The 101,271-nt window shown below is 39.3% G+C and overlaps 1 protein-coding gene across 2 annotated transcripts; it reads left to right on the top strand.

Moving 5' to 3' along the window:
* Positions 1-6,095: 6,095 nt before the first annotated feature.
* Positions 6,096-73,867, top strand: PECAM1 (platelet and endothelial cell adhesion molecule 1). Of its 2 annotated transcripts, XM_026711076.2 has the most exons (16): positions 6,096-6,349; positions 6,445-6,471; positions 27,950-28,243; positions 29,386-29,691; positions 32,892-33,161; positions 37,338-37,586; positions 38,916-39,197; positions 39,799-40,080; positions 43,767-43,874; positions 50,930-50,957; positions 51,909-51,982; positions 52,980-53,039; positions 54,604-54,672; positions 56,518-56,571; positions 65,052-65,074; positions 71,346-73,867. In XM_026711076.2, the coding sequence occupies exons 1-16, from the start codon at positions 6,316-6,318 to the stop codon at positions 71,373-71,375; spliced, it is 2,190 nt and encodes a 729-aa protein (XP_026566861.2). In that variant the 5' UTR covers positions 6,096-6,315; the 3' UTR covers positions 71,376-73,867. The 2 variants fall into 2 exon arrangements, with proteins under 2 accessions (XP_026566861.2, XP_087781202.1); XM_087925076.1 differs by lacking the exons at positions 56,518-56,571; positions 65,052-65,074; positions 71,346-73,867 and adding an exon at positions 54,755-54,897 and having other exon boundaries at positions 6,104-6,349.
* Positions 73,868-101,271: the final 27,404 nt, after the last annotated feature.

The following is a 101,271-nucleotide window of genomic DNA, read 5'->3' on the forward strand; positions in this document are numbered from 1 at the left end:
AGGTTACAAACCACAGGAGGAGTGGGAGATAAAACCTCAACTACCGCAACAGTTAATCTGAATGGCTGAGATTACAATTCAGCAGCCCCTATAGATATCTGCTTTGCTTATCTAGGTCTCTGGGAAGTTTCATTCAACCCAGACTGTGTAGACTGCCCTACAAAATGGGAGCTGGCAACCCTTTGCATAGACAGGGTCATTTTATGTTACCTTCAGACAGAACTGCTGTAGCAACATATATTTAATAGAACTGTAGATTGAAGAACAATTTAAATTTTCCAATTCAGATTAAAGCTCAATCTTACTGTAGTTTTGCCCTGGTCTTTCTTGGATTCAGCTTGGATCACATATAGCTCTTTAGTTTACTTGCCCTCCCTACAAATTCCTTCCGTTCCATCTGCTTTAACAGGATGCGAATTCTCCCTTGAGGATCTTGTCAGAAAGTATCAGGGCTTTATTTGTGAGACATCTTGTTCTATACCTCATTTACTCACAATGACTAGTGGCATGTACGTGAGAGGGAAATTGCATTTGTTCTTAAAATTGTTACTGTTAGGAAGAAGTATGGCCAGACCACTGTTTGCGAAGGTAAATTTTGTTCTCCATATACTTTCTTCTGGAACAATTTATCAGTTTTCCCGTTATGAATGCTGTATATTCAATCAGATATTTATGTGCTACTTTTTGGTCCTCATAAAGAGATCTCAAAACCTAGGGAAACACAATGTTAATAATCTATTCATGGTTTTAAATTACAAAACTATGCGTAATTATTATAAACATGAGAACAAATACACAGCGTAAGTTTTGTCAGCAATTATGTATTCCAATAGCAGCATGGCATCTTTTAAAAAAAGATGTAGCTGAACATCTTTTTGAACATATGAAGAACAGTTGCAGGAATTGCGAATAGCCGGTCTAGAGAAAGAAGGATATCATCATGTGTGAATGCTGAAACTATGAAAAATGGTCATAAGTCACATTTTTCAGTGCTGTGTTCTAAGTTGAGAACTATCTGTATAAACAATGCATATAGTTAGGCCTCAGAAACAAAGGGGGGGGGGGGCAGGAAAATTTGACCCTGGTGCAGCAAAGTCCCTGCTTCTTATTCCCTTCCTTTTAAGCAGAGAAAAACCAGCCAGCAACCTTACACTTTGCAATGGCTTTTTCCTACAAGGTTACAAGAGAAAAAGTTTCATTCCTTCTCACTCACAGATAACAGTTACAAGGATGTAAAAAAAAAAAGTTAAAGTGGCTCTAAGAGTCCAATTAATTCCCATTGCGCGATAAAGTGGTGCATTTGTAAGGTCTTCTAACACAACATTCAAACAGTTGCTATGGAAGGGCAGCTGCAAAGCCCTTGTGCCACTTTTCTCCTTTCAGGACCTTTGAATCTGACAGAAGATTTTAGAATGCACTAAAAAAAAAGCCTGACCCTAAAAACATCCGACAGAAATTCATAACTGCAAAAGAAGAGATTGATGTTTTGGTTATTTTCAGCACTCCTCAGTTAAGAAATTCATTGCATGAGAGGCACTGGGCAGAATTACTTCTACTACATCTGTGCAAATAGCCCTTTGGGAAGTGTCCTTAAGTCTATCCTTGGCCTGCTCTGCATTTCTCACATGTAATCTGGATATGAATTACTTATAAAGTAATAAAGGTGGGATAAAAATCTAGTAAATGAAATGAAGTACTAAATATGAAATGAAATAAATATGCCTCTTTTCTTCTGTGTCAGAACAATGTAACCTGGCCACTGTTCAAAGCTTTGCCGCAAGAATGTATGTACGATAAGAAACACCATGAGGAACTTAATCATAAACTTGCCAGTTACTTCCTGGTCATTTGTTGCTACGGCAACAAATGTATACAACTGTTGCAACTGTGTTTGTGCCCCCTTCCCATTAAAAAAAGGGTGGGTTTAATACTTGCTAGGTTTTGTTACACTGAAGAATATTTCCTTCCTGCTTCCTGCCACAGGAATGAATATAACATAAAGCCTGCAGCAAAGATTACACCTGAAGTTATAAGCTTGGGAAAAATGCTGCCCATTGAGTAGAAGAAAACAAAGGAGTCCTTATATAAATACGGAAAGCTGGGAGAACAAAAGATTGTGCCTTCTTCAACTTCCTTGATTTATACCAGCAAAGTCTAATGTACACTGCGACTTACTCCAGATAGATACTTTTTACTATGTGCACACGCGCGTGCACACACACACACACAAAAACTAATTTTAAAAAGCACTTCTGAGTTTGTAAACCAAGTTTGTATTTTTTTCCCCAAAAAGTCAGTTCTTCCCATTCTTTGGAGTATAAATTTTTCCACAGTGCTAAAAGGCAAGAAAAGCTTCATCATCATGGGATCATGGAGAACAGGGTCACCACATTCAGTTGAGGGATCTACAGCCCTACAGTTCCATTCTTTTTCCGATTGTGCTTTGACTTCCTTTTATTTTATTTTTATACTTCTTAGAAAATTCATTCTTGATAGGCGGTGTAGGAAGTTAACGCCCACCCCTCTCCTAGAAAAATGAAATACACTGGGAAATATTAAAAAGGCAGAATATTTCCCCTAAAAAGAGTAGAAACTCAGAAGCAGAAACTCACCTTAGAGAGGCAGAAACTCAGCCCCTCCCCCACTTTGCTAATGGACCATTAAGGCCTAGGCCAGAGTACTCTACATAATAAAGGCCTCTATGCACCTCACCACCTGGCCTGGGAAGATTGTATCAGCCAACACTCAGGTGAAGCCATGTGGTCCAGACAAAGCCTCCAAAGTTAGCTAAGACCCCCACCCCTCGGAGTCTGACAGTCAATGGGATATATTTCTTACACAGGAACAGGAAGCACTATAAGGTGGGGCCCAACAGAGGGGATATAAGGGTCTCTTGGCCGCCCTTCTCTCCTTTCCTTCACCTTGGAGCATGTGATCATCCTTCTTTGGAGCTTCAAGCCATGTGGTCCTGTCCACCATTAAACCGTCTTTCCAAATAGCCTCCATGTTTCCAGTCTCTTTTTCCCCACTTGGAACTGAACCCAGAAGGATAATTCTTCCAACAGCAGCTTACATACATAGAAGGTATAAATGAAAAAGGACCTGAATACAAATGATAGATTCAAAATGATTTCTGCTTTTCCTCAGAAATTGAGGAAGTATTGCAGAGATAAATAAACAAAGTCACCTGCAGGTGCATGAAAACATGTTATGATGTTACTCATTTCCCCCCAATTAGTAGGAATGTTCGGAGAAAGTTATAGAGTCAGTTTGGTCGTCATGAGGTTATTGTAGAGCTATGGTACAGTATTCTCTAATACATGTTTGCTTTGAAATATCCAAGCAAGCATGGAGGGGAACAGGCCAGCGCAGCAATAAATAATGCTCCACAATTGTTGATGGGTTTAATTTATTTTCTATCCATTTGTTTGAAGTAGGCAACCTGGTGCTTTCAAATATGTCTGCATGGCCAACTGCAGTGGATTGTGTGGGAGAGGCAGTCCAAAATGTCTGGAATAATCCAGAAACCGGCAAATGTGTTCTGAGAAGGCTACCCTCACCTTCCCTTTCCCATCTTATCAAAGCAATTTATCCCTATAAGATGACTAACAAAGCAGGGGAGGGGAAAGTAAGGGTGACAGTAAAATAACTATATAATGAGATAAGGCATGCAATACTCTTTAGACTTGAAGCCAACCTTGGCTGATCTCAAAAGTAGAATCAGATGGATTAATATTGGGATAGGAGATCCCAGGAAATCTTAGGACTCTGCCCTTAATCTAGTAAATTGAAAAAACAGCTTAAGGAAAAGCAGGAGACAATTATTTTCACATGGTTGCCAAGAAAATAGCAGAGCCATGGTCATAAAATTACCAAGCTTTGGGCTTGATGTAAGGGAATCTTTACCAACTTTTACACTTAATATCCCTATCTCTTGCAAAAAGTTGAAGAAATCCTTATACAGCTCACTAAATTCTCCCCCCCCCGCCCTTAAAAAAAAAAGCTTTTGTGGCATCTTAATTTCAGGCAGCTACGTAGACAAGTATGCAGTGTTATTGGGAACATTTTAGAAGTAGTTTGCCTTCTTGAGGCTGAGAGAGAAGGATTGCCTCAGGATCATCAACTGGCTTTGTGCTTAAAGTGGAACTAGAAGTCATTCTCTCCCAGTTTCTAGCCCGATGCCTTATCCGCTATATACCAAACTGGCTCCCCATGTTATCCCCCTTGAAGTATGCTAAAGCTTCTTTTGCTATATGAATGTCAGGCCTGATTCTTTGGTGCTCCATTTTCCAAACTTTGGAGTGTCAGATCATGCTGTAATGTTGGAAGTCTCAACTTCCAAAATGTTATTTGTTTATTATATTCAGGTCTGAGGCCACCCAATTCCATAGCAACTCTGGATGGTGTAAAGATTTTTTAAAAAAATCAAAAGAAAAACAAAGTATGCTAAATAAAAAGTTTGATGCAAGTCAAAAAGGGTGGGACCAGTACAAATTTCTGGGAGGATATCCTTCAACAGGGCAGGTGCCACCATCGAGAAGGCTCCGTATAGTTAATTTTCTGTGATTCTTCCCATTGCAGCTCCAAACATTTCAACCGAATCTTCAGACTTCTTTTTTTTTTGGCTACTTTCCAAAGAGCTAAAGCTGACATTTTATAAACTATCAGTTCCCCTTGTTAAAGTATTTTCTTCATTTGAATGTTGAATTATAAAGGATGGGTAATGTTAATTACTTTACAGAATGAATCTTCATCAACATTACTTTAAATTCTTTAATTTATGAACAAAACCAACATAAATTTAAGTATATTTGTTTTATGGGCAAGGGGAAAGAGTATACTTGCACCAAACAAAATATTGGCATGTAAGCATTTAATTTCCCTTCTTCTCTGCATTTTCTTTGAACCTGTATTTCCTTTCCATTTTTAAAAATGCCGTTGCTTTTTATTTCTTTAAATTAAAATAAGTTTTGGGCAGTAAGTACTCACAAGTGATAGCTGAATAGCTAAGGAATGACAGCACACAGATCCTCATCGGCAGAGAGCCTGTGGAAAAAGTGACCAGCTAAAACAAACAGGTTCTGATTCAGGCCATGATCTGGGTGTGGGAGAGGCTGAAGGAAAACACTCACAAAGGAAAGTTCCTGGGATCGTGCTTGCTTAAAAAGTTTAAAATCCTATGAATTCTTTTGCCATGGACCCCAAATGCAAAATCTGTTTTCCTTTCCACTGATATGGATCCTCACTTAAATGTTCCACAGTCATTATTCCGGTTCAAAGTATGTGCTGAAGATGGGAAAGGAAGAGTTGGAGGTTCTCACTTATGGCAACCTTGCCCAAACAAGAGTCTTCATGTGTTTTGGACTTAACGCCATCTCCACAGTTCTCATCAGTGTAGGCAGGAGAAACCATGAAGGATGAAAGTCAACCTTTTACTTTATTCTCTTTTTTAGTCCTCAGGGTGACTCAATAGGGATAGGAAAATGAGATTTTGACTCTATTGCAAATTTACCCCTGGAGCTGAGAGTTTCATAGCTAGAGAGGCAAGACCTAATCATTTCCAGCTTTCAGAGTTAGTAGAAGAACTATACAAATAGAACCTGAGCAACGGATCCTGATTTAAACCAATTATCCACAGTCATCCTTGCAGCCAATGCAAATTTTCTTATATAGGCATCAACATCTAGAAATGATTATTTGTACAAAAAATGGATGCTATGTTCAAGACAGTGTACAGTAGAAAGAAAGAAAGAAAGAAAGAAAGAAAGAAAGAAAGAAAGAAAGAAAGAAAGAAAGAAAGAAAGAAAGAAAGAAAGAAAAGTGTTTAATATCATGAGTCAAAACTTAGTTTTACCTTTGTAAAACTGACCATAAGTCTGTGTGGCTGGCTCTGTAAAAGCACACTTAAATAATTTCATACGCTTTAAAGTAGCCATTCAAAATTATTTTAAAATACACTGAAAAAATATCATTGGGATTTCTTGCTTTCAGTGTACTTTAAGAAAATTGGACAAAGCGAACATGTTAACAAAAGCTTCTACGGAAAGGCAGTCATTTCCTGTCTGTTTGCTAGAGACTGATCTGTATTGTTTGCCACTTCCACTTCCAGTAATGGGAATGAACACTTGACCAATATCTTGCCAGTTTGTAGTACTTGGTTGCTGAAAACACATCTGCCCCATTGTCTTCCACTGGGACTTTTGTGCTGCGGGAGTTTCGTTTTTAGAAAAGATAAAAGTCCTTAAAGGAGAAAACTATTAGAACTCATGATCATTTCTTTATGCTGGAGTTTCATGTTCGCTTTCCGATTACGAGATGTATTGCCTTTTGCTGTTGATCCTCTTATTTTGTAAGTTCTGGATGGGATACCAGCAGTAGAAACAAATGAATACATGTCTCCTCCTACCCGTTGTTTAATGCTCTTCTCCTTCTCCTTCCTCTTAGGCAGCAAGGCGAAAAGTCAAGATAACGGTGAGTTTGCATGTTTTGAAAAATATATACCATTTTACTCTGAAGAAATGTGAAGTTATACAAATATTTATTGCTCTAGATCTGCATATATGAGACAAGTATTTGGCCCAGGTGAAAATTTAAAAGTCACAATATGTTTAAAGTATAAACAGAATGTTCTTTATTCCCATCTTCAGCTTCTACAGTGGTTATGCTATGGGCTAAGTTATTCCATTATAGTCAACTCTACAATTCCCTTATGGCACCTTTAAAGTCTATCAAATTTATCAGAGTAGAAGCATTCTGAACCACATTCTTTTCATAATAATCATGGAATATTCTGAAATCATATTACTATATGAGTGTGTACTGTAGAAGTTATTCCTCTTTTATTTCAGTAGGCATAATATTCCATGAACTCAAATAAGCGGATTGCAATTTGCTAAGGTTCGATCCATAAAGTATTGATTAGATTTTAAGGCACATAAGATTGTTAGTTGTTCTTCTAATATAGAAATCACAGTAGGTATTGAATGAGTTTCCTCATAGACTCAAACCATCATTATAATTATCAACTTTAATCATAATCAATACTAAATCTTACATTCTTCACTGTATACCTGCTTTGAATTATCTAGAATAGCTTAAAGGTAGGTCTCCTATTTTTCAAAAGTGTCAATAGCTGTTGTGCTTTCATTGGCAATTCAGGTTGAAACCCTAATACAGGGGAAGGAAGAAATCTCTTCTTTCTCTCTGTGAAAGAGAGACTGAGACAAAAATTAACAGTGGATGTTACAAAGTCACTGATTTTCATTGCTCTTCAAAACAAAAGAGAATTTTCAGAAAGCATTTGTCATTCCTGGAATATTACATGGAGGTTTGCTCCTTTTAGAATATGGTTGGTCCAAATGTTCGCTCACTTTTGGCACCCAGTGGGGATCCCTGGAGTTATCATTCATGTTCAGATTCGCCATCATCACCAATGTCATTAACTGCTTAAAGAAGTTTCTTAAGACAGGATTGGACAAGTCATCACATTAAGTTCAAACCATAACTTTAACACCACAAACCCTATTCAGAGGATACCTTCTTAAGAACTGTGGTCCTATTTTGGAAGTGAAGAACAAGTAGCAATTTTTCCTATGTTGTAGAAATTTGAAAAAGTCCCTTGTATTCATGTAGGAATAGATCGTACCAGATTATGTGAGGCAAGACTACCCAAACTTTTTGAATTTTGAAGTATTCAAAAGAGCCTCATTGCTGAAAGAATATAGGTTAATTATTGGAGGGGAGAGATAGACACTAATTTAGTTATTATGTGTGGAAATTGCAATATTATAAACTTTGACAAATATTTTACTAAGTGGTGGTTTTGCTCAACCATTGTTTGTTGACAAGCCATAACAGCCAGAAGGGTTATAAACTACAGTTGTTCAATTCACACAGCATACCAAGTTATAATGGGGTTTATAGTTTTTTGTTATAAGTGTGATGTGTTGATGTCTGTTGTCTCCTCTTTTTTATGTATTAGCTGTGACATTCAGTATGAGGTCTGATTTAAGGATTTAATGTTGCTAGAAGAAGTAAAGGCAGCTATGTATAGGAGTATCTTTCTTTGTTAACTGGAAAGTGAGAGCTGTGTATGCCAGGAAAAATATACATGTAATTAGGCTTAGATAACTTAGAACTATGCTGCCTTCGGTCTGACCTAAGCATAGCACATAAAATTATCCATTACAATGTTCTACCATCAATAACTACTTCAGCTTCAACCTCAACAATACACAAGGACACAATAGATACAAACTCAGGGTAAACTGCATAAAACTCGATTGCAGGAATTACGATTTCAGCAACAGAGTGGTCAATGCCTGGAATACTCTACCTGATTCGGTGGTTTCTTCCACTAACCCCAAACACTTCAACCTCAGACTGTTTACTATTGACCTCACCCCTTTCCTAAGAGGTCTGTAAGGGGCGTGCATCAGCGCACCAATGTGCCTACTGTCCCTTTCTTAATGTTCCCTTTTATTCATATCTATTTCATGTATTAATAATCATGTTTATACATATATATTATCAAATGCATGCTTGGCAAAATAAATAAATAAAATGTTTACTTAAGTGTGTGTGGTAAACAAAAAGAGAAAGAGCTAAAGATGTAATGAGTGAATGTGTGAACTCAATAGAAAAAGGAGTGACCAGTTTGAAAGAAATAGGGCATAGTGGTTTGGTAAAATAGTAGGAATGAATGAGGAATTTATATAAAGGAAGAATAAATGGGCTTGAGAGGAAAAGCAATAAAGGTTTGTTAGATGGAATTAATGAGATCCTAAAAAGAGTGAGGTGGCTTTAAAAAAAAGAAAGGGAGAAAGAGGGGGGACACAGAGATGAGAGAGAGTCAGAGAGAGGGAGAGAAAGAGAGAGGAAAGGAGAGAGAGAGAGAAGAGAGAGACAGAGAGATAAAGAAAGAGATAAAGGTAAAGGAAGGGGGAGATAAAGAGGAAGAGAGAGAGGGAGGGAGAAAAAGTCAGGCAATATATCAATTAGTGCCTAGCTATGATTGAATCAAGAATGTTTTGGAACAGAAGAAAAAATATAAGAAGTGTAATGAATCTTGAACCACAAATTAGGTTTTCTCTTCCTTTTTCATATCTTCTGCTTCCAATTTCAATAAATAATAGTCATATTTCATTATAATCTTCCATAACTAATATAGCTTTGTAGGCAATTTATTCATATGTTGCTAAGATCACTTCTGAAAGCCATTAAGTAGCTGGAGCCTTATGGTTTGCTTTCAGTGTTGAGAAAATAACATTTTTATATAACTATAGTATAAGACACAGGGAATCCATTTTCTTTGTCCAGAAGTCAATTTGCAGTTGATAGAAATAATAGAAACTTCTAAGGATATTCCCACAGAGGAATTAATCTATGTAATAACTTTCTCCTTGAAAGGAACAATTATAGGGTATTGAGCAAAAACAAGTTTAAATGAAACGTTAATCTCATTATATCTACAATTGCATGAAGATTTTCTCAGGCTTTTTCTATTTAAGTGTAACGTGTCTAAAATGTATATTTTTGTTGAATAAGACAAAAGATCTACTGAAATGTTTGGCTTTAATACCTCTTCCTATTGTTTGGGCAAAATAGGAAATCTCCAATTCTTTATTCCATTCAAACATTAAAGCTTGCATATCAAATTAATTAATAACTAACTTAAATTTATGATGCACAATTTCAGGTTGTACGAATCACATTAATAATTGCTTGTGGTACGTGAATGTTTTGGGGGCTAAAAATGTCACAGATCAAAATTGGGATGTCAGTAGATGTTTTTATTGTCAGTACTGACAAAGTAATACATACTAGGCAAATTGTATTTGTGCTTTAAAATAGAAAAGGATAAAAATGTACCTTTGATAAATTAGAATATATGTACTTAGTGCTTTCAAGTCTATGTTGATTACTGGCAATTGCCTGGACAAATCACTGCAGTTTTTCTAGCAAGATTTTGAAAGCGCCAGTGCAGAGGGAGAGTGATTAGCCCAAAGTCACCCAGCTGTCTTGGGGTCTAAGATGGAACTAGAATGCATGGCTTCCCAGTTTATAACCTGCGGCCTTAACCATTATACCAAACTGGCTTTCTTTCCATATAAAAGCATTCTTTTAAAGATCTGGATGACCTTTTTAACGTCTCTTTTTAATGAACAGCATGATTACAGGTTTCACATATACATACAAATATGACCATGGTTACATCTTCAATTTTTATATCCAATTCCTTATCTTAACAGTTCTTTTATACATTTTCTGTTTTATTGTATTATACCAAATATTTATCTCATTATTTAATTCATTTATGATAACTTCATAATCATTATACTTTAGTATTTTTAACTGTCACATTTGTATATTTCATCTTAAATTCTAATTAAAAAAAAACATTCTTCTATAAATTGGTTTCCCCCCTGAAATCTCAATATAAGTGTGCCACCTCTAAGTTATAAATTCATTTATTTTCACCCCTTTTAAATCTTGTTAAAACATTTAACATTATTACCTAAAACATTAAACTTAATAATCCCTTTAAAACTACATAGCATATATAAATCAGATTCTGCATGATTTTTCTCCCTTTAAAATTCATTAAATCCCCCCCCCCAAAAAAGGACATATTAATCTACTCATTCAAACAGTAAAACAATCCTAAGCCCTAAAGTTAATTCCATTTCATCTCTCCTCCTATATCAGAGATGTTAAAATATGGAAAACTGAATAAAACTTGTTTAAAAAAAAAGATCTGGATGACCTTATAGGTTTAGGAGAAAATGGATCAAAGAACAATTTCCTAGAAATAAGATACCATAATCTTTGAATCAATATAAGAGGAATATATCTTCCCATTTTTTGACACTTTTGCCAGTCTTGGGAGCACTGAATATTTCCCTAAATATAGGGAAATGTCCCATTGGGTAAATGATCCAAAATCATTTTTCAACTCTGCTAGTTGGTAAAAATGACACAATGGCAGCCTTGTTTCAAAATATTCAGCAAGACATGTTCGAAATTCTCCATAAAAGTGTTTTGGTTCTGTGTTTCTCATATTGTGTTCCAGAGACCACAAGATTCCATGAGAATTTGATGGAATTCCATGAGACCCTAAGAGCAAACCCCCCCCCACCCCCCAAAAAGGGAAAATAAAATTTTAAAAGTTTATTTGAACACATCCATTTTTCTTTTATTAAGGTTTTTAAACTCGATCTGGGGTTCAGAGAATATTGCTTTATCTGTGTAGTGGGGAGTTACCCAACAAGTTCTATAGCCTGAAAAAGTATGAAAACTTGTATTTTAGTTATTGGATTCATTGACACCTAGCACTTACATGTTGCACATGTTGCTCTTTTATAATTAATAAGATCATTCCAACCCATAATCCAAACCAGGAAAAAAACTGAGTTGTGTTAATTTAACGAAGACCACAGATTTCCTGACTTCAACTGGGGGTAAGCTGGAGTGATTTAAATCACCAATGAACTGATTAAAAAATAATAGCACCACTGACTTTTTGAAAATGGGCTCTTCAAATGTCATTTTATAGGCATAGCATTAACAACATCTTATTTGTGAAGGAACAAAATGTTTTTGAAAAAGGCAGGCTTGGGAGCCATTTGAATGCAGTGTTTAACTCTGCTGGTTGAATTATGAAACAGAACTCTTGGTGGTAACCCTCAGTCATTTGTGTAGTGAGATGGTTGATGTTTATTTTGAAATGTCGCCTGCAATTTTCACATATGCATGTAAATGGATTATAATGCATTTATCATCCCCACTTTGGAAATAAATGCTTCAGATATCACTGCTATCATGATTCTAGAGATGCTTATATCTTCTCTGCCAGTGTGTCTTGATTGTGTGTACAGGTAGTCCTTGTTTTACAACAGTTCATTTAGTGACTTTTTGAAGTTACAAGGGCACTGAAAAAAGTGACTTATGACCATTTTTCACACTTATGACCATTACAGCATCCCGATGATCATATGATTAAAATTCAGATGCTTGGCAACTGGTTCATACTTATGACCGTTGCTGTGTTTCAAGGCCACATGATCCCCTTTTGCAACCTTGTGACAAGCAAAGCCAATGGGGAAGCTAGATTCACTTAACAACAGTGTTATTAACTTAACAATTGCAGTGATTCACTTAACCACTGTGGCAAGAAAGTTGCAAAATGGGGCAAAACTCACTTAATCAATGTCCCACTTAGGAACAAACATTTTGGGCTCAGTTATGGTCATAAGTCAAGGACTACTTGTATAGGGCAATATTTCCCAAACTTGGCATTTTCTACATGTGTGGACTTCCAGTTGAGTTTCTTCTGAAAAGTTTAGAAATCAAAATTCACATAACTGAAGGGGTTCAGGAGATGGATGGCTGGGCAGATGGGCTCCATACCAGCTGTAGAAAGGGCAAGTCTTATAGATCTATAGTGCGCCGCCAGCAGCAGTTACCACGTGGGACACAGTCTGCTAGTTCCTTGCTGCCATTATTGAATGTCAGCAATCAAGCCATCGTTTACTAAGCCAGTTAACTAATTGGAGGAGGAAGAAGAATGGCTAAATCATTGATTTCTTACTGTTAATCACATTATAAATAGGCACATGGATTTTTTAGAATTTTGTAAAGGCATATTTTAATTGCCTGTTCTTATTCATTCTATTTCAATGCAGTCCCTTTGCTTAAAAGCCTACAGGTGCCACTTATTTCTTGAGCCTTTCTCCATAACTAAATTAGAGCGCTCTCTGCCCTTCCTTGGATCTGCAGAAACCATACCAGCATTTTCTTTGTAGTTCCCATTGACAATCCCTATCCTGTCTCCATTTCCTTTGTTCCTAGTCATTGCAGCCGTTGACTTCTTCCAAGCAATGGGGGACAACGCCTAACAGATTTTTATCAGCTTTGAGACTGCCTGTGGAGCATCGGTAGCAGAAATTTTGAGTAGTTCGGAGAACCAGCAAATACCACCTCTCACTGGCCCCGCCCCCGCCCCCATCTATTCTCCTGAATCCCAGATGATCAGCTGGGTCTTCTTTTGTTGCCCTGCACAGGAGAACAGAGCTGGAAAGCAAGTTAGTGGGGTGGAGAGGGAATGGCATTTTACAGTAACCTTCCCCCAGGAGTGGGGTGGGAATGGAGATTTTACAGTATCCTTCCCGGGCCACACCCACCAAGCCACACCCACAGAACCAGTAGTAAATATTTTTGAATCTCACTACTGCCATGGATGGCATCACTAGTACAACAAGGATGCAGTACACTTGTCTCATTCTTGGGCTGGGAACAAGAGGAAGGCAACAACACAAGAATATGTTAAAAAGATGTTGGTGCCAAGGTTATGTGATATGAGGACAGAACCCTTGCTCACGACTGACAATATTTACAGTAGGGATTCTAAGACTGAACATGGAAAACCAAACACCTGACAAAGTCCAAACATACGTTTGGAAATTGTATGGGTGCCAATCCTTTGTCTCTGATTGTTCAATAACTTTTTCAGCTTAATTTAATATTAAAGCCCCATTTTTTTTCATGTGACGTGGTACATTTCAAATTAGCACGTGACTTGGGTAAAGCTTTTTCTTTGCAATACCTTTTATTAGAGATTATAACATTTATGAAATACAAACTAAAAGAAGAAGAAGAGATAGGGGTAAAGTGAATAGAAGGTGCAGAAAAGAAAAAAAGAAAGAAGTGGCTACTGGCCTTCATTACAATAGATACAAGCAAATTCTCCACCCCCTTTAAAATTAGATTACATAAGATCATTGTGAAGATAGTTGAGCTCCTCCAAACAGAGCTGGCATCATACAGGGAAGAAAAACAAGCACAGATTACCCCTGCCTCCAGCAGCTATGTCATCCCTGAGGTCCTTCTGTAGAATCCATCAAGTATAGCAAGTCTGGCTTTTCCTCATATTTTAACTCCACGAGCTTCATACTCCATCTTTCAAATATGGACATCCCCTCAGAGATTCTAGTCTAGTGCCTCCAACAATCTCTCTATTTCTATTTAATATTATATCACTTTGGGACTTTTCCATTCAGCCACCAGATGTCTCCCCAAATGTTCTTCACCAAAATCTCAGAAGCTTTCTGGCAACGATCCACATTTGTATTCCCTCCATGGGGCAATGCCAGAATTGGCATGCAGGCCTGCACCCCCCCCTCCATCCCCCCCCCTTTTTTTTGCTTCATCATGTTTTTTTCAGATAATAAAAATAGCTGCTAGTTGCCATGGCTACGTAATTGTGTGGAGGGAAGGCAGCCAAAGAGCTAAAGGGTGCTATAAGGCAAACATTCCCACTAATGGGAAAAATGACCTGCCTCTAAGCTCAAGGAAGATCCAGTGCTGCAGCCCAAGGGAAAGGAAAACAACAGATGAGATACAGCTAAGTTGAAAGCAAATCGGGTGCTTGCTCCAGTGGCGTCAGGAATAGGCACCAATCTCCAAGATCAAGAAATTTCTACCAGGACCCTTCCTGAAAATTCCCTGGCATATTATAATATCTTGCAATCAGCCATAGTGCACATTTTGTTTGGTTAGACATCATTTCTGAACAAAACTTCTTTTTGTGAATTAGGAATGGAGATCACGTTTATGCTTCCTGAATAGAAATGGGTGATTGCAAATGTCATATCCAAATCCTGTTCCCTGTATGGAAGCTGACCTTGGTTTTGGTCTATTTAAAATATGAGGTTTCATTATGCTAAAGGTCTTATTTTTGTTTCAGTCAGGACTGGCAAAACTACCTTTTGTCTGTTTTATCAGGAATGGAGCATCTCTAGTTGTTATTCCAATGGAACAGCAGCTTAGTAGGGAAGAAGGAAAACGGGCGTTGGCCCACATTACATGAAGAACATACACAGTGTCGCCTTCTAGACTGGCTCTCAACACAATTTTCAGAGCCTAAAATTAGCTAGATTCTAACTGCAGCAGTGTCACCCGTAAAACACAATTTTACAGCACAATTTTGTCTTTTTCTGACAAACCCAGACCTCACTCCAGGACCTTTATCTTTAAGTTGCTTTGCCAACAATAACCAATATCAACCCAACCCAACTGTTAATGAACAACAGAGATACTCTCTATAATATGGGGCAAAAACCCAACCCAAATGATGCCTATTTCTGCATTAGGCCTCTTTAATGTAAACAAACTGTGATGGTAGTCTGAATTAAATCTCAAATATACCTGATTCAACTCCTAAATCATGCCTAATTCATGCTTAAATTTTCCTTGTGGCTAAGGAAAGCTTTCCACAGTTTTCTCCACAGGAAAGCAATCCATCTATGTCAGTTTTCAAAGATCCGAAAGTCTCTAATAATGTCTTTTTCCAATAGCAGCTACTTTCAATGACATCTAAAGTGTTTCTCCTGATCTTTCAGCTGTCTCTACAACTGGCTCTTCCAGTAGGACAATCTTTATTTTCCCTGCCTCCCCCCTTCCCCAGTGGTGGGATTCAATTTTTTTTTACCACCGGTTCTGTGGGAGTGGCTTGGTGGGCATGGCATGGCTTGGTGGGAGTGCCAGGGGAAGGATACTGCAAAATCACCATGCCCTCCCCACTCTTGGGGGGAAGGTTACTGCAAAATCCCCATTCCCTCCCCACCCTACTAATCTGCTTTCCAGCTCTGTTCTCCTGTGCAGGGCAACAAAGGAAGACCCAGCCGATCAGCTGGGACTTGGGAGGCAGAGAATAAATGGGGGCGGGACCAGTCAGAGGTGGTATTTGCCACTACTCAAAATTTCCGCTACTGGTTCTCCAGAACTGGTTAGAACCTGCTGAATACCTGCTCAGAGAAGATCATAATGATGAATCTCAAAAATACAATTTAAAAAAAGCCAGTTATAAACTCATAGCTGCCGACTTACCATCTCTTGATTAGCACATACCTTACCAAACCTATGGTATTTAGCAACGGCCATCCCTATTTTCAAAAAAGGTGACCCCTGCCTGGCTGAAAACTACAGACCAATCTCATTGTGTTGTGTCACGTGCAAAGTTATGGAATCAATTATTAATCAATGCATTACCTTCGACCTAGAGTCAAACAACTTACTCTCCAATAAACAATTTGTTTTTTAAAAAAAATTGTCCTGCAATTTGCAACTTCTACACTGCAAAAACATATGGACTACACTACTTGACCAGGGTAAAGCAATAGATGTAATTTACATTGACTTCTGCAAAACCTTTAATTCAGTGGTACATGACAAACTACTATAAAAATTAAATTCTTATGGCATTTCTGGATCCCTTCACAAGTGGATTATTGCCTTCCTGTCAAACAGGCAACAAATGGTAAAAATAGGAAATGCCCTATCAAACCCTGCACCAGTTATCAGTGGTGTCCCCCAAGGGAGCATTCTAGGACCCACACTCTTTACATTCTATATAAATGACTTTTGTGATCACCTTATTAGCAACTGCGTCCTCTTTGCTGATGATGTAAAACTATTCAACACCATCATCATTGCTACCGTCCTTCAAAAAGACCTTGATTATGTGTTTGAATGGTCTAACAGTTGGCAACTCCAAATCTTGACCAACAAATGCTCTACACATTGGTAAAAAAAATCAATATACCAAATACAAGCTAGGCGGATGTGACCTTGCTGATGACTCTCACTCTGTCAAGGATCTTGGAGTTCTCATATCAAATGACCTAAGCGCCAAAGCTCAGTGCAATAGTATTGCCAAAAAGGCTTTAAGAGTCATAAATTTAATTTTATGAAGCTTCTCCTCTGGTAGTATTGTTTTGAAAACTAGGGCATTCAAAACCTTTGCTAGACCAATACTTGAATTCAGCTCTGCTGTCTGGAATCCGCACTGTATATCAGACATAATTACAATTGAGTGAATCCAAAAGTATTTTAACAGAAGAGTACTATATTCATCTGTTCACAACAGAATACCCTACACCACCACTTGAGATTCTAGGCTTAGACAACCTTGAACTAGCCAGCTAAGATTGGACTTAAGCATAGTACATAAAATCATATGTTACAACGTCTTACCAGTTTATGAATATTTCAGCTTTAACCACAACAACACAAGAGCACACGACAGATATAAACTTAGTGTAAACCACTCCAAACTTGATTGCAGGAAGTACGGTTTCAGCAACAGAATGTCAATGTCTAGAACTCACTACCTGATTCTATTGTCATCTGCTCAAACCCCCACTCCTTTACCCTCAAACTAACTTTTATTGACCTCACCCCATTCCTAAGAGGTCGGTAAGGGGCATGCATAAACATACAATCATGCCGACCGTCCCTGTCCTATTGTCCCCAATTATTAGTTCCTATTTCTTATATTTAAACTTATGTTTATTCTTATTTCTATTGCATTGTAAGCTTTTGACTAAATAAATAAATACATACGTACATACATACATACATAAATATACCACCTCTGCTTTGAAAGACCAATTATATAAATCCAAGGCAGTTCCAATAGTTAGGGTTCCTCTCCTCTCCCCTCAGTAGGTTGGTCAGATTATGAAGATTATTTTTGTTTTGTTCACAAATGACCAGTGGATAGGAAAGTGAGGAAACAACCCACTTTAATTTTCATTCTGTAGAAAGGAATACACTGTCTCCTGAGAACTTCCCAATACTTTTTAAAGTTTTTTTTGTTTACAATCAATTAGTTCTCACCATACCCTAATAAGCAGGGACAAAGGCCTGCAACATTTTATTGATTATTGATTGATCAAATTGCTACATTCCCTATCATGACGTGTTCTATGGATTGGTCAATTCAGGATCAATCAAGATCCACATATTCCTGGCATCTGCTCACTAGTTTAGATCAAAGAAGCAGATCCACCTCAGTATATAAAGATGGTAGAGACAGATCGCTCGAATTTTTAAAAAAAACAACAACCCTGGAGTGCACACATCTGGAAAGCTTCCCTTAGAAAGATACCGAAGTAATTTCAGCACCAGTAATTTATAGTATCTTCTAGAATCACCCAATCATTATTGTGCCAAAGTAATAGTAATGAGAACAAAATAATAGTAGCGAGGACAGGCGGTATATCACTTCACAATTGTTGGAGGTTGCTATGAGTCACAAGTGTGGAAATGACCTATAACTAATTCATCAACGTACATTCCTCTCATGAACAAAATAACAAAATTAATACTTGTAGCCATATTCCAGTGGGATTTTGTACGGAAGGCAGAGAGAATCAGTCAGAGAGTGGAAGACTTCAGCTGGATTGAAAACTTGGGGGATAAGAGTTATGGGCAGGATTAGTTAGGACAGTGTTTCTTGAACTTTCTGCAATTGTGGATCACTAAATAAATATTTTTTAAAAAAATGTGGGGATTTCTCACTTAAGTCCCCCTTCCTTTATTTTCATATTTAAGGGCAGAGTAATTCACTGTTTGGTGATAGGATAGTTGTACCCTGTTTTCCCCAAAATACAACCTACTCTGAAAGTAAATCCTAGCTTGATTTTTATTCGTACACCCAATATGAGCTCTATCCCCAATATAAGCCCTAATTAAGATCCTGCCCACTCAAGTACATGGGTAAAAATTAAGCTAGGGTGCCCTACTACTTACCTTTGGACAGTTGTAGCCAGGCCTCGCACATCCTGACACTTGCCTTGCCAGCCCATTTCTTCTGCAGCAGGCAAGGCTGGCAAGGCTTTCCTGAAGGCCCCTGTAGCTGATAACAAAGCTGCGGATTGATCTGGATCTCTGTTATCTGCTGCAGAGGCCTTCAGAAAAGCCTTGCCAGCTGCAGAGGAAGAAGTTCCTGAAGGCCTCTGACAGTGAAAAGAAGGCCACGGGCAATGCATGCAAGTGAGATTAGTCAGTGGATGACATTTCCCCAAAATAAGACCTGATGCCTTTTTTGGTGGCAAAAAATATATAAGATAGGGTCTTATTTGGAGAAAAACATGGGTATTTGTGGATACCTTACTATTCCATTGCATCCCCTGACCTTTCTCAGCCAAATTTTGCATCAAACATTCAATGTAAAAGTAAGAATCTATTTAGGACCAGTTCCTTGCCTAACCTATGGTCACAAGCCACAGTCACCCCCATCTTCAAAAAGGGAGACCCTTGCCTAGTTGAAAATTACAGACCAATCTCCTTATGCTGCATCACCTGTAAAGTCATGGAATCAATTATTAACCAATCCATCATCCTCCACTTAGAGACAAACAACCTACTCTCCAATAAACAATTTGGTTTCAGAAAAAAACTATCCTGTAATCTGCAACTCTTACACTGCAAAAACATATGGACTACACAACTTGATCAGGGCAAAACAATAGATGCAATCTACATAGACTTCTGTAAAGCCTTTGATTCAGTGGTACATGACAAACTACTACTAAAAATAAAATCCTATGGTATCTCTGGACAACTGCATAACTGGATAGAAGCATTCCTGTCAAACAGACAACAAATGGTCAAAATTGGGAGTGTCCTATCAAATTCTGTACCTGTCAATAGTGGTGTCCCCCAAGGCAGTGTTCTAGGACCCAACTCTCTTCATACTCTACATAAATGACCTCTGTGATCATATTAAGAGCAACTGCGTTCTTTTCGCTGATGATGTAAAGCTGTTCAATACCACAGACAATACTGCTACCCTTCAAGAAGATCTTGACTGTGTATCAGAATGGTCAAACAAATGGCAACTTCAAATCTCAACAAATAAATGCTCTGTCTTACATATTGGCAAAAAAATCCGAAAATAAAATACAAGCTGAATAGTCAAGATCTTGTTGATGATCCAAGCTCTGTAAAGGACCTTGGAATACTCACCTCTAATGATCTAAGTGCTAGTGCCCACTGCAACTACATAGCCAAAAAGGCATTAAGAGTTGTTAACCTAATCTTACGTAGCTTTTTCTCTGGTAATATCACACTACTAACTAGAGCATACAAAACATTTGCTAGACCAATACTCGAATACAGCTCATCAGTCTGGAACCCACATTACGTATCTGATATTAGCACAATTGAGAAAGTCCAGAAATATTTCACAAGAAGAGTTCTCCACTCCTCTACTTGTTGTAGAATACCTTATGCCACCAGACTTGAAATTCTAGAACTAGAAAACCTTGAATTACGCCGTCTTCGGTCTGATTTAAGCATGGTATATAAAATCATACATTGCAATGTCCTACCTGTCAATGAATACTTCAGCTTCAACCATAACAACACAAGAGCACACAACAGATACAAACTCAAGGTTAACCGCACCAAGCTTGACTGCAGAAAATACGACTTTAGCAACAGAGTGGTCAATGTCTGGAATACTCTACCCGACTCTGTAGTTTCTTCCCCAAACCCCAAAAACTTTAACCTTAGACTGTCTACTATTGACCTCACCCCTTTCCTAAGAGGTCTGTAGGGGGCGTGCATAAGCGCACCAACGTGCCTACCGTCCCTGTCCTATTGTTTCTTTTATTTTTATTTTATTTTTCTTATATGTACTCATTTCATGTATTCATAATTATGTATACACTTTTACTTATCTCGTAAACAATTGACAAATAAATAAAATAAAATAAAAATAAATAATATTATGCACCCAACAACAGCAACTCTTAGCATAAATTTATGCTACTCAATAATGTTCCTCATGAGAAATCATCTTAGGAAGAAGAGATCACCAAGTTCTCTAAAATAACTGCGTTTGCTGTTTGCATTTTCTTTTGGGGTCACTTGTGCAAAATCTGTTTCATTTGGATTTACAATTAATAACTGTGACCATTGTCAGTTTTCTGAATTTTAGGAGTCCTGTTGTTGCTTGCATTATCACTTGCACACTACAAGTTCAGTTTACATTGCTACAAAGCATCTGCAAAGTTCAGAAAATGAGAGGTGGGCTAAGGCAGTGAGCTGGTGCTGATGTGGCTAGTTGATTGGCAGTGAACATGGTGAAGCTTTGGTGAATCAGTGGTTTAGGGAATGAGACACAAGATTGGCAACTTTAATTATTTATTTGTTTGTTTGTTTGCAAAATGTATGTTTTACCTCAATCCAAACAACCAGGTTTATAAATAATAATTTTAGCCGTTAAAGATGCTGAGCTTGTCAGCTGGAGAGCTGATAGCCTGGGTTCAAAATCTGAGGGCTGCGCAAAGGGGTGAACTCCCATTCCTGCCACAGCTTCTGCCCACTTAGCACAGGGGTCCTCAAACTTGGCAACTTTAAGACTTGTGGACTTCAACTCCCAGAATTCCTCAGCCAGCTATAAAGTTGCAAGTTTGGAGACCTCTGACCTAACAGTTTGAAAGCATGCAAATGCAAGTGGATAAATACATACTACTTCAGGGGAAGGCAACAGTGTTTTGTATGCCTCAGCATATGGTCACGTTGGCCACCTGACTATGGAAATGCTTTCTATCAATGCTGGCTCCCTTGGCTGAGAAACTTGGCTGAGAGAGAGAGAGCATGAGGCACAAGGTCACCCAGCTGGATCAGGCGGAACTAGAACTCACATATGCCTGATTTCTAGCCTGGTGCCTGAGCCACTAGACTAAATTGTATTGTTTATTTAATTGAATAGTCATAAGACCTTATCAATAACATAACATAAATATATAACAAGACAAAATACAGATAAGTTAGATATATAAGAATACAATAATAAAAACATATGTTGAAAACCAGGGAGTCAGAAATCGGATAATAGATCACCCTTGCAGGATACACCAATTTGTTCAATATATTGGGTTCTTAGGATCGCTGCCTTGATTATAAACTTAGCAGTCCTACAAACGATGTGTACATTAGAGGCCCAGAGGAAATATAACAGTCTGTGGTTTGATTCCCAATGGGCTTTTCTTTCCAGTAGAAATGATAAATATTTAAGCCTAATGGGGGCATATATTTGGCAGTTGAAAAAGTTGTGGGAAATATCTTCAATGGCAGGTGAACCACATATGCAGGTTCTCACGTGGTATGGTGCCTGGTGGAAGCGCCCATGTCTGGACATGGAATCCAGTAACTCAAATCTGGCTCTGGTATAGGCTCTTCTCTATAATTGTGACATACCCATTGAAAGGTATTTTTCAGGTTGGAAGATGTTTTTATTCTTAGCCAACCATCTTATAGATCTGTTTTTTGCTAATAATTCCATGTCAGTCTGGGCACTAATATCCAAGACACTCTGTTTAAAATTTTTCCTTGCCTGGGAAGCCCTTGACAATAAATATTGGGTAGAAAACCCATGTCTTAAAATGGCTCTAGGGAGTTGACTGGCCCAGGAGTTAAATTGGAACATATTTAACTGTTCAGTTAGGCATAGTTTGGGAAGTCTATCCGAATCCATTGATTGTATCTTTAGCCAGTATGTAAATGTTTTAATGATTAAATGGCTCTGTAAGGAGAGGATACCCAATTCCGCTCTGACTGCTGAAGCAGAAGTGTTCTTATCAGTCCCCAGTAAGTGTCTTAAAAAGCGGGTCTGAGTTTGTTCAAGTGGGGAGGCTTTATTTAAACCCCACAGTTCTGCACCATATGTCAGCATTGGAACTATTTTTGCCCTAAATACTTTCAACATAGGGGTCAAAGTGCCTGGGTAATTATGGTTAAATAATTTATATAACCTTTTGGTGCTTATCTCAGCTCTTAATGCACTACTTTTAAAGTGATTAAACCAAGATCCTGTGTTAGTAAAGACCACTCCTAAGTAGGTGAAAGAATTTACTTGTTCGATTGACTCCCCATTAATCTGCCAATTATATTTCCTACTTTTTGTGCTGAAAACCAACACTTTGGACTTGCTTTTATTAATATTTAAGAAATTCAAAGTACAATAGGTGTTCAGCTTATGCAACAGTCTCCTCAGGCCTATTTGTGAATGAGCCATTAATACCATGTCATCAGCATATAAAAGGATATTAATAAATTTATCAAGAATCTTTGGCATATGCAAATCTACTGCATGCAGGAATCTGGTAACTCATTGACATAGAGATTGAAAAGCATTGGGGCTAAACTGCAGCCCTGTCTTATGCCAATATTGGTAGGTATGCTCTTAGACAGGGCTCCATTTACGCCAGTACGAATTTTCACATGGGTGTTTGAGTAAAGGGCCCTAACCAGAAAAAGGAGTTTGGGCTCCATGTTCAGGTCCACCAGTTTCCTCCACAAGATATTTCTGTTTAACGAATCGAAGCCGCACTTAGATCCATAAATGCAGTGAATAATTACCCATTTTTAAATACCTTGTTACCAAATTATATAATGTGAAACAATTATCTATGGTAGATTGCTCTGGTTTAAAGCCTGCTTGTTCCTCTGCCAAAAGATTATTCTCCATAACCCAGATTTCAATTTTGCTCAACAAATGCTTTGCATACATTTTAGCAACAATTCCAGTTAGGCTTATTGGCCTGTAATTATTTGGATTGCCTCTGTCTCCTTTTTTATGTAAGGGAACAATAATGGCCACTTCCCAACCCACAGGTATGCCGCCAGTATTGTTTATAAATGTAAATAGCCCTGCTAACAAAGGTGCCCACCAGTCCATATAAGTCTTAAATAATTCTGGGGACAAAAAATCTTCACCAGGTGCCTTATTAGCTTTTGATGATCAAATAATGGATTTAATTTCTGAAACAGAAACGGGGCCAGATAGGGAGATTTTCTAAAGTTAATAAATCATTGCTTTGGGTATGCATAGAGTCCTGATTGGGTTAAAAATAAGATTAGAATAAAAATTCTTGCACGTTGAAGCAGGAATGGGGATATCAATAAAAATAAAATTTACATTCCTTCAATATACCTGAGACAGCATTCCAAAAAAAAGCTGAATTTGACCCTTTTGCCCAAATTTCCAAGTCCGACCATAATTTAGTTCTAAAGGAAGCCTTCTTTGATGCTATCAATTTCTTATAATCACACCTAATTTTCAACATGTTGCTATAGTTTTTTGAGGTGGGACATTGCTGAACCCTACGCATTGCAGCTCTCAAATATTTTCTACTGTACGAACAGTCAGAATCAAACCAGCTAACTGCAACTTGTTGGCGGTTTCTTATCGGAAGTTTGACAGTAAGAAATTTCTTCAATGAATGACATAGATCATCATAATGGGCCATAATATTATCTGAGCCTGAAGATGAATGAGAAATTAAGCTTCTCCAGATCTGAGGTTGTGCAGAATCCAAAAAAATAGATAATGCCACAGTATCAGCTTTGGCCCATTTGAGTTTTCTATCCAGTCTCACTTACAGGTTTGCAAAAAAACGTTTTGCCACAAGGTGAGTTTCTCCGTATATCTGAACTGCCTTGAAATAAAACTGAAATTGGTTGGTGATCACTACCTTTCCTCACATGGACTTGTATACCTGCAAACCTCTCAAGCTTATCTCTTGAAACACATGTATAATCTAGAAAGCTACTGGAGTTACTTGAGTGATAAGTAAAAGGATATATAAAACTATAGTCCTTACCTCCTATAATATAGAGATTACAATTATAAATCATAGAAACCAATTGTGTACCTGCAATATTTCTTTTATAATCACTAGAATGCCAGGGAGGAATAGATAGTAAATAATCCTCAGGAATAACACCAGAATAAACAAAGTTATGTAAAGATGCCCCTACCCTGGCATTAAAATCTCCTGCCAAAACTATAGTAACGTTAGGATGTTGGACATTTAATTTTAGAACTGTCTCTTCCAAATTTGCCCGGATATTAGGTGTATAATAAGGGGTGGAGTGAGGAGGGATATATATATTCAGCAATATCAATCTGAAAGAACCATAGAAGAACTTGACAATTAAATGTGAAGCAGAAGCATCACCAAAACCGAGCTTCTGGGCTTGCCAGCCCAACTCTGCTTTGGCTAAAATTGACAAGCCTCCAGAGGCCCTTCCTTTAGTCTTAGATTTAACTGCAGGAATAGACCACGAATCAAAGCCAGGCAGGTGGATCTGTTCTTCATCCGTGGTCAGCCAGGTCTCCTGAAGGGCTATAAGATCAAAATTTATAAAAAAAAATCCTCCAAGTCACCATCCATGGCTCTGGCTTTCCAGCCAGCAATATTCCAGGACAATAGGTGAAAATAATCTACTTGCTTGTCATTTGTCATTATAGGGAGGGAATTAATGTGAGCATTGGGAGGGACAGCAACATTTTCCAGTCATTCCACAGGAGTAATATTATCCAAGATTCCCTCAGAGTCAAAAGAGACACACTGGTTTGTTCGGTATTTGCCTTCACTACTACCAAATTGGTAAACAGACTCCAAATGCTTCTGAGGGCCAACAGCCTGTTGCAAAGGTATCATTGTAGGTTGGCCCAGTGGAATAGTGTCCGAGACCAAAGGGAGTAGCAACGAGCAGGTGGGAACCTCCTTATGACCCAGTTCAACACCTACTCCAAAGTCATCTTCTATTTGTTGTTCTATTTGTTGTTCCACAGTAATTGAGCAACCACTCCTTCTCGCCTGTACACCTCTTTTACAGAGTTATTATTTGCAGCATCTATATGAAGAGGAATTTCATCAGAATTCTCAGAAAGAGCATTAATAACATCTGCAACCGGGATAGCAAATTCTATGGGAGGTTTTGCAGCTTTACGTGGGAGGTTGATTTTTCAAGTTGCCACTTCTCAAGGGTGCGGGAGAGATAACATCCTTAAACAGTTTTAAAATTGTTGCAATTAGGCTCACGGAAAGCAGTGCTCTTCTTGCCAATATGAGTTATTAAAGGACTAATACCCTCCTTAGTAAACACGCAAATAGGAAAAATTCCAAATTCACTAAGGAAGGAATTCATTTTGAACAGCATACTGGCTATAGTGGGTTGTTTAAAAGTCAGCAAAATATGTTTAAAAGCCCCTCTGGAGGGAAGCCATTCCACCCTCTGCAAATCTACCAACTGCCTTTCACAGGGAAGAAGCTGGCTAAGGGAAAGAATAACCGCATTTCTAAATCCCGACTTCTCTTTATTCATTTGGTTATTTAAACTTCGTAAGGTAATCTGATGCTGCTGTAGATAAAAGTTAAAACTTGTGTGCTTTTTATCCAAGACTTCTTGGGAGAGAGAACCTTGCTTAGCATGCACCTCTAGATGAGGGAGTAGATCACATGACAATTTTTTTGTACTTTTAGTGAAACCCAAGTTAGGGTCCACCTTTGGATCAGCAAACTTAACAGTTGATTCTTTTAATGAGTCCACTTTTTTGTTGACCTCAGTTAAAAGCTCAAAAGTAGTCAGTACATACATTGCCTAGACATAAAATCAAAAAAGTTTTTATTTTGTAATTTCCCATACTCTTGTTGCAACAAACCTTCAGCGGCAACACCAACATGATGTTTGAAAGAGGGAAGACTCCCCTGATAAAGAAGCAGAAATGTCCGGAAGCTGTGAGCTCTCTACCTCAGCTTGTAAGTCCCATTCCAGTGGATCGTATCTGTTAGAAAGGCTAATAAGTGAGGATGATAATTTATTACTTATGGCCGTTGACTGAATATCATTTAAAAAGTCATCCATTTTAAGTTGTTTGGTAGGGTTGCATAAGGACTGTGTAGCTGAAAGAGGACATTCCCTCTTCCGTTTCCCATTGCTCATGGTGGGCCCCTCGCTTATCTACACATGCTCACAGATGAGTCACCTTTAAAACAATGGCAGCCACCAAGGCAGGCGAGAAAGAAGGGAACATCTGTTGAAGGAGCCGACTTTCCTACTGATTAACTTGAGCTGCTCATTGTTGATCTCTCTCCTCGGAAGATTAAGCTGCACTGTGCCTCACAGCTTACTAGACTAAATTGGTTACCTATCATGGACCATTCTGTACTTGTTATTGGCAGTTGGACTGTTTTTAGCACTTGGTGCAAGGGTTAATTTAGTATAATTTTAAGAAAATGCAAATGAAAACAGCCAAATTTTTGTTACTTTCCTTTTTATTCTGGATGGAATCCAGTCAAGCTCTTCTGGTAATGGAACTGCTTCCTTCAGTGGAAGCAGGGCATCAGGCCAGGTTGTGTGGTGAGCCTTTTTTGGTATTCTGTGAATGCACTAGGTGATTTTGTGTTTGTGTGTGTGACAGAGAGAGAGAGAGAGAAGGGGGAGAGGGAGGGAGGGAGGGAGAGTCTCGCTCCTATTGTCTTTATGCCTAATGCAGAACTAGAAGTCACTGTCTCCTGGTTTCTAGCCTAGTGCCTTAACCACTAGACCAAATGAGCTCTTTTTAATTGCTCTCAACGTGCTTTTGTTGTTTGATCTCAGGTTATTTTATTGTTTATATCAAGTATGAGTGGGTGATCTTATATACTAAAGTTAAGAAATAAATGAAAACAAATAACATAATAAGAAGATGGATGATTGGGGGAAGAAGACTTTTCCCATGCAGTCTTCCAAGACCACCTGAGCAGATTTGGGGGGATATCCTCAAATGCTGCAGCAGAAGAGGAAAGGAGTAGAGTGAGGAGAAAAGCTTATGACGTATCATATCAGCCAAAGAGTGTATCATCCATCAATTTCCATACCATACCAACCTCCTATTGGTTCACTATCATTCCTCACTGATGAGGGTTGGTTCACTATCATTCCTCACTGATGAGGGACAGCCCCCTTGGATTGCTCAGGTTTTCTCTTTTATTAACCCCTCAGTTTTGCTCTCAAGAAAGTTGTTCCATCAACTGAAACAATCCTTCTGTGATAAAAATAAGGCTGGATATTTAGAAACATCAAATGAAAGATGACTAACATCTTACACAATGACCTAGTACAGTCTTTGCAATCTAATATGCTTTGGACTACAAGTCTATCATCTTTACTCAGTTTAAGAATGTATCAAATAAATCCAACTCAAAGTATACAATCATGTAATTTTTTGATTAATCAAATCAAGCCTATTCTTGATTTAATTAATTAAAAAAGTCATAAGAAATCCAATCCTGAAATTAATATCATGAACATTTCTCTTCTTTTCCAGTGTTCACTATCAATAAAGTTTCACTCCAGGCTTTTCCACAAAACGAAATACACAAAGGAGTACCACTCATCCTCAACTGTTCTGTGGATATTAGCAAGAATGAACATTTCCGACTGAATTACACGTTTTCATTTTTCAAGGATGGTGAGCTTCTGTTCACTAACACAGTTGAACAAGATAGCGCCCAGTATACAATCTCACGGGCTAGATTTTCTTCTTCAGGACAATATGAATGTTCATTAAGTGTTGAGGAGAAAAAAAAATTCAGTGACCCTTTGATCATTAAAGTTGAAGGTAGGTATCTCTTTATACTTTGAAGAAACAACTCAGGTATTAAAATTGTTCTTTATAGATAGGAAAGATTAAACACAAAATTTCCTTGTATTTTTACCACAGTGCTTTTTTCTAATCTTTCTTTCTTTCTTTCTTTCTTTCTTTCTTTCTTTCTTTCTTTCTTTCTTTCTTTCTTTCTTTTTCTTTTCTTTTCTTTTCTTTTCTTTTCTTTTCTTTTCTTTTCTTTCTGCTTATTCCAGAAAATCTTTTTGTGTTATTTTTCATTTTCTTTACTTAACATATTTTAGCCTTTTTCGTGGAAAGCACCCAGCTTTATCACTTGTGTCTCATGTTTTTCATAGTCACATCTTCCTGGTATTTTTCCGTGGATGTAGCTTCTCTTGTGTAAAATTCTATCTGGACTGCAGATTTTTATTCAGTTGTTTTTTTTTAAAATCCTTTTACTCTACCATTTAGTGTTACAAATTTCCAAAGCAACAAAACAGTCTTTCCCAAGTCTGTACTACGAGGAAGAAATCCAAAGAGGTTTTGCAACACTTGTGGCATTTGGCTCTAATCCATAAAGAAACCATGACATACAAAATGGCTTTCTTTAGGTGATCCTTTTCCCAAAGAAAGTGGCACTTTTTTTACTTTATCAAAAAGATCTCTCTGTCAGTTGCTATTTGCCTCTTTGGGTTATTTTTTTTCCTCCTGCCTTTATTATTTTTATAAATAACTCATACCTAATGTTCCTTTCTCCTCCTATTTTCCTCACAGCAACAACCCTGTGAGGCTAGTTGGGCTGAGAAAGAGACTGACTGCCCCAAAGTCATCCAGCTGGCTTTTGATGTCCAAAGTGGCACTAGAATTTATGATTCTTTGGTTTCTAGCCCTGTGCCTTAACCAGCATGGCTCTCTAGTTTGTTACAACTTATCATAACTTATAACAACAACTTCAAGAAAAAAAGAACTTTAGAAGAAGATCCTTTGGAAGAAAGATCCTAGGTTTTCCTTTTTTTTTCAGAGCTTGAAAAAAACAGCCTGAACTTGAGATTTTTCCTGTATTGACACATAAAAATCCCAAGATCAAGCTGAAATGATTTTCAGCTTGTCACTTGCAAAGATATATTTTAATTCATGAATGCTTCTCTATTTTGAAGGCATAATGAAGCCGGAATTGAGTGTCCTGAAAACAGAAGTGATGGAAGGTGAAAATGTACTTTTACGCTGTGAACTGCCAGAAGAAAAGCCACCTTTATTTTTCACATTTTATAAAACTAAACAGTCTGCAAATGGAGTTGTACATGACAGAAAACGAATATCGAAAGTTGAAAACTTTGTTGAGTTAGAATTTCCCATTGATGCCGGAGACAGTATTTTAAATTTTGAATGTGCTGTCCAGATGAATTTAGTGACAGGATCTCAAGCTTCAGGGCGCAGTAACCGAACAATAGTCACAGTTTCAGGTAAGTTAGTCAGACTTTTACTTTCAAAATTAATAAGCAAAATTATGCCTTTTGATTTTGTTTAAAAAATGCTGCAGACTGAGTTGTAAATTCTCATTATCCCAGATAAACACATTCTCATGGTAAACCCAACCAGCCTTAATATATTCTCTTCTACATTTTTTTTACACTTTAAGGAATCACTTAGTAATGGTTCTTTCTACATATGTCTTGGCAACTTGGCTTTTAGGAACTAACTTGAAAGTCAAATCGATGAAATATTCTTAAATGTCAAATCAATGAAATATCCTTAAATATTTCTAAAAGTTAAATAAACAAAATATTCCTAAAATCAATGAAATATTCCTAAAAGTGAAACCTATGAATGATCTCAGTTCTCTAGGTGATATTGTGTCAGGGAATTGTGCAACAGCTGTCCAGATAAAGTTGGGGACACTAACACAAACTTGCAGTGTTTTATATATATAAATATATTTATCATTCAAATTTATAGCAGTCTTTGTCATCATCCAGAAAAAAAAAAACTCAAGATAGTCAGGAACACAGGAGCATCATGGGGTAAATTAAACATTATACAAAGCACACAGAAGAAAAAAAGGAGGGAAAAAGGGGAAACTCCCCTTTTAAACTTGCAGCAACCAATCATAGCATAGATTGCCTCATGCATGAGTCAGCACTCTCTAATTAATTACAACTCTGTTTTCTGGCCAATTGTACACTTTACTGTTCCTGCTACTAAATTAAATATCCTAACATATTGAGAAATAATTGCTATGTCAGATGGATCTTTGAATCAGCAGGGCGGTTTTCAAATTGTCAGAGATATTCCAAGCATGTTAGCTAACTCATGATTGAAAGTACAAGAACTGCCGAAAGCACTGGTTCTGGATTATCCCTGATGCTGGCAGTCATATATTTTAAAATAAATTAAAGGTTTTTGTTAAATTCCTCCATGGTTCATAAAAGAGTTTTGCACAGAACTAAATGTAAGTAAATGTAACTAGTATATAAGTCCTCAAAGATCACTACAGAAAATAAAATAACCATTAGTCTTGTGACACTTCGTTTGTACAACTTTGTCTATTGTTTTTCCAGAGAAAGTAATACTATGTATGCATCTTTCTATCCTTCTGCAGTTTTATGGGTTTTTTTTGCATGGATCAGCTGATTAATATATGCTGTGATAAGAACGTCACCATTTTTAACCCAGGGAAAATAAAGGACATTGCACACCACCACAGTTTTCATTCCAACAACTGTTTTCAGCCATTCCACAATTGCTCTTGTTACTGATGTGAGGCTTGAAAGCATCTCATGAGCTCATGGATTTGTCCTCAAATTGACCAATGGGCAGCACCGCAAGTACTCAGCTATGCTAAGGGTAGGGTGATATCTTTAGAAATCAGTAAGCAGAACAAGGCAAGAATGCCCAGTAGGTCTGCATCCACCCCAAAGTTCCAAAATCCATGCTGCTCAATTGTCTCTACAGTCACTTTTTTTTTGGCACCCCAAAAGAATGAGGAGTTAACTGGCTATACTGCCTTATAGACACAACCACATGTGTTTTTGTGGGTGCAGAGCTTAATCTAGAAGTAGTGGAGATGTTGCCGTTAGGGAAACCCAACTCAAATATTTCATCACAATTACTTTGCTAAAGTCTGTTCATCATCATGAAGGAGCAGAGATGAAATTTTATTAAAAGGTCTTAATGCAATTTATTCTCGGCTGAACAGACATACTTATTTCTTAGAACATTGTGTATGTTCCTTAATAATCTCCCCAGCGTGAGAATAAATTCAACAGGGGTACAGAATTATATTATGAATGGTCTTTTTTGTTTAGGCCCATGCAGTGCTCTGGATTTAAAGATAAAAAACTGCTTTAGATCATTATTTGACCTAGCAGTGTGTGTGTGTGTGTGTGTGTGTGTGTGAGAGAGAGAGAGAGATTATCCCTTGTTCCTTTTGTATATGGGTCAATCTTGCATGCATGTACAAAGGAGTAGGGCAAGGCTTTCATTACACAATTGAAATTACCATCTCATGCCCACCTCCAAACATGCCATTGGACACCAAGTACTTAAATCAAATGTATATTTTCCCAGAGCCTCAACAATTCCAAGAAATAAATAATAACACAGCCCGACTAACTATAAGTAATCATTGTTTTTACTTTGTATAGTTTATTTAATTTTTACTTTTATCTTTCCCACCCTTCCCTTTCCTCAGATTCCTTTATATGGATAATATTACATATATCTAAAGAAGTGGACCATAGTCAATGACATCTTAAATTCTTAGTTAGCTTATAAGGTGTGTGAGAAGTTTTATATCCGAATATACCGTATTTTATTCTTTATACTGTTTCCATCTTCCCCTCAAAATATTATCAGAGGTGGAATTCAGCAGGTTCTGACAAGTTCTCCAATTTCTGGTGGAAATTTTGTGTAGTTCAGAGAACCGGCAAATACCACTTCTGACTGGAGATTTTACAGTATCCTTCCCCTGCCACGCCCACCAAGCCACGCCCACAGAACCGGTAGTAAAAAAAAAATTAATCCTACCACTGGGTCACATCATACCACAGAACTGGTATGGTAGTAAAAAAAAATTGAATCCCATCACTGTCTACAATGGTCTGAGAATCAGTGTCTCCCACTAGATAATTAACAGTCAAGCTGAAATTAAGTTAATCAGCTAAAATTAGCAACTTCCTCAAACAAGTTACCTAGACCTAATCCACATATCAAAAGATAAGATCTACAAACACAATAGAGTTAAGTAAATTAGGTCTCCCAGAGGAGCTCCATATTCACAAGAATAAACATACGAACACACGCATACACACATACATGCCCCTCAAGTGTCATCCTAGAATCAGCCCATGACACCTGGACAAGCTGCCCCTATAAAATTCCACTGTTGTACCCCATTTCTCTGCAGCTTTCCCTTAAATGCAAACTGTTTTGCTTTTAGGAATAAATATTTATTCTTTCCTCATAGCTGCCCGGATCTCATTTTTATTTATTCTTACGCAGCCACAGCTTGAGTTGGAACCCCAAATTATTTTTCTGACAGCTGCCACAAGGCCCAGGCTTAGGTTTTTGCTTTAGAGGAGTAATGTAGTGACCTCTCTGGAATCTTTCCATGTGCCGTTTTGTGTTTTTTTAAATTATCATAGATTTCCTTCTTTTTTGGCAGAACCATTTTCTGTTCCTAAAATAACCATCGACCCACCACAGAATATTACCGAAGGGGATAAGATTTGTATAACATGTTCAACTGTCCTACTTCGCCAGGATCAAACTGAAATTATCTTGCAGAAAAATAAAACAATTCTGAATAGCACAAAGGGCAGAGAGACCCTAACATATTGCAAGATAGTCAAGTTGGAAGACAATGGCAATTATATTTGCACAGTGGAGCATGGAAGTGTATCTAAAACCTCTAAAGAAGAACTTGTGGTGACTGGTAAGAGATTTTTCCATCTTGCTTTAATAACATGGCCTGATTTTAGTCTATGTTTTCATTAATTATGGAGTGGAATATTTACTTTTTCAAGATATGAATTTATCGTATGGATGAATTCTAGTCAGAGCGGTCTCATGATGTCCTATGATGTCTTTCACACTTTGTGAAGCTGTTTCAGGCGAACCCAGCAAAATATAAGGGAGTATCTAAACACATATGCCTTTCCTTTCCTCAAGTTTTAAGTACAGCAGGATTGGGGATTCATATATCATAGTTCTGGAAACAAACACAGAAGGTGTTGCATGTTTTTAGGCAAGCTGTAGGATATGAAGACAATGTTGCCTTGCCTAAGAATAAGGCAGCCGAGTCCTTCAGCCCACCATCATGAATCCACTTAAAACTTGGGAAGGGCACAGTAGACAATAAGATTAATCAGGAGCACTTTTCAAACTCAGAAATAGCATTCAGGAGGATGCTTTTGAGACATCTTATGGAGTCTGTGGGCAAATATGAATTACTCTAATGTAATGCATTCCTTAAAATTCCTTCAACTAAACACAGAGCTTTCCTTCTATGATAGGGTAGCATTACAGTACAGGTAATCTTTGATTTACAACTTACAATTCATTTAGTGATCATTTGAAGTTATAACTGTGGAAAATAACAAAGGGTTGTTTTGGTATCAGAGATAATTTAACATTTTTAAGTACATGTACTTAGAAAAGTAACGTGCCTTAGAATAACAAGGAAGAGTAGTTAGAAGAATAGGAAATGTTTGCAATCTTAGAAAGAATAGCTAGGTGATAGAAACATGTCAGCTAACAGTTTAACCATAAGAGCTTACAGAGAAGCATAGGCTAAAGAATCTAACTACTTATTTCAGTTTCTTGTACCAATGCAAATGGGTTCCAAGAAAGCAGGACCTGTGGGCTACTGGTAGGTGAAATTGTACACATTCACTGCTAAAAGCAAACAAGCGGTAAGGGAATTAAGTAGAGGGTGATGGAGGGATATAAACAGGGAGGGAATTCAGGTGGGTGAAACAGGCATTCCGGAATGGTCGTGAACCTTATGGCCCTTGTCAAATGGGGAAAACAAGGGAGGGACTTGAGCTTTGGGCTGAGGGAATAAAATGCTGCTGGAATCTGTCTTTGGGTGTGCTTTACTTTGCTAGCCACCCAAGAACATATTTTTCAATAAACTTTTTGCTGCTTCACTCACTTTGTCAAATCTCTGAGTGGTGACTATAGGATCCAATTAACAACTGCATGATTTGCTTAACAACTATGGCAAAAAAGTTGAAAATGGGGCAAAACTCATTTAACAACTGCCTTGCTTAACAATGGAAATTTTGGGCTCAGTTGTGGTTGTACGTTAAGGACTACTTTTTAAAGTGAATGAGTATTGTAATCCTTGTAGTTTAACGTATTTTAAGATTTACATTTATGTCTTTTTCAGCAATGTGCTATTATTTTTTATGATTTCTCTTATTGTTTCCATTGTACCGTGGATGTCTTTTTAGAAGAGTACCTAAACATTAATCCAAACTTCCGGGAAGAAACGAAAGCCACCTTCCAGTCATTCGGCAGCGAGCAAGTGAACAAACAAGTGCATTTAGTGTTCTTAGAAGCGAAAGTGAATCATCCAGAGTTTCCTGACAGTGACAGGAAAAATTAGACCCAGAGCAAAATGCTGAAAGGGTGGTGTTGGGGCCAGTATCACCCATGCATGAAATTTAAATAACAATTTTGTACGCTTTGTAAAAAGTGCCAGTTATCTAAGTTAAAAGGCAGTGATGCATTATAATATAATAACATTTATATTTCCAGATTCTGAAAAACAAATCTGTTAAAATTCTGAACTTAAGCCAATAATAGAGAGACCTGCTATCTTTACTATGTCAAGGATTTGAGGCTTTGCCTGGGGGCTGCATGGCTACTATGAGTGATGCACAGAGAATACTGACATAAATAGGCCCTTTTACATAGCAGGAAACCCATGGACTGAATAGTTCCTTTCAACAGATTGTCCTTCTCCCGTTATATCTGCAAACTTGAGAATGGCAAATTTCTGTTGGGCAATTAAGCTTGTTTTCGCTATTAAAAACAGAAAAAGGCAGCTCAGTTTTGTAAGCTGCCAAGAATCACTGAATTGTGGCAGGTCATACATTTCATAGATGAATGTGCAGTTCGTGCCTGGGGTACTAAGACTTGATATCCCATGCATTATGTACTGATAAGGAAGAGGCTTTGTACATTGCAGTTATTATAGTTAACCTCTTCCTTTCATCTCTACAATCACCTTACAAATTCCTCCTCACTATAATTCCAATGATGATGATGAAATGTTATCCATTCAATCGTGTCCAATTCTTGGTGATGCTATGAACCATGTCTCTCCACATCTTCTGATCTTGCATAACTTCTTTGTGTTGTTCTGTGCTCTGGCTGGTGTCAACTTTGATGGTGATAATTCCAGTACTATTAACTTAACATTCCCTGTTGGTTGATGAAGGGAAAATCTATCTATCTATCTATCTATCTATCTATCTATCTATCTATCTATCTATCTATCTATCTATCTATCTATCTATCTGTGTTTGGAACCATTATTCAAGAATTTTGAGCATATGCTCCCACTAGTTATTTTAATGGTTTTTTTATTTTGGGGGTTCTGAAAGGGTAGTGCACATTCTGTAAAACTAACATTTGATGACATATCTTAGTGTGAAGGTGGTAGGTATCTTTACTGGATTGCAACTCGTGCAAGCAAGTATGAGTGTCTCTGGATTTGGACTAGTTCTGGAGTTGTGCCATTGATAACTCTAGAAATATTAGTAACACCCACCCACCCCCGCAGGCAGAGTTAGTGTATAATCTGGGAGTCCTCCTGTACTCATGAGTTCTAATCAAGGAATAGTTGGTAGCTATGCCTAAAACGTAGAAAGGTGAAGTTTTCCTTGTCCAGTCATGTCTGAGTCTAGGGAGCAGTGCTCATCTTCATTTCTTAGCCAAGGAAACCAGCGTTGTCTGAAGACATTTCCCATGGTCATGTGGCCAGCAGTGGTATACGCCAAAAGTGCATGGAATGGTGTTACTGTTCCACTGTCCCACCAAAGTGGTACTTATTAATCTACTCACATTTGCATGCTTTCAAAATGCTAGGTGGGCAGGACATTTGCACAAATCCCATTTTATGTACCAGTTGCACCTTTTCTTGGATCTTCTGGTAGTCTTTCATGCCTTAGTCATTTTCAGATTGAATTACTGCAACACCCTGTCTTGAAAAGCATTTGAATCCTTCAATTGGTCCAGGAAACAATCGACATGCATAGTATTGGGCACATCTCAACTTTGATTTAGACTTGTCCACAACTGAGTGTAGGTATTGACATATATCTGCACTGTGAAGGGGTTGATGGATAAAAGTAGGTTGCAGATAGTTGTAGGTGGGTTGACGTGCATACCTCCCAAATGTCAACTATGTGTTGTGTAGAGATGCATGTCCTTCATGCTGATTGATTGTTCCTGTTGGGAGGCAGGTGGAAGGCAAGTCACATTGTTGTTTGAATGCTCCCTATCCAAAAAACTGGCATTCACAAAAGTATAGTGCAACAGTTATGCCATTGTCTCCAAATAAAAGGCGCAAGTGTTCTCTGACTGTAGTGATGAAGAAGTCTAAACCACGACTAAGTTTGTCTATGCAACTCACTGGTGTAAGGTGCCAGCTATAATTTTTAAGGTCAAATATAGCACAGGGCCGAAACTGCCTCACCCCAGTCATTTCTGACCGTCCCAACAGGGCACATATACTTCAGGTCTCCTCACTGATATAGAGCCATCTTGCAGGAGCCTAGGAGTCACACAATCTCTGTGACCATGCCTATCTTAAGAAACAGTATTTCCCAGCCCAGCCCCAGATCTAAATGTTTCTGACCCACTTGGCCTTTCAGAAGTTTATGAAATCCTGGTTACCCCTCCACAATGAGAGCCAGGTTGTTAGCAGAAGCCGGTATCCATGCTTTTGAGATTGTATTTGTGAAGTGCTTTGACTACTGCTTTATATTGGTTATTTGCTTAAGATGGGTAGCTGTATAAATTTTCTAAATAAACAAATATCTTCAAACTCCCCTTCTCGTTCCAGATCAGTAATTTATGCTCTCTCGTTATTTTGCAGAACTGTTTTCCAAACCAATGTTAGTGGTTAATAAAACCAAGTGGGACGAAAACAGCATCGTACAAATTCAGTGTCAAGTGAATGGCCCAATGCCGATCAGTCTCTCGCTCATAAAGGACAACAAAATATTGATAAACTCCAACATTTACACGGCTCAACTCCGCGTATCTGACAGTGGAATCTATATGTGTAGAGCAGAGATAAACAACATTTCCAAGGAAAGTGACCCAGTATTTCTCCACATTTACGGTAGGTTGATTTAAAGATGTGAAGCCCTCTGTTTTTATTTCTGCCTTCTCCAACCTGGAGCTCTTCTAGATATCAATAAAGGAGAATATTTGTAGTTCAGGGTTGAAATGAGGGTTCCTTGGTGCTCTCTGACCTTGCTTGTTTTCTTGCAGATGTTTCATTACCCAAATTAGGTAACATCATGATGTTTGGGTAATGAAATGTCTGCAAGGAAACAAGCAAGGTCAGAGAGCACCAAGGAACCCTCTTCTAGATATGCTGAGAGTCGGGACAGCTTGGAAATCTTGGAAATCTTAGCTGGCATGTCCAATGCGTTTGGAAAAGCCAAGGCTAAGGAAGGCTTTCTTATCTGATAAATTGGAAACCTTTATACGCTTGAATGCAAACCTTTCTGTAACTTTATGGTACAGGTAACCCCCAACTTATGATCAGTTGCTTAGTGACCATTCAAAGTTATGATGGACCTTTAAAAATTATTTAGGACCTGGTTCCAAAGTTCCAACAACTCCCCCCCCCCGGGGACAGGCAGTCACATGACCCTTTTTGACCCATTCTTCAACTATCCCACATTTACAGCTGTTTGCGGTGCACCATGGTCATGTGACCAAGCTTTACGACAGTGTGTGATTACTCATGTTTCATTAAATGAATCAGCTCATATCTGTGTCCTGTGGTAGTGCATTTTTGTTCTGTGCTATTTTCATAAAGAATACAGTAATCCTCGACTTACGGCACAATTGTAGTGAAGTGAGACATTTATTAAATGAATTTTAACTTTACGACCTTCCTTGCCACAACTGTTGAGTGAATCACTGCAGTTGATCAGTTTGTAACTCAGTTGTTAAGTGAATCTGGCTTCTCTGTTGATTTTGCTTGTCAGAAGGTCTCAAAAGGGGATCACATGATCTTGGGACACAGCAATGGTCATAAGTATGAACCAGCTGCCAAGCATCTGAATTTTGATCACGGGGAGGCTGCAAAGGTCAAAACTGAGAAAAACAGTCCTATTTTTCAGTGCCTTTGTGACTTTGAATGGTTACTAAATGAGCTGTTGTAAGTCAAGGACTACCTGTATTTCTGAATAAGGATAGACTGCACTTCCCCTCACCATTGTGTGTGGCTTTCTTTCTGCATTTTCATTTCCCATTTTAGGAATTAACTGCTGTGCAATGAAACAGGGTTGTTTTATTCTTTCAACTGCAATAATCTCCTAATGTGTGAGATAGGCGGCAAATAAATTTAGTTAGTTAGTTAGCCAGTCAGTCAGTCAGTCAGTCAGTCAGTCAGTCAGTCAGTCAATCAATTGATAATACTCTTATTTCTTTCCAGCTCCAGTTTCTCTGCCTGTCCTTTCTCAACCATTTTCCCAAGTAGGTGTTCTGGATAAGTTCTTTGTCTTACAATGCTACTCAAAGTTTGGGACTCTGCCTATAACATACTCCCTTTACAGAGGGAATATATATATCAGGAAGATTGTGACTGAACAAAATGTGCCAGCAAACTTTACAGTCAAAGCGACTAGCATCCAAGAATCTGGACAATACAGGTGCCATGCTAACAATGGCCACTCTCTTTCACAACAAAGCAACAGGATAAATGTCACAATAATAGGTAACTATTTAGTATGCTTGTTTTTTTGAAGATTGGCAAAAATTGCTGTTTGTCTGAATCTGAATATATCTGAAGGGTGCTAGGTTGGGAAAACTGATCTGTGGAAAACATTGATTTCATAAGGTTCCTTTGAAAAATCTTAGAACTCTTATGTTGCTATTTTTTAAAAAGATCCTAATATAGACAGGATTTCCTTGCCTTTGTATGCTGTCTGGAAATGGATTCCATTAGAGATGACAGAGTTTTATGTTCACCTACAGCAATTCTATTTTTTTTACACATAAGCCCAATTCCCAGCCAATTTGGTCTAGTGGTGAAAGCACCAGAGTAGAAAGCGGGAGAGCCTGAGTTATAATCCTGTTTTAGGCATGAAAGCCCTCTGGGTGACTATGGGCCAAGCCATCTTACAGGGTTGTTGTTGTGGGGGAAATAGGAAGATAAAAGTATGTTGGAATATATTTGCTGTCTTGAATTGTTTGTACACATTATAAAAGCAGGATACTAAATAAATAAATAAATAAAAACAGTTGGGAAGGATTGGGACCTTTGCTAACCCAGTTTAACCTGCTGCTGACTTTTGTCCATCTACTTTCATCCACAGCTCCTGTTGCTAATATAACTTTTAAAAGAGAACCAGAGGAGAACATAGAAGATGGCAATGGACTCGTATTTTTCTGCTCAGTTGCATCAGGATCCTTCCCTATTGAGTTCCACTTTTTTAAAGAAAATGATGGCAAATCCTTACATCAGGTCATAGAAAAGAACAAAAGGGTAGTTTCTTGGGCGAAGGAAAGCTTCACAAGCCAGGATGAAGGGAGTTACTTCTGCAGAGCTGACAACCAAGCAAAATCTTTTGTGGAAAGCCAGAAGGTCCTAGTCAAGGGTATGTCCTGCTCCTGAGCACAGAAGACAAAGTCTATTGGCCCTGCCTTCTGTTCTTGATCACGATGGGGAGGAACACGCGTTGTGTCATCATGACACAAGGTGTAGATATTGCATTTGATGAGGTTAAATTTCACCTCCAAGAAGTACTAAGAACCGCTTCTTAGTACAAGGATTCAAAAGAAAGAATTGGTGTATTGTGCACCACAAGAGGATAAGGGATAATTTTTCTGCATTTCTGAAAACATTTTCTTAGAACAATCTTTCAGATTTTGTTCTATACAGTTCGTTTTAGTGACTATTCAAAGTTACAATGGCACTGAAAAAAGTGATTTATGATTGTTTTTCACAGTTACGACCATTGCAGCCTCCCCATGGTCATGTGACCAAGATTCAGATGCTTGGAATTGGCTCATATTTATGACCATTGCTGTGTCCCAAAGGTCATGTGATCCCCTTTTGTGATCTGACAAGCAAACTCAATGAGAAAGCCAGATTCATTTCACAACCTGGTTACTAACTTATCGACTGCAGTGAGCCACTTAATAACTTTGGCAAGAAAGGTCATAAAATGAGGCAAAACTCACTTAACAAATGTCTCATTTAACAACAGAAATTTTGGGCTCCATTGTGGGTGTAAATCGAGGACTACATGTACAATATTGCAGATGCCAGGATGAAACTTAGATAGGATCTAACAGGAAACATGAATTATCCCAGCTTTCAAACAAATGCAGAGGTAGTCCTTGATGTACGACCACAACTGAGCCCAAAATTTCCATTGCTAAACAAGGCAGTTGTTAACTGAGTTTTGAACCATTTTACAACCTTTTTTGCCAAATGTTAAATGCATCACTGCAGTTATTAAGTGAATCACCTGGCTGTTAAGTGAATCTGGCTCCCTCCCCCATTGACTTTGCTTGTCAGATGATGACTGGGAAGGTTGGCAAATGGTGATCACATGACCTCGAGATAGTGCAACTGTCATAAATACATGTACATGCCAGTTGCTAAGAGTTTGAATTTTGATCACATGACCATGAGGATGCTGCAATGGTCGTAAGTGTGAAAAATGGTCGTAAATCACATTTTTCAGTATCACTGTAACTTCAAATGGCCACTAAATGGATGGTTGTAAGTCGAGGACTACCTGTCATGCCTCTTCAGGGTCATAGATAGAGAACAAGTGATGGAACCACACGTACCACATAAAAAAATTGCCCTCTATGGACAAGAGGGGAGAATTTGCACCTTGATGCACATTTTCTCAGTTTGGTGTTAGAAGCTGTTGCCTGTACATCCGGGAATCTAACGTGCCAATGGAAAGAAGCTCGTGTTCTTTCATACCAAGCAGAAGTACAAAGAGAATTCCATTGCACCTACCCTTTATTATGTGGCTTTTCCTCAATATTTTGTCCAATTCTGTGAGAGCAGCGGTGACAAACTCAAGGGTGCTTACACCTGGCCCATGAGGCCATCCTGGAAACAGGGAAGGACTGGCCCATGGTGCTTCTGCCAGAGAAAACAGAGCTTGGGAGGGCTGCACATGGCCCTCCCAGGCTCTGCTTTTGGCTGTGATAGCCTTCTACAGCCCTTTGCCAGAGAAAACTGCTTAATTTCTCCCAATCAAGCAGAAAAAAATAGATGTCCTTTTTGCTAACAAACCAACAAATATATATAGGAATAGTAATGGGGGACTTCAGTTACCCAATTGGAAGTCTTAATTCCGCACCAAGTGAGAAATCGAAGAGGTTCCTAACCAACCTAGCTGACAATTTTGTTGTCCAAAAAGGTAGAGGAGGGAACTAAAGGCAGTGGTGGGATTCAAATAATTTAACAACCAGTTCTCTGCCCTAATGATTGCTTCCAACAACCAGTTCACCAAACTGCTCAGAAAGTTAACAACTGCTTCTCCCGAAGTGGTGCGAACTGGCTGAACCCCACCACTGACTAGAAGGACTTAATTCTTACAAACACAGAAGAAGTGATAGAGGGAGCTGAAACTTGCGGGCAGGAACCTTGGGTGAGAGTGACCATGTCATACCAGAATTCCACATAACGCAAACACAAGCAATAGAACATAATCATACCAAAGTCGGGGCTGAGAGCTGCAGGAGGCTGTCATGGCTGTCGTGGCCAAAAACAGAGCCTCAACGATTGACATCGAGCTGGCCACGCCCTCCCTGGCCATGTCTACCCCAGCCCTCCGAGGTCAAATACAACCCTGATGTGGCCCTCAATGAAAGCGAGTTTGACAGCCCTGTGTTAGAGTAAAATTGCATGGCAGGATCTGCCTGTCCAGCTCCTTCCCATAACAACTCCAAGCGAAGGGATGATACAGGTAGTCCTCAGAATAATAGAATAACAGAGTTGGAAGGGACCTTGGAGGTCTTCTAGTCCAACCCCGTGCTCAGGCAGGAATACCATTTCAGACAAAGGGTTGTCCAATCTCTTCTTAAAAACCTACAGCATTGGCAGCAATTTGTTCCTCTGATTAATTGTTCTAGCTGTCAAACTGTCCTCAACTTACAAAAGTTCATTTACTGACTGTTCAAACTTACAACGGGACTGAAAAAAGTGACTTATGACTGTTTTTCACACTGATGACCTTTGCCGCCTCCCTATGATCATCTGATCAAAATTCAGATTCTTGGCAACTGACTCATATTTATGACCAATGCAGTGTCCCAGGGTCATGTGGTCATTTTTGCGACCTTCTGACAAACCAAGTCAGTTGAGGAAGCCAAATTCATTTAACATCTGAGTTACTAACTTAAGAACTGCAATGATTCACTTAACAGCTATGGCAAGAAAGCTTATAAAATGGAGCAAAACTCACTTAGTATATGCCTCGTTCAGCAGCAAAAATTTTGGGCTCAGTTGTGGTCATAAATCGAAGACTACTTGTAACATTTTTTTTTCAATATTCCTCTATTGGAAACCCCAGGGATTTTCCTCTTTCTAACATAGCTGGAGAGGATTGTGTTTCAGTAGCACCATTTCTGATCACCTTGTTTTGAAGAAGAGGAGTATGGAAACCAGGAAGGGGGAGGTGGAGGGTCAACCTTTTTAAACTCCTATTTTATGCTTTAACTTTGTGCACAAGATTATCAGGACAGTTAAAATAAACTCTAACTTAGTACTATAACTCAGGGGTCCCCAACCACCGGGCCGTGGACCATTTCCTACTGGGCCGCAGGTTTGCTGGGCGTCGCCATCTTGTTTGACGAGAAAGTGCTTCTGGGTGAGCTTTTCCAGTTGGAAAGCAGCGTTTGGGTGCTGAAAGAATCCTCGCTCCTTAGTTTCATCGAAGGGGGGGGCTTCGAACGAAACTAAGGCGCGAGGATTCTTTCAGCACCCAAGGCAAGGCGAGCCAAGCGACTGTCCCGAAGCTGTCCCGAAGTGAAGCCCATCGACAAAGGTACAAAGGAGGAGTTGAAGGTGGCAGGGAGAAGCGGGGGACTGCTGGCTGGCCAGGTCGCTCGGCTCGCCTTGCCTTGTCATGCGTGCTGATGCTGGTACCGGGCCGCGGATCATTTTGTGATGCCGGTACCGGGCCGTGGCACAAAAAAGGTTGGGGGCCACTGCTGTAACTGATCCAGACATAGTGAAGGGTTGACACGGTAAGAAGATATTCTTATGATATTATATGCCTGAATCGTGACCTATTTTTCTCTTAATTTTTAGTTGTCATGGCTTCGTGGAAGAAAGGACTTATTATAACTGCAATCCTCCTGATTTTTCTTGCTGCTATAATTACAATCATTTGGTTGAATTGTCGTTCGAAAGCAAACGGTAAAACCTGCCTTAAAAATCTTTAGTTCTTACTAGATTAGTGAATAGTACAGAAACCTTCTTCTGAACCTTTTGTTATTAGAATTCATGTTGCATTTCCCTTATTAACCCTGATAAAAGGAATAAAAAAAGACCACCTCCACCCACCTCAATCAATACTCTTTTTTTTTCCTAAACTAAATTTGTGCTTCGTTTGTCCTGCATTGGTGCTTCTGCTGATTGGCTGGAAAGTTAAATTTTCAAATGCACGCCAATTTATAGTATTAGTGGATATGTTAGTGAACATAGTGAAAATGTTTATGGAGACTTCTGTTGCAGTATGGGGAAAAACTGAGATGACGGAAGAATTCGTTTGCAAGTTGAAATGGAGAAGAGTATTTGAATTTACAAAATGCAGGCATTTTCTAGGCATTAATCATGAGTTTGCATGCTATACTAATCCTAAATATAGTTGTCTTGGTCCTGGATTAACCCATTTAAGATTATATGTGAAATTGTTCAATATGAGGCATTCAAACAAATTATGGCTTATGGAACATTTGATATTCTTCTCCCAATTCTAAAAAAAAAAAAAAACAATTAGCTACTGTGTTTTTATGTACTGTGTTTGTAAATCCAGGCCCATGTTTTAATATTTTATATCGAAAATGTTTACAACAATAATAAGAACTAATACAAACTGTGGTAGAATAGAGAAAAGGAAAAGGAAAGAAGGAAGGGGAAGAAGAAGGTAGGGTAGGGTAGGAGAGGAAAGGAAAGGAAAGGAAAGGAAAGGAAAGGAAAGGAAAGGAAAGGAAAGAAAAGGAAAGGAAAGGAAAGGAAAGGAAAGGAAAGGAAAGGAAATACTAAAAGTGCAATAAGAAAATAAGTAGAGAAAAGCAGGAAGAAAGAGAAGTGGCTTCCAATGTTCTTCACATCAAGTATAAGTGCAATTATATTTTAACGTCTCTCTCTCTCTCTCTCTCTCTAAAGTCACATATTTTTTTATTTTTATGCAAAACGTTCACAAGGGGTTTCCAGTCACCAATGAATGTAGATATTGTCCTTTCTTTAATTAAAGAACTCTGCAAGGTCTGTCAACCCTATATAGTGAATATTTAGTTCCACGTGACCAGGAAAATTGAATTAATTAATATGTTTAAAAGGGAAAAAACAGTATATTTGAAGATATAAAAAATAATGTTCTAAAAATTTCATTGATCGATTAAAATTTATATCTGGTAGCAAACAGTAATTGAAAATATCTGCTTAGATAGCCCAGGAAACTCTTATATTTTTTAGGATATTTTTGTAGAACTATCCTATTTAAAACTATGTGATTAATTTTTGATTGTCAGTGGAAAGGGAATATTAAGTATGGGAAATAAGAGGCTGAACCAGGGCTTAGTGCAACAAGGTTTATTTACAAGGACTGAACGTGCTTGCTCAGCCTGGAACTGGCTCGCAGCGAACAGCTCAAGGCTGGACCCAGCAGCCTGCTTTTATAGCAGGCTGCTGGGGAAACCCAGCCAATGAGGAGGGGCAGCCGCCCGCAGCGAACGGACCTTGGTGGGAACTTCTTCAAGGTCCAGGGACATAACACCCTTCCCCCAGATGCGAACACGCATAGTCCTTGAGGTATACGGGAGGCTTGTGCTGACGCCCAGAGCGGCGCAACTCTGGTGTGCTGTTCAGTGGATCAGAGTCCGTTGGCGACTGTTGGCTCGATGATGAGTCCCAGTACCACCTCGGTCGGAGTAGGTCCGGGTCAGTAGGGCTGGACGCTGGGAGTGTCCTCACGCCATCTGGCTCGGATGGGTTGGACGCAGGTCGCCGCAGTCATCATTTGGATTCTCTGGTCCGGCTGGAGACGTTAGCAGGTCATCGGAGTCGATGTCGCTGTGTGGAAGTTGCAGCGGACTCTCACCGGTCTGTGCCCCGAGTCGCGGCTGACAAGGGTGCTCCTGGCGTCTCCGAAGCTGGTCCAGATGTCGTCTCCAGACCCGGCCATCTTCCAGCTTAACCCGGCATGATCTGGGTCCTGTGATGGCTACGATTTCTCCTGGGATCCACAATGGGTCGCCAGCGAAGTTTCTCGCGAACACGGGTTCCTGCAAGACAAAATGCCTACTCCCCGATGTGGAAGCGAGAGGAGAGTCAGGGCAGTAATGTGGTGGAGCCTGTCCAATACAGTTCGCAGGCGCCTGCCCATCAGAAGCTCGGCCGGGACTTGTTGGTTACTGTGCAAGGGGTTGAATGCTGGCTTAACAGGAAACAGGATAGTTTGTGGTGCCAGTCATCCTTGTTGAACCTGGCCAGGGCTTCTTTAGTGGTCCTAACAGCTCTCTCTGCTAGCCCATTACTGGCAGGATGAAAGGGGCCGTGAAGATGTGACGAATGCCCAGGTTGGCCGAAAAACGACTGAATTCGGTTGACGCTGAATGGGGACCATTGTCGAAACAATGGAGTCTGGTAGACCGTGCGCTACTTAACAGGCGAGTCAATGCCTTGATGACTGCTTGTGAAGTGGTCGTGGATAGTTGTGCCACATCAATCCACTTTGAGTAAGAGTCTCACCACGAGGAACATTTTGCCATGCAATGGGCCCGCGAGGTCGATGTGAATCCTGGACCAGGGTGCGTTGGCACTTTCCCACTTGGTGGGGGTGGCAATTGAGGGGATGGACGGAAACCTGGCAGGGATGGCAGGAGCTTACCCATTTGTTGATGTCCTCATCAAGGCCGGGCCACCAAATGTAGCTTCGCGCCAACGCCTTCATTCTGACGATGCCAGGGTGGCCTTCGTGGTAACGCCTCCAGCACTCGGGTACGCAGAGATGTCGGGATGACCACCGAGTGCCCCATAGCAGGCAGCCCTGTAAGCTCGACAGTTCCTGTAAGCGGTCTTAAATGGCGTGAATTTAGCTTCAATGTCACTGCCCGGCCACCCCTCCTCACCCAGTCCAGTACCTGGGCGATCGCTTTGTCCGCTTTGGATTTATTGGCAATATCAAGGGCAGTGATTGGTAGGTCCAGTTGGGTGACTTCAAAAATGGCGTTGACCGGGCAGGGTCTTCAGCTGGGTCAGGCAGGGGCAGCGGCTAAGAGCGCCTGCGTGGGACAATGTTTTACCCGGGCGGTGCACAAGTCTATACGAGTATGCTGCTAGGAAAAGGGTCCATCTGGTCATTCTGGGGGACAGAATTTGAGGGGTCTGCTTGTCACCTGCTAGTAACCCTAAAAGCGGTTTGTGGTCGGTGACTAGCTCGAAAAGTGGCCAAAGAGAAATTGTGAAATTTCTTCACCGCTGTAACAGCTGCCAAGGCTTCTTTATCAATTTGACTGTAATTGCGCCTGTTGCAGAGAGCGCCCTGGAAAAAAGCGATAGGGGCCTCGGAGCCGTTGGGCAGTCTCAGACTTAAAACTGCCCCAATGCCGAAAGGAGATGCGTCTGCGGCCATGTCAGTACTAATGGGAGGTTGGGGTCAAACTGGATAAGCACTGCCTCTGATGTGAGTAGCGACTTGACTGCGCGGAAAGCGGAGTCTCTTTGTGTCCCCAGTGCCAAACCGTTTTTTTATCCAGAAGTCTGTGGAGGGGTTCTTGCCACAGAGGCTTTATGGGGCAGGAATGACGCGTAAAGTTCAAGAGCCCCAAAAAGGCCTGCAGTTCTGCTTTGGAGGTTGGAGTGGGTGCCTCGTATTGCCTTAACCTTGGACTCCAGGGGTGAATGCCTGAGGCGTCAATTTTATAACCCAGAAAGTCCACCTGTCTAGTGGCAATGGCACATTTTTCTTTTTTTTAACTTGAGGCCATGCTGCCTGAACCTCTCCAGGACTGCTCTAACTTCTCTGGAAGAGTTGGGGTCTGTTCTGGCCGAGACTAAGATGTCATCGAAGTAGGGTACTACTCCAGGAAGGCCCTGTAAAATCCGCTCCATGAGGGATTGAAAAATGCCTGGGGCAACACTTACGCCAAACTGGAGACGCTTGCACCGGAAAGCACCCTGTGGGTGACAATGGTCTGAAGTTCTGCCGCTTGGTCATCAACAGGGAACTGTTGATATGCTTGAGACATGTCCAATTTGGCAAAGATAGTGCCAGGTTCAAAAGTATGTAATAAATGCTGAATGACGGGTACTGGATAAGCGCTAACTTGCAAGAATTTATTGATTGTGGTCTTGTAGTCTGAGCAAATTCTCAGGCTACCATCTTTTTTAGGGGTGTGACGATGGGCGTCTCCCATTTGGCGAAGTCTGTAGGCTCCAGGATCCCTTGTTTTAATAATTTATCTAATTCAAGGTCTAATTTAGGCCGAATGGCGAATGGAACTCTGCAGGTTTTAACCGAATTGGGACTGCCTGGGGATCGACTGAAAATGAGATAGGGGTGCCATTATAACACCCTAACTCATCACTGAATACGCCTGAGTAATCAGCAAACAGGAGTCCGTGTCAGAGGTTGAGGTAGCATGGACTCCTGTTAGACCTAACCCGAGGTGGGGAAACCAATCAAGTCCCAAAAGTGTAGGGAGGTTGCCGCTCACTACCACTAGAGGTAGGTGGCCCTTAAAGGTTTTAAAATTAACAAAAACTTGCCTCTGCCGATTACAGGAATGGTCTTCCCCTGGTAGTCCTTTAGGCTAAGCTGGCACTTCTGGAGTCGGCTTCTTGATAGGCTGGGTTGAAGCTCCTTGAGGGTGTTCCAGGAAATAATGGAGAGCGCTGACCCGTGTCAACCTCCATGTTGCAAGGTTTACCTTCTAATAAGACGGAAAGAGAGATTTTACTAATAGAATAGCAAGTTTGATTAGTGCGGCAGTTTAATACTTGCCTTTTGGGTCCGGCATGTGCGAATGAAGATGCCCTTTGTGCTGCGTTGTGTGAGGCTTGGCATACTCTTGCAATGTGCCCCTTCTTATGGCAGTTGTTGCAAGTGGCTCCTTTGAATTTGCATGTGGTCCTCAGGTGAGGTCCACCACAGGAAAGGCACAGGGTGATGTGCTTGGATGGCCCGGTGTTATCTTGTCTGGTCTCCTGCTCGCGGCGCCTGGCGCTTGTGAGGCGGTGAATGTCGGCCTCGCCACTTGGGTCTTCCTGCGTGACCACCTCTTCTGAGTGGACGGGAACTGCTGTTTGCTTGGTGACAGGACCTTGATCTCGGTGGCTGAATGAGATGCCATCTCCTCTGCCAGGGCTACCTCGATGGCTTGAGCGAGGTTAAGGTCTTTTTGGCGAGCAGCCGCCTTTGTAGGTGCAGGTCCTTGACCCCGCAGACCAGCTGGTCTAGGAGCATGTCATCAAGATAGCTGCCAAACCCACAATGGAGTGCTGCAGTCCTGAGAGCAGCCATGTACTGATTGATGCCTCTTTGTCCCCTGCTTCCTCATTCTGAAGGTGAAGCGCCTGGCAATCTGTGAAGGTCTAGGAGAATAGTGGTTAGTAAGGATTTCTAACAGTTCTGTCCAGGGACATTCTTTAACTCACGTGGAGCCACAAGAGCTGTGGCTGTATCAAGACGATGGCTCCACAGTAGGTCAGGAAATATGCTTTCTTTCGGTGTTCCCCTGCATCAGCCAATCCGATGGCATCATGTAATAATTAAACCGATTCTTGTATGATTCCCACTTCTCCTCATCTGGCTTGAACGCTGGGAAGGCTGGATTGGAGTTCATGTTGTGGGTCTACTGGTTAACCTGTTGGATAAAATGCTTTTCTCTGGGTAGCAGTAGAGGTTTAGTGCCTGTGCTAGGCAAGTGCTCTCTCTCTGGGGTAGCAGTAGAGGTTTAGTGCCTGTGCTAGGCAAGTGACTTCAGCTCTGGGGAAGTTTCGCAATTCCCTTCTCTCTCTCTGGGGATCAGAAGGTGTTTAGACTGCAACGGTCATTGGCAGCGCCTTTTGAAATTGCGCCTGTGTGGGCGTTAGCGATTTCCTAATACAACGCTGTGTTGCATTTGAATGTGCTTCAGCTGACAGCTGTTTGAATTTCGCGCCTAAACGGCACGAGCGGCTGCGGCTCGCAGCGCCACACTTCCTCTGTAGCTTATGCTAACAAGCGGCTACAGGCGCTTCTCACTTTCACTAGCTTGTTTGCTGATCGCTTTCTCTCTGGGTTGCGATCAGCGTTTGCCCTTATTTTGGCTGATCGCTTCTCTCTCTGGGCTGCGGATCAGCCGTTTTAGTGATTCAGCTCGCTCTCATTTCGGGCTGATCGCTCTCTGGGTTGCGTCAGCGTTGCCTTATTTTGGCTGATCGCTCTCTCTCTGGGCTGCGGATCAGCGTTTTAGTGATTCAGCGTCGTTCTCATTTCGGGCTGATCGCCTTCTCTGGGTTGCGTCAGGCTTGCCTTATTTTGGCTGATCGCTTCTCTCTGGGCCGCGGATCACGCGTTTTAGTGATTCAGCGTTGCAGCTTGCCTCTGGTAGCGATCCCATCCTCGTCGCCAGTATTAAGTATGGGAAATAAGAGGCTGAACCAGGGCTTAGTGCAACAAGGTTTATTTACAAGGACTGAACGTGCTTGCTCAGCCTGGAACTGGCTCGCAGCGAACAGCTCAAGGGCTGGACCCAGCAGCCTGCTTTTATAGCAGGCTGCTGGGGAAACCCAGCCAATGAGGAGGGGCAGCCGCCCCCGCAGCGCGAACGGACCTTGGTGGGAACTTCTTCAAGGTCCAGGGACATAACAGGGAATGTGTATGTTACTGTTCATAAAACTGATTTCTGGTCATTGGTTCTCTATGGGTTATAGAGATTTTTGTTGGTTTTGATAGCAACATTTTTACAAATGTTGTCTTTCAAGATTTTTTTCATAACTGCCCCATTTGCCATTTTACATGGCCCTACTTTACAAACTCTATTGTTATTTCTGATAGCTATGATGACAAATTATTCTTTAAGAAGTTAGAGAAAACTAACATGAGTTTAAACTAAGATCCATCTGCTTCCAAAGTTCTTTGTGCAGTGTTAGAGTAACAAGTATCAGAAGCACTTTTCCTCCATGTTCATTTGTTTATACAACTGCCTTTCTGTTTCTGCACTGCAACATAATAATTTATTGTTTTTTTCTTCCCCCTTATCAAGCGAAAAGCATTTCTACGGAGTTGGCTGTGTAAGTTGGAATTCAATTTTTTATTGATGATATATGTATATCGGTGATGATGATGATGATCATGATCATGATGATGTCATCCATTCAATCATATCAGATTTTTGCCAATTCTATGGGCCAGGTCTCTCCACGTCTTCCAATCTTGCATTACTTCTTTGAATTTTTCTGTGGTTGGTGTCAGCTTTGATGGTGTCCAGCCATTGTGTTCTTTGGCGGCCTGGTTTCCTTTTACCGCTAACTCTTCCAAACATAATTGCTTTCCGCACGTATATCTATAGGAAGCAATAAATAAATTCCTACCGTTATTCTGTAGGAACACACTCATTGATCTGCCCAAATGACACAACAAATAATTTAATTAATTAGTTAAATTATACGAATGTTTTGAGAGCATTAAGAAAGTTTCTACTATAGAAGTGGTCCATTGGGAGATGTAGAACTATTGAATTAAGAATATTCGGTAAAGAAGGAAATCAGAGTTCAGACATTTCCCCAATTGTACCTCCCCAGGAAAAAGGTGAAGTGGTGAGGAATATCACAGAGGGCTAGAAAAGTATCAGGAAGAAACCTCAATAGTTGCCTTCTGCTAAATGGGTGTTTTGTGAGTGGGCGTGTCAGCCATTTGGTGGAAGAGCCTATAACACGATTGTAATATTCCCGAATAGATTCACCAGTTCAGAAAAGTCGCCTATATGGCAGGAGTCCCCAACTCCCAGGCTGTGGACTAGTACCAGTCTGCAGCCTGTTGGAAACTGGAAGTGGTGGGCATACATGTGAAGCTCCCACTGCCACTGATGTTTCTGCTGCTGGTCCGCAGAATCAGAAAGGTTGGGGACGGCTGCTCTATGGCATCAGAATGGTATCCAACTGTATTTCTGAGACTCTGGATAATCCGGTGTGTAATTTGTAATGCAAGCGCCTCTTTATTTCCCTTGTTCTCTTTCATTTTAGATCCAAAAGAGCAACCAATTCAGTGGATGGGAAACGGATAACAGGACAAAATAATGAAGGAGAATTCTATTATGGTAAGATTATTTGCTTTCTTAATGCCCATTATAGATTTGGGCACTTCCTCATAGAAGCTATGAAATACAGCCATCCATTGTGGAAATTGGCCTCTCTAACTTAATCTGCCCTGGCAACAAAGCCAAATAAGAATTTGATCTGCACCAAAGAATATCTCCTTTCATGCCAGTTTCTGGTAGGAGAAGACCCACAGGACTTCTGTGATTAGACTTCCCATCCTATGAGTGTCATCCAAAGACAAGCGAAGTGGGGAAAGAGAAATAGACTCAAGAAAACGGGCATCAAAGCTGCTCTTCACACCACATTTTTTTCCGGAAGTAACACCCTTTTAGTAAAGCTGCCCATGGCTTTACCAAATAATTTGCTCCCATTTCGTCTCCTGCTAGCCACAGGTTGTCAGAGAAGTGAGAGCAATAGCATTTTGGCACAATTGGAGAATTGTGACACTGAAAATCAGTGCTAAGGACCAGAAAGGGGACATGCAACCACCACTGGCTCTCACCCCGGGTCTTGGTCCATTTTAGATTGACCAGACAACACTGATGGTGCTAGAAGAAGCTGGTAAACACAACTGAAGCAGATAAATGTTGGTGTTGAACGTTGAAAATGTTGATGGTGCCTCTCCTCTAAATTCACTTGGCGGGTCCTCTCCAATCTGCAATTAGCTGATCATGCGGAAGAATCCTTTATTGTGTAATGCCAACATAATGCCAGCATTGCCAAGATGATGACAGCAATGATAGCGGTCCAGTCTAGGCCCAAGATCATTAACTCCTCTTGGCCCAGTGGAACAGTTGTGTTAATGTAACCAAACATGGGACTGTAATGGGGAATTACTGACAGATGCATTTTTTTCGGGGGTAATTCCTTAGAGACTAGTTGATAATTATAGCTGAAAATAAAGAATGAGAATGGTCAGAATCTGAAATGGGTAAAAACACTAATTCTCTCCCCGATGCTCCTTTTTGTCTTTCTATCTTCATTTTTGCCATTTAGGTTCGGGGTATAATGAAGATGGTGAAAAAAATCATATCAGTGCAAAAGAGGATAATAGAGGTAATATCTTTCTTTGGGTTTCCACATCAAATTTTAACTTTTTAGTGTGGTGCCTTTCTCTACTTGTATCCACCTATGGGATACACCCCTTGGCAACAGGGTTTTTTCCCCTCCTTTGATGTTACCTTTATTTTACACTCCACCCATGTACGGTACATCCTCGAATTGCCTTTAGGTGTAATTATGCTAAAGCCACATTTCCTTTCTTAAGCCAAGGTCACGCAGAGCAGTTTAGAGATGTGTAAAATGTGGTCATGTCTGGCTGACAATTCTTTTGCAGTGCAGTCAGGTAAAATAAAATAAACATGAAGGAGGAAGATCATCCTAAAGGAAGTCTCTCTTTGTGGTTGCTAGAATTGACACCAGCTTAATAACACGTAAGTTCAGAATAACCTTGAGGTTCCTGAAGTGGAATATACGGAGTTGGAAGGGACTTTGGAGGTCTTCTAGTCCACCCCCCTGCTGAAGCAGGAGACGCTCTACCATTTCAGACAAGTGGCTGTCCTGTCTTTAAAAACACCAGTTTTGGAGCACCCACAACTTCTAAAAGCACCCATTCCATTGATTAATTGTTCTACCTGTCAGGAAATTTCTCCTTAATTCAAGGTTGCTTCTCTCTTTGATTAGTTTCCATCCATTATTTCTTGTCCTGCCTTCTGGTGCTTTGTAAAACAGATTGACACCCCCCCCACCTTCCTTTGTGGTAGCCACTCGAATACTGGAACACTGCTATCATGTTTCCTCTAATTCTTTTTTTCACTAGATTAGACATATCCAATTCCTGAAACTGTTCTTCCTATATTTTTGTCTTAAGCCCCATCTTTGTTGATCCTTTCTGCACTGTTTCTAGAGTCTCAACATCTTTTTAATATTGTGGAGACCAAAACTGGATACAGTATTCCAACTGCGGCCTTACTATGGTTTTATAAAGTGGTACTAATACTTCAGATGTTCTTGATTCCTATCCCTCTGTTAATGCAACCTATAATCAGTCCATCAATTAATAATCTATAAGAATTATAATATAGTCAATAAAACCTATAATCAGGCAGGCAATTAATCAAGGGAAAAAAGAAAGATTTACAGGATTGAAACTAAGAAATAACAGATAAAACTAGCATAAATATCATAAGATATTTATGAGATAAATACAAAATAAGCATTTAGATTTTTCCCCCATTAATCATTGTAGTGAAGGTAGGTTTTTACTTCATTATCACTGTGTTACTATTTTTGATGTGTTGGTTTGTTGGTTAGTTATACTTCTTTTGGATACTCAAAAGTTGTGCTGGTATGGTGTTTTTTTTCCTTTTCCATCAAACCACGGCTTAATGTGTTGCACGAATACACACAGTGTCTTATTCTGCTGGTTTATACATCATACCAAGCCGTAAAGTGTTTGCTGGAGGAAAATGCACATATTTAGTCATTTAGACAAAGGCCTGTATTGTTTTTATAAGTCAGTGGGAATAAGATCAATTTGAACCAACGGCAGACATATGCAACTTCTCGGTTGTTTTGGAGTCCAACCGAAACAAAAGTTTTCTTACTCTGCTTGTGGCAGGATCTGACCTTGAGGTTCCTGAAGTGGAATATACGGAAGTACAAGTATCGGTGCCTGACCCTTACCGAGGTAAGGAGGACGTCTTGGGACACAGTGTGTCCAGAACAGCTGTGAGATTGATGGTAGTTCCTGAAATTGTTTTTTTTTTCAGAAGCAGCCCCAATTAGGCCTGGATAAACAGGAAGAAATACACCTTCAAGAGCCAGCAGCTCTCTTCCTTCTAGCTTGTTTATTAATTAACAAACCAGCCTTTTATCCTGTTCATTGTGACAAGATGGGCCACCTCATGCACTGAAACGTTAGCCTGAAAAAGCCATCAAAGCTATCCCGTTCATTTCTGCCTTCAGCCTTCCGAACAGCAGATTAAATCAAACATTAAGTGGGCCATTCTCATTTCCTTTTTGCTTCCAACGGTTTCGCAATTGGGTCTGAAAACTTACCCTTACTTCCAGAGCAGAGGAGGTTTGGGGGAAGAGGGAAAAGAAATCAAGCATACGCAATACCCTCAGTTCATGCAAAACTATCCTTCAGGGCCTGTTTCTCCTGTACTAGGGCTTGAGTTCTGCTCATCTATATGTGGTCTATATTATTTTTCCTATTGGCCTAGCCATCCTCAGTTCAGTCAATAGCCTCGTACCTGAAGCCCTTATTGGAGTATTTCCATCCTGCCATTCATTCAGTCAACAGAGGCTCTAAAAGGCTTGTGTGATGTCTCCCAGTAGACAAATAAATGGATTGGTGTGAGCGGGAAAATACCCCATGCCCTGGGGAGGGGGGGAATAGAAAAAGGGTGCTAAGGACCAATTTATTTGGGCAGTTGGGGGGCAGTAAAAATGCCCCACCCCAATTAGTCAGCCATGTCTTGGGATTTCTCCCAGCAGATTTGAAGACACATCTGGTAATGCCTTGAATCCAGAGTCTTAGGTATGAGCAACCTAGGCAAGATTGTGATTAGTTCATGTTAGTTTTGTGAGTGCTTGTATATTTATGAACTTAGAAAGTGGGCCACACCTTAACAGAGCTTTTATAGCCTCATAAGCAGGGATGATCTCATTTGATATTTTAAACAGAAATCCTTAAAAGGTTAAAGAAAAAAAAACCTTCCAAGCTGTCATGCCAGCACATTTCCTTTCTTCTACAAAACGAGACTGAATGTCTCACTTCCAGATTTGAATAAGGTTCCAATTTTTTTCTCTCAGTTTGGTGCAGGCATTTAATAATGGCATCTTGGTTGTTATTAAAAATGTATCTTTGTATATGGCATTATTGAAAGCGTAGGATCCTCTCATAAAAAATAAATGATGAATGAGTGATGGATATGCTTTCCTAGATAAAATTGTTAGCCTATCATTTTATGAAAGATTTGTAACAGGGAGGAAAATACAGAAGGAGCCTTCTGGATTACCTAAATTGTATTTTGATCAGAAGAATAATTTGCCAGAGAATTAATTGCTTGAATTAAATATGTTGTTTATTAGATGCATTCATAACAATCTTTCAGGAGGACAGAAAAAGAGGAAGGTATAGAAATAAATTCTGTTCACATTTGCAAGAGATAACTGACAAATCATTTCCACACAAGTGGTTTATAGCATTTTCTGGAGTCATCTAATCAGTCTTCTGCAAAAAATAACAGCAATGAGAACAGGCTGTATATTACTTTATAAAGGGCTGAGTGATGCTCTGAAGATGCTAGAAGCCAAGGAAGTCACTGATGCAGAAGACCTCTGCAGATTAAACTATGGGTCAGTGCCTCACCCACTGGTTAGAGACCAAACAAAATAAAGAAAGTATGGCCTGCCTCAGCTATATTGGAAGCAGCTCCACTGGTCAGCTTCCCTGCCACCTTTAATTATAGTTCAGTTTGACCCATTTAAAGATAGTTTCTGATTCTGCACTGATTTTATTTTCTAGCTCCTGTAACAAATAATGAGACGGTTTATACTGAAATCAGAAAAACTATTAATGGTAAGTAAACAAAGGGGAAAAATTAGATTGAAAAGTTAAGTATCTCTACCTGGTACTTTTACACCTATTTTTGTAAAGAAAGATGAAAGCAAAAATAATGAATTCATAGATTGCAAACTCATACCCGACATAATGAATATTCTTGGAAATAAGTCTCATGAAATTCTGTGGAATTTAAATTCTGAATATATATCTGCATAGGATTATAGAAGAGAAACTAAGGCTTATATTTTTTCTGAGAGTAAATCCTATTAATGGGATTTACTTCTGAGTAGTTATAAAGTCAGGGATTACTGTGCAGGCAGTTATTAAACTACTCATCAACATCACGTTGACTGTGCATCTCAGTTCATCCTTTAAGACATACCTGGTGTTATTCCTGTTCCAATTATTTTGATCTGAGTAAATCTCTCTGAAGTTCCTTGTATGCAGTCATTTAAACTTGATGTCATCATAAATTGTGGTTTTAAAACCTTCCTTGCTTGTCATCCAACAGAACGCCTCATTGTTGCTTTCTATTCCTAATTTTTCTTCCCTTTTTAAATGATGGTAAATTGTCCTGTGGTGAATTGGCTGTGGCAATAGTGTCCAAATTAAGATAATTTGAGCCTGGTCATTTGTGTCTCAAATGAGAAATCTGGGTTGATTTCTTGATGATCTCTTTAATTGTTTTCTTGTAATTACTATTGTTCAGGTACGCCACTTATTTTTATCTAGGGATGAATGGCAACCTTTCATTAATTTGCACAGGAAACAGTACATATCAATTTGTACATCCTTGCCAAATATACAAGTTTTTATCTCCCCAAATATGGGATGGTGATCTCTATCGCAATTTTATAACCAATAATATTTTATTCGGAGTTTTCTTTTTTTATGCATAGGATTTTTAACCAAATTTAAGTTTAAACTTTTGGGGGTGTTATGTCTTACTGAACTTTGTCTTTTATGGTTTTGGAAAAACTGATGTGGAAAAAACTGCATATACTAAAAAACCCTCTTCAAATATAGAAATGAAAATATGGAAGGTTTTAAGGAATATGTGGATATCTTGCTGACTGGCTGTTTTCTATATTTGTATTTATGCTTCAGTCCTAAGGGTCTTGGAATAATACTCCAGGGAAGATGTTATCTTCCTAGCTCCTGTAACTCTTATGGGCTACCAATGTTGGCGGGAGAGAGGGGGAATAGATCAGAAAGTAGATATTTGGTGTACTGTGAAAGTAAAAGCCTTTTCAATCTATAAACATATAAACATCCCGACTTGGAGGAAAAGTGGTATCAGCTGGGAGGTAATATCAATACAATCAGTCCTCAATTTGCCACCATAATTGAGCCCAGAATTAAGTTGACCTATCCAACATGGGATCATGTGACTGCAGGAGGGGGGGGCGCATGACCATTTACGACAGACAGGCTGCTCTAAAGGATATAAAGCACCTCTTCTGTGGGCATTGTAACTTTGAACTGTTGTAAAATGCCTGGTCCTTAAATGAGGAGTAATGTTTCCATTTCTTAAAGTGCTCCAAAAGTGTTTTGTCCAGAAGGCAACTGGGCTTTCTTGTTGAAACCAAAAAAAGTCCAGTTGCCTTTTGGGGAAAAACACCTTTGGGAGAACTATGACTCAATAGATATTTCTTAGAATGCAAAATTTGACTTGCCTCAGCTTGGCTTGGTTTAAAGAATTACTGATAGGAGGATTTTTCTTTCTCTTCCGGCCTCCTGCTACATTTCTTTTTTCCATCATCACCTAGGGTGAGGTATAGGCTGCTATATTTTATGCAACAATTCTCTTTTGGGAAAACGTATACTAAAACAAATTTCACTACTTCATCATCCTAAATGAGTTTGTGAAGGGCAGGTCTTGCTTCAAATCTTTTAAAATCAGTATTTCATTTGTTATAAGGAAGAAAATTTGTTTAATCAATGTCATTTGATTAAAATGTGATCTGGATTTGATTGGTGAGAAGCACCCCTTAGTTTTATATTCCACCTTCTCTCTTGCACATATCCGGCTGAAACTTCAGTTATTTTTGGAAATGTAGTAAGACTGTATTGTTCTAATTACATCTGTTTTTCCTGTGGGATACACAGGAAAAGTGTTTCAAATAGATAAGCAGGACATCATACAACATTAAAAGCAGTTTGGAAGTTTATTATGTTACTTATTGAATCATAACTATGTTGACTTTAATTACGGAGATAGTTCATAATGGTATTTATATAAAAACACACATTCCGCCCATACAGGAGAATCAACAAAACAAAGAGGTGGGGAAATATCTTGGCCTATGAACTCCATTTAAAAGCTCTGCTAGCTCCTGAGATTCTAAAAAACAGAGACTCTGAGTTCTAGTCCTTCCTTAAGCATGAAAGTTGAATAGGTAACTTTGGGCCAGTCACTCTCTCCAGGGATGTTCACTGCCTTGAGTTATTTGTAAAAATAATAAGTGTGGCCTTCTGGACTAACAAAACTTCTGAACTAACAATTCCCAGAGAATTCATAATTCTCAAGCAGCATGCTCAATGCCAATGCCAACAGACATCTGGAAGCTTCCACCCCCATTTCACTCATAATTGGAAAAGGTACTTATGTTATTTTCCTTTTTGTTTTTGCCCATTTGACATCTACAGGCCAAATAATAGGGCTCACCAAATTTCCTATGTTGTGCACTTCACTCTGTTTATGGAACCTTTTTCTCTCTCTGCAGTATGATAGAGGTGAATCTGTTGTGTGTGTGCTCTTTTGTTGTGCCTTGAATATTGCCCACTTGTATTTGAACATTTGATATCATGGAAGGATGTAACTGACTGTGAAAGTTAGTTTGTTCTATTAGGCATTATTCAAGTGAGATCTATCTTTCTCTCTCTCTTGACTTGCTGTTTGAAAAGACTTATTTTATTTCCTATTCTATTCTACTTAGTTGATGGTTATACTTTAAAGCTGCATACTACCTTGAACATATTCCTGTATTTAAAAAATCAGGGTACTTGTCATATTATAATGAAGAAAAGCACTATTGCGGTGTCTCTCCCAGTTCTTTTTAAATATGCACATCTAGGATGAGGATTATACTGTTTATGTCTTGCTATTTAATAACCACAAAACCTCCTGGGTGTTGATTCGGTAATTGAGTGACAGTATCTAGAAGCCAATAGGAGAAAAAAAAAATCAGCAAATCAGTGATACCAATTGATAAGAATTTCAAGGAAAAAAATCAGAACGAAACCTATGGTTTGAACTACAATTCGTTTCCCTAGAATTGTAGACCTGGAGATGGCCACACAGATCTGCAGTGTTCAATGTTTAGGAAACCCAACGAAACCCTCCTTGAGTGGTGGGTATGCACTAAGTTCTAACAAGCCTCTAGAGCAGGGGTATCAAACTCAAGGCCTGGGGGCTGGATTGGCCCATGGGGTGCTTAGATTTGGCCTGTGGGGCCATCCTGGAAACAGCAAAGGACCAGCCCGCAGTGCCTCTGCCTGCAAAAATGGAGCTCACAAGGATCGCACACAGCCCTCCCAAGCTCCGTTTTTGCTGGCAAGGAGTTGCAGGAGGCTGTCCTCACCAAAAACGGAGCTCAGGAGCCCATTTTCACTGGCAGAATGCTCAGGCCACCACAGGTGCCCCCCTCGACACGAGTGATCTCATGCTGGCCACGACCACCCTGGCTGTACCCACCATGGCATCCCAAGGTCAAAGATAACCTGGTGCGGCCCTCAATGAAATTGAGTTTGTCACCACGTCTCTAGAGGTGAAAAATCTTTTATAGGTGGACTGTTCCCTTTTGTTGTGCAGAAAGTTTCCCCCAATATTTAAATAAAATTTAGTTTGCTGCAACTTATACCTTTTCTTTCTGGTCCTTAGTTACATTGGCCATGGAAAATAGTTCAATGCCATGAATATGGCTACTATATTTCCTAAGTCTTTTCTTCACACTGTCATCCCAAGGCCCTTCTGTCTGCCTAGGGCTTGTCCTCTATCATCCATATTACTGCCCTCTGAATCCACTCCGACCTGTCAGTACCCTTTTGGAAATGTGCCAAAAAATCACACAGACTACTCTGGACATGGTCTCAACAGCACCAGATTGAAGGGAACAATTATATACCTGTTTCTGATAGCATAATTCATTATGTCTCCTATGCTGGAACATTTCTGCTGTAACCAACACAACCTTGGTTATGGCCTAAAGTATTTTCACAAAATTATATCTTTATTCGGCTTATATTTTGTTTCCTACTGATCTCTTTCCCCTCCATTTTGGCTATCTCACACAACCAACCATCTACATGTAAAACCATGTCTTCGACTTTAAAAACGCACTTTGTAAACTGGTAAAGTATATTTTGGTGCAGTGATATTAGGTTTATTATCTTTTTTTTAAAAAAAATGCTATAACTCTAGCCCACCCCAAGTTGTTCTAATCAACAACTTTGTGCTATACGGTGGAAAAATGACTCAGTTTTTAGGCGGCACGTTTTGTGTCGAGACAGGAAGAGCTCAGTTTAACATTCTGTCACCCACAACATTCTGTGGAAAAACAAATATTCTCAGCAACACCAAGCATGAGAAAACCTTGTTGCATTTTCAGAGCTCTAGAAACCTGTCGTGCCAATTTCCTGCTTCCAAATTCCAGACCTTCAAAAGGATGCTCTTATATGAATTAAGATTCCTCCTAGCAAATACCAGCCTGATTTGGAATCCCATGAAAGCGTTAAACATCATTTAAAAAATACTAGGATTGGATATTTTGTCCAGTTCTGGAAGAGTAGATGGACATAGCATCATAGAATTCATAAACTTCATGTGTACTTTGCTCATTTCTTTATATATGTTTGGATTTACATTTGTGCAAGAACCTTTATGGTGCTTGTATGCTGATCCAATCTTTAAATCTGGAATGCATTTGCCAAACGGCTATTCTACAGTAACTTTGTTAAAAGTGCAGGTGTAAATTATATTCCTTTCTTTGGAACTCCTACATTGTTTCCTTATGAAATAAATATTTGGAAACATAATACAGATAACCTTCAACTTATGATCATAATTGAGTCCAAAATTTCTATTGCTAAGCAAGACAGCTGATAAAGGAAATTTTCCCCATTTTACAACCTTTCTTGTCACCTTTGTTAAGTAATAACTACAGTTGTTAAGTTAGTAACATGGTTGTTAAGTGAATCTGGCTTCCCCGTTGGCTTTGCTTGTCAGAATGTCACAAAAAGTTATCACATGACCCTGAGACATTGCAAGCATCATAAATACATGCCAGTTGCCAAGCATCCGAATTTCAATCACATGACCGTGGGGAAGTTTCATTGGTCATAAGTGTGAAAAACAGTCATAAGTCACTTTTTTCAGGACCCTTACAATTTCAAAAGGTCACTAAATGAACTGTTGTAAATTGAGGACTACCTGTATGCATAATCAAGACAGACTGGTAGAGAAGATACAAGCATCTCTAGAATCAAGACAGCACTGATATCTGAAGCATTTATCGTTATGCTGTAGTAGTCATAATGTGAAAAGTGGTCATCAATCACCTTTTTCAGCCCTGCTATAATTTCAGATGGTCACTAAACAAATAGTTGTAAGTCAAGGATTACAACTGCAAGCAGGCAGTGTTCAAATTTTTCATGAACACTGAGTGAGCACCTGAATGAAGGATCAGCATTACATTCTAAGGACCTAATGCAGCAGTAAGGAAGATTACCAGCTAATGGGGTACGTGAATAATAGGAAATGCAGCCCCATCACATCTGGGGAGTACTAGATTGAGGAAAGCTAATTTAAAGTGATCTAAAGCCATATTGGGAGATGAAATAATTTAGCTGTTTTAATATTAACAGATTATGCAGCAGAGAAACAATTAGGTTAGACTTCATCATAAAATATTGCTGACCACTCACCATAGGGTGAGTAAAACATGGGATATCCGTTTATTTTATTTTTTTCAATTTTCCATCTCCCATAAAATTAGCGAACAACCTTTCATTTGGAGCTCTGGAAATATACAAAATTTATAATTTCCTCCTTCCTGGCAAGACAATAGTTAGCACCCTACAAAAGTCTTGGGTAATTTATTTCAGATACGTTATTTCAAGTGACTCTTTGATCTTAGCTGGTTGAAGGGGATTATTATTCTGGAGTTTATCTTCTTTACAAAATTCACAATTGCTTTCCATATCTTATGTCTGCCTTGTTAGTGAAGACCATGCTGGCTGGGGGTTATGGAAGGTGAAATCAAACTCATCAAATTGGAGAAGGTTGAACAAAAGGTTGAGCCACATCCTCTGTCTGTTTTTTCTTGCCATGTATATATCTGTGCAAGAAACCTCTATTTTTCTGAATAAATTGGAGAAGAGCCTGGGATCGACATGAAATAGAGGGTTTCTAACTTTAGAAGGTGCTGCAAGGGAGTGGGAGGAGGAAAACATTTGCTTGCTTAATTTTTAGGCTTATATCCCACCTTTTATCCAAAGCTTAAGGCTCCATGGAAAGCCACAGAGAAGATCTGGGAGAAATTAGGTGATGATAGTTACCATATATAGTATGTTATAAGGGAAAGGAAGAAAGCATTACAGGTAGTCCTCAACTTATGATCACGGACCATGGGAATGCTGCAACTGTCATAAGTGTGAAAAATGGTCCTAAGCCACTTTTTTTCAGTGCCATTGTAACTTCTAACAGTCTTTAAATCAATGGTTATAAATCAAGGAGTATTTGTAGAAAGAAACTTAGATGCGTTCTGCCTTGATTCTCTTCAGATAATGAAAAATGCAATCAGGTTTTCATGATGTTATTATAGACTAATTCAATAGAGTTACAGATTTCTTGTGAAGGATGTTTGCTTAGTCTACTCAAAGGGATGACACATGCATAACATTTCATTTTTTCTCTTTTCCCACAAGTACCATTTTCTGTGATCTATTGGGCTGACAAAAAGTGACTAATCAAAAGCCATTCCCCGAGTTTCCATGGCCGACAACAAACTTATTTGGAGCAGCAGGAGTTTTGTGAGAGAGTTACATATAGAGGGTATATCAAGAATAGCGTTGAAGGACCAAAGGAAAGGCCATATAAAGGCAACAGTCAGATAAGAGGGGCTTGAGCCCTTGTCAAGAAAATATCTTGAGAACAACATTTCATCTCAGATAGGGTTCTCTCTAGTTCCCACAAGGTGAGGGAAGGGGATGCACATTAACTCTTGCAAGACTCTGTTGCCATAGCTGTTACAGTACTATTGTTCTGTTTTTCTAAGAATCTTGTGAACTATAGTCGGATGAGTGTAGTGGAATGTAGTCTGGATTCCCAGGAGGGAGGGGCTGCATTCCAGAGGGAAAGAAGGCAGGGATGCATGGGAGGTTTGGTTGGGAGTAAGAGAGTTTAAACAGGTCCTCCCTAACGATTTCCAATTGTGGTCACATAGCTGTTTTCTGGCAAGATCTCGGTCCATAGGTGAGGAACAATAAAGGAATCTACTCAGAAATAACTCCATGTGTCAACAAATTTTAGCCATTCTATGTGCTTATGTCACAGAGAACTAGGGAAATTTCCAGTGAGTCAGTTTTGTGTAAATAATGGACATAAGCCTTGTGGGAGGAACAGGACTGTATGGCATGGGTTAACATTTTTAATTTTAGAGATAAAGACACTCTCTGGTTGGATGTTGCTTGCTTTTCTCAGAATGTTTTTCTACATTATTCCACATTACTAAATGTACTTCTCTGGTCCCCTGGAGACTTATATCATCATAAGCATTGCACCTAGTTCATGCATCCGATCTGTCATATGCTTCTTTTGGCAAATTATATTAATTACCATTTCCCAAGTATGGCCATTAGTATTAGTGCTACAGGGAGGTAGTTGGAATAACTGTTGCTTAGGGGTTGTCCTTGAAACATTCACCAGTTAGGGGGACCATTTTCTTTTTTGTTTGCTCTGCAGATAAGATGAACTGGGCATGTTTATGAATTACTGTAATACATTTTGCTTTTTTTAGCCTCATGCATAATGATTTGAAAGTAAATTGCTCAGGTTTATGTAGGAGTTCAGGAAAAGGAATATAAACAGTCATCAAATCAGAATGCTTTGGTCAATTTTTTCTTGATTTCTGAAATTGATATAAAGAGTTGATTCATCAAAAATGTTCTGGCTCTCAACAAATTTGCTACCAACAAATGACTGCTATGCTATTGTCAGAAACAATTAGACCTGACTGAATAAGTTACCTAGTTTGGGTAATAAAATGTCTGAAAGAAAACAAGCAAGCTCAAAGAGCACCAATAATCCTCAGACTTTACTTTTCCTTATCTGAAAAATGAAAGTTAGGATTATTTAAGCCTTATCTTGAAATGCGAGGTAAATGTACATAATTAACAATTTAAAGGAAAATCTTAGAGTGCTTGAGTGTACATTTGTCTACTAAAGTGATAATTTTAGGAGTGGTGATTTTTAATCTATATCTTATGATTTTCAGATGCCGGGGAGAACAGACATTCTGTAAGTATATTTTTCATTTGACTAGTACACATTGGGAGAAGTGTGTAATATTTCAGTTGCCAAAGCAGAAGCCAAGTTGTCTGGAATTGATTCATAAATATGTGTTAAGCCTATTGCACTTCATTAAGTGTATTCTTGCATCTGTGGGCTGTATATTCTAAATAGACAGAAGGGAGATGTGATAGTTTTAATCAGCAATGGGATTCAAAAAAATTTACTACTGTTTCTGTGGGTGTGGCTTGGTGAGTATGGCAGGGGAAGGATACTGTAAAATATCCATTCCCTCCCCACTCCTCAGGGAAGGTTACTGCAAAATCTCCATTCCCTCCCCTCCCCACTAACCTGCTTTCCAGCTCTGTTCTCCTGTGCAGGGCAACAAAAGAAGACCCAGCTGATCAACCGGGACACGGGAGGCAGGGAATAGGTGGGGGCAGGGCCAGTCAGAGGTGGTATTCTGAACTACTCAAAATTTCTGCTACTGGTTCTCCAGAACTGATTAGAACCTGCTGAATACCACTCTGGTTTTAATGCTTGAAACAGTTTCAAGGATTACATTGTCCTGGATTAGGAGCATGCAAGTTCACTAATACCAGCTTGTATGTATACTGTATACTGTATTGTACTGTGAATTAGGACAGTGTGTGATAAACGAAATATATAGTATACTTACAAGCTGGGTATTATTCAACTTGTACATTGCCAATTCAGGTTATCCTGAAAAGGTTTCTGCTGTTTTTGGCTGTCTAATGCCAAATTACTGCTATTTCTTTGTCTGTGGTGCTGGAGACAAGCTTCCCAGAAAAAAAATGCACTCTAAAAAGTTTGATAAACCTGTTAAAAGAAGCATGCAATTAATAATAGCAAAAAATAAGGCTAACTAAATGCACATACAAAAAAAAGGCTGTTGAGACTCTAGAAAGGGTGATGAATGGTTGCAGGAACTCAGTATGTCTAGTCCAATGAAGAAAAGGACGAGGGGTGACATGACAGCAAGTATTCCAATATTTAAGGGGCTGTCACAGAAAGGAGGGAGTCAACCGATTCTCTAAAGCACCAGAAGGCAGAAGAAGAAGAAGAAACAAGGATGAGAAGTTATCAAGGCAAGATCCAATATAGAACTAAGGAGGAATTTCCTGAGAGTGAGAACAATGAATCCGTGGAATGGCTTCCATTCAGAAGTTGTGGGTCACTGGAGGTTCTTAAGAAAAGATTGGACAGCTATTTGTCCAGAATGGCATAGGATCTCCTGACTGAGCCGAGGGTTGGACTAGAAGACCTCCAAGGTCCCTTCCAACTCTGTTATTCTGTATTCTATTCTTATGTTGCATGTTCACAGAGCAGTAGGTGGTTGGACTTCCTAGTGTAGATGGCGCTGAATGGGAAAGGAAAGCGCATCATGGAATCTACAGTCACTACCCTGAAACTGCCTAGTATTATGTTGTATTGGAGGAGCAACACTGCCTGGCCTCAGGGTGGATATGCTGCAATGATAGGCTGTGGGTTAAGTGCGATTAATGCTAATACATTTTCCAATTCAAGGACAGGGAGGAAAGCACAAAGATGTGGCCATGAGAAAGCACCCTGAGGGATCAGGAACCAGCTTCCACTGGGAAATAAGATGATTTTAATTTATCCTCTTACCCTTGAGCTCTTCGTGTCCCTTTCTGAACTATCCTAGAGAATCTTTCAATGCTCCAGAGCAATTTTTCAGGGGAACAGGGGAATTTGCAAACAGTATCCCTCTCCTCCTTCAGCATCCTGTAATTGCTGAACTCAAGCCAACATATATTTAGGTCGAATATTGAGAACACTTCCTAAGCACAAATTCAATCATGCAATCAACTGCTCTGGAGTCTCCTTTCTTGATAGCTTTCAAGGGTAATCTAAACTAGAGCCTGCCCTTTAATTCTAAAGCTTTTTGCCTCGGGATCCTTTCTTCAAAATTCAAGATTCAGCTGATCATCTGAACAAACTTTGTTCATCATACAGTAACCTTGTTGAGAATGGTCATATAACTCCTGTGGCCTGTTAAACTCTGTTGAGGTATTTCCAACAAGGGAACAAGGCAGGTATTGGTGTGAGATGAGTGCTGTGCAGATCCCACAGTTACTGTAACTGGAGGATTGCAGTTGTAAGCAATTTCACTATATCCCTGTACTTAGTTGTTGTTTCTGTGCAGTGAGTTCATATTAGGAATCTTGCTGTTTGGGGCTTGTTTAAGATGCCTTTTCAGCTTGCTTCACCTTCCAATTTGATGTGAACCTGTTATAACAGTTTGCTGGCATGAGTAGAAAGAAGAGGCAGAGTACAGAATTCTGATGAGTCATTGTGAGTTTGAAAGAACTTTGCCACCATAGTGTGTACAGAAACATTGAGAAAAAGATACGTTTCTTTTCTCTCTCTCTTTTTTTTTAAGATCAGGAAGATATCTGTGAGTTTAGACCCAGACCTGAGAAGGCAGAATAAGACTTATAATTATTGACTAGCAAGCAAGTTCTGATTGGTTGACATTCATCTGTCAGCCAATCAGTTCTCTAGAGATATTTCGTACTGTCCTGAGAGGGCAAGCCTCATTGGCTAGTATTTTTCCTTGACTTGCAAATATGAAACATGCCTTTCCTCATGAAAAGCAAGAAAGCGGTTTAAACATTGTAGGTTTTGTGTACACCTGATGAAGTGGATTATAATTAATAAGAATTTATACCATTGTTAGTTTAATTCTTTAAGATGTTAGCAGCAACAAACTAACATCACTATCCATCTGGTATTTATGATGGATAGTAAAGATGTTGCTTCACTGCATCTTTACCAATTCCCAGCAAAGCTTGTGTTTGTTTGACAAAAAGTGCAAAATGAAATTAATTGTGTAGTTAAAAGAGGCTACAAACAAATGTTGCAATTTATATAAGTTGAACTAACCTGTTTAGAAGATGCTCCGATAGGAACTGAAATCAGCATAGCTGATCAATAGCCATCCGTATAATTTAATAGATTCCCTGTTAAACTTCTATTATTTCTGTTATTTGAAATCAAACTAAACTAGGAGAATTTCACAAAGTATAATGAAACTTGAAGCAAATGTGAACTATGTAGATATTTGGAGTTCTTTTAAGAGATGTCATCCTACTTTCCAGTGGACATAAAATAAAAGCTCATAGAACTACTGTTTGTCACTATCCACTTCAGATTCCTGGATGACTGAATTTCTCCGTGAGGCATACTACTTATGATCTATAAACTATCCCAAGTTAGTTTTGAAAGTTTCATGGGCAAATTTTGAGTTACTCAGAAAGGAACTGGGTGTGGGTTTCCTTCCTGGAATCAGAACTGGCAATCTTTCTGTACTGTTTAATATTACTACCATTTTCTGAAAACATATTAAAAGGAAATATCTTAACAATAAGGGAGCTACTTCATGAAACACTAATTTAATATTGTTTGGTTTGCCTCAGAAGTACAACTTCATTTTGTAGACTATGCTCCTTCAATCTTTTACCTCCTTGTATAGATGCATTTGTTTATTTTATTGAGATCTTAGTACGATATAAAATGTGTTTTAAGTGAAAAAATGAGAAAGATGTAAACTGACTTTATACTGTCCATTTCAAAGAAAATGTTAAAAATGGTAATGTGAGATGCTTAGGAAATATTCAAACACCCAAAATTGAAATTCTAGAATAGGCATTGGATATTTGTCTTAGAAATGCATATTTGTATACTCTTAATGACGCAACTCATAATGCTGTTGGAATGTACCAGCTTCTTTCTCTATTACAAAGTAACAATCCCTAAAAAGGGAGATGTTGTTACTTCCAGGTAATGATGGGATGTGCCCTTTGGAACAATATTCTCCCCATGATTAGACTGGCCCAAATCATCCAGTTTTTCAGAAAGTTTAAATTTTTTAAATACATTCCTAGACAAGGGGGTTAGGTGGCTTATTGGTGCCCTTGAAAACTTGTTGTTTTATTGTTGGTTGGGTTTTGCCCTCAATTGCCATTATGGTCTTTATATACTGTTGTTTACTATGGTAGTGTCAGGGTTCCGACTGATGCCCTAATTAATCAGGTAGTTCTTATTTGATATTGTATTTTTATGTGGTGTTGTTAACCACCTTAAGTTGCCACAGCAAGGCGGGTGGCCATATAAATCAAAGGTATATAATAAAAATGCATTTCTTTATCTTATACTTGAATTTACACTCAGTGGTGGGATTCCAATTTTTTTACAACTGGTTCTGAGGGCGTGGCTTTGTGGGTGTGATAGGGGAAGGATACTGTCTAGTCAGAGGTGGTATTTGCTGGTTTTCTGAACCACTCAAAATTTCCACTACTGCTTCTCCAGAACTGGTCAGAACCTGCTGAATACCACCTCTACTTACACTATGAGTAAAGCTGGGAATTTTTATAATGTAAAACAAATATCTAAGAGGATGGGACATGGTAATGATTTCTAAAAACTTGCATGACATGGAGAAAATCTAGAGCCAAGTTTTTCTTTCTGTCAAACCCTCGATCAACTTATGAAGCCAACTTGTAGAACATGAGGTCATATTATACAAAAAAGCTAAACTTCATATTCCAAGAACCTACCTTATGCTATATGCAATAATAGTTCGATATCCGTGCTTCACTACGAAACTATGTGGTCAGGCTTAGTTTTTGGGGAGGAAAGTAGGGGGGGGCGGAATTCTGCCTCTGCTTACCAGCATTCATCGGTTTTCATCTGGCTAGCTTCCTGTCAGTCTGTGAGAGAGATGAGGGCTGTTTGGAAACTGAAACGGTATTTGTTGTGTGAGCAAGAAGGAGACAGCAATGAGCCTGGGCATGGCTTAGCTCAACTGTTCTGTACTAAAGCTACTTGGTGCTGTGGAACTAAAATTGAAACTCCACTCCTCTGCTTGTGTTTTGCATTTGGAACAGATTTCTTTTCAGGTAGGGAGGGGGAGTAGAACTCCTTAGCATCAGAGCATGTTAATAATAATATATGAAATACTAATGCTCTGATGGTCATTTCAAAAAATCCTTTCTTAGTGAGCACCTAGAAGCCAAGAGGGAAATAAGTGCCATATTTCAAGTTTGTAGGCTTTACAGTTCTGGAGATTTTGTGAAGATGCGTGAGTGATATTTCCTATGTATGTATATATGTATGTATATGTATATGTATATGTATATATGTTTGGTATTCAGCTTTGTTCGGGTATTTTCCCACGTCATTATAGTTGTGCTTTTAAAGTTGTAGCAACATTTCGGCAGAATCTCATCTGCCATCATCAGGCTTCTGTATAGTGTTCGTCTGTGAGTTAGACTTTCACAGCTGTTTCTGTTTTAAATTTGGGGCTAGCCTACTGCTGTGCCAGAATGGTTTCTTCATCCTGATTGGTTGGGAGTCTGGGTCTGTGTTTATTGGTCTTGGAGTTTGCTGTGTTCTGCTTGATTGGTGTTTCTAATATCTTCTGTCTGTTTTGTAGCTTTTTTTGTCTTGATTGGCTGGCAACATTGTGTTTCCTGTATTGGAGGCAAGATACACAGGCATCACATCAAGACTGCCTTCAAAAAAGACCTGAAAGCATGAATAGAAGAGATGACTCCACCAGACTGTCAATTATCTGGAAGCCTGCACTCTCAAACAAAAAAATCTCCACACCACAAGCCAGGCAAACACCTGGACACAAACAGACCTCCCCTGATACCTCCAGCTCAAACACACCCCAACCAGGCACCCAGATGAACCCTAGCTTCCTAATAAATGATGGCCATCCGTTTACTCGGAGCCAAGGCGCATTAAAAGCCTCCAATACAGGAAACACAATGTTGCAATCAGGATGAAGAAAAAACCATTCTGGCACAGCAGTAGGCTAGCCCCAAATTTAAAACTGAAACGGCTGTGAAAGTCTGACTCACAGATGAACACAATACAGAAGCCTGATGATGGCAGATGAGATTCTGCCGAAACATTGCTACAACTTTAAAAGCACAACTATAATGACGTGGGAAAATACCCGAACAAAGCTGTATACCATACACACATATATATAGTTAAGACATTGTATGACGTGCTAGAGCAGGGAATTCTGGGAGCTGAAGTCCACAAGTCTTAAAAGTTGCCAAGTTTGAAGACCCCTGTGCTATAGGATAAGACTATCAGTGGTTGCTGATAATGCTGAATACACACCTCACAGAATGGAGATTTCCATTCAAAGAAATACTGCATTTATTGTGTGTGCTATGTTTCATTAGTTCTTATAACGTTATACTCTCATTGCTTGCAGAGAATAGAACCTTCTCCTGATGGGACTTAGGAAAAGGTGGCAGAGGAAATCTGTGAAAACAAGATGGAGGATGTCCTACCTGTTCCAGTTATTCTGCAGCATTTAGGTGCTTTCAGAAGTCGCACTTTGCTTGAGCGGTTGGTAACCCCTGTGGGGTGAACCGAGCATCTACAGTATACAGTACTTTTGCTGTTTGCCATTGCCATCCCATAACCCAGTGAGGCACACTTTCCAAATGTTTGTTCCATATTTTCTTTAATGCCATTCTTAAATGGAAGCATGTTTTTTACAAGAAGTATTTGCCATCTTAGTTGGTTGTTTTTAATCTTTCAAGCCAGAAAATAAACCTACCAGATACATTATGTGGTAGTAACTTCCCTGTCCTAGAAAACCATTTAAGCAGTCTGGCAATGAATTTGCAGGCACAGTTGATACTGCTGGTATCAACATTTCAAAGCAGTGGCTTCCAGATTGAAATGTGGTCTACACAAATCTTTCACATGGAAAAGCAAAATGTTGTGTAACATTTCATGTCACTTTTGCACCATCAATGAAATGTGTCGGTTCTCCTTGGCCAGATAAGTGGTAAGAAATGTTTATTCATGTGCCTGTCTTCTGTCACAAATATCCGTTTGCCATGGATCAAAAAAGTGCCCTTAAAGGAGCTGCCATTTGAAATGTGCAATTAGATAGAGCTATTACTTGCTCTAACGAATAGCTTTTCTATTACATCTGACTCCTCAGAGCTGGACAGTTCCCATAAGAACCAAATGCCATTCTGGCAATAGCTTTTAAATAAGTACATCTGTGCTAAGAGTTTGATTTTTTCCCCCCAAGAGATTAATCAATTGTGGTGCAGCCTTGAATTTTAATTGCTGCTTGTCAAATAATCCCAAATAATTTCTTTGAACTCTAAAATCCTCATGACTGGTGAGCTGCTTGGTTATGTCTACAAAACCAAGGCCTGACAACAATAATAGTAATGTTAAATGTACAAATCACTCTAAGGCATGATTTACTTATTCATGGTTTCCTAAGTCACAATGATCTGGTTCCCGCAGTATGCTAAGCCATATGATGAAGTATTCAATAAGCCAAGGTTAAGTGATACGTACTATATATAATACTGACACAGTGCACAGATATGATATTACATTAAACAAATATGGGGACAAAACAGTAACAGGAGCCCGTTTCCTTTCTGTTTCCCCAAAGCACATTCAACATAATCAGTGTTCATAGGATCTTGATGCAGTGACTATGTGTATGTGTTGTTATTTCAAAGTTACATGAAAATAAATGGAGGAATAGCTAGTTGGCATGACCCCCATGCTATCTCTGGTGTCCATTCAATCTATTCCAAGGTAGCCTTTGCATAAACCAGAGGCTCTAGGACAATGGCAGCATTCTTGATTCTCTGCCACATTGGCTGGGGCTGTGGGAATGACTGATTATCCTGAACCACAAGTTTTCCAACATTGTCTTACTTTCTTGAAACAATCCTTGGACCATATTTGCCTATAAGCTGCTGTTTTTGCCATTGCTTCTTCTGAGGATCAAATCTCTGGAGAGCAGACTCTTGATGACAATTTGCCGTTGGAATAAATTATCCACATTCAAGTCTGGGTGAAGTTTTGTCATTCAAGTTTATCTCATTGTTAACTGATGGGAAGAATGAAATTCAATGGGAATTTGTAATATATATTCCATGTGGCTTTCATTTGAGTGCTTTGTATTGAGTTAAAGACAGGAAAGATTTCAGCATAATTTACTGTGCCAGTACAAACGCAGGATGAGCCATATTGAAAGAAGGCAGTGAACAAATCCTCAAAGATAATTCTTTAAGAAAGTAGGCTTTGCTTAAAAATCAAGATAAATGCCTCAGTGATAAAAGCAGTTCAAAACTAAATCAATTATGGAGACAGAAAGCAGCTTCTCCTCAACTGGAGGTTTTCAAACATATGCTGGCCCAATACTTAAGGATGCTGTAGCTCTGGATCTCCTGAACTCAGCAGAAGGTTGGACCTCATGATCAACAAGAGCTTTCCAGTTCCGTTTTTATGATATCTCTGATCAATTAATATTTTATTAGTGTTTAGGAATAAGCACATACACACAATCCAGTATAACAAAGAAAAAAAATTACTATTGGTAAAACATGAATAAATTCTAATGTACCATAAAGTCAAGTGTTAATCTTTTTTTTCTGTTAAGTGGTCTATAAACAAACATTGTGATTATTCTCGTGGTCTCTGTAGATTTGTAACATCATTTCTAACGTGAAGAATAATGTTCATGTTGCAAGAAACTTTATTGTGACTCAGAAAGAGTGAGTCTATTTAGGTCCTCATAAGCAAAATATTAAAATGCTGTACCCCAGCTTTTAAGCACAACATGAAATCATGCTGCAGAATCTTTGCAACATCCCTCTTGATGTGCAGACAAAATCCAGACCATGCTTTCCTATTCAGATGTTATTCTATATAATTTGATGTGGTATTTTATTAAAGAAATAATTTGAATGTCATTTGTGAAGAATCATTTTTTTTCCCGCTCATTATATGGGCGTGAGCTTGGATATACTAAAATGGAGGTGGGAGTGGGCTTTATAGACACCCTGCAGGTCTTATCTGATTATTATATTATCCAGTTATTATTATCTGGTTAGGAGAGTGGTGACTGAAACATATGAAGAAGGGCTGCAGGATATGTCTCGTCTAATGAAGAGAAGAACTGCATGATACCGTTAGTAGTCTTTCCATACCTAAGGGGCTGCTACAAAGAGTGGGTCAACTTATTCTCCAAGGCACCTGAAGGCAGAACAAGAAGCAGCCAATGGAAACCTACGAAGGAGAAGTCCAATTTACGACTAAGGAGAAATTTCCTGACAGTGAGAGCAATTAATTGGTGGAACGGCTTGCCTTCAGAAGCTAATCCAACCTCCTGCTCCCTCACCGGAGGCTTTTAAGAAGAGACCAGACAGCCATTTGTCTGAAATGGAATAAGATCTCCTGCTTGAGCAGGCAATTGGATTAGAAGGCCTCCAAGGTCCATTCCATCCCATAATCCAAACTAGGAAGCCAAAATCGTGGATACTAACAGTACTTTTTTTGTAACTTAGACTAACAGAATCTCGCAGGTCTGAAAGCACTTCCCCTTCCCTTGCTTTTACTTTCAGGAGAACTAGGGAGGGTGATGTCATGGTATGTGGGAATGACCTTACGAAACAGGGCACAGAGACACAGCCAAGGGAATGATCAGATAAAAGGCAGTTTAATCCGCAGAAGGAATGAGGTAGGCCAAGTGGCTCAGAAGGGATCCTCCCTCAGAAGGGATCCTCCCTATAACTCAGTTTCCTGAGTTATAAAGAAGACCTGGGCTGGGAGTTAGAAATGTACTTTCAGAATTCCATGGTTCTGTTAATGTAACCTTACAATAAAGTAGAATTAGCTTATCTGGCCATGTTTCCTGTTTGGTCCACCTCGCGAGGCTGACGGGTCTCTTCTGAGATATTTTCTCCCCCCTGTCCCACTTTTGGATTCAGATTTCTCTTATCAGAGGGTTAACTTGGCCATGGCTTTTCCTCCTGTCTCTCAAGGTTATTCTCACAGCCCATTATTAGCCAGAGTTGAGGAAGGGGCACAGGGAAGAGAAGAACCCTGAAAAAGAATCAGAGAAAAATTATCTGCATATGTATGTATGTATGTATGTATGTATGTATGTATGTATGTGTGTATGTGTGTGTGTATGTGTGTGTGTATGGGGGAAAATACCCAAACAAAGCCAAATGCCATATATATATGTGTGTGTGTGTGTGTGTGTGTGTGTGTGTGTGTGTGTGTGTGGCATTCGGCTTTGTTCGGGTATTTTCCCATGTCATAGTAGTTGTGCTTTTAAAGTTGTAGCGACGTTTCAGCAGAATCTCATCTCTCAAGATTGAAAAAAGACCAGAAAGTATGAATAGAAGAGATGATTCCACCAGACTGTCAATCATTTGGAAGCCTGCACTCACAAACAAAAAAATCTCCACACCACAAGCCAGGCAAACACCTGGGCACAGACAGATCCCCCCTGATACCTCCAGCTCAAACACACCCCAACCAGGCACCCAGATGAAACCTAGCTTCCTAACTAATAATAGCCGTCCATTTACCCGGAGCCAAGCTGCACCAAAGGCCTCCAATAAAATAACACAATGTTGCCAGCCAATCAAGAGACAAAAAGAGCCAAAAAACAGACAGGAGATATTAGAAACACCAATCAAGCAGAACACAGCGAACTCCAAGACCAATAAACACAGACCAAGACTCCCAACCAATCAGGGTGAAGAAAAAACCATTCTGGTACAGCAATAGGCTGCCCCAAATTTAAATCTGAAACCGCTATAAAAGCCTGACTCACAGATGAACACTATACAGAAGCCTGATGATGGCCGATGAGATTCTGCTGAAACGTCGCTACAACTTTAAAAGCACAACTACTATGACGTAGGAAAATACCCGAACAAAGCCGAATGCCATACATGTAAGTACCCGCGAAAACTTAAGAATATATATATACTTAATATATATATACACATACGCATACATATACATATATATACATATATACATATATACATATATGCATATACATACATGCATGCATACATACATACATACATACACATACTGTTTCTACGTGCTGCTTGCTCACCATTTCTCACTTTGCTGGTCTTTTGGGGGAAAGAAAATAATCTTTCACTGTGACCTGCTGAAGTATCTTTTGGTTCCCATTTGGAAATTGGGCAATATATACATACATACAAGTAATTCTTGTTAGATTTATATCCTTCCTTTATTTTGTACATCTCCAGGCAGCATCCACAATGCCACCACCTCTTATTTTCCCCACAACAACCATTCTGTGAAAAGGGTTGAGTTGAGAGAGTGTAACTGGCCCAAAGTCACCCAGCCAACTTTTATGCCCCAGAAGGCCTGGAAACCAGTCTTCTGCTTTCTAGTCCAGCATCTTATCAATACGCTAAACTACCTCTATACCAGCTCTTCACAAAATGCAGCAACTATGAAGGTTTGCCAGTCATCCCTAGCATCAAGCTGAAAAATATACAATCTTTTAAGATTCCCAGTGTGATTCAACACAAACATGGAATTTAAAGTTCTTAAAATAGAACTGAAAAGCTACCTAAACATAGTCCACATAGGAATGGGTAAAGTAGGATGATCAGAGGCAACATTTAATATCTGAGGAGAGGTCTCAGGGCCTAAAGTAAGTAGATCCATTATCATGCATGTGATGTGGGCAGAGTTGTACATGGCTGTTTCTATTTTAGGGTAGACTACATTTGTTTCCAGCCTGGTTGTTCAACACTGTGGTTAGAGTTTCAGGGAATTCTAGGCCAATTCTAGGGATCACAGGTTGCCTACCCTGTTAAAAATGGTGTGGCAAATGGGTATTTAAATACGGATTGCAGAAATTAGTGACTCCTTAATGCTCATTTTATACAGCAAGTACAGGGGCTGAAAACACCCTCCTTTTCAGCACTATCATTTTCAGAATTTCCTGGATCTTGATTCTGAAATCAACTTTAAGCTCTCATGTAGCTGTGCCCTACCAATCAACATTGCCTTATCTTAAAGCTTAGACATATATAGTACAAATAATGAAATGAGCGTGAGGGCAATCCCTTAAGGAAATAAATCCCACTGCAGTGAGGTTAATGTTCTCCAATTCAGATAAAAATCGCGGATGCCAAGTTTGTCCACTGGGCAACTAAGGTAGCACTTTAAAAGGATTTTTGTACAATCTTAATTGAATCTGGGCTCAGTTTCAATAGTATTCGAACAATGGGCCATTAAAATTCTGAATGTTTAAATTCTCCATGTTTCTGCTGTTGATCCATGTCGGGGTCAACAACTGTAGAACAAAGTGTGGTTAAAAAGTACAAGATGTATAGCACAGGAAATTATAGTTCAGATTCATTAGAAAGATTCCAGATACCATGATAGTTGTCAAGAATCTCTACTTCCTCCTATCTGGGAAGAAAGCTACAATTTTCTCTCTCTCTCTCTGAAAAGAACTATATGATTACTTATATTAATCTACTATGTTTCTTTGTAGCTTTACATTTTAATTTTTTTGTTTGTTTTGCTCACTGTGGCTATCCTCTAACTATCATCTAAAGACTACATCCATGCATCAGATAAATTGGACTGTAGTCCATGAAAAACTGTACTAATAGGCACAGCTGTCATCCATTTATGACTGCTTGTGAACATGTTTTGGAAGCAACAATTACAAAACCTGGAAAGGTTCTCTAGAACTCTCTACTACTGAATTAAAATGTTGTAATTTGAAAGAAACTCAGATCCAATTTATGAAGCCTGGCAGAAAAAAAATACTTAAGGCTGCAATCCTATAGGTACTTGAGGGTAAGTGGGATTGGCTTCAGAATCACTGGATTAAAATATATTTACTGCCCAATCATTGGGATTTCTCTGGAAAGAGTGCAAAGGTTAGTCAAAGTAATTAAAAGTAGTAAAGCAATCAGATAAAATCAGTAGATTATATTAGTGAACAGCAATCATAAAACCATAAAAAGGAGACTAAAATAAAAATAATGTTATTTTAAGTCTCCTAAGGCTTCTTAGAAACAGTTCTAAAGTCAGGGAAAAGCAGTAATGAGTTCAGTGAAATCAAGGTCAGAACCTTCTTTGGAACACATTAAATGATGTCCAGAGTTTTCCAGGAACATCTTAGCAAAGTGAAATTGCTGGCTTGTTCATTTTTTTTTTCCACTTGAAAAAATAATCAGCAAGAGCTTATTACCAAAGCACTCCCTTGAGTTGTAGTCCCATAAATGACTGTTGAGTTTCCCTACAATAACATGTAGAAAGAAACCCACCTCATAGTGTTATTGTTTCACATCTCTCACATTGCAGGAATCTTAATTTTCCATCCAAATAACAAAACAAAGTGGACACACACTGATGACATAAGCCAGGGCTGAGCAACTCAGAGCCCATGGGAACATGTGATACCCAGCCTTGTTTTTGTAGTTCTTAGCACCTTCCCTTCCTCCTTCAAGATTGCACAACCAAATTCAGGTGGGAAAGTGCTGATATTTGGCAATGTGGTTTTTCTTAGTCTGTGGATATGTAGAAAGGGGATATAAATCCCGGAAAAGAAAAACAGAATAAAAATAGAATCAGTCTCTAAGATCTTTTGATGAGATCATGGTATCACTTCCTGTAGACCTCTTGTTCTTGTTCTTTTGCTTTTTTTTTTAAAGTACAGACTGCAAAAGAAAAATCTCTCTCTCTCTTCTCTGATATAAATGCATAGTGTACTTCTAGGGCCACCTTCTAGCAAACTGCACAGGGGCATTTCGTACATTGAATAACTGAAAAAACAACATTAGATGCATCCTCCCCACTCCTCCCTCCCTCAGCAATATATTAGGGAAACCTCAACCTGCCAAAATGCTCTTTTCTAAGAAATTAGAGGAACGAGACTCTTAAAACAAGGATCATGACCTCAGCTTCCTGCTTATTATATACTATGTGAATTAATATAGAGACAGAACTTTCTGAAGCCTAGTTTGACTTTTGGATATCTCTGCAATCATTTCAGAAAGTCTCAGCAGTTGATTTCATGCTCCAGAAATACTAGAGATTATCAAGGATCTTCCTGATACGTTAATGGCATTACCATGTAATGAAGTTGTCTTTATTTTGTCACGTTGTGGTACCTTTCCATCTTTTTTTCTTCCACCAAAAATCAATCCATCCATCCATCCATCCATCCATCCTTGTAACAAAGATCAAAGAGCTACACAACATCTTGTGATTGCTCCAGAAGTAGCCTTCTGTGAAAAAGCATTTTGAATCTCATGCAAATTTATGTGTACACAATGTAGCAGACTTTGGCTTTGTCACTGTTGTGTTTCTGTTCTAGTGATAAATAAAAAAATTAGTAGTAGTTTTTCTCCATTGTTTGATACAAGCAGTCCAAAGTAATTGAGTAATCACAGCCATTTTTAATCAATCAATCATAACAGTAACTCAATATCATATAGCCATTACTCCATAAATGTGATTTATAAACTTAATCCTCTCTGAAATTAATGGAGCTTCCTGATTTTAGTAATCTTTGGGACATACATCATTGATTGGCATAGGGTCTTTAGAAGATTCCAGAAGGCCCACTCTCCTGACTTTCCCCTCATGGCATCTAGTCATGTCAATATACTTTTTTTTCCTGTGTATTTAAATGGAAAATTAAATCTATTAAGATCAATGATCTGATATGTGATGAAAGCCTAAACATGAAACAGTTTTTCAGATGATAATTTAATTTGTTTTACTTTGAATGGAAAGCATTCTCACTTAGTCAGGCAGGGAAGTTATGTTACATTCAGACCCAATCACTCAATGAACTCTGAATGGTAATGAAAGAGGGTTTTTTCTGCAGTTGTGACCAGAAGGGGTATTCAGCAGGTTCTGACCAGTTGTGGAGAACCGGTAGTGGAAATTTTGAGTAGTTCAGAAAATCAGCAAATACCACCTCTGACTGGCAATTTTACAGTATCCTTCCCCTGCCATGCCCACCAAGCCACGCCCACAGAACCGGTAGTAAAAAAATTTGAATCCCACCACTGGTTCTGACCAGTTCTGGATAACCAGTAGTGGAAATTTTGAGTAGTTCGGAGAACTGGCAAATACCACCCCTGACTGGCCCCGCCCCCATCTATTCTCTGCTTCCCAAGTCCCAGCTGATCGGCTGGGTCTTCTTTGGTTGCCCTGCACAGGAGAATGGAGCTGGAAAGCAGGCTAGTGGGGAGGGGGGGAATGGAGATTTTGCAGTAACCTTCCCCTGCCATGCCAACCAAGCCACACCCACAGAACCAGTAGTAAAAAAATTTCAATACCACCACTGGTTGTGGCCATCCTGTGAGGTGATCCCTTCTCTCCTGGTCTTCTGAAAAGAAGTCAAGACATGGCTCTGTGGCTTTTTGTGGGGGCCCCAGGGGAGCATACCACCATGGGGCTGGTTGGTGCCCTGGGAGCCCTTGCTTTGCCTTTTGAATGAATTTTAAACATTTAACAATGTTTGCTTTCTTGTAATTTTTTTAATGTTTACACACTGAGTTTATATTTTAATATTTTAAAGCACCCAGAGTATCTCTCTGAGGGAGATGGGTGGTTCAAACCTGTGATAAATAAATAACTAAACAAATAGATATCCGATAATTCCAAATACTGAGCCATGAGAATGTGGGGTGCAACAAAAGAAGATTCCAAGACTGCAACCACTCTTCAAGGAGGGGAAATGATCACTAGTTAATTTTCATGTGACATTATCTTCCAAACAATTCCATGCATCACACCCTGGGTTCTCACTTGCCAGAAATCAAACTTATACTGAATTAATACTCTTGGGAAAGTGTAATCTGGATTCATACATTGTGTTGTTCATTTATGCATCTTGAGGCATTGTAAATCCAAAGGAAGAATGGGCTATAATAGGAACATATCTGATGGGGAAGGCTTTTGTACACGATACAGGTCAACTAGAGGAAGCAGAAAACTCCCACAACTATCTCTTCTCAAACATGAACAAAATGACAACAGCATCTTTTTCATCCCCAAAGGAAACTAAATGAAGCAGTAAGAATTTGTTTCAGATATTAAGAATTGGCTGAGTTGATCCATTTTGCCTGGAGAAGACAAGACATTTCTCTGTTCTTCTGGTATCTACAAACTGGTGGTTAACAGACAACCCATATCTGGATCTACTGTCTTCATGGAATCAAATAAAAAATAGTGAAAAAATAAAATAAATTTATATGTTTCTCCTGTCTGTAATGTAGGATTTTCCTGAAAACTTTTTCCAATTTACTTTTCGACTAGGAGGGCCATCATGGACCCCTTTTCTTATAAGAATTACATTCCTGTACAGGTAGTCCTCAACTTACAGCCATTTGTTTAGAGATTTACAACTAAAAAAGCGATGTATTACTGTTTTTTACACTTATGACTGTTGCAGCATCCTCGTGGTCACATGTTCAAAATTTGGATGCAGGAAAATGGGGCAAAACTCAGCAACAGAAATTTGGGGTTCAAATGTGGTCAGAAATCAAGGACTACCTGTATCTCCATAATGTCATGGGATGTCCATGGGGCCAAGCCAATTAACTGTCCACTTTCTCCCTCTCTAGAGGAAACCCCAAGGGAAAACAATCCCAAAAAATTTCCTCCGGTGCTAGGGACAAACCATTGCTTGCTGCCCACTAAGTGGTTCCTGAGATTTTCCTTCTTTTTGCAGTCAAAGTGTTATGGTGCCTTCTACAATCTAACTCTCTATGGTTGCCTTAAGGGTTGTCTTGATTTCTTTCACTGCACAATGGCAGTTGGAGATGTTGTTTTGTTCTGAAGCAGAACAAGGGAAGAATGGGTGGAGTGGCAGTTGGATCCTGGCACTGTGCCTTCCCAGTAGCGGGCTGGAAGGGATGCTGTCAGGATACAGAGGAAGCTACAGCTTGACAGTGAGGACATTCCTGCAATGGTGCAAATTTGCTGCAGATGGTAAAAAGCTTGAATTAGGTGGCCACCTGGAAGTACTTTTAGATGTGATTTCAAAAGAGTGAAGGAGGCAGGCAAGGCTTTTCCTCTGTCCCATCTTTCTTTTTGAATTGATATTATCTTAAGTTAAAAGTGAATTCCTTCCAAGTTAATATAATGCTTATTACTATTTTTCCGGAATCCTTGATAAAGTTACTAAGAAGAAAGAGTGTGCAATTATAAATGGAAGACCCATTGAGAATCAGTTATCTAATTCAAAAGGCACTCCCTAATTTTGATCTAAGATGATGGAGTCAGTAGTATATGTCATTGTCAGCATGAAGATATTGTTGAAAATATCACAAGGATTAGAACTCTGATGCATGAAATGGGCTTAAATATATAAAAAGGAACCATCAATCATATTCAAGTCAACTGACACCAATTACAGGGATGTTCCAGGTGCCATATGAAATCGTATCAGAAGTGTTTTTCAAATTACACTTAGATTTTAGACATTGTTTCTAGACATGGCAAGATTTGTTGAGAAAACATACTAAACCAATTCTATTAACTAGCATCTGCAATTAGAATATATTTTGTAAAGAGGCTTTTAATAGATTCAACTGAATTACAAACCAAATGTACAACTTTCCTGATTCTCTGTTATTAAAGACATACAAGTCCATCCCCTCCTTCCCCATCTAAGGGTAATATTGTATTGTTCTTACCACAATTATGTCAGTATGAGTGTTGAGATGTCTGAATTTTTGTACTTTCCTCGAGGCACATTATACAGTAGGTAAGGGATGGAGTTGGCATTGCATTATTAAGGTGTAGAGTTTATCACTTGTTCCTCTTTGTGTACCTCATCGACACTAATGGTTGTGTAAAGAAAAGTTTTCAGTTAGGAGGATAACCATTAATTTGAGGAATGTGTGTATGCATGTGTGCAAGTGTGAATTTTGTAACTCTATCTATCTATCTATCTATCTATCTATCTATCTATCTATCTATCTATCTATCTATCATCTATTTATCAATCACCTATCCATTTTGTCCCCAAATGTTGCTTTTGTTCCTTCCCCATGTGCTTTTGGTGAGTGCTGGCTTATACATATCATGGCTTTCACTATTTGATCCCCATAAACCAATCTCCTTTCTTTTCCTTGATTAATTAAGCTTATTCTTTTATTGACCAAGGATTTCTGAAAAAGACATTCCTTAGTTTAGAACTGGGAAATTTCCAGCTATATGAGTGCTAAACCACTTCTGACCCCTAGTGGCAAATTGGGTTTTGCGACCACTTTTAAATTATTTTGAATAGACTTTGGATGCAGCTCAATCATTTTGATATCTCTTTCTGAAGATGCCCTTCTATTTTCAAAGGTCATGTCTCCATAAAGTTGCCTTTGCCTCTTTCCTAGCCCATTATGTCCTAACATTGCCCAAATCAAGTTTTGTTGTACGAACCATTCCTAAAACGTCATTGTTGACAATGCTGACAATGACATGACTACAAACCATGTTTGTTGTTGTTGTTTTTCTACCTGTAAATGACACTGGAAGAGAAGAGAAATGAAACCAGGGGAGTCCAGTAACTGTGGCCCTTAAATTCTCCTGCATTACAACTGTAAGAGTAGCATTGCTCACCAGGCCCATCACTGAGGTAAGATGGACTCAGTCTCTGAGGCAGCACAATTGATATTGTCATGGCTTTCTGCTGATTCAACGACTGTTGGATTGCATGTTACATTAGGAATTAAAATGAAGTAACAGTCAGGACAAATGTTTACCTGTTGCATTCCTAACACATTTGCTAGGAAATTATACAGTGACATCAGTGGTGGGATTCAATTTTTTTTACTACCGGTTCTGTGGGCATGACTTGGTGGGCGAAGCAGGGAAAGGATACTGTAAAATCTCCAGTCAGATGTGGCATTTGCCAATTCTCTGAACTACTAGTCTGCTACTGGTTCTCCAAAACTGCTCAGAACCTGCTGAGTACCACCTTTGAGTGACAGTTAAAATCACATTGAAAATCCAGGACAGGAAGAGAAGATTAGAAAGAAACTCAGACTGATTCCACCTTAACTTCTAGGGGGTATAAGAGGAAAGGAGGGGAAAAAACTTACAGGCACTTCTCAACTACAACCATTCATTTAGTGACCATTCAAAGTTACAACAGCACTGGAAAAAGTGACTTATGACCACTTTTCACACATATGACTGTTGCACCAACCACATGGTCACATAATCAAAATTTTGGCAACTGGTTCACATTTATGATGGTTGTAGTAGCCTGTGGTCATATGATCCCCTTTTGCAACCTTCGACCAGCAAAGTCAATGGAGAAGTCAGTTTCACTTAACAAATGTGTTACTAACTTAATAGCTGCAGTGACTCACTTAACAAGCATGGCAAAAAGGGTCATAAAATGGGGCAAACCTGTTGGGTATATTGATACACCAACTAGGTTTGGGTGAATAAATATATAAACCAAGGTTTAAGTGTTTTGTAGCTTTAAGCACCAAACTGCAATGTAATTAGATAATTAAGGGTGCGGTTGCAAGCAGCAATAAAAGGCAGTAAGAGAAACGTAACAGTCCTGGTCCCTGGTCTCTCTGCTCCCTGCTGCCTGCTGCTTACTCCTGTTTGAGACGTCTACTTGATACTGTTTGCTGGGTACTGTGCGTGGTTTTGTAATCAGCACAAATCCTCAAACTGCCATCTTTTTTTAGTGGGGTGACTATGGGGGTCTCCCATTTTGCGAAATCAGTGGGTTCTAGCACCCCTTGTTTAAGTAGTTTGTCTAGTTCTGCGTCCAATTTCGGACTGATGGCGAAAGGCACCCTACGGGGTTTTAAATGAAGAGGGAGTGCCTGGGGGTCTACTGAAAATGATATGGGGGTGCCCGAGTAGCAACCCAGCTCATTGCTAAATACATCGGAAAATTCAGAAAATAGGGCATCTACATCAGAGGTTGAGATAGCATGGATCCCGGTTATGCTAAGGCCGAGAGAAGGAAACCAATCAAGTCCTAATAGACTAGGGAGGGTACCGTTAACTACCACTAGGAGCAGGTGGCCCTTAAAGGTCTGGAATTGCACCAGGAACTTGCCTTTCCCGAGGACAGGAATGTTCCGTCCCTGGTAGTCTCGTAGCATCAGGTGGCATCTTTGCAGCTGCTTCCTTGACAGCCTGGGCTGGAGTTTCTTCAGGGTATCCCAGGAGATGATTGAGAGCGCGGATCCCGTGTCTACCTCCATCGTGCAAGGTTTACCTTCTAGGAAGACAGAAATTTTAATTTTATCAGGGGTTAGGGAAGTATGGTTAGCGTGGTAGCAGGTATAGCAGTCCACCACTTGCCTTTGGGAGTTAGCAGGTGGTAGAGGTCTTTGAGGTAAGGATCGCCCTGCTTGGCAGACTCTGGAGATGTGACCCTTCTTTTGGCAGTTCAGGCAGATGGCGTTTCTGAACCTGCAGGATGCCCTAGGGTGGGAGCCTCCACAGGTTAGGCACATGGGAGGTTGCTTGGGGGTGAAGTTGGTTCTCTGCCCCGCTCCTACCTGTGAAGGCTTCTGGTGAACTAGGCGGTTTACGTCAGAGGCATCTGTGGGGTCTTCTACGCTGATTACCTCTTCTGAATGGACAGTTTGCGAGCTGGATTTGGATTGATTTCCCTGAATTTCGGCTGCGGACTGAGCTGAGAGCTCAGCAGCCAGGGCTTCCTCCGTGGCAATGGCTAGAGTCAGATTTTTCTGTAAGAGTCCCATGTCTCCTCGTTCGGTTTGAATGGAGGGAATGCTTGATTCGCGCTCATCGTGGAAAAAGAAACAGGTTCGTCTGTTTAAAATTGATATTCGAACTCGCGCTCTTAAAAGAACGCGCGCGGTTTTGTCTCTCTGGGCTGCTCAGCTCTTTTGAAAACGCGCTCTTGGTGAGCGTGGGCGGCCTCGGCTGCTGTGCCTGAGGCTCGTTTCAGCGAATCGGCTCTCACGGTGTCTGTTTGAATTTCGCGCTCTTTGTGAGCGTGGGGCGGCTGCGGTTACAGCGCCCTTGCTTCTCTCTCTGTGACTACAGCTCTTTGTGAAAACGCGTCTGGCTAGCCTTCGACCATCCCATCCTCGTCGCCAGTGTTGTAGAGCGATGGTAAGGACGAGGCATGAAACCAGAGCGTACAAGTAACAGGCTTTATTGCGATGAATAAAGGGTTGTCGCGTCTGCTAGCTAACTCGCAGACCAGCGGGTGACAACGGGCTGGCTCTGCCCGACAGCCGGCTTATATAGCCGGCTGTCAAACGGAGCCAACCAATGGGAGCTGCTGGTGCTCCCGCTCAAACAGCGGACCTGGTTGAGAACGCCAACCAGTTCCACAGACATAACAAGAGTCAGGCACTCATTTTTTTATTATTATTATTTGATGTTTCTATCACTCAGTTGGAAGAACATTCCTTATATTCTCTGTACATCCTAAGCAAGATGTTAGCAAGATAATGATGATGAATAAACCCGTTTCAGATTCCTTTGCAGCAATTAATAAGTGGAAAAGCTGTCATGTAGAAGCAGAGACCTGGATTTTGGGAAATAGCAATAGCACGTAGACTTACATATATTGCTTCATAGTGCTTTACAGCACTCACTAAGCGGTTTATAGGTTTACAGGAAAGATTGAAGGCAAAGGGAAATGGGGAGGATAGAGGATGAGATGGTTAGATGGTGTCGTTGACACAATGAACATGAATTTGGGCAGACAGGGGAGGACATGGGAGCGTGACATCTTGTGGTCCATGGGGTTGCAAAAAGTCAGACACAACTTAGGGGACTGAACAACAACAAAAAGTGTCTGATGTCCCATTATAATTAGTTAGACCAAACTTTTCTGACAGATAACTCATGAAACTTTAGGCAACAGGTTCCTGTTGGTCTAATAAATCACTAGTAATTATGCCCATTGGGAGTAGGAGGTGCCCAAGTCAAAGCAATCTGCTCTTCTTAATTGGGCTGCATAATCCAAGTGTGATGCAATGCTTACAAAGTGAATGCAAGTAGAATCTTTCTTGATTTATTCACAAGACACAACACCAAAAACAATTGTACTTTAAAGATCCTGCAATGCCTACACATTTGCACAGTGGTAACTGTTAGCTCCTTCTTTATACAGGTAGTCCTCAACTTATTTGTTAGGTGAGTTTTGCCCTATTTTACGACCTTTCTTGCCACAGTTGCTAAGGCAGTGATGGCTAACCTTTTTGGCACTGAGTGCCCAAAGCGCATGCGTGCGTGCGCATCAGTGGTGGGATTCAAAATTTTTAACGACCAGTTTTGTGGGCATGGCTTGGTGGGCATGGCAGGGGAAGGATACTGTAAAATCTCCAGTCAGAGGTGGTATTTGACGGTTCTCCGAACTACTCAAAATTTCCACTACCAGTTCTCCAGAACTGGTCAGAACCTGCTGAATATCACCTCCGGTGCGCATCCCAAAAATGCAATGCATGTGCATCTTCCAGCATGCGCCCCGCCCCCACAACCATCCATCCTTTTTCTTATTTAAAAATGCCTCTCAGGCAAACATTGGACAGACTTTTGTAAATAAAGTAAATAAAGCTGTTGTATTGCTTTACTGCATGGCAATTTCCATGGCCTTCTGAGAAGCAGGAGTTGATGAAACCTTGGCAGCCCAGATACAGCTGCTCCACCGTTCAGGAAGGGCAGCCCTCTTTAGCAAGTGGCCTGTGGCTTGTGACCTGAGGAGAACTCCTTCGGAATGGAATGGGCTAAAAATGGAAATAGAAGCCATTTGTTACCAATTGATGCTTTTCAGTTGTGCCAAAGTTGTGTTCAATGCATATGTTGAAATGGCAATCATTCTCCCTTTCAGTATCTGCCTAATTAGGAATAATGTGGCTGCCTCTATAACTGGGGTGTCAAACTTGTGGCCCGCTGGCCACTCCCACCCATTTTAGCGAAAGGGAAAAACATGACAGCGTGAGTTTGACACCCCTGCTCTACAAGTTGTATGTACACAGGCTTTGCACGACCAAGAAAAGCCTGCAAAATGTAGCAGCTGATGGGTATTAGCTCATCTCATATGCAGGTAGTCCCCATTTAGTGACCACAATCAGGAGCGATAATGCTGTCATTCAATAAAACAGACACTAAGTATAACGGCAACTGTTCTTTTTTAAAAAAATATGTTTTTATTAAGTTTCTAATTTTCAACATAAAACATCATAGTTTCAACAACATTCTTGACATCTATACACATTCTTATCATAAGTATCTTAATATACTGTATTTATATTTATCTAATATTTATATTTATCTAATACAGTATTATATTTATCTAACTTTAACTATAATCATTATTCCTATATTCTTACATAATTTACAAATTTACATTTTACATTCTTAGGGTTTCTTACAATTAAGTTTCTTGTCTTAATTTTTTTGTTCTGTTTGCTAACCAATCATATCATTTATTCCAAATTAGGTAATAATCAGAATCATCTCTTTCTTTCAATTTCAACGTTAACATATTCATTTTGGCACTTTCTGTTACTTTTTGTAATATCAGTTCTTCTTTAGGAACATTGGGAGTTTTCCATACCTGTGCAAAGGCTGTTCTGGCAGCTGTTGTGATATGTAACAATAAATATTTTATTTCTTTTGATATTCTATCTTTAATAATTCCTAAAAGGAAGGTTTAAAATGGCAACTGTTCTTATTATCTTATTTCGGCTTTTCTTTGCTTTTACAGACTTACAGGAGATTGTAAATCCAACGATGGGCTGTAAAGTTACTTTTTCATCACCACTGTAACTGCAAACATTTGCTAAACAAGACAGTTGCTAAATGAGGACTACCTGTATACACGTGTTCAGTTTCAAAAAGAGCCCAATATATATATATACATGCTGCAAAGACCTATGAAGTAGAAATTTCTGATACCCACACTTTTCAGGGTTTATGTTGGGAGCTATTAAAAGCTAGGATTATTTTTTTCCATCAAAGTTGTTTTTGGATGTTGGTCATTATTTCGGTTTTTGTGTTATGGATTAATTCATATAATCAAACACAGCAAAACAGACTTGATTAAATGTCCTTTTTAAAGAGAAGGGCATTAACATATAATTTCAGTCTTTAGAAAAATTATTGCCTTTTCCTACTATATAGAAACAGCCTATATAGTAGTATTTTCATATATAATAACCGCTAAACATTAGTCAGTGCTCCAGATTTATATAACAAAGCTCAACATTATTTCCTGATCAACATTTATTAATATATGGGCCTCAACTTTGCCAAAACTTTAAGGGAATAATCCTGTGCACCTTTACTCCAACGTAAACACCGCTGTGCAGAGGTGGTATTCAGCAGGTTCTGACCAGTTCTGCAGAACCGGTAGAAGAAATTTTGAGTAGTCCAGAGAACTGGCAAATGCCACCTCTGACTGGAGAATTTACAGTATCCTTCCCCTGCCATGCCCACTAAGCCACACCCAGAGAACTGGTAGTAAAAAAATTTGAATCCTACCACAGCCGCTGTGTGTGCTCAGTGAGATGTCTCCCCTGCAAAGCATACAAAATCAGCCTATAACTGTCAGCTTCTATAGCTTCTCATCTTTTCAGACTAGAGTTGTGTACAGCATTGAGTGGCTGAGTCAGTCTTCTTTTGTCAAATAACGTTTCACAGGGAAAACTATGATATCGAGCAAAAGCCTGATCTCATAAACAACTCAGACACTTGAAGCGGTAACAATACGGCTGTCAGCTTGGCTAATGTAGAATGGGCTTGGTAAGCAGAAAGGGACAAGCAATCTCACAGGGTGTTTATAACAGAATGGTGAAAAGCACAAGAAGTGGACGTCTGGAGCACCCTGGTTAGGAAAAGCAGCTGGTAAAAGAAGCCTGCTACAACTCAGAAGCCCACTACAGATAGTCCTTGAATTATGACCACAGTGGAACCCAACATTTATGTGGCCAAGTGAGTTTGCCCCATTGTTCAGCTTTTCTTGCCACAGTTGATAAGTGAAGCATTGCATTTGTTAAGTTAGTAACATGGTTGCTAAGTGAATCTGGATTCCCCACCGACTTTGCTTGTTAGAAGGTCACAAAAGTTGATCACATGACCCTGGGACACTGCAATTGTCATAAATATCAACCACTTGCCAAGCATCCAAATTTGGATCATGTGATCATGGGGGTTGCTGCAACAGTCATCAGTGTGAAAAACAGCAAAAGTCATTTTTTTCAGTGTGTGTTGTAACTTTGAACAGTCACTAAATGAACTGTTGTAAGTCGAGGACTACCTGTACTGTTCCTGTTGACAGGTATTCCTCCCTTAATCTCTGAGCCCTTCCAGACAGCTAATAGTTTTGTTGCCCAAACGGTCTGCTTTTCTAATTAAAATGAAGTGATATTCCTACCCATGTGGGGGGTTACGCTATACACCTATAGCGTATAACCTGTGGCATGCGTGCCACAGCTGGCAGGCAGAGCCATTTGTGCCGGCACCCAAGCTGCAGGCAAACTTACCTCACTGTGCATGCATGCACCTCACAGCTGATTTTCAGCGGGTTCGAGGCCTTTTTCGGCCTCCCAAAGGCTGGAGGAATGCTTCTGCAGGCTTCTGCAGGCTTTGCAGGCCAAAAACTAGCCCCGTTTCATCGCTTCCTATTTTTCTTAAAATACTGGAAGTGACTAAATGGGGCTAGTTTTCGACCTGCAAAGCCTGCAGAAGCCTTCCTGAAGCCTCTGGGAGGCTGAAAAAGGCCTCAAACCAGCCGAAAATCAGCTGTGAGGTACAGTGCAGGGTAAGGGGGTAGCAGGGGTGGCAGTGGAATGACTGGGGATTGTGCGTGCATGTGTAGGGGGCATGGGGGGGCACATTGCCTTCTGGGTGCTGGCAAATTGTCCTAGCCTTTGGCAAATGGAAATAACTATAGGTAGTCTTTGTTTAGTGACAACTGGGCCTGGGAACTTGGTTATTAAATAACACAGTCACTAAGTGACTGAGCAACTTTGTTTACAGTCTTACTTCAGCTTTCTTTTGCTTTGGCTTTGTGTATCAGGCTTCTCCATTAACTTTGCCTGTCACAAGGTTACAAAAGATCACATGACCCCAAGACAATGCAACGGTAATAAATATGACTCAGTTGCTAAGTGTCTGAATTCTGATCATGTGATCAAATCAAAATCATGTGACTTTTATCATGCTGCTGCAGTGGTCATAAGCAGAGGTGGTATTCAGCAGATTCTGACCAGTTCTGGAGAACCAGAAGCAGAAATTTTGAGTAGTTCGGAGAACCAGCAAATACCACCTCTGACTGGCCCCTCCCCCACCTATTTTCTGCCTCCCGAGTCCCAGCTGATTGGCTGGGTGTTCTTTTGTTGCCCTGCACAGGAGAACGGAGCTGGAAAGCAGGTTAGTGGGGTAGGGAGGGAATGGAGATTTTACAGTATCCTTCCCCTGCCACGCCCACCAAGCCACACCCACAGAACCAGTAGTAAAAAAAAATTGAATCCCATCACTGGTCATAAGTGTGAACACTGGTCATAAGTCACTATTTTCAGTACTGTTGTAACTTTGAACGGTCACTAGATGAACCGTTGCAAGTCAAGGACTACCTCTAATCGTGCCAAGTTGAGGAAATGGAACTCAACACCTTATTTCTGCCCAGAAGTGAAAAGGCATGCTTGGGACCCAAGTGCAAATCCAAAGCCCCAAATCAGGAAAAACAGCATTTTTTATGGTAAGAAAACCACTGATCACATCAGTTAGTACATCATTAGTTCCTGCTTCCACCTAAGTGCCCGCAGTACAATACTGCTAACCCATAACATACATAGGGGTGCACTTAATTAGTTCAGCTCTCTGCTTCTGGATGTGTTTTCTAATATACTAATGATAATTTTCACCTCTAGACCTCTGTCTAGATATTCTTAACCACAACTAAGCAAAATGTCACACAACTTTCCTTTCTTCTAGTAACAGGCCCGCTTGCAGAGTTTCTTAGCAAGATTACAAGACCACAAACCCATCAGTTAAACTGACACTTCTTACACAGGAAGCCTTTTGTGGTCAATCCCTTTAGCTTCTTCTCGCAAGTGTTAAAACAGGTGTTACTGAACTGCTGATTCTAACTATGGCAAGATCTGGCAAAAGCACAAAGCTGTTAAGAGCAGTTAATTCCATGACTCACTTAGAAAAGCCCCTAATAGTTTGCTAATACCATATATTTATTGTAATTATTTTATATCACACCTTTATTATTTTTATAAATAATTTAAAGTGGTGAACATACTGAATGCTCCTTCTTCCTCCTATTTTCCCCACAATAGCAACACTGTGAGAATAGAATAGAATAGAATAGAATAGAATAGAATAGAATAGAATAGAATAGAATAGAACAGAATAGAATAGAATAGAATAGAGTAGAATAGAATACTTTATTGTCTAAGTGTGATTGGACACACAAGAAATTTGTCTTGGTGTAAATACTCTCAGTATACATAAAGAAAAGATACATTCGTTAAGAATCAAGAATCATAACATACAACACTTAATGATAGTCATAGGGTACAATCAGCAATCAAATCATACTAGGAAACAGTCAATATAAATCATAAGGATACAAGTAACAAAGTTACAGTCCTACAATCACAAGTGGGAGGGGATGGGTGAAAAGGAGTGATGAGAAGATTAACAGTAATAGTAGTGCACACTTTGTGAGGTGGGTTGGGCTGAGAGAAAGAGTAACTGGCCAAAGTCACCCAGCTGGTTTTCATGCCTAAAGTGGAACTAGAACTCACTAACTCCTGGTATCTAGTCCAGCATCTTATCATCATCTAACTCTAACCCAGCTAGCTTTCATGCCTAAAGCACGATTAGAACTCACAGACTCTGGGTTTCAGACGTGCAAAGGTCATAGAGGCAAGGATTGGTCATCTACAGTTTAGGGAGATAGTTGCTTTAGTCTGGCAAGACTGACGTCAGGCCACAAGAACCAAGAACATCATGTGGAGTTACTTCTGAGTACTTTATTGATGTTCAGTTACAGACAGAAATATTGCTGGACTAAAGCAACCATCTGCCTAACTATATATAGAGATAAGTCCTTGACATACAGCCATTCATTTAGTGACCATTAGAAGTTACAATGGTGCTGAAATAAACTTAAAAGATACATGGAGAGAAAGAAATGCTAAAACTAAACAATACACCTTCTACTCAAATAGACATTTATCATGATCCAGAATAGATATGATATGGATGTCAACAGAATTGTTAACTAATATTCAAGAAATAAATATTGAAACAAGTACTTGGGCAGATCGCAATCCAGTGACAAGTAAATGGAAAGGACAAAGAAGAAGATCTAGATGGACATTAAATAATACTATTTTAAAGGAAAAAGACTTCACACAGTGGATGGAGAAAGAACTGGCTTTTTTCTTTAGAGAAAACAAAAAAGAAGATACATCAATTCAGAATGTATGGGATAAAATAAAGGCATAGGTTAGAGGCTTGATAATAGACTATACAAGGAAAAGATATACTATGAAAAGATTAGCCTCTAAGGCCTTAGAGGATGAGTATAAAACACTTGAAAAAGAGCTACAGAAAATGCCACAGAAAAAGGACATCAAGCTAAAAATGGATATAGTTAAACATAAAATGGGTCAAATAGAAAAAAAAGAATTAGCACAGAAAATTAGAGGTGCTAAACAGAACTACTTTGAAGACGCAAAGAAACCAGGTAGATGGTTAGCATACAAATTGAGAAAGGAGAAAGAATCAAGGAAAATATTGCAATTAATAGATGACCAAGGCCAAGTTTGCTATGGTAGCAAAGAGAAGAAGGAAATCATTCAAGACTTCTATGGGAAATTATATATGCAAGAGAACATTGATGAGGAAAGAGTTAAACAGTACTTACAGAATGCTAATTTACCCCAGATACCTAAAGAGATTGAAACAATGTTAGAAAGCAATATAACGATGATGGAGTTAACTGAAGCACTCAAGGAACAAAATAATGGAAAGGCACCGGGGCCAGATGGACATCCGGCAGAATTTTACAAAACATTACAAGAATCGTTGAATCTTCCATTGTTAGAAGTTATGAATGAAGTTATGTTAAAGAAGAAGATACCCAAATCATGGTCAGAAGCCTATATTACACTTATTCCAAAAGAGGAGGCCGATCCATTACAAATTAAGAACTATAGACCTATTTCTCTACTAAATGTAGATTATAAAATCTTTGCTTCAATGTTGGCAGAAAGACCTAAAAAATATCTAAATAATTTTATTCATCCTGATCAAAATGGATTTCTGCCAAAGAGACAAATTAAAGATAATATGAGAGTAATCTTGGACACCTTGGAATACTACGAGGCACAACCTGAAAAACAAATGGCTCTGATATTTCTAGATGCACAGAAGGCATTTGATAATGTGAATTGGCGATTCATGTTATTACTGCTGGAACAGATGGGCTTCACTAGAAAATTTATTCAAGCAATAGAAGCTATATACTATAAGCAAACGGCAAAGGTAATGATAGAGGGAGAACTGACAGACTCTATCAATATAAGAAAAGGAACAAGGCAAGGGTGCCCACTATCACCTTTGTTGTTTGTGTTAACTTTGGAAGTGCTAAACAGAAATATTAGAGATGAAAAGAATATAAAAGGAATGAAAATCAAAAAGGAAGAATTTAAGCTGCAAGCATTTGCAGATGATCTGGTTTTCATCTTAGAAGACCCTTTAGAAACAGCACCAAAATTGATAGAAAAGATAGAGACATATGGAAAGGTGGCTGGTTTGAAAATAAATAAAGATAAGACAAAGATCTTGTCAAAGAATATGCTATTAAGACAAAAGGAAGAACTGGCAGACCTATTGAAAATTCAGGTCACAAATAAGATCAAGTACTTGGGGATACATTTGACAGCAAGATGAAGTACACTAAAAGAGAATAATTATATCAAACTTAAACAGCAGATAGCGCTAGATCTGGCAAAATGGGAAAATTTACAACTGTCACTAATAGGGAGAATTTCAACAATCAAGATGAATATATTACCCAGAATTTTATATTTGTTTCAAACAATTCCAATTAGGCTTGGAAAAGATTACTTTGAAGATTTAAATAAAATTGTGTTGAAATATATATGGCAAGGTAAGAAAGCGAAAATAAAGTTAAAACTTTTGCAAGATGCTAGAATAAGAGGAGGATTTGGTTTGCCTAAATGGGAGTTGTATTATCAAGCTACAAATCTGATGTGGGTTAAGGAATGGACAACACTAAGAAATACTAGATTGTTGACATTAGAAGGACATGATCCGTTGTTGGGGTGGCATGCTTTTTTATGGTACAAAGGAACTAAAACACAGGGGTATTTTAGAAGACATTATATATGGGAGTCTCTGTGGTTAAACTGGCAGAAGATTAAAAGACAATGTTATTTGAAAATTCCAGTCTGGCTATCAACTATTGAAGCATTTTCTTATCCTATAATATACAAAAAGGAACAGTTAGATATGATGAAATATTGAATGAAAAGGGTGAACTCAAATCTATACAAAAACTAGAGTAACAAGGTATAAAGATGAATTGATTTTCATATGCGCAAATACATTCAAAGTATGATAAAGATTCTAAAATGGAAGGTTTCTATGATAAATTGACTGATTTAGATAAGATTTTGACAGGTACTGATGAAAAGGTGATTAAAAAATTGTATGGATATTTATTAGAAATTAAATTAGAAGAAGAACAAGTTAAAGAAACTACGATTGCTTGGGGGAAGAATTTTGGATATGGGATTGATTTAGAGAAATGGCAAAAATTGTGGTCTCAAAATTATAAAATGACAATGTCAACAGCATATAAAGAAAATTTGTATAAGATGTTTTACAGGTGGCATTTTCCCTGACAAGAATAGCAAGAATGTTCAAGAATAAATCCGAAAAATGTTGGAAATGTCATCAGACACCTGGCTCATATTACCATATGTGGTGGACTTGTGCGGATGCTAAAAAATACTGGACTAAAATCCACATGTGGTTGGAAAAAATGACAAAAAAACATATAGACTTGAAACCAGAGATTTTTTTATTGGGAATTTTACCTGAAATATATAGTAAAAACTTGAAATATCTGATTGTAAATGTATTAACAGCGGCTCAGATTGTATTTGCCAAAAACTGGAAAAATGAGAAAACACCATCACAGGAGGAAATCATTAAGAAAATATTGGAATGTGCTGAAATGAGTAGATTGACATTTGAAATTAGAGAACAAGAGGATAAACAATTTTATAACATCTGGGATCTATTCTATCAATGGTTAGACAATAAAATACAGTAATGAAGTATGTAGACTCTTAGAAAATAATAAATTTATAAAGATGTATTTCTTTCTATTATATCTACAAAATGATTCTAGGATAGATTTGGGATGATAATATGAATTGTTATAAAACAAAGCAAATTATGATTATCTTGTAAAACATGAATGAATAAAAGTATAGTCAAATGATTGATTAATAATGATATTAAGGTATTTAATTTTTGATTGAAAATATGAGATTATATGCAATGTAATTGTAATTGAAGACTATGAAATGGAAGCACAAAACAATTTGTAAACCAACTGGCACACTGTATGTATACATATGGAAGATGGCTTGATGTTTTTATGTTTTGTTTGTTTATGTTTGTTTTTAAAAACCAATAAAAACTTAAATAAAAAAAAAGAAGTTACAATGGTGCTGAAAAAGTGATTTATGACTGTTTTTTTCACTTATGACCATTGCAGCATCCCATGGTCAGGTAATCAAAATTCAGAAGCTTGGTTCATATTTATGACAGTTGCCGTGTTCCGGTGTCATGTGGTCACCTTCTGCGACCTTCCGACAAGAAAAGTCAACGGGGAAGCCAGATTTACTTAACAACTGTGTTACTAACAACTACAGTGATTCACTTAACTAGAGCAAGAAAGGTCATAAAATTAGACAAAACTCACTTAACAGCCATCTTGTTCAGCAACAGAAATTTTGGAGTCACTTGTGGTCAAATGTTGAGGACTTCCAATATGTTCCCTGAAGTGCTAGGGAGGGTCTGTGCTTGCCTTCTTCCCGCCTAGGAACTTCCAAGTTCTGCTGCCTCTTTGTCCTGTGGGAAGCAACCCCTCCCTCCTGGGACTCCAGACTGCATTCCACCACATAGGGGGGAGCTATCATTGTTTTAAAGGGCAAGTCATTTCCAGAGAAAGGAAGCACTTTGGAGAGTGCCCTTCAATGTTACTTTTTGATAGGTGGGCACCTTCAGGAGGCCTTCTCTATTCACTTGGATTGGTCAGGCAAACTCCCTCTGGGATGGATATTCTTATGGATAGCCAGGGCCAGAGCTACATATAGATTCATAAGTAATACTCTGCATCTTGAATTGCACTTGAAAATATACCAACGGTCAATGCAGCTCCCTCAACACTGCTGCTATATGGCAATAGTGTGATTGCCTGATCATTTCCTAGGCTGCTTCACTTTACATCAGCTGAAGTTTCTGGGTTGTCTTCAAGGGCAGTTTTACATAACACAAATTACAGTAATCCAGATGCAAAATGAAAGGATGTAGGATGGTAAGACCATATTTAATGTCTGTTTTTATGGATAAGGTCAGAATTGGTGCAATAGCCATAGCTGGGAGAAGGTCCTCTGGGCATGGTGGCCATGGCCTCCACCTGTTTCCATCATGATCCGAGTAGCCAGGAAGGATTCCCAAATTGCAGGATAGATAGCCAAAATTGAGAGCCAAAATTGGTGCAATCCCAGAATCAGTAGTCTTTCAAATAAATAGCCATTCATTCTTGTTTGGGTTGAATCAGTTTTTCTGCATCCAGACTCTGACTGCCTTCATATATAGTATCTTCCATATTCCCCCATTCAGCCTGGACTGGAGACCTACAGTTTGAAATTGCTAACTTATCAGTCCAAGTAGAATGGACAGGAAACCTGACCAGATGAGCTAATTCCACTTTATTATAAAACTACATTAACAGAATCTTGCAAATCTGAAAGTACAATTCTACCCTGCCACCCCCATCACCTTTACCGCCTGATAACCCAAGAAAGCTCCTTCCTGAGCATCTTGTTCTGTCCATTGTACTGTACAACTGTGGGCTATGCTCCTTCTTAGCTGACCATTCCTTAGGCAGCATCTCTTCCTCCTCATTACAAAGGTCATCCCTACCTACCATTACACTTACTGATACCTTATCCTCAGCTAGCAGATGATCTCTCCCAGTAGCATCCTTCAGATGTTAAACAAGATGAGAAGAGGACTGAGTCTAGTCTAGCTATCCCATAATTGACTGTCCAAGGGTCAGATGACCACTAAGTGAGTCTGTCTACTGAAAAAAGCAGAACCAGCACACGGCTCCAGCATTTCCCAGCTTTTGCAGGTAGCCATATTGTGGTTGCCATATTGTAGGCTAGTGAAAAGTGCAGTAGGTTAACTCTGCTCCATCCATCCCAGTCCCCAGTCTCCCATATGATGTCCACCCTCAGGCCCAAGGTCTGACTACCACGGATCCAGCTGATCTGCTTTTTCTTCCAGGTTCTTTGTAATTATTATTCTAGATAAAGTTGGCCTTTTGGCTACATAGGTGGCTATATTGTGTAGGTCAGAACAACTGGACTTTGATTTTATTATTTATTTATGTATTCTAAAAATTATAGGCTGCCCATCTTGCCTCAGGGTAACTGGGTAGCTTACAGTCAGGATGGCGGGGGAAGGTGAAATCTGTTAATTGATCAACCCCCTGCACTGTGATGCTCCCTCATTAGGGCCTCAAGCTGCTAACAGGCAGAGTCAGTTCTTTAGGCCCTTACAAAAAGTCAGGTTTCGAGACTACAAAATTCAAAACAAGTTCATAATACCTGATGCTTTAGTAATGTCTTCATTATAAGTTAGACACGAGCAAGATCAATTTTAAGTTGATGAGGCAATCTGTAAGGGCATAAGTCTGTTATTAAATGAGAAAGACAACATCCAACTGTTGCTGTACTATCTGAAATGGTTAATGCAAGTTCAACTAAAAGGCTAATCCCCTGAGAAATGCAAATCCATTCTTCATGAAGCCTTTTAGAAAACTGCATGATGATTAGCTGACTTTAATAAGAGAGTTGGCAGACTGAATTTCCACATGCAGGTTTTTCAAATTTTCACACTTGTCATGAGCTTGGGAAATCTATTTCCTTCCCATAACCAAACATATGTTTGTATTTGCTATATTTGTCTCATGATTTCTCTCTTAGCCGTTTGCTAATTCACCAGCTTGATAATCTGGTATAGTGTTGTAAAATTTTCTGAATGCTAGTTCGTTTTCCCACCTGCCTTCTAAATTAAACCACTAATAGGATCAGCAAATCTTGGGGGGATGGGGAAGGGGGGGGAGTTTATGAGGAAGTTTAGATTGCATTTCACTGTCATTACAGTTTGTTCATTTTCTAGGCAGCTTCTCCTGGAAACATAATCATTCAGAATTTCCTACACCTGCCTTCCAAACTAGGCAACTTGGTTTTAAGAACTTGGTTTCCAAGTTCTGTTGTGACAATGTTCAAAAGGGAGAGGTGCACTATAGGTAGTCCTCAACTTATGACCGCAACTGAATCCAAAACTTCTGTAACTAAGTGAGAAATTTGTTAAGTGAGTTTTGCCCTGTTTTACAACTTTTTTTTTGCCACATTTGTTAAGGGAATCTGGCTTCCCCCTTCACTTTGCTTGTCAGAAGGTCACAAAAGGAGATCACATGACTCCGTAACACTGCAACTGTCATAAATACAAGTCAGTTGTCAAGTATCCAAATGTAAATCACGTGACCATGGAGATGCTGCAATGGTCATAAGCATGGAAACAATAGTCATGTCACTATTTTCAGTGCCGTTTTAACTTCGAACAGTCATTAAATGAATTGTTGTAAGTCAAGGACTACCTGTAATTGCCTGAGTGTTAAAAGAATTAATTCCTCATCTGAATATAAAATATTGATCAAATCTAAGAGGGCCAGTCTATTGTTAATGCAACTGGTGCTTTAAAGAATTATATTCACAAATCTGCTTGAAAATCTGTCTTCCTTCTCTGTAAAATATTCAGTTCAGATATAATCCCAGTTATAAAATTACAAAACTGAATTAATGAAGAAACTAAATATTTTGTTAGATTTTTAGAGATTAATTCTAGGATAGTCCAGCAGTTCCTTTTGGGATGCTTTCACATCACAGGATCCAGCAGTTAAGGCAGTCAATACTGAGTCCTTGTTCGTCTAATTTCTGCAGCTATATGTTAAATGCTTTGTGAATTAATCTTTAAACAGCAATGGGTTTTTTAAAAAAAAATTGGCTTTGTGTCTTTAAATCTCAGAGGGTGATTGCTACATTCAGAATGCTTTAACTTCCCCTTGTGTCAGTGCAAAGGAACACAGCTGCATTTGTTAATCTAATCCATTTTCTTTTGCATCCATAGATTGGCCGTCATGTGGTTTGTTTCATTCTGAATTTTAGAGCTGCAAAATATGTTTAGTATTTGCCTAATTGCCTCCCTCTCCTTTCTATAACTGCAAATTCAAATAATTGGAAAAAAAATGGTCATGTCACTATTGGCATCTAGCCAATAGTCTGTTGGCATCTAGCCCTATTGGTTCACAACCTGAATATCTCTAAAAGACAAGTGATTGACAATACAAAACGGCAATGCACACTACATTAGGAGTCCCCGCCCTTCATTAATTCTCTCATTTTCAGCTGTAGATAGCTAGCCATCGTGGGCATGCTTGGAAACTGTTTCCCATTTTTTGTTTTGCATCTTCCAGTCATTGTCCTCTGTATTTACAGACGATGAGTTGGTGTTTGCAACAGAGTGTTCTAGAAATGAGACCAAAGGTAGCATCTCTGCCCAGTATTCCAGCCAATCCCATGCAGGAACAATCTCTGAATGGGGCTGCAACATCATAGGTTCCAGGGTCTGTGGGAACGGAATTTGAAAAAGAAACCTTGCTACTGCTAGATGTTTGTAATAAGAGAACACAGCATTTTATGCAACAGATAAGAGACCTGCATATTTCACAGGGCCCAACCAGTCAAGAAAAGCTGCCTCTTAATTTGTTGGATTTCTGGCAACAGTGCAAGCCCGCTCTTGATCAGATGAACTGGAGAGGTTTTTTGCTGTTCGCAAGCAGTCCGTTTCTGCCAAGAAATTTCCACTTCAGCAACAGCAGTTAAGGGCTAAAATACTGGTTCCCTCACAGTTCTTTCCATTCAGCAAAACTCCCTATTTTCTCTAAGCCAAGATTA

This window comes from Pseudonaja textilis, chromosome 2 (assembly GCF_049901715.1).
Source record: "Pseudonaja textilis isolate UNSWEBS1 chromosome 2, rPseTex1.2, whole genome shotgun sequence".
Classification (NCBI taxonomy): domain Eukaryota; kingdom Metazoa; phylum Chordata; class Lepidosauria; order Squamata; family Elapidae; genus Pseudonaja; species Pseudonaja textilis.

Coding starts and splice junctions, on each gene's coding strand:
- PECAM1 (XM_026711076.2), top strand. CDS start 6,316: ATGTATTGCCTTTTGCTGTTGATCCTCTTATTTT. Junction 56,572..65,051: donor AATCAGAAAAACTATTAATG/GTAAGTAAACAA, acceptor TATGATTTTCAG/ATGCCGGGGAGAACAGACAT. Junction 65,075..71,345: donor CCGGGGAGAACAGACATTCT/GTAAGTATATTT, acceptor CATTGCTTGCAG/AGAATAGAACCTTCTCCTGA.